At 38.0% G+C, this 144,179-nt stretch overlaps 4 protein-coding genes across 9 annotated transcripts; 3 read left to right on the top strand and 1 right to left on the bottom strand.

Moving 5' to 3' along the window:
* Positions 1–1,064: 1,064 nt before the first annotated feature.
* On the top strand, positions 1,065–53,518 carry plekhg5a (pleckstrin homology domain containing, family G (with RhoGef domain) member 5a; the record flags this gene model as incomplete). Of its 4 annotated transcripts, XM_079843799.1 has the most annotated exons (20): positions 1,065–1,714; positions 9,220–9,299; positions 29,911–30,052; positions 30,226–30,325; positions 30,800–30,860; positions 31,081–31,172; positions 31,264–31,400; positions 31,763–31,923; positions 42,394–42,585; positions 43,520–43,681; positions 44,653–44,748; positions 44,964–45,164; positions 45,279–45,389; positions 45,632–45,781; positions 47,031–47,168; positions 47,317–47,436; positions 47,575–47,823; positions 47,935–48,065; positions 49,842–50,834; positions 52,595–53,518. In XM_079843799.1, exons 1-20 carry the CDS (start codon positions 1,660–1,662, stop codon positions 52,602–52,604), a joined length of 3,381 nt encoding a protein of 1,126 aa, XP_079699925.1. In that variant the 5' UTR covers positions 1,065–1,659. The 4 variants fall into 4 exon arrangements, with proteins under 4 accessions (XP_079699925.1, XP_079699926.1, XP_079699927.1 ...); XM_079843800.1 differs by lacking the exon at positions 52,595–53,518 and having other exon boundaries at positions 1,602–1,714; positions 49,842–50,838; XM_079843801.1 differs by lacking the exons at positions 1,065–1,714; positions 9,220–9,299 and adding an exon at positions 26,480–26,777.
* Positions 53,519–65,418: 11,900 nt separating this feature from the next.
* mxra8a (matrix-remodelling associated 8a) lies at positions 65,419–89,439 on the top strand. The gene is made up of 10 exons (XM_079843872.1): positions 65,419–66,006; positions 70,487–70,513; positions 71,197–71,499; positions 71,759–71,860; positions 72,513–72,980; positions 84,846–85,007; positions 85,186–85,243; positions 85,343–85,425; positions 85,510–85,584; positions 86,121–89,439. Exons 1-10 carry the CDS (start codon positions 65,955–65,957, stop codon positions 86,144–86,146), a joined length of 1,356 nt encoding a protein of 451 aa, XP_079699998.1. The 5' UTR covers positions 65,419–65,954; the 3' UTR covers positions 86,147–89,439.
* A 2,187-nt stretch (positions 89,440–91,626) lies between these two features.
* dvl1b (dishevelled segment polarity protein 1b) lies at positions 91,627–136,289 on the top strand. Of its 3 annotated transcripts, XM_079844721.1 has the most exons (16): positions 91,627–92,056; positions 110,283–110,352; positions 111,433–111,554; positions 119,157–119,269; positions 123,189–123,327; positions 123,429–123,522; positions 123,658–123,727; positions 123,809–123,948; positions 126,096–126,172; positions 126,269–126,336; positions 126,440–126,517; positions 126,599–126,733; positions 127,431–127,598; positions 127,690–127,908; positions 130,776–130,812; positions 133,990–136,289. In XM_079844721.1, the coding sequence occupies exons 1-15, from the start codon at positions 91,764–91,766 to the stop codon at positions 130,778–130,780; spliced, it is 1,791 nt and encodes a 596-aa protein (XP_079700847.1). In that variant the 5' UTR covers positions 91,627–91,763; the 3' UTR covers positions 130,781–130,812; positions 133,990–136,289. The 3 variants fall into 3 exon arrangements, with proteins under 3 accessions (XP_079700847.1, XP_079700845.1, XP_079700846.1); XM_079844719.1 differs by lacking the exon at positions 130,776–130,812; XM_079844720.1 differs by lacking the exons at positions 91,627–92,056; positions 110,283–110,352; positions 111,433–111,554; positions 119,157–119,269; positions 130,776–130,812 and adding exons at positions 120,903–121,022; positions 122,101–122,292.
* Positions 136,290–136,511: 222 nt separating this feature from the next.
* Positions 136,512–143,045, bottom strand: nfs1 (NFS1 cysteine desulfurase). Its single transcript, XM_079844718.1, has 13 exons — positions 142,725–143,045; positions 142,444–142,520; positions 142,188–142,304; positions 141,948–142,031; positions 141,614–141,766; positions 140,792–140,885; positions 140,576–140,710; positions 140,347–140,504; positions 140,167–140,272; positions 139,983–140,064; positions 137,987–138,070; positions 137,738–137,827; positions 136,512–137,284 (listed from the first exon to the last, which is right to left on the bottom strand). Exons 1-13 carry the CDS (start codon positions 142,831–142,833, stop codon positions 137,221–137,223), a joined length of 1,353 nt encoding a protein of 450 aa, XP_079700844.1. The 5' UTR covers positions 142,834–143,045; the 3' UTR covers positions 136,512–137,220.
* Positions 143,046–144,179: the final 1,134 nt, after the last annotated feature.

Raw genomic sequence — 144,179 nt, 5'->3', positions numbered from 1 at the left:
ATTTTTTTTCTGGTGGTAAAGTACGTTTATGAGCTGCTTAATTCATACAATGTACTCAAAATAAAAATTAATTAAAACAAAATTAAATGCAAAATTATGTAATTTTTCGCCGCTAGAGGTCGCTTATTCAAAACAAAGGCAAAACTTGATGACGCCTGAATTTCGCAGAGCTTTTATCATGCTGCCGCTTCTTCCGCAGCACTGTTTTATCATATTAGATACATTATTTGAGTGTGTTGTTGATAGTTACGTAATAATGCTACTCTGTGTGATCGCTTGGTGGCTATGAGACACTTGTTGCACACTGCAGTAAGCTAGATCGATTAATGGTAAAACATGGTACTCGCTGTAAATCATGAAAACGAGATTTAAACAATACACTTTGTTGCGTTGATTCGTTTTCTGTCGATGAATGTATCCAAACAGTTACTCACCTTTCTAATAAAAGGGATTTCCCGGAAATCAAGGGTAATGCGGGTTTGATGTCATTGATAGGCAACACACGGACACAGTCCTGGTTAACATTGCTTATTTCTCTGGATAAAACATTCTTGGAAACATTTGGGATAATGTAAGTGCACAAGTCAACAAAATACATAACATTGTGGTTTTGGGATATTTTAATCCAAAAATCTTACATATTGTGCCTTTAATTATTAAAACTAATAAAAACTAATAATAATCATAAATACCAGTTTCCTAGTTAAAGTTAAAGTCAAATTTGAATGAGATGAGCTCGTAATCACGACTTCAGAAGTGGGAAGTAGGACATTTCCGATGCACGTGAAGGCAGCATAAAATGATCACATAATGGGAAACCCTAAAAGGTTCTATGAAGCACATGACAGAACCCTTTAAGGTTCTATAAAGAACATTTTCTACTAAGAATGACAGCTCAGTAGCTTCTGTAGAGCTTGATAAAGTCATGTGACATGGCATAAAATTGGGTAGATGTCAGTTGGACAGCAGAATAAATGTAGCATTTTTGCCTTAAATGTCATATCTGAAAGGTAAAATGAAATGTCAGATTGCTAAGAAAAAACCGAGGATGGGAAAGGGAGTTTGCGGAAACGCCTGCCTAGGTGATCCACAATGAAGTTAGAGGTAGGCTAGTTACAATATGAAACGGAGGAGACAACAGTGTTTTTATGGAATAACGTAGCCTACCTGCTTTTTTAATATGAAACAAAGCTGTGCGTGCTAAAAAGATGTTTACTTTGAAAGTGGATATGCCATGTTCTTATAACCCAATTCAATACGTTTCAGTAAACCTTGAGGCCAGAAAGGAGACAAAAACTTCGTGCGTCAACGACACAGTCAACAGGTCCTTTTGTGTCTCTGCAGCACAGAAGGTGAAGCGCTTTGGACGTCATTCGAGAGATAAGATATTTTAAAGAAACGTAATAGATTTGCAGTATACTATAGGGAACCACCATTACATACGCTATACATCGAATATACATGTCAGTTATATCAAACTTATTTAAAGTGACTTATCTTGCTCTTTGCTTTTGGGGGATTGCCAACAGCGCGTCAGAGCCCATGTCTGCTCTACTGCTGATACTCAGCGGACGGTAAATGGTCGGATGTCTCATCTCTTCAGAACAACAGATGAATACGCCGGACTTGGACATTAACCCACATGGTTAACAGCACATAATGCATCGATACGGATCGCCACCCAAGAGCTGGCTTGGACTTCGTTTGCGACTTGGTAAGTTGCATTTGTCTTACGTGTTACCGGCTGCAATAAAATAAGACATGTGAGGTGTACCTGTATATTGTGCATACTTGTGGCAATGATGACAACTAGTGCTAAAACAGCGTGCTGATGCGATACGTCCTTAAAGGGATATTTCATCCGGAATTTTGCTGAATTTCCCAGTCACTATTTTCCATTTAACGAGAATGAATGATGACTGAAGATATCAAGGTTCAAAAATCATCATAAACTTGTCATTAAACTATTTCTCATGTGCACCACGTAAGCATGATACAATTTGATTGAGTTTTGATTTAATGAGTTATTAGACATAGGCTACACTACTTTGCACAAGTATGGTAGCCAAATATTTAATCTCTTTATTTTAACTTGGGTGATAAGTAAGGGTGGTAATTTAGACTACCGGAAAGTTTTGCAGTTGTATTTTCTGTACATTCTGAGTCTGACCCTATAGTTAGCTATTAACTAAACTGATTGTACCGTGTGTTCGATACCTGAAAATAGACTGAACTTGGTTTTTACTTGTAATTATGTTTGTCTGTCTGTACAGGATTATGTCCTTTTTTGGCTATTTAAATCCAGTCTGCCACTCTTGGTCATGGCTTCTCTCATTCCTCACAATTAGATTTGGCTAAAATGTGTTTACATTGTGACAGGTAGACAGACAGCTCTGTGGTTTACTTAACTTCTCCACTGGCTTATCATAAGGAAATGTTATTCAATCTGTATCAACAGTTAACAGCTCTGTTTCAACATCTGCAAGTGTAGATTGCATTTAGGTTGATTTATCCAGATAAAAGTTATACCAGCTGATTTTACAGGAAGTGGTTCCAATTCATAGATTTTGACTATTATAATAAGAGGGTGAGTATTAATATTATTACATTTGAAAGGTTCAATTAATTTCCTTCCTGTCTAAAAGTTATTTTCAGTATATTTCCTTTCAGATGTCCATTTAAACATATGCATTTACATGCCCATATAACCCTCACTCGTTAGTTAATTTTTTCCCCCAGCAAGATTGACCACAAGATCGCAATTTTTTTACTATTCTTTTCGTCAATATAAATAGTTTGAAATCCTTAAAAAAAAAAATTTTGACAGTGGAAACAAAGTGACTCTTCCAACCAAAGGAAATTCCTCTTATGTTCTGTCTGTGAGGTCCAGGGCTATAGTTATTTGATTCAAACTTCAAACTAACAAATGAGGCTTTTATGAAGCTCACAGTTTATCAAGCTATTATGTGGTATTTCTTAAAATAATGTCAAATATAGTCTAAGCTTTGGAATTTATGATAAAGAACACCAGAAATAAAGACCTGTTTACCTGATTTTGAATTGCATGGAACTGTCTTGGCTATTTGGGAACTGTCACTTGGCTGACTAATTTGCCATCTAACCTCCAAACCAAGCCCATAACTGGTTTCAGATAGACTGGCCTGTTCGCCGTGTGCATGGCTGTCCTAATGCTAGTGTTTTAAACAAAGATAAACAATGTCAGGAGAATCACAGATCAGAGGATTAGCCTAGTTATTATAATTGACTGTAGTAGCTGTCAAACCACAGTGTTCTTTCATGTGTGGCCAATATGCTGGTGGTAACATATGTTTTACATGCTGAGTGTTATGAGCTGAAGATAGCATGATGACCAGCCAAATGCAATGCTGCAAACAAAATGTGGGTGTGGTGTGTGATGATCATTAGCATTTACGTAAATGTAATATTACTTGTATATTATATTACTATCTTGCTAGGTGTGCTAATGCACCATTGTATGCAGATGAACAGTGGGTGTCTGTAGCAAATGTTTATTGTCTTTTTTAAAACTATAAAATGATATATGTAAGACATGTCTTGTAGTCAAGCCACAATGTATCTTGAATTATCTTCATTTGGTTGCTTTTATCAGTGAGATCATGTGATGAACTTTATGAATTAATTAGGTAACTCGATTAACAGTCCTAGTTTTTATTTAAACTCTTCTATGTACTCAGAATCATGAGTGAGCACAACAGTACACCAGACGAGCCATTCCAATAGTCGAGCAACATACAGCAGAAACAAGATTGCTATTATGTCTCAACAATAAAGTTTGACCGTAATTATTTAATGTAATGACAGCCAGATGAAGTGAGCTGTAATTATAAAAGACGTTGTTGTACACCAGGTAGAGAGAAATGTCTAGGTGAAGATCAAAAGAGCTTTGTTGTTTGTACGTGTCCCAGCGAATGATTAAGCTGACAGAGTATGAGACTGTGGCGTATTGGCTTGACTGCCACTGGAAGCCTGGTCATTAAAACTAACCCCTGCACGTCACACTGCTCCAAATCACTACCATATGGCTGGAAATGTTGGATCCCAACAGCTAAGACTCTCCCATGCTACTCTCTAATTTGTCAGAGCAGAATTAGAAATTGTGGGGGTTCTGGAGGGCACTCGCCAGCTCTTGCTGCTGTTCTCTTAATCTTTATCTTAACCCTTTCTCATTTTCAACCTTTTGAGAGGTTATTGTCCTCCATTACTTTCGCTATATCACTGACTGTGGCTTGAGAGCCTGTAAACGGTATGGTTTCTGCTCCATTGCTCTATATGATACTGTAACTTTGAGATGCATGGAGTTTGTGGGCTACAAGTAGGTGGACATCTCAAAAGGCAGCTTTGTATCTCTTGCCATTCTGAAAAGTCACAGGTCCAAGTCTCCCTCACATCCCAGCATGCACTTCACATGTGTATGAATGCATCGCTTGTCTGGCGTGCTGTGTGGGTCAAGCCCCCCCTCTTTTTCCCCCTTCACATACTGGCTCACAAAGTCCAAAGCACCCTGTCTGGAAACTTTGGAGAAATCCAGTATTCTGAGAACTTTTCTCCACAAGAGAAGCCACTGAAGTTTTAGTACATTCTGTAATTTGGGGAAACATGAATAGGAATCATCTAAAGACTGATGTTTGGTTCAAGGTGTGAAGATCATCATCTCAATCTCCTCTGTGTGTTAACAAGTGAGATGTGGCATTAGATTTATCGGTTACGCTTGGATTGTGAGGCGCAATGTTTTATTGGCGACGGCATGGGTCTTATGAACTGGAAACTCTGCCATGTACTCAGAGTGAGTTGGGGGTGGAGAAGTACACCTGGACCTCCCTCATGGACATTACCCAGAAGTCTTGTGGTAAGAGATTTTAATTGACACCATTGAATGGTGTAAGACCTATTTTTTACCCCAAAGGTCAATTGCGAAATTGTATTTTTAAAGTTGTTTGTTTGTAATTTAGAAGATATTACATAAAACTGAAAATGGATAGGCTGCGTGTTATTTCTCATGCCGTGTTTATTCTTACAACCAAGTACGGTTTTCATTAAATGACTGGTACAAGATTGCAATATTTTCCCCAGAGGGTCTATAGTTCACCCACAAAATGAAAATTCTGTCATCATTTACTCACCCTCATGTTATTCCCAAGCATGCATGGCTTACTTTCTTCTGTGAAAAATAAAGATTACTAGATTACTCTAGATATTTAGCAAAATATCCATGTTGCTCCTGCTCCATATAATAAATGTGGATGAGACCATGGACTGTCAAGCTTTGAAACGAACAAAAATCCTTCTTAAAAGCATCATAAAAGTAGTCCAAACAACACATGCACAATTTTCCAAATCTTCTGAAGTCATATGATATTTATGTGAGGGATAGGCTGAAATTTTAGTTATTTGCTAAAAATCTGGCCTAGAAAATCTGTGGTCACCATATACTTTCAATGGAAAAAAGCAACAACAAAGGACATTCAGCTACAGTGTAAATGACCTCGTTTTGTGATCCATGGAAAATAAGTAAGTCAAACATCTTTGGCAGACAGTAAATAAATGATAGTTTTATATTTATATTTTATTCATTTATTTGTATGTGTGTGTGGTCCTGGTAAACCCTACGTTATGGTGATAAATATGTCCCCACAAAGATGAGAAATCCTTGTCCTTGTGGGGAAATTTTTGGCCCCAATGTGGAAACGACATATAAATCATACTAAGTGATGTTTTTTGAAAATATAAAAATGCAGAAAGTTTTGTGATGGGCAGGTTTAGATGATATAATATACAGTTTGTACAGTATAAAAATTAAATGTCCAAAAACATGAAAACCCAGTATGTGTGTGTGTGAATCTATGCTTTTACACTTAGGTCTAGTGGAACAAAATGGCTTCTTCCTTTTTTCTTTTTTTTTACTTTTGTTGTGGATTTGTGTGAAGAACCACATGTTTGGTTTCCACTAAGTAGTCAGAAGGTTTGTGACACCAACGTGCAGAGGGAGAGTGAGTTTTAGCTTGTCCATACTATCCTTAAAACAGTATTGAAATGTGCTAATGCCCCAATTAGGACCCACTCTGAATGACCTTTGCCTCTGGAAGTATTTTGTCTGTCTAATCACTCACTCTATCCCTCTTTCTCCATACACTGTTTACTTAAATCTTTAGATTTATTTTAAAGCATGTGAAATAAATTTGACAGTTGTGCAATGAAGTGTAGCGTGTCATTTCTGTGCCTCTAAGTGGGACCAAAAAGTGCTGTGAACACAACTATTTACGAACAGGTTTCCCAAAGACATTGCCCATTACATAAGCAGGTTGTTCCTCCCTAAACTCACGGCATCTGTTGAGCTAATTTTGCAATGTCGGTTTCTTTCTAATCTCCCAATCTCAAGCCCAAAACGCAAGAGGATTAGTTAGCTAGGAATAAAGAATCAACTCCACTTCAGCTGATAATGTTTTGACATTCTCAGACCTTCCAAAACATACACTGGCATCCATGGCATCATCTTGGTGTTCCTCCAATGGAGGCAAAAGGAAACAAGTATTAAATTTTTCCGATCCACTTGAGACTGTAGATGTGCTTAATGCTCCTCAGGAACTTCAGCAAACAACTAGGTAAACAGAAGGGCATGAAAAACGGATCATGGCATTCTGCACATTCCTTACATAGAGAATTTTTAGGAGGTGCCCTCTGCCTCTCTGACTAAACAAGGAGAAATGGAATATTCTTCATCGAGAGATGGAGGCGAGTATGGAGATGGAATGTGAGCAGTGTTGAGGATAATATGTGGTGATGCTCTGCTTTCAGGATGTTGGAAAATATGCAGATGAGATGCCTAGATGAAGTAGGAACTACAAACCTTTTAAATACCATGGTATATGAATATAGCAAACATTCACAACCATTGTATATGTTCTGTCACTTTATTTTCATTGATTAATGCATATGCTGCAAATTGCGGTTGTTTTGGGTTTTTAACTTTTTTCAAAAGTGCCCAGAAGTTAAGAAACACCCTTATATCAATGTACCATCACTGTAGCATAAATTGTAATAAAGCAACCTGTATAGGAATGTTTCTTAGTAATATATAATGTTGGCTGTCTATGTTGTTGATTTAGTCTCTTTTGTCTATGTTGTTGTCTGGAAGGGCTTCTGTTCAACCAGTTTTGAGGTGGCAGCATTGCTAGAAAGGAGATTGAGCAGTTGAATCAATGAAAAATCTTGCACTTTTTCACAATAAACCCTGTGGGTTTCTAGGTAAGAGGAATACCACTGCCCTCACTGAAAGGAAAATCAGCCAGTCTGCCAGCAAACTTGTAATGTCTGGAAATCTTAGATTTCCGCCAATTTTTTTTGCTCTCTGTCTGTTTTTCTCGATTTTTCCTCTTTCTTTTCCTTTTTGTGTTATTGTCAATTCTTCAGTTTTCAGTTAATTCCTTCCTCAATGTTTCATATTTATTTGAATTTTTAATCATCTCTTCTGGTACCAGTTTCTAGTCTTTATGGACTTGCTAGCATGGCTGAAGGAAAGGATGGAAAGGATTTATATATGTTATAAAGAGATGCACGCAATTTTATTTGATCAGCATATCATGCAATTAAGTAGTTGGCGCAAACTGTATCACTAGTATTACGATCCGTCTAGGTTAAGACCGTAAAAAATAAATAAATAAATAAATACAAATATGACTCCCCCGCCCAGTCGTCAGACCAAAAAACATCAAATTAAACCAATAAATCCAAAATTCAAGAAGAAAGATAAATGTTTTATTAAGATAAAGAAAGTTAAAATAAATATAAGCAAATTTAATTCATATTTCCAAAGTAACATAAAGTGGATGTACGATCGTCAGGAAGACCCAAGGCCCAAAATAACAAACAGAAGCAAGTAATAGATAAAATTCAAACTAACTTCCCTCGAGGTAACCAAAATAAAATTCAACACATTGCCCTAACTACACTAACAAAAACAGAGCAAACGGAATTTCAAAAAGAAAGGGCAGGTCAACCCTAGAAAAACATCCACACAAAAAGAAAAACAAAAGAAACATAAGCCTATTTTAACAGAATCTAAAGAATATATAATGGAGGTCTGACGGCTGGAGAGGAGACAGGAGAAGTGCGACCGGCCCGCAATCGCAACAGCTCGCCGCCTGAAAGCGGAAGGGGTGGTTTTAAACCCTCCTCAATTATTGTAGTCCAATCATGGAAAGAGGCGGAACCATCCCCCAGCTGGTTACAAAATTCCTGTTTAACACAAACAGCCAAGCAAAAAAAAAAAAGAGAACACACACAGAAATAGCAATAACGAAAAAAAGAAGAGAAATATATATATATATACATATATATATAAACGGAATTACACATAATTCCGTAACACTAGCTCTTGTTTTTGGTTCTCAGTTTTTTCAATCGCTCTCTCCTACATATCCCCCCAGCTGCCTCGTCTATTGCTGTATTGCTGTTATGTCTTTTGGCTCATGCCCAAGGACATATCCCCCACAGGCTCACTGTGTTCACAAGAATCCCTCCATGGTACCCTGTTATGAAATATCTCAATCATATTCATCTCCTTGATACTTCCATATAGAGCTATTGAGTTTGTAGTTGGTTTCATTGTAAAATGTGCTATGACAAGTGCAATTATGGGAGTTTACATGCTTGATGTTTCAGACAACCATTGTAGTATTTATGTAGCAACTTGCTAGAAGCTTACATATTCAAACAGCAGTTTCAAAATTCATGTTTGAGGACTGTGTGTAATGTATGTTGTTGAGTGAAAGTTTCTAAGTAATATTACCACACACCTTATTTTACTTATAAATCCAAAATTAGCATTTAAAAATCCATAGGAAATTCTCAAGGAGATCTATAGCAGTTAGCCTTCATGTGCGATCACATTTACCGTTGTTTGTCAAATCCAGTTTAAATAGGAATCCACTCAAATGAAAATGATTTCGCAATGGGTTCAGGTTGGTCTCACAGATTCGCAAAGAATGTTGTTGACCAAAAGAAAGCTGCTTGGTTTGAAAGCTGTGCTTCATAAATCGCTACACTATTGACAACAGACAATTGACCTTTTTTTGTTTGTGAAATTTGACAGCATTTTTCCAGTTTGGCCTACAAATTGACCTCACTTATAATTCCTTCCTACATACAGTTGACCGTTAACCTGTTTGTGTGTTGTTTCAGGTGAGAAGCCTGCACAAGAGGAGAAAACCGGCATCTTGTGTCAGCATCCCAACTGTCCTGAACGGCGGCTTGCTTCCAAGGTAGGACATCACAATGAACTAAAGTGTTTGCCCATTGCATTTATCGCAGGGAATATTCCAGGACAATTATCATTTGTCAGCATGTGCGCTTAGGGAACTGACAGGAAAAACAAAAGTTTTGTTTGTCTTTGTGCTGTTGAAAGCTCAGTGGCGAGAGGAGGTATGTGATGTTATAGGCGGCATTTCACCAGCCTTCTCCTGGGAGTCTGGGGACGCAGGCATGGAAAAGTGAGATTACTGTGCGCACATATATGAGGCTGTTCGCACATAAACAAACTTAAACAAAACACAATATGTCTCTCCCTTCCTGTCTTTCTCTTTCTCTCCCTTTATACACTGTCTCTTTTCCTGTCTCTCTCTTTTTGTCTGTTGAAATGTAATACATCTTGTCTGGTGACACGTTTTTGATTGTGTTTTATTGTCATGGGTTCATTGCCAAACTGGTTTAGCTAAAGAGTCAGTGTATTCCTCCCAGTGTCCCTCCTTTTAAACATCAGTCACTCACATTTCCTCACTGGCAAACCCGGTGCCTATTCATTACCCACACATTCCACTTTTGTGTTTTAACAGGTGTTCCTTTACCTTTAAAATTGTCAATTACAATGCTGCTGCAGTAATGTGCTGATGTATTGGTCTTCAGGTTGGATATAAACAGTGTTTGAATTGGACAAAAACAGGCGCCAGTATTCCCTTTCTTTGCAGGGAAAGTGAATAACACTGATTATCTTTTCATCACGGCACCTGTTAGTGGGTGAGATATTTTAGGCAGCAAGTGAGCATTTTGTCCTCGAATTTTATTTGTTAAAAGCAGGAAAAATGGGCAAGCGTAAGGATTTGAGTGAGTTTGACAAGGGCCAAATTGTGATGGCTACAATAGGTCACAGCATCTCCAAACCTGCAGCTCTTGTGTGGTGTTCCTGTTCTTCATTGGTCAGTATCTATCAAAAGGGGTCCAAGGAAGGAACAGTGGTGAACTGGCGATAGGGTCATGGGCAGCCAAGGCTCATTGATGCACGTGGGGAGTGAAGGCTGGCCCGCGTGGTCCGATCAAACAGACGAGCTAGCTCAAATTGCTCAAGAAGTTAATGCTGGTTTTGATAGAAAGGTGTCAGAATGCACAGTGTACCGCAGTTTGTTGTGTATGGGGCTGCATAGCCGCGGACTAGTCAGGGTGCCCATGCAGGGAGCACCAACAGTGGGTACGTGAGCATCAGAACTGGACCACGGAGCAATGGAAGAAGGTGGCCTAGTCTGATGAATCACGATATGAGAAATCCCCTCCTATCCCCTCATACCACCGTAAAGGGTTAAGTTCACCCAAAAATGAAAATTAACCCATGATTTACTCACCCTAAAGTCATCCTAGGTAATACGTGTATATGACATTCTTCTTTCAGATGAATAAAATCTGAGTTCTATTAAAAAAGTCCTGGCTAATCCAAGCATTATAATGGCAGTGAATTGTTGTCTCGTTTATGAAGTCTATAAAAGTACATCTATCCATCATATAACTGCTCCACGCGGCTCCGGGGGGTTAATAAAGGCCTTCTGAAGCGACGTGGCGTGTTTGTGTAAGAAAAATATCCATTTTTAAAACTTTATAGACTAAAATAACCTTCTGTGCACATCGATTTGCGGCGAAAGAGTAACCCCTGACGCCTTGAACCCTTGACGCAGAAGCGCAGAGGATAGAGCAAAACAAAATACAGAATTAGAGTCTAAAACAATAATTTTTTAACAGAAATGGCGGAGGATTTCGATATAAGAGAAAAGGGGTTTGAGTTTGTTGCCCAGCCCTATCTGTGAGAGGCGTCAAAGCTTGCAATGCTTCTATACACTCACCTAAAGGATTATTAGGAACACCATACTAATACTGTGTTTGACCCCCTTTCGCCTTCAGAACTGCCTTAATTCTACGTGGCATTGATTCAACAAGGTGCTGAAAGCATTCTTTAGAAATGTTGGCCCATATTGATAGGATAGCATCTTGCAGTTGATGGAGATTTGTGGGATGCACATCCAGGGCACGAAGCTCCCGTTCCACCACATCCCAAAGATGCTCTATTGGGTTGAGATATGGTGACTGTGGGGGCCATTTTAGTACAGTGAACTCATTGTCATGTTCAAGAAACCAATTTGAAATGATTTGAGCTTTGTGACATGGTGCATTATCCTGCTGAAAGTAGCCATCAGAGGATGGGTACATGGTGGTCATAAAGGGATGGACATGGTCAGAAACAATGCTCAGGTAGGCCGTGGCATTTAAACGATGCCCTATTGGCACTAAGGGGCCTAAAGTGTGCCAAGAAAACATCCCCCACACCATTACACCACCACCACCAGCCTGCACAGTGGTAACAAGGCATGATGGATCCATGTTCTCATTCTGTTTACGCCAAATTCTGACTCTACCATCTGAATGTCTCAACAGAAATCGAGACTCATCAGACCAGGCAACATTTTTCCAGTCTTCAACTGTCCAATTTTGGTGAGCTCGTGCAAATTGAGATGAGTGGTACCCAGTGGGGTCTTCTGCTGTTGTAGCCCATGTGCCTCAAGGTTGTGCGTGTTGTGGCTTCACAAATGCTTTGCTGCATACCTCGGTTGTAACGAGTGGTTATTTCAGTCAAAGTTGCTCTTCTATCAGCTTGACTCAGTCGGCCCATTCTCCTCTGACCTCTAGCATCAACAAGGCATTTTCGCCCACAGGACTGCCGCATACTGGATGTTTTTCCCTTTTCACACCATTCTTTGGAACCCCTAGAAATGGTTGTGCTTGAAAATCCCAGTAACTGAGCAGATTGTGAAATACTCAGACCGGCCCGTCTGGCACCAACAACCATGCCACGCTCAAAATTGCTTAAATCACCTTTCTTTCCCATCCTGACATTCAGTTTGGAGTTCAGGAGATTGTCTTGACCAGGACCACACCCCTAAATGCATTGAAGCAACTGCCATGTGATTGGTTGATTAGATAATTGCATTAATGAGAAATTGAACAGGTGTTCCTAATAATCCTTTAGGTGAGTGTACATCGCATATGGGGTTAATTTTTGCCGGAAGTTGAATTGCGTACGGCTTTGGATTAGCCAGGTCTTTTTTTAATATAACTGATTTTATTCATCTGAAAGAAGAATGGCATATACACCTAAGATGACTTGAGGGTGAGTAAATCATGGGATAATTTTCATTTTTGGGTGAACTAACGCTTTAAATAAATACTTTAAATACATGTTGTGTACATAAGTGTCTATTACTCGTCCCTAAACATCACAAAAACAACTGAAGTGTGATTGGTGGCTCACATGTAAATCAGGTAATTATAGTTCATATTTGAATGGGCAATTATTGGTCAAAATAATGCAGATAATACCTGGCTTGTGAGAATAACACTCTTTTGTCTAGTAAGACCATAGAGGCAGGCTATCTTGTTGAGCAGGTACAGATGAGAATAATATGTTTTTTTGTACACTAGAATAATTCCCCGGTACCAGCATTCTTCAAACTGTGGATACAGATAAACCCAGTATAAAGGAAACCGATAAATTTTGTTTACACGGAGCATGTCTGATTCATTATAGGACATCACAGTGATGTTTACTTGTTTTTTTTGGTGTCCTACATTTCCTGTCTGCACAACCCTGCCAGTGTCCTCTGAACTTAGTGAGCTTTTGAAAAGAGTCTCTGGGTAAACACTTCTGTTTCTAGTCTTCTCTGATCGAAGCCAGACTTAACTTAATGTACCCAATGTTTTTATCTGAACCAGGAACACACTTATGTCATTACCCTTAAAATATGGAAAGATGAGAGGAACTCTTGTTTATTTGAAAAGAACGAAGGAGAGTTTTCAAGTGTGCGTATGTGCGTGTTTATGTTTTGAGGTCTTTGTGGCTCATCTCTTGTGGGCTACAAACCTCATGTAGGTTTGTTCTTCCTGTCTCCTGCAAGGGGTCAAGAGGTGAATATACACAAAGATGATGACGATAGTTTGCTGTTGACGTTTAACTGCTCGTCCTGCTAGCTGACATTTAAAGGTGAAGTGTATATTTTTTCAATGTTCAAATACTCTTATCTCAGAGGCAAATGTAAGCAATTCATAGATTATTTTCTCTGAAAACAAGTGTAAATATTGTAGTGTTTTCAAACCATTATTCTGTTTGTTTGAGCATCCCGACCAGCAACAGTGACTCAACCAATGAGTTTAGGGGCGGGGCTGTCTTTTTCTCTGACCAATGGTAGCTTAAAATGTGTCCCAGCCACTGCTACTTTATTACAAGAGTTCCTTAGTGAACCAGGGGCAATAATAATTTAAAATAATAATAATAATATAAATTTGAAAATAATATTATTATGTTGTGTATAATACTATAGACAAGCCAGAGTAATTTATTTTTGATGGAATAATTACTTTATAATGTTATTGCAGTCTTACACACATGCTGGACAGTTACTCTGAGCTGTGCATTAATTTGAACGGATATTACACATTATAATGTGACTGATATTATGGGAGTGGCTTGATGCGGCGCAGGAGACACAGATAACTTGATCTTGACCCTTAAGAAACTTTAATTAATGCTGTCACGTAACAAATCTGCTTCAAATTTAATAAAAATGTTCATTAATTGCTAATTACAACATTGAAATAAAAACATAAAGGGTGTATAAATACTATAAAATCGTGAATATAAATAATTGGGAATAATGTTTAAAAAAAAAAAAACATTTATCATTTATCTACTATAACTTTTATGTTGGTTTGGTCGTTTGGCTGTTTCCTTAAAAAGGTTCAGAAATTTGTGGGGGGTTTTTGTGTAATTTGTCAAGTTTTTTGCCAGCTGGCTTCTTTTAATTATATGATGTCATTACGTTGCTGTCTTGCCGCTAGCCAATCGCTGCATTGCTGATCGTGGTTTCGAGTATCGATGCATCTGCCCTCTTCAGGGAACACAGGAACGCGCAGTAATCTTAGATAACTTAATCCAGATATTTTAATCCAATCCGCAAATTCGTTTGAAGAACCAAATTAGCCAGAGATCAGTTATCACGATTAGAAGATCTTGGATCTGTCAAACCATCTCAGCTGTATTAAGCGAGGTATGAAGAACGGACCCCTTATTTGAGAAGACGTTCTACTCGGATATGTGTCACAATAGGGAAGAAAAGACTATCGCAACTTCCATTTCATGCTGACTTTAAGTTTGGCTCTTTTCTTGTACGTAAACATACTGGGATGTCTTTATTTTTGTATGTCACAAAACTAGTCCTATTACAGATTCATTCCACACAATATTAACACAGAACAGGATCTGTAATATTTTAACACGGCATGAGAGTTTGTGTATGTATATGTGTGTTTGCTTTGATAATTTATGTGTGTGTGCGTTTTCATGCTTGTGTGCATGTGTAAATGTGTGTGTGAAAGTTGTGAAATAGGCCGACCATCCTCTTCCCTTACACAAACACAGACTAAACAGTGACTGCACTATAATAAACACAGACATTAGCAGATGACTGTAATTTGTGTTGTAAAAGATGAATGTGCTGCTTACCAAGACATTACTAAGCTGGAGTAGGACAGAGTATTATGGGTTAGCAGATTGGATAATGGTGTCTTTCAAATGCTTTCTTCATGAAAATACCCGAATGTCGCCCTGTCACAAGGTTGCCAATGTCTTGGCATTCAAAGGCATGATTTCAGTTAAAAAAGTAGGTTAATTGCTTTTCAGTCTTCAATAATATATTTAATCTATTGGCTTCAGGTTAGCCTGGCATCCCGTCGCAATGGATTTTCCTCACAAAGTAATTTTAAAGGCATCAAGAAGCTCACAACCATGAAATGAGCTTATTAAAAGAATCGTTCAACCAAAAATGAAAATTGTCACCATTTATTAATATAGTTCCAAACCTGTATGACTTTCTTTCGTCTGAGGAACACAAAATATTGATAAATGTCAGTGTTTTTGTCCCTATTTGAAAGTCAATGTGGTTTGGACCCCAATGTACTTCATAATACTGTCTTTTGTGCTGCTTTTCTTTTAAAAATAGCACGTTTTCAAACTCGTTAACAGTCGTTAATATGATTGAAAGGATTATTTCAGCTTCTGCAGCAGATCTGTGCTGTGTCTCCTCTGTCACTGCTTTATGTCTCTCTTTTTGTGTTGCCTTACAGCTGAGTGTGAGAACAGACTGAACTCACACCTGTAACATAACAGTCTCGGGAGACACATTCAAAACTTAATGTGCTCCCTGAAATATTTCAAGGACAAAAGAATTGAAAAGTGGAGGAAATCAGTGTTCGTGGAACACTTTGGATTGTGAAGCCCCACTAACACTTTCGACCACCAGATGGAGCAATAATACTCAGCTTTTAGGAAAATATCTACTGTGTGTGTGTGTGCTTGGAAAGTCACATGGACAAAATAATTCAAATGCAGATTTTTATTTCAATTTAATAAAGTTTATTTAAAGTGAATTACAATTATTAAGAATTAAAAAATTATTAATAAACTGTAAAGCTATATTTTTAGCTGTTTTTTGTGGGGGGTTTGCTACACACACACACGTATACTATATAATATAATAAAAAAAATTAAACGAGGCTCAAACATCCATTTAACCCTCTGGTGCTCTTCGTTTAGGGGTTGCATTGGTTGTCTTCCCGTCATAAGTGACCGGGCACCTAAAAATTAAACTTCCTCCACCTCAGTAAAACGAATGCAATTTATTTTTCTTCAATAATATTTTTTCTTTTTAATTTTGTATTTTGAGATTATTTGATGCAATTTTTTAATATTTATGCAATAATTGTTGTCTATTTTTGCCATTGAAAATTATATAACCTTTTTTTTTATTATTATTGCAGTATTTCAGGTTAAAATAGAGACTATGCCTTCAAATATATTTTTTTGAAGGCAGATTAGCGCCCTCTTTTGGAATTATTTAAGAAATCATGCATCCATGGGTGTAATCACTAGAGGTCTCTATGGAGAATTCCCTAGTTCTGTTTTGAACACATTTAATGACTTTTTGTTGATGGATTTGAATATATATTCAAAAAATCTCAAAGACTATTTATTATAAAGTTTTATATATTTTTTTGTTTGTTAGAAATATAGATTTTTTCTGTGAATTTGTGTTTTTGCAGATTTCCCATTCATTTCCAATGGTGTCATTTTTGACCGAAGAGCACAAGTGGGAGTATTTTTTTTACGACTCGAATCATGCCCTCCATTTTTTTGTGTGCTTACATACCTAATGCTAGAAAAGTCACCAAGTTTCATATCATTCTGATAAGGCTGTGATCTTTAAAAATTCCAAATGTGGTTCATAGGTTCAGTTTTTCATAGATGTGTATGTGTATAAGTGTGCGTGTGTGCATGTGTGTGTGAGTGGATGTGTCAATATCACACTCTTGATGTTTTAGAGTGTCACCCCTTTACTGCTGTGTACTTTTTTCAGCATTGTGGCCGATTTGTAGATTGTACACACACAAATTCTGTGAAATTTTGTGTTTTTGCAGATTTCCCATTCATTTCCTATGGGGGTCATTTTTACCAAAGAGCACAAGTGGGAGTAATTTTTTACGACCATTTAGCATGCTCGAATCATGCCCTCAATTTTTTTGTGTGTTAACATACCTAATGCTGGAAAAGTCACCAAGTTTCATATTTTTCCGATGAAGCTGTGATTTAAAAAAATTCCAAATGTGATTCATAGGCTCAGTTTTTTATAGGTGTGTGTGTGTATAAATGTGCGTGTGTGTGTGAGCGGTAGGGTGACCACCCGTCCCGCTTCGTTGTACTGCACAGCATTTTCACCCCTTGTCCCGCATGTCGCATATTGAGAAAATGTCCCGCATTTTCATCAGTCTGTTGGTTTTTAATGATCATATTGAGAAAACATGCATGCGTTCTTTTGCCTTTTTAAGAAAGCATTTTATATATTATTTTTGCCTCATTGTTTTTCACCTATATTTAACAGCGCTTCGTCAGAAGTAACATCCCGCCTTACACAAATAAAACAGCCGTTTTTTAAATCCTATCCAATGGTTGAAAGGAAAGGAGTAAACACGGTCACTAGTAGGTTGTGACGGCTGTCAATCAAAATGTGGAGCAGTGATTCGTTCCATGTGTTCCCTGTCAGAAAACGAATGGATAATTCTGTAGGCTATATAAATTAATACATTTTAAATTCATGTTGTTTTATGTTTTATTTTTTCATTATTTATTTAGTTGGATTTTAGTTGCACTTGGGCAGAACTGTTTAAAAAATAGTTATCTGCATGATGCCTGCTGCCTTTGGGCTCAGTGATGTTGAATTTAAGATTATACAACAGTTTCAGGTTATGCTTTCGTGTTGGTAACATGTCCCACATTGTCCCACACAAACTTAGTAATCGTCCCACATTTGGTTTGTTTGATGGTGGTCACCCTAGTGAGCGGATGAGTCAATATCACACTCTTGATGTTTTAGAGTGTCATCCCTTTACAGCTGTGTACTTTTTTTCAGCATTGTTGCCGATTTGTAGATTGTACACACAAATATTCTGTGAATCTTTGTTTTTTTGCCGATTTCCCATTCATTTCCTATGGTCGGTCATTTATGACCGAAGACAATGAACGCTACTTTTTTTTTTTACGACCAATTAGAATGCTCGAATCATGACCCCAATTTTTTTGTGTGTTTACATACCTAATACAAGAAAAGTCACCAAATTTCATATCATTCTGATAAAGCTGTGATTTTTAACATTTCAAAACAGAAAAATTTCCGGTCAGAAATGACCGAAGAGCACCAGAGGGTTAAGCATGCGTGTTTATTTTAGTACTTCTGTCAGTGAAACAACATACTACAGCCTGTAAAACATTTAAATAAATATCAGTAAATAATGGTAATATAAATAATAGAGAAAAGTAAATAAAGAAAGTTAAATATTAGTTATAAAATATTTGTTTTACATTTCCCCACAGAGGTGTGTGCCGGTTTGCGCTGAAAGGGATCTGGGACACGAGCAGGAAAGAGAGCATTGCTTTTCGAATATCTTCATGTTTTCTCCTAATGTTCCAAAACTAGATTAGAAAATGGATTGTAGTAAAAGGTGTGAGGAGCGAATTTATCTTCCGCAGGGTCAAGAATTTTAGGCTTTGTTTGATTATGCGCTGCGAGAGAAAAACAATCTCCGGCCAAAATGAAATGCGCTATACAAATAAACTTGACGCACCTTAAGTCTAATAACAAGCACAAACTGTGTTAAATGGGTGGTAAAACACATTCTTTCGAAGGCTTGATTGTGTTTGTGGGGTGCACTGTAACGTGTTCATGCTTCGTATTTAAAAAATTGCATTATTTTTCATATAAAAATGGTTCTATGAAGCCAGTCCCTCAAAAATACTCAATGGGCTCAGATTGGTTAGCTGGCCCAGTGTGTTGTGATTCGCTAACCGCCTAGTGCACGTTTGTCGGAAACGCCACGGCCCTTACCTTTACCGGTAGACTGTGCTTTGGGTAGTATTAGAAACAATGGCGTCAATAAAACCATACCAATATGAGCCCGAATCAGATTCAGACAATTTTTGTGAAGATGATCGAGCAGAACCTGTTCAGTCCTCAAGAGTAAAGACTGCCGATCTATAGTGATTGCTACTGAATGGCGCTGTTACTTTTGTATTTTAAAACGATTATAGCCAAATATCTGTCGCAATAACTATTAACCCAAAACGAACACTAAACATTGGCTTTACTAGTAGCCAAATCAAACACAGAACCATGTTTAGCATGCCTATAGATAAACAATACATAAAAGCTCTAATCAAAGAATAATTTTCACTAATGCCAAGTTCGCTGTTGAGATTTTAAAAAAAGTTTGTAACGTTAGGTGTTTGTCGGATAACGTTAAGTATGAATGAGCATTTAACAGACTGGTTTGCAGAGCCTAACAGCGTTGTCATTTGTTTACTTCCTTGCTACAACGTACAATTAACAATACGAACTATTACAGGAAAAAAAAACAACGAAAAATAAATCATATTTACAGGTTGTGGCCCGTAAACAGCTTCTGTTTTTAAATCCGTCTTTCAGGACAAGCCGTTGTGCGAATCCTGCATTGAACTCGTGAAGATTGTGGAAGCTTTCCTCTGTGAAATGTGCAGCGGGAGCCGCGGGCGCCCGTCGTGCATCCACACTGGCAGTGTTTGTCTCGCGCTGCTGAACCGTGGCTCGTGTATTGCAAATACAGACGAATATTGTCCATTTTGTCACATTTTCCGGTCTTCTCCGCCGACCCCTGTCTGTCTCGTGCTTTGATTTATGATGGGCAGCATACCTATATCTGCTGCAAATGTGACCTGTTCCCCGCTGTCTCATACACACATGCATATAACATGTTGTATGTTAAGCGCACTGCAACGCACCCCCATCCCTAGGAAGGCTGAACAAAGTGGACCTGCAATCCGGATGAAAATAACAGCGTGTCGTCGGCATTGCAGCAACAACACACCCGCCGAAACAAAATGGCCTCGCCCCTCCTTATTTAATATTCTCGGAGGAGGGGTTTATGTAAATATTGGGGCTGGTGATGTCAGAGACCCTGGAGGAATGTCTGTAGTCGCCTACCGGCCGTTTGCTGTAGTCCTTAGAAATTGATTTCTTTAAAAGCAAATATCTCCCTTTGCTTTAAACTTTGAACGTTGTAACTTTGTAGATGTTGTTTATGCTCAAACAGCAACATTACACACTAGCTAAAGTTAGAAAAGTGAAATCGTGGTTTACCACCCCTTTAAATAGAATTGGAAATAAAATGGATCTGTCCTACACCGTTACTTTACCACAGTAAACTCTACCACCACGGTGGTGCGGTCACCGTTGCCAACTAATTTTCAGGGGAAGTTGTTAAAGGCAGATCGATTTTTTTTTTTTTGCTAAAAGTTGCTAAATGACGTGACGTCATTGCGCTATGACGTCATTACGTAATCGCAAGGAAAAACTATGCCATTATGTAATGCGTAGATATTAGTTGAAATGCTCATTTAGATTAATTTATGAAATTAAGTAAAGCAATGTGTTAGTTAATATGTACGGAGCCCCGCCATGACTTGCAAGAAAAGAAAAAAAAAAGTTAATTGTTCGCAAAATTTACTAATTCGTTCCCTCAATTTATAAATCATGTGCACAATTTACTATTAAGTTCCCTCGATTTGCTAAACTGCCACACAATTTACTAATTTGTTCCCTCTATTTATAAATTGTGCGCACAATTTAGCCTACTAGTTTTTTCCTGCATGTGAGATGGTGGGTCCAGTGGGTTAAACCATGGAACTGATACGCAGAAGGTTGCTGGTTCGATCCCAGCGGTCACCACCAGTGTGTCCTTGAGCAAGGCACTTTACTCCATGTTGCTCCAGGGGGATTGTCCCTGTAATAAGGTCCCTGTAAGTCGCTTTGGATAAAAGGACCTGCCAAATGCATAAATGTAAATGTCATGTGCAGGGCTCCGTAAATATGCTACCTAAATGATCTTCTGGTTTTTACAGCGATTTCCTCAGCAATCTTAAAGAATTATGAATGAACCGCTCTGCCTATTGAGTAGGGCTGTGCGATATTGAGGGAAAATGCAATATGCAATACCTTGTTAAATAATGTGATATTCGATATGCGATACGATATTGCTTTGAGTGTGAAAAAATATGATACCATTTAAGTGTTTCACATTCTTTCTGGGAAAAGAAAGCATCGCTACAACTTCTGAAAGTGTAGTGTTTTAGCAAAAAAAATTGTCACACCTGACATAAATAAATCATTTTAGCCTAAATAATTTTAACATCAATGTAAACAAACAAAAAATGTAATGCCAATAAACTCTTTGCTTGACTTAATATATAGTTATATCAACCTAAAATTTTAAATAAAAAACATACAGGTAAACCAAGACACCTGAACTAGGGGTGTCTTTTTTTTTTGTTATTTTAATGTATCTTTGTTATTAAAATGAGAACTAAAACAGAAGTGACACAGAACTGAAGGGATCACACGCTTTCAGAGAGTCGGCTTGTGCGCACGTTTCGGTGTGTGTCAGACAGCACGAGACTGCAAGAAGATGTTTTTCGCAAGTTATTGCGTTTAATAACTCTTTTTAACGTCAAGCAAGTCACATAAGTAACAGTCGTGTGCCCAGTCTATTCTCTGCTATATGCGTAGACCTTAAACGTACACTTTTCACAATGTTGAAGTAGCCTATTAAAATCATTCAGATATTGCGTGCTGTTGCGATATGCATATCGCGATATGTACATTTGCGATATTTCGATAATTTCGATATATTGTGCCGCTCTACTATTGAGCTAGCTTGTACGTGTGTTGTTTGGATTAGAGTCACTTTCCAGAAGTTGCTAAAAGTTGCCAAATAAATTAAACAAATTGCTAAATTTGTTGCTAGGTGCTTTTTGAAAAAAAAATTTGGTAGGGTAGTCTGAAAAGTTGCTAAATCTAACAACAAAATTGCTATGTTGGCACCACTGGGTGCAGTTGTCACGTTTACCGGCACAGCCCTAATTCAAATGACTCTGTTTGCATTTGGATAGTCCTTCAACCAATCAGACCACAAGGGCATCAATCCATCGCTTCTCTATCCGTCATCGTGTTAAACCCACCAATAGCGCACCGTACAGGTTTCCAGACTGAGCTGCAGGGCGAAATCAAATCGCTGGCAGGTCCGGCTGGGTTTACCCAGTCTAGGTTAAGTGTATAAATATTTTGATTTTAAAATACTCTCATATCAATTAACCATAAGTAATCCTTTTGCAGGTTGAATTCCTGAAACGTAAATAATTTTTCTCTCTCTCTGTGCCGCTATCAAAACGTTGTTTGTTTGGAAATACTGACTAACCCTACCCGGCAACATTGGCTCAACCAATGGTGTGAGTTCAGGGCGGGGCTATCTGTTTAAGTGACCAATGGAAGACGTTTGTGTTTTGTAAAACCGTTTGTCATTGGCTGCAACTGAAATTACATACTTCCCTGCTATATAGTAGGCGAAAAACAGTTTGTGACAAAATAAGTATGTCCGAATTCACTGTACTCATAAAAGAGTAGGCAAAAAGTATCCGGATGACCTACTTCTTCCGGCGAGATTCTGAAGTGTGCATATGATGTACACTTTATTATCCGATGAGGCTACGGAGGAGGATTTATGAATTGAGGTGAAGCGACGTAACTCAACCTGGTATAAGTCACATGATAATGACAACATGGCAAATGTTTGTTACATTCATACTACACACATTCATACTGTATAGAACATATTTTTTTGCGGTCGCGAAGAGTATGTGATTTCGGACGCAGCCAAAGTTTACAATACTGTTTTATATGCCACTAATGGAGGTAGAAATGACATGATTCAACTTAACATTTGATTTAAATAATATCTCCCAAGTTTTTTTCCTGGTTGTACTTACATCGGACAACCTATATTACCTCGTATTTCATGCTGTACCAGCTGTCAATATTAAGATATCTAATTCTCTCCTTCTTGTTTGCTCTCTTTTGCCAAACATAGCTCTGCACTCTTACATTCACTCCTTTAAAGGAGACCTCTGATGTCACCAGGCAGGAATTAAGACTTTGGATGAATAAAGAGGTCACAATGCATGACCCCTAAGGTGTAAAATTACAGTCATTTTCAGCTCTGCATCAGGTATCGAAACCTTCCTGGCCTCAGGCGTAGACACGTGTAATGACGACATGCTTCAAAATAAAGCCAAATGTCAGTCTGATATGATGAGCGCATGGGATCAACATGCTATATATTTTTTCAAAATCTGAACCTAAAAAGAAGAAAACGATTCTATTTAATAGTTATTAAATATCATTAAAGGGTTAGTTCACCCAAAAATGAAAATAATGTCATTTATTACTCACCCTCATGCCATTCCACACCCGTAAGACCTTTGTTCATCTTCGGAAGACAAATGAAGATATTTTTGTTGAAATCTGAAGGCTCAGTGAGGCCTGCATAGGGAGCAAAGCAATTTACACTCTCAAGATTCATTACATATTTAAATCAGTCCATGTGAGTACAGTGGTTCAATATTAATATTATAAAGCTACAATCATATTTTTGGTGCGCCAAAAAACCAAATAACGACTTACATAGTGATAACCGATTTCAAAATAATGCTGCATGATGCTTCGGAGTGTATCGAATCAGTGAGTCGATTCAGTGGTTCGGATAGCGTGTCAAACCACCAAACTGCTGAAATCACGTGACTTTGGCGCTCCGAATCATGATTTGACTCACTGATTCGATACACTCCGAAGCTTCATGAATCAGTGTTTTGAAATCGGTTATCACTATATAAGTCGTTATTTAGTTTTTTTTTGGCGCACCAAAATATTATCGTCGCTTTATAATATTAATATTGAACCACTGTTCTCACATGAACTGATTTAAATATGTTTTTAGTACGTTAATGGATCTTGAGAGTGTAAATTGCTTTGCTTCCTATGGAGGCCTCACTGAGCCTTCGGATTTCAACAAAAATATCTTCATTTGTGTTCCGAAGATGAACGGAGGTCTTACGGGTGTGGAACGGCATGAGGGTGAGTAATAAATTACATTATTTTCATTTTTGGGTGAACTAACCCTTTAATATCTTAAATTGAGCAAGATATTGTTTAGAGACCACATATCATATACTGTGTATATAATGTAATTTACTAATGCTTACTCAAAACTTGTGGCACCCTGTTTAACCCGGGACATTTTTCAAATGCTTGAGTGCTTCCCGTCATTCACTGAGAGACAAACAGTGAGCTCACACTTGTAGTCCTCTTACGCATCCCATTCCTCATAAGGGAAGGCCGAGAGACGTTGCCACAGAAAGTTGTTGTGGATTCAGAGTTGAGAGAAAACAGGAAATGGATAGAAGAGTGACGTTTAACTGTTGGAAATTATGACACTTCTTTCTTCCCATGTTTCTTAGAGAATGCCGTCAATGTGGCATGCTTTACTTGACCTGTCACTTCCTTTGCTGTTTGGTTTCATTTTTTTATTAATTTTATTTTTTTCTGAGGTCATTATTGGCAGAATATGAGATTATGTTTGCATATTGTTGTTTCATCATATGGTTTTGTCATTATTAGGTTTAACATCAGCCTTCTATATAAAGTACAGACAAAAAAAGAGAGGAAGGATGGAGAGAGTAAAAAAAAGGGGGTTTTGATACTGTAATATTCTGGATTCGGTAGAAGTAAGCTCAGCCACAGGCTTCAAAGACTCTGTTTTTATGTAGGATATCCTGACACCACATGACCCAGCACCCTGCAGGGGTGTACTCTGGGAAGAGTCTGAAGTAGATGATGGCAGGAGACGGTAGTTGATGGAGCGCACCAGGATATAGCAGAATATTGAGCAGAGAGTCGCACTGTTCTGCTCACATGCTCTGGTTGGTGTAGATAGAGAAATTGTTTGAAACAATTTGCTTGAAATTTAATTTGCAACATTATAAATGTGTTTACTGTCACTTTTGATCAATTTAATGCCTTACTCATGAAAAAAGTATTAATTTCTACTTAAGTAAAGATCATGTTCCTTGAAGATATTTTGTAAATAATATATATATATATATATATATATATATATATATATATATATATATATATATATATATATATATATATATATATATATATATATATATATATATATATATATATATATATATATATATATATATATATATATATATATATATATATATATATATATATATATAGTAGTAATATTAGTAGTAGTAATGTGCATTGCTAAGAACTTAATTTGGACAACTTTAAATGCGATTTTCTCAATATTTTTCTCAGATTTTTAAATAGATGTATCTCACCAAATAGTGTCCTACCCTAACAAACCATAGATCAATGAAAAGCTTATTTATTCAGATGTATAAATCTCAGTTTTAAAAAATGTACCCTTATGACTGGTTTTGTGGTCAAGGTCACATATGTATGTGTATTGTGTATAATTATTATGTATATTTGAATACACACACATACATGTATACAGTATATTTAAGAAATATTTGCACGTGTATATATAATTTATATTATATATAATTATAACATTTAAAATTAAATTGTTCTGTGTGTGTATATATATATATAATACACAGAACAATATATAAGAAATAATATATAAGAAATATCGATTCATCACGATTAATCACATCCAAAATAAAAGTTTGTATTTACATAATTTGTGTGTGTGTACGGTGTATAATTATTATGTATATATATATATATATATATATATATATATATATATATATATATATATATATATATATATATATATATATATATATATATATATATATATATATATATATATATACATACACATAATAATTAATTATGTGATGAATGATTTAATCGTGATGAATCGATATTTCTTATATATTATAAGTATATTATATACTATATAATTTGTTAATGTCTGTGATTAATATTTCACATCATCACATTATTTCACATAATCACATCATTACTGCACTACAAGCTGATTGGCCTCTGTTGATCCTGCAGCCAATGAGATTGCTTGCTCAACATTTAAATCTGGTTTAGTGTTTGCTGTAGGCCAGACTAGTCCTGCAGCACACAATCAGAGTTCATCTGAAACCCTCCTCCTCTGGCTCTACCTGCATATAAAAGAAGACAATTCTAATTCTATAGATTATTAACACTTTTCCTGACAGATTTCTATCTTTCCCTGACAGATTTCCATCTGTGGCAGGTGCTGTAAATATTTGTTACCAACATGGCCACCGAGTGGACTGACTTGCCTTAAAGGGACCAGACGGACAAGACCAATGCTGCATGATAATCTCAAAATGCCCCTAACTACCATGCCGATATATTGGTATATCACTAATATTATACATGCATGCATTTGTCTAAATACTGTAGGTGGCTGCTGATCTAAGGTACATTTTATCTAATCCCTGTAGATGATAAATGACAGAACTAAAAATGAGAACAGGCAATGATAATATGCAATGAAAGATTATAAGTGAGGCAGAGCTTTGTGTGTTTGTTTTTTGTATGGGTGGTTGGCCAACTGTGTTTGTGCACGGCAAAATCAGTGGGAGCGGGTGTGGCTGGAAAACCGCAACTCTTTAACACCCTCTTTTAGATCTAGTCGGTACACACAGCTGCTCTATCTGAATCACCTACATCACCACACATACACACACACACAGACTGTTCATAAGCAGCCAGTAAGAAAGGAAGGAAGCAGGGGAAGTGGAAGAGGGGAGAGAGGGAGAGCAAGAAAGGGGGGCGTTGGGTGCTCAAAGCATCGAGTTGTCCCGAGACTACGTTGTTCTCTGACATTTTACGGACTGCGGAGAAGCTGTTACTTCAGGGGTGAGAGAGACAGGCAGGCGCTCGCAGACCTGCACACACACATGCGTGTGACACCAGCATCAGGTGTGTGTCATGAATGGATTATTGTATGTTATTTCACGGCGGCAGCTGAGGTTTTATGGTTGTTATTAAAAAGTCTCTGAGCTGTGTGAAGTGCTACGTTTTTTTAACACAGATGTGTGAAAGGTCTCAGAGAAATGAGGCATAGTCAGACTGATGACAGAGTTAGTTCTCTCTCTTAGCTATCTGGTTATATAGAGTCTTGCTGTGTGCTTTCCTCCAATGGCTTTTTGTTCTGAGTCATGCTGTAGTGCTCGTTAGATATTGCACTTTGTGGTTATTTTTATCTTTTTCTTGTGTAAAATCTCTACAATGACCTTTTAAATGTGGGCGTGCACTGGTGTGAGATTGTTTGAGGTCTGTTCATGATAACTGCGAGGAGAGAACAATAATGGACTTTTTTCCCAGACCTCTTCAGGCACTTTGTAAACAACTGCACAAGACAATCACAAGCTGATTGCTCTACATTCTCTTGAGGTCATGTGGGGCAAAACTAAAGATGGATTTTGCGCTCACACGGCCTTGTAAACCTTACTATGCCATTTGGCTTACTGCAGAATGATATGCCTACAATCTTTACAAAAAGATGTTAGTGTTTGGTTTTTAGTAATTGTTTCCTAAAGTAATGTGTGTGTTTTTTATTTACACAAATTAAATTTTATGCTATATCATATTTAAAAGAATTATGTTGGCCATTTGCATTGGACATTGAAAAACTTGCACTGGTCAACGAACAATCAGATATATAATATTTACGAATGTTTTTTTTATATAACCATATATATATAAAATGAAATAAATGCTGTTTTTTTTAACTTTATTCATCAAAGAATCCTGAAAAAAAATATCATGGTTTACTTGGAAAAATTAAGCAGCACAACTCTTTTCAACATTTGATAATAATAAGAAATGTTTCTTGAGCACCAAATTGGCATCATACAATGATTTCTGAAGGAAATGTGACTGTAATGGCTGCTGTAAATTCAGTTTGGAAACCACAGAAATGAGTATTAGCAGTCACACCTGAGAGATTTTATATTGCACATGAAGATGCAGCAGTGGCTGCTGGATTTGTGTTACTTTTCTTTACTTCGGAATTAAGTATGAAACAAATATGACAACTTAAGAAAAAGAGAAGAAAAGGCATTGTTTCAGTTCTCTGCATTTTTTTTTTCTTCCTTACTGTAACTCATTGCAAAGGCATTTCAAATCAGAAGACAAAGACAAAGGGAAAGTAGAAAAAAAAAAGTTCCAGGTAAGATAAAGTAAAAGTTTGGCTTGGCAGTAGTTCCTCACAACCTTATTTAGCAGCAATCTGGCTTTACTTGTTCTCAGCTGGAAGCTATAATCGATCATGAATGCAAATCTTCACATTTTCAGTCATTTCAGTCAGGTTTTTGCGATTTATATAACCTCTAGAATCTGCCCATTTTCCTGTTGCTTGTCTCCCATTGTTTGTCGGGGTTTGCTGGCACATGCCCTCTGTCTTGCTTACTCACTTCTTGTGGTTTTCTCTCAGAAAGTGCTCAGGCGCTTTGTCACTACCTCAGCGTTTGTTTTGGCACCTTCAGAAGCTCGAGTATGTGTGCTTGAATATATTTTGAGGGGTTTTCATTTGATCCTGAACTTGAGATGTAGCCATGAGTAGAAAAATGACTGCTTTTCATATGGCGGATCAGTTTTTTTTTTTTGCATGGCTCTCTGTTTGAGTGTGTGCTGCTTCTGTTGTGAAGCATATCAAGAGAACAATAGAAGGAAGCACACAACCAGGAGGTCTTAATCCCTCTTTCTTTTTCTATCTTTCCACACTTTATTTCCTGCTGCTGTTGGTTTTATAGAACTTGTCTGAAATGGCCTTTGGTAAGAATGCTAATGCAAATTCATGGTATGTTGAGCCTATTGGTAACATAATGTTGCTTAATAGCACAGCAGGATGTTTCTTGAACTTTGTATGTCCCTAGGATAAAAAAAAAAAATGTAATTCAAACTAACAGATCTCAACTTTTTTCTTTTTGTTAGTATATACAGTATGAAAGGGATAGTTCACTCAAAAATTAAAATTCTGTCATTTTAGTCATGCTCAAGTTGTTCCAAACCTGTATACATTTCTTTGTTCTGCTGAAATCAAAGGAAGATATTTGGAAGAATGTTTGTAACCAAGCAGATCTCAGCAGCCATTGACTACCATAGTGGGGGGAAAAATACTATGGTAGTCAATGGCTCCCGAGATCTGCTTGGTAACATTCTTCCAAATATCTTCCTTTGTGTTCAGCAGAAGAAAGAAATTCATACAGGTTTGGAACAACTTGAGGGTGAATAAATGATGACAGGATTTTCATTTTTGGGTGAACTATCCCTTGAAGGACACATTAAAGTTATGGAAATATTATCAATATTGTCATCATTCATTTTTGATATTTTTCAAATGCTTTTTTTTGTGAAGATTCTGTTTAACCATTGTCTTAGTTTTGCCCAGGCTTTATTGCACTATGGAAATCATAAAAATGCAGATTATTGCATTTTAAAACATTTGATAAGCTAAACTATCAGAGTCAGAAAGAGCTGTACACAGCGGAGCTTCCAGTACAAAGACAAAATGAGTCAGTGGAACAGTAGTTTTTTTAAAAATATAATATAAAATGCATATTTATCATGAATGCAAATCTTCACAATTAATTATATAAATTTTTACACAAAGTCTGCCATTCATTGTGACACCATTTCCACCAGTGAGCAATTTTGCCACTAATAAAAGGTTATCAAAAGTTAGAGTACTTGTACCATGGAGTCAAAAATGTCAGTGCAGAGGATGCTTGAGGTGGAATATGAGGCATGTAATAGGCATGTGATAAAAACAGTAAATAGCAGTTGTGAACAGAATATATTGTGTGATGTATTTCAAATTATGCAAATAAGCAAGTGAGAGTGTGAAAATTGCTTTAACAAGGTTTATTTTAACTTTTTAAGTCCCCAGGGCCAGAAGCGCCCATAGTTGAAGAAACACCCATCAACATTAAATTGAAAGAAAATTGGGTTTTGGTCATACTGCCAAAAACAATTGATGCACACACATTTGGATTTCACACTGCTGTGTTTTTCAAAATTTGACTTTATTGATGTATGATTTTTGCCTCAGGTTTGTCACCACCCATCGTGTCAGAACCTTAGAGACGGCAGCCCACTGCACCTCTGTGAGTCATGTGACTCAAACTGCCATCCCGTCGCCCGTGATGGCATGCTCTTTGACAGGCACCCACGGTTTGACCTGCAGCCACAAGGTAAAGCCCTCTCTAACTGTTCTCTTTTTCAACCTTTCACTTGTTTCAGCAATTCAGATAAAAAATGAAAATAGATGTCAGCTGCTCTCAAGACAAGGATGACACTTATGGTTAATTATAATTACCAGCTTCTGGCAGGATGTTAGAGTTGCCTCACTTCCTCTCGCCTACAGGTTCCATCCTGGCCCGGAACGTGTCCACTCGTTCCTGTCCACCTCGCACCGGTCCCCCCTCTGACATGGAGGACGGAGAGGATGGATGCGCTGACCTAGGGTCAGTTCTTTTTCACATTCCCTCGATTCTTACATCCATTAGGGGCACAGGCTTAGGTTTGTTATAATGAAAGAGGAAGTATGCGTACTTTCCAGTGGCGTCATCTGCTGGAGAACATCTGGGATAGGATTATCTATTTCTTTTGATGATCAAACTACTTTAGGAAATGGAAAAATGGAACGAAGGGCATAAATCTGAACTCTTGAGTTGGCAGCATTATAAATGAATGGGTACAAACTGTGTTTTTTGCAGGCTTACTGAAACAATGTGAATTACGCAATTAATACCATTTAAGTATAACTTTAGCATTACGCACATGGGTGGATTTCACTAAGAATGAACTCAATTAGAAATATAGTTTATTTGCACATGCTGTTTGCATTGTTTTAGTACGCAAGTCACTAAAGCAAAGATACAAACTGAAACATGGCATTAATTGTAGGTTCAATCATTCCTTGTTTCTGTGCTTCTCAGGGATCGCAGGAGTGGAGGAATGAAACTGGTTAAAAAGAAGACCAGACGCCGACACACAGATGTAAGAGAAGAATTAGAGTTCTGATTTTTCATTAAGTCGGTGTGCCATTATTTTCTTTCTCAAACAAATGATTTAGTTTCGCTGGCAAGATTCTGGGACTTGATGTACCTCTGAGTCAGTGCTCTTGACCTTTCTTTGTCTGAAGATTTAATCAGAGTTTGTATTTGCGACAACTGTTTCCCTAAAGCATAAGCTGATAGTCCGTTCTTCACTCCTGTAGGATCCCAGCAAAGAGTGCTTCACTCTGAAGTTTGACCTAAATATTGATGTCGGCATGGAGATTGTCCCAGCTGTGAAGAAGAAAACCTTGAGGTAATTTTTAGTTTGAACCCCTAGGTGGCGCAAATAACAAATCAATGCATTTAAAATCATTTATAGCTGACCTTTTAGCTTTGTGTTTCAGAGAAGTCCTGGGAACCGTGTTTGAAAGAAAAGGCATCGAGCTGTCACGTGTCAACCTGTTCCTAGATCAGTCCAATACCCCACTTTCACTCGGATTTGAAGCCTACCGCTTCGGTGGCCACTACCTCAGAGTAAGAGGTAATGTTCTCCATACTAAGCACTATACTGTGAAATCAATAGACAGGACTGTCTATTGATTTCAAACTGTTGTAACAGCGTTGGAATTAAGAATTCTCTATAATTTCATTTTGATTTGAGAATGATCCAAAGAGCAGTCTGAGCATTCAAAGGGAATTAAATAGTCACATTCGCTTTGGATGGCCGTAGATCTGTTAAAAAAGCACTATATAAATGCAGTCCATTTACATTGAATAATTCTATGAACGAATTTTACTATTATCTGCAGGAGAATTGATCAGAAATTAAATAAATTCAAGACTTAGATTTTCAGGCAAGCATAAATTCTTATTGTGTGTGTGTGTGTGTGTGTGTGCGTGCAGCTCGACCAGGAGAGGAGCTGAGGGTGGAGAGGTGTGTGAAAGACCCCCGTTCTCTCAGTCTGCCTATCATGAGGTCCTCCAGCACACATAGTTCCTCTACTGACCGAACAGAGCATGGCTCTCTGGGACGCCGAGAGGCAGCAGACCTTCGAGTCGGCCTGGTAAGTCACACTCTCTATATAGGGGAGACCGGGGTTAGTTGTCACAAGAGAAGTTTCATGAATTTTGTTCTTTTAACTCTTTCGATTTTATTGAAAAGCCTTAACGAAAGGTTCATTGGTGACCGATTACCACATTTAGTAAATTGTACCTTATTTCCTGGGCATTAAAAATGAAAATTTTATAAAACATTTTTGTAGTCAAGTCTTTAAGGGACAAAATGTGGGGGTTTTTATGTTTTTGTATGAAGTCTCTTACACTCACCAAGACTGCATTTACTTGATCAAAAATACAGTAATGTATGTATTTAAAAAAAAAGGTATTTATTCACATGATTCCTGTGTAATTTATCTTTGATGAATAGAAAGTTCAAAAGAACAATTTTTTTTGTAAAAGTCTTTGCTGTTCGATTTAAGGCTTCCTTGCTGAATAAATGAATTCATTTCCTTTATAAAATTACGCCAAACTTTTGAATGGCAGTGTATGTACTTTTTACAGAAAAATGCTTTAAAAAATTTAAGTTAACCTTGAGTAAATATTCACCAGAGTAAAAAAGTGTGACAACCAGCCCCAGTCTCCACATGATCTTTTTCTTTGTCGCTCTCGTTCATTCTAGCATTTCTATCACATCCAGTTACATTTCCTTCATATTTTTTTTACTGTTGTTGTAGTTTACAGTGTGATTTTTATCTTCTGAAACCCATCAATTCCACCCATTGTGCAAACAAGATTGCGTCAAAGTCAATGGTTTTTTTAAGTACTTACCGCAAACCCTGTGAATGACTGGTTTATTGTTTTGTGACCAGTGTTGTGTTGCCACCTGTAACTTATTCCCAGTATAACTCTCAGTTAGAGACCACAAGGATCATTGTGAATCAGCCACCCTTTTTAGGATCATATCAGAGATACGTTCAGGGTTGAGTTTGTTTAAATACAGGGATGTGTCTCGGAAATCCTGATCACGCTGCCAAAGGACTTGACTTCCACTTGAGCAACATGTGCCAGCCTGAGTATTCATGCTCAAAATCAAACAATAAACCTTCCCAATAAAGTAAACACACTTCCTTTTAATGTAGCCTGTATGAAATTGTGTGTTTTTAGGCCTGTGCTGAATTCACTCACCTCCGTTTCCTATGGAGCATTTGCCTACGCTATCATACAGGAGCAAAGTTCAAAGCTCATGAGATTTTATTTCCTTGTGACTGCCCGAAAGTTCTGCTTCATCAGCAGTTCAGTGAAGCACAAGGTTAACTGATTTCACCCAGGATGTCCCCGATGGAAAATCCTGTGGAATTAGTCGGACAGATTGGATTTATTTTAACTTTTTATTTCTCACAGGAAGGACACAAAAAAAAACGAAATACTTAACCGTAAACTATTACTTTTTTTTTTTTTTAAGAAAGACTGGCTTCTGGAATTCAACAAAATGTATTTGTACTCCTTCCATCCTCATACATACTGATCCTGGTTCAACTCGGAGAGATTGGTAACTAAGAACAGGTGCAGTTTACTCTAAAGATGTAATGAAGTGATTATGTCTCTGTACTGCAAGGTTGCTTTTACTGTACTGAGGTCAGATGTCTGCTGTGTCCTAGCCAGTCTGGTTTACATAACTAGCCATAAAAGTGGTTGTCAAGCCATAGAGAAATGATAAGAGTGCCCTACAGCCTGTTAATTCCATTTGGAAAGATATTTTCAGTTTCAGTTGACAGTTTGTCATTTCAGTGAAAGTCGGCACAAGTGGAACAGAGCAGCCAGGAAGGGTGGCAGGAGGTTCAGCATTGGCACCGAGTTCAAAGGTTAGATTAGACTAACACACAAGCAGAGAGAAACGCATATGGAACAACACGGGAAGTTAGAGAAGAAAGAGAAAAAAATCAAGAAGTTTGGTGTCATTTTGAAGGACTTTTGAGGTGGAAATCGAATACAGCCAGCATCCTTATTGTTTCCTTTTCTTCAACCATGATTTAAAACTTGAAGAGGACTAAATCATTTTCAAGGTATCTTTAATACCGGATCTACTGGAACTGCTCCATCTGGACTTTTACGTCTTATATCCTCTTGCATGGTAAAGAAACCCGTGCCAGTGGAAATGCTGAATTTCCGTCAGAGGACATGGAATGTGCCCAACATTTCTACATTCCCAGAGGTTCCAGGTGGAATGCTGATCCACTACAGTCCTCTGAATGAGCTTCCCCAGATTCATGCCCACAGACCTCATACTGCGGGGTTTGTGGCCGCCCGTGTGCAGCGCTTCGAAACTGGGGACACACCACCTGCCAGCCCTAAAACTGTGGCTACACCTACCCCTCCTAGCAGCCCCACGTATCCACCAGGAGATAATAAACAAGAGACAAAGGTAATACTGCATTATGCAGGCTTAATATCAGTCTCAAATAGTCTGGTTCAGGAGAAGATTGCAGTTTATTTTCTCTGTAAAAGATATCAGGTAACCGAAAAAAATATACTTAATGTGGCAACATCTAAATAAACTAGTTTTAAATCAATTTATATATTATATTATATTATATTATATTATATTATATTATATTATATTATATTATATTATATTATATTATATTATATTATATTATATTATATTATATTATATTATATTATATTATATTATATTATATTATATTATATTATATTATATTATATTATATTATATTATATTATATTATATTATATTAATTATATTATATTATATTATATTAATTATATTATATTATATTATATTATATTATATTATATTATATTATATTATATTATATTATATTATATTATATTAATTATTAATTATATTATTTTGTATTTAATACAAGGTATGCCAACTATTTGTACGTACTTTGATGGTCAGTTCATTAAAGGCTCTTTAAATGTATCCACCTAGACCGTAAAAAAAGGTCTGTTGTCTTACTTGAATATAAATCCAAATTTGAGCTATATAAAATATATATGCTATATAAAATATGTATGTTTTTATAATGTATTTCAAATATAAAACCAACCCTTGCAGGCAAGTCTGTTATATTCTGTTTTTCCCTGAAACATTAGATAACATTTTGCCCTCATCATTATCATTTTTTGTTTTTGTGTGACTTCTGATTAATATGAAATATACCACTTTTATGTTATAATTCCCTTTATTATGTTGTTTAATATGTTTGATAGTAGTTGGGGATAGTAACCCCAAGTAGTTAACCCCAAGACATCTTCACATCAAGATGCATTGCTCGAGTTGTGTATACAATTTTTTTTATTTTTTTTCAGAAATAAGATTGAGGTTCTTTATTCTTGTATTCCTACTGCCTATCATGCCTATAATCTTTCAATCCTGCCCCTAATAATGTCCAGCTAACTTTAATCCAATTGATCTTAATAAATTGATAGTTAATTTTAAAACTAAAACCGACTACCTCACCAGTGGATTTCATGCAGAATTGTTATGTGTGATTAACCCATCTGTTTTAACTATCATGAATAGTTCATTAAGCTTAGGCACTATTCCATCCTGTTTTAAGCATACAGTGATTAGACCGTTTCTGAAGAAGTCTTGATCCGTCTGATTTTAATAATTTTCGGCCTATCTCCACAATGCCTTTTTTGTCGAAAGTGTTGGAGAAGGTTGTCTTTCTTCAACTCTGCATTCTTAACAGACCATAACATTCATAATAAATTCCAATCAGGGTTTAGGGCCGGCCATAGCACTGAAACTGCCTTCCTTAAAGGTACACTATGTAACTTTTCCGTCCACTAGAGGTCGCCTGTTCAAAGCAAAGGCATAGTTTGATGACGCCACGTTTGAGCGCAGAATTTTGGGACATGTGGTCTTCACCTCACAGCTGGTGGAAAAGAGTCAGGATAGGACTTGGGCAGAAATCATGTTCATGGATGAGATTATTAACATTACTGTAGTATGAAGCAGAGCAGGACCGAGTGTTGTGCAGCTGAGCAAGGCCACCGGAGTGATTGAAGAGCGGGACCGTTATTATGGCATAGTCGCCGGCGGGACTTTAATTATGACACGGTCGCCGGCGCCACTTCCGCTTTTCCAGTCATGAGTATGAGGTAACGCAACTCTGTAGGCGTTTCTCAATGTCAAGGAAGGATCCTCGGAAGCCAGAATTCCGAGGATGCTACGTCATCGACATCCGTCGAAGGACTGTTCCAATGTCGAGGATCCTCGGAATTTCAACCAAGGTCTGAGTCCTTCGTTTGAAAAATATGCCATATACAGGAAAGGATGCATACGAGTAGCCTTCGCGCTCTTCGCGCTCTCAAATCACCCACAATCCTATGCGCGCAGCTTTTGCTATCTTGTTAAAAAAATACAAAATATCGGACGTTGGCAGAGTCGGAGCGTTAATGGGGCAATATACTTTCAAGTGAAAGTATTTATTTTACCAAACATTTGTGATAACCGTAGTAAATATAAGTAAAGTTTAACTTTTAAATGCCAGTACAAATTACTACCGTATTATTATACAAATTACGTTATTGATGGCTAACGGACCTTTTCACTGACGTAATGATGTGCACTTGCTAGCCTGTTCCATTTACGTGTTCTCCGAATGCTAAAGAGGAGCCTCGCCTAGCCTCTGAAGGAAGTGACTTGGAAGGACCAGTCCTGCAGAGGAAGTATCCTTGACATTGAGAAACACCTTGTTTATCGTATTAGATATATCTGAGTGTGTTGAAAAGGAAGTTATGACGTTCGCTCGGCGGCTGCTATGACACTTGTTCACACTGCAGTGAGAGTACAGCATTTCTGCTAAATAAAACCGGAAACCGAGGGTAACGCAGATATGACGCAATCGACAGGTGACTCACTCAAACGCATAGCTCACACGTCCCGGTTCCTTGGTTAAAACTGCAATATCTCACGATTTACAAATACTTGGAAACATTTGGGATATTCTAAGTACTCAAATGAACAAAATATATAACACTGGCCTAGTGGTTTTTGGATATTTTACTGCAAAAATCTTACATAGTTCACCTTTAAAGTGACAAATTACCTCTTGCTCACTTTGGATTCAGGTAACTTCGCTATTTTATTTCTGCTCGATCTAACAGCCGCCTTTGATAAAATCCATCACAGTATTCTTTTAGATTGTCTACTTCAGGAGGTGTCTACATCATCATGTGTGCTCCCACAAGGGTCCATATTAAGTCCTATCTTATTTTCTCTGTATATGTTACCATTGGGGTCTATTTTCAGGACATATGAGATCACATACCACTGTTATGCCGATGACACGCAATTGTACGTTCCACTACATCCACTTGATATGTCCTGTTCCAACATTGCTAAGTGCCTGGATGAGGTAAAAGGCTGGCTAATAATTTCCTTCACTTAAATGAGAGCAAAACTGATGTTGTTGTTTTTGGCCCTCTTAGTTCTTTACCACTTATTTCTAGCTACCTAGGGCCACTCTCTAAAAATATTCACCCATACGCAAAAAATCTGGGTGTATTTCTTGACTCAGAGCTGAATTTTGCTAAACAAGTTAGTGCTGTGGTGAAAACTAGTTTCTACTTAAGGTTAATAGCTAAAATGAAACCTTTGCTCTCATCTAGAGACGATCATCCACGCTTTTATATAATCCAGACTTGACTATTGTAATGTCATGTATTTAGGACTCTCTCCGTGATTTGTGAATAGATTGCAGCTGGTTCAAAATGCAGCTGCTAGACTATTGACTGGTATAAGAAAGAGGGACAGAATCACCCCAATTTTATCATCCCTTCAATGGTTATCTATCAGATTTGGATCGACTTCAAGGCCATATTAATAATTTTTCAAACGTTTTAATGGTCTCGCGCCCTCTTATTTGTCAGACCTTATTATTATGCACCGGCCAATAAAGAATCTGAGATCAGCAGATAAATTATTGCTCCGTCTACCACGATCCCGACTCAAGAGGAAAGGCGATTGTGCCTTTCCGATAGCCGGCCCTAGGCTATGGACCAACTTACTGCTTGTTGAACTTTGAAGGCTTTGAAGAAGCAATTGTATAGCTTGGCGTTTGACTCAGGAGAGAACTAAATATTAATTGTATGTTGTGGTGTTTTTGTTTTTTCTTTGCTTGGTTTTACTGATTGCTTTGTAAAGCACTTTGGGCTGCACCTGAGGCAGTAGAAATGTGCTCTATAAGAAAATAAACAAAACTAAACTATCATCATTAGGTCCTTCTCTTTTTGTGGGAAAATGAAACCTAAACTGTCTTTCTTTCTATGCAGCATCATATGATTAGAGAGTGTTTTACTGCGGAAATCTGGGTAAATGTGTAACTACAGCTCTGGAAAAAATTAAGAGACCACTCCAAGTTCAGAAATCAATTTAAGTGGTCTCTTACTTTTCCCAGAGCTGTATGTACAGAAGCACCTGGAGTGTTTAATGCTTATGTTGGCCTGTGTTTCCTTATTTCTTTCATGAGTAAAATGTGCCTCATTTTCACCTTCTCTACATTATTTATGGGAGGAGGTACATTGTGAATGCTCTGCAAGCAATATTGCATGAGCAAAAGTGCTTTTACACAAAAAACATACATGTTTGTAAACACAACATGGCCAGCTAGTCTGAATTGGTTTTTCTACACAAACAGCATATTTATATACAAAAAGCATTAATATCTCCCTCAGCAGATGTATCCCAATAATACTGGACAGGATGACAGAGAGCTCAGCAGAGTTTTTCCCATCTTGCTTTCTTTTACCTGATCTCAGTGTTGGTTTTGGACAGTTCAGAGAGGCTCTCTGCAAAATGCAAATTAGGTCGTTATGCAAATTAGCACCCAATTAGTCACAGTCACTTAAGTCACCTTTGGATTTATCACAAAGTGAAGAATTGTGTGTTGTGCCTCAGAAGACAGGACCCCAAATGTGTTTATATTCACAGTGCATATTTAACACGTATTGACCATCATCTATCCTCAAAGGGATGGTTCACTCAAAAATGAAAATTCTGTGGTCATTTACTCACCCATCATGTTGTTTCAAAACCTGTATGGCTTTTTTATTCTGTGGAACACAAAAGATATTTTTACGGATGTTTCAACTATTTTGTCCATTCAGTGGAGTCTAAAAAACAGGAGTCATAGGTTTAGAACAACATTTTTGGATGAACGTGTCCTACTTTAATGCAGAAACAACTTTAAGAAAGCCATTTGTAGTAGCACCGTGACACTGTTCGAGCATCCCAACAGCAACATTGGCTCAACCCATGAACAGTTTTTCTTGCCTGATTCGGAAAATGTCATTATTTTTGCACATTTAAACCGTTTTTATTGTTTTATAAACTGCATGCCAGCATGTTTAACTGCACTCACGTTAAAGATAGTTCCCCCAAAAATGAAAATTCTGTCATCATTTACTCGCGTTGTTCCAAACCTGTATACATTTCTTTGTTCTGCTGAACACAATGATAGATTTTTTTGAAGAAAGTTCAACAGATCTCGGACCCCATTGACTAGTAGGGAGAAAAAAATACTATGGTAGTCAATGGGGCCCGAGATCTGCTTGGTTACAAACATTCTTCCAAATATCTTCCTTTGTGTACAGCAGAACAAAGACATTTTATACAAGTTTGGAACAATTTTAGAGTGAGTAAACGATGACAGAATTAAAATTTTTGGGTGAACTATCCCTTTAAGCGTCATGTACATAACAAATTTCAACTTCTTGATTGTTATATTGTCGAAAAATGTAAACCAATTATCTATAAAATTTGGATATAGTACATTCTACTTTACTTGCCTACATGGCACACTCATGTAAAGCAATATACAGTGCCCGATTTTATTTAATTCTAAAATAACTATTATCGCCAAACTCTTTATATAAAGTTGGATATGTATGTATGTATGTATGTATGTCCAACTTTATCCACATACATACAGTACACTTGAGTAGGGTGATATACTGTATACAATATAGCAAATCTAAACTGCTTGATTGCTTGTATTGTGGCAAAATGTAACCTATATTGTCACCCAGCTGCTAATTGACTATAAGGCATGAAGATATTAGGATATTATAAATATTAACATTGTGATTTTCTGTAAAACTGCTTTGAAAGAATGTGTATTGTGAAAATGTCTAAACAAATACATTTGACTTGACTTGACTCGTACGTTGCCCAGCATCGATATTCCCTTTCACCGCCTGCATTCACAGCAGATGTGCACTAAACATGGTTTTGCAGTCAGCTCATGTCGCTGTTTCAGAGCTGTTGATTTTAAAGCGAGCCGCTGCTAGGATCAGTTGTTTGAGGTAACTGAGGTAGCAGAAGGAGCTCCTCCTCCCCTGCTCCTTTCCCCTCTCTTCCTGTTCACACAATAGGAGGGCAGGATTCTGCAGTTACTATGACACCCGGCCAGCCCTCCTCAGCAATGCAGCGTTCTACCGTTCAGTCCTCTCAGCCTCCTTCAGGTTCACTTGCACGCACATATACGCGCAAGCCGACGAGCCTGTAGAAGTGGATTTAAATGCACTAGTCCTTTGGCATCAATGTAGCTTTTGTGAGGGTGCAGGAGGGAAGCAGGTTGTAGGAGATTCAATCTGGGCGCAGCATGGGCCTGGCTCTCTTTTGATGCCGTGCAATGCTGTGGACTGCCTTGGAAATGCCTCTGACATCTACGGTGAGCTGATTATTGCTTGTCTTCTGTGTTTGACACTCAGACTTTATCTGCATGGTTCATGTAAACCTTTGTCTAATCGAATATGAATGTTCAAAGACCGCCTGTCTGGGAATTAAAAGGGGAAAAATGTTGCCTGCAGCGCTTCTATTGCTTTTCATAATTGAACTCTCCACATCTCTTCATAAATATAACAAAAATACTGGGTTCATCAAGAATATTGGCTTGTTTTAAAAGGGATTTTATTAGTGAATAAGCTCAAATCTACTTTTTTGGCATGGTTAAGTGTATACACAGGTCTCAGTGATAACTCTTGGAAATATAACATCTTCACATGCTGGCTGGGTGCAATGTTGACTTTGTGTTCCTCAGAGAGAAACTATCCAAACAAATGAGTCAAACAGGTTCTGCGGATGCACATAGACCAAGACAATGTCAGCTTGTCATCTTTGAAGGATGACTTTAATTAGATTTCTGCAACCAGGATGGTCTGTCATATGCAGCAAGTAAGGGGGAGCATTGATCGGTCAGTGCTGTTCAGAAACGGTGAATTGCTCTGATCAGAGCAAAAAGCTAGGAACATACTGACTTGATCTAGAAATGTTTATCGATCTGGGTAAGCAACAAATTGGCTTTTGTTTTCATCATGAGGACCATCTTGGGCACAGAACATTCTGTCTGTTCAGAAACATTGCCATTGTCCCAGAACATTGACGAACGAATTGGCCTAAAGATCTTCAAGATCTTTGTCTGATGAAAAATGCCAGGTTTGTTTTTAACCCATTGTAATTGCGTTTTCCACTGAAAAGAAAGGCATCATCAGAACACAATGTCCAAGTAATGAGCCCCAAGGGACATTGAGTGGCTTTCCCCACTACACTCATGCATTCTTCATTTATTTCCATTGTCGTGAACAGGGAAAAGCCTTTCCCCTGTTTTCCGAGACATGCCTTGCCTCTTTTCCTGTTGTTGCCGAAGGGTTCCTCTCGCTCGCTCGGGTCAGAGGGTTCGCTAATTCTTGTCAGTCAAGTCTCTAATGCTTCAACCTTTCTGTGCGGAGAATGTTGGCAAAACCCAAATGATCTTTTCACCTGTTGACAGCTGAATATGCTCCCTAAGGTCAACAGTTTTTTTCTTTTTCTTTCTTGACACGTATGTGCTGTCCCATCCTCGGGTGAAAGATGTCACTGAATGTACAGAGATGGTCTGAGAACAGGCCTGTCTTTGTTTATGTATAAATGTCCTGAGTGTTTTGTTTGCACTTCCTTACCTGTCAGAGGCTACTTCTGGCACTTTACATTCCATACTTTAGACCGACGACTTCACAAAGTTTGCTTTGACGTCTTGTCAAAATTTGCATGACAGATGCATTTCCTCTGTGAATATTGTTACATTTTGTTGGTTAATTCAGCTTGCCTATGCTTAACTTGCTGTTCTAAAAGTAAAAAAAATAAAAATAAAATCATTTAATATGCAAAATTTGTCAATTATTAAACATTTTATTTCAGAAAGGGATCAGGTTAATTGTGTCAGAGATCAATACTTCAAGCGTGTAACCAGTCAAACAAAAATGTAGTTTTAAAGTTAGTTTAATATAATTTTTTGTACAATAGTTTTAAAAGTATAATGTATTAAAATTTTTAATTATAGAATCAATATATATATATATATATATATATATATATATAATGATTCCCTGTTTGTCGTCTTCTCTTTTGTGTTTTTTGTCCTTTAATTCGCCCCCATCTCAATTCAAACATTTGTCTGTTTTTACTTTTACTTTTTCTCATTACCTCTCTTTTTCTATCTCTCACTTTCTGTCTGTCACAGGGTCAAGCGCGTCGGCGAAAGAACATGCCGGAGTTTCTGGGCGATTCCAGCGTCCCCAATCAAGACTCCGTATCCCAGTTGAGTGGTTCTCTTCCTGGATCTATAACGGGTACAGACCGCTGGAGGAACCGCGCCGCCAGCCGCTTCAGCGGCCTCTTCAGTTCCAACTCAGGAAACGGCTCTCTTGGGAAGGTCAGCATCTGTGAGCATCCAAGGGTTGTTTTACATGTGCAAGGCACCTTCTCATATGCAAAACAAGCACTTACATACTCTTGGCAAGCTTTTTGCATTTCACACTTGAGCGAGTGTGTAACCACTAAGGAAAAGATAATCATTTGTCAAAGTATTGCTCCACTTAACAGTGAACAAAAAACAGGAAAATGTACAAGTAGACCTTTCCTATAAGTCCACACTCAGTTTTCTCTCACGTGTAGGGACCTTTGGTGTGTACTTTTTAGCATGCCCTAGAGATTTAGGTTGGTTGACACCCTCTGACTGGCTCAGGAGTGTAAAACTGGGGTCAAAGATCAGGCCGGGACCTCTTCCTCTCTGTGACTTGTAAAAATCACATATAATAGCGTGACGTTGGTCCGGTATGGACAACAATGCCTGCTTAGGGGCGACCATGAGATCATTACATGTGTCTTGAGATTTACTCCATGCTGCAAACAATACACCATAGTGTTAATATATAATACGAGTAATCATTTTGCGTCTAATATTAAACATAACTCATTTTGGGTAAAATAAAGACATCATTTTCCATTTGTTCTTATTTTGAATAGCTCATGTTATGCTTAGGATGCACAATATATCAGTACTAAATCGTTATCAGATTATATTAAATATTTAATTTATCTGTCAAGATTGAATATCATTTCTCATGCTTATTTTCCCTATTTTTTATATTTTTGATTACCTTTGTCTTCATCTACTTAAATTTCATCTTTAAAAACCCTTATAATTCATACATTATAAAGGTGTGATGTCTAAATTCACTTAAAATTATAGATTCTTTTTAAAAAAAAAATCTAGTTTCTAGTTTATTTAAACAAAATAACATAGAATTTTATCGATACATTTATTTCCTCTTCACTTTATTTAAAATTTAAATTTCTCTTCTCAGGAGTGTGATCGTGTGGAACAGCTGCAGAGTAAGCTATACTCGTACACTATGTTCGGATTACCCAAGATGCCGCCGCAGCTCTCGTTCCACAGAGACTCATGGGAAGAGGAGCCCAACCTGGAGCTAGAAGAGAGCTGGAAGCAACTCTTGGAGAATCCTGAGGTAAACACACTCCCCTACCAAGCGCATAGCTTTGAGAATTTTTATATAGATACATTAGGATTTTATAACCAATAATAAATTCCGGATCAACGTAATCTGACTTTGTGCAACGATAAACCTGTCAGATTAATGACCATAATCATTTATGAATGGTTTTATAACTTCAGCTTTTCCATTGATGTTTTTGTGTTAGGTCTTTGCAGTGTCATGGAGATGGATGTTTTATTGCTCTTGTCGTGATCGGTTTTGTAAGAGTAACTAAAGTAAAAAAAAAAAAACTGTGCACTTTTTTGTAATTCTTAAGCAAAGTCTACACTACACTCTCTACTAAGTATCAAAATGGCCAATGTTTTATCATGACCAACTCACTGGATAGCATGTTCAAACATTGATATAGCACAAATCATTCTAATATTCGGATTTGGTGCTCAAGAAACATTTCTTATTATCAATGTTGGAATCAGTTATTCTGTGATAAATTTGTTTCTAGATTTTTTTTATTAATAGAAAGTTTAAAAGAAAAGCATTCATTTGAAATCTGTTGTAACATTAAACCAAAAATTATTCAGACACCAGATATATTTTTTTTTACTAAACACTATAGTTAATTTATGTAAGTGAGAATGGCAAAATAAAGGAAACTGTGACATATTATACCCAAAAATTATTTTGAAAATTTGGGAGCAAAATTATTCAGACACTTTGACCTGACCATGTTTTGCTTAGGTGTTTATTATTTAATTGCTATAAATCGGTATTATCTAATTATGTACTTACTTTTAACAGCTGACAGCTGATTGGTTGATTGTAATCCATTACATACCTTATTTGTATTACCTTTTTCTAAACTATAGCGAATAAACTGTGATAATGTGAGAAAATGTCTGAATACATTTTGGTTTGACTGTATATATATATGATTGGGTGGGTTTTATATATTTTGTTTTTAAATGTAATTTTTTTTCTTGTAGATTTTAACCAGACGTCAGTGCCATCAGCAAGAGGCCATATGGGAACTGCTGCAGACAGAGTCAGACTACATCAAGAAACTGCACGTCATAACCGATGTAAGATCCTGCTGATGTTTACTCCAATACATTAGCATTGCCCTTGTATAATCTGTGTAAATATATAATAATGCCATTGAAATTGGAGTTTACAATAGTTCTTTTCCAGTGCTCAGTTTAACTGTAGCATTTATGGTACTTTTATGTGACTTGTGACAGTTTAGATCTGACACTTTATAGCACAGTATTATCACAATCTCTTCCTCTTTCGCCAGCTGTTTCTTTGTGGCCTGCTGAACCTCCAGGAGAGCGGTTTACTAAGTGAAGTCGAACCTGTGCGTCTCTTCAGTAACATTCAGGACATTGTGCAACTGCATACATCCCTGTGGGCTGAGGTCATGTTGCCGGCACTAGAGAAAGCCAGACAGAAAAGAACAGTGCTCGACCCCACTGAACTACATCAGGGCTTCAGTACTGTGAGTGTGCACACTATCTCACACAGGAGGAGACACTAGTATATTCACTCATTCACTTTCATGTTTTTTAAGACTTAAAGTTGTCCCAACTGATTACATTTTTTTTTTGTGCAGTTTGGTTTCCGATTCAAGCCCTACATCCGTTACTGCATGGAAGAAGAGGGCTGTATGGAGTACATGCGCACTTTACTGAAAGACAATGAGCTCTTCAGAATATACGTAACTGTGAGTAATTATTACGATCCACATCCGGTTGCTCTTAAGTCAGACACATTAACCAGCAAATATAAAGGCACCTCTGATGGTTCATTGTATATGTGATATGAGAGGTCTTTAGCATAATAACCTGTATTGTAAGAGCACCCTCATTATGACTCAGCGATTCCCTCAAGTTCTGCTTGTGCTGTGATTGTATGTTTATGATTGTTCACCAAATGAGACTTTCAATAAACTTTTCCATCCTGTAGTGGGCAGAAACTCATAAACAGTGCAACCGGCTGAAGCTGACCGACATGTTAGTGAAGCCTCATCAAAGACTTACTAAATACCCACTGCTGCTCAAGAGCGTGCTGAAAAAGACTGATGACCCGCCAACTCGTGAGGCCATTAACAGAATGGTAAGAGATTAAATCTTTCAAAAATCTTTGAAATAGAGCACATGTGCACAGTATTCAGTAGTAAATCATTTATTTTAATGTGTTTTACAATTGTGTATTCAAGCCACTGGGATTGACAATCAATGCCAAATTTAATTGAATTATCTATAATATTATGAAATAGAGAAAACACATAGACAGACAAAAAATAGATAGAATAATTTAACAATTGTTTTGGCGGTTGGCCAGTTTTGAAAGAATTTAAGTAATAGAATAAATATACAGTGGGGTTCAAAAGTCTGAGACCACATTTAATTTTTTGGATAAAGAAAAAAACATTCTAAGAATTTAACCCTGGATAAAGTTTAAAATGTATTATTATACTATACTATACTACACTACACTATACCCTGGACCACAAAACCAGTCATAAGTTGCACGAGTATATTTGTGGCAATAGCCAACAATACATTGTATGGGTCAAAATTATCGATTTTTCTTTTATGACAAAAATCATTAGGATATTAAGTAAAGATCATGTTCCATGAAGATATTTAGTAAATTTCCTACCGTAAATACATATAACATTTATTTTATGTTATGTGTTATGTTTAAGTAATATGCATGGCTAAGGACGTCATTTTGACAACTTTAAACAGGATTTTCTCAATATTTAGATTTTTTTTTGCACCCTCAGATTCCAGTTTTTCAAATTGTTGTATCTCGGCCAAATATTGTCCTATCCTAACATCAATGGAAAGTTTATTTATTCAGCTTTCTGATTATATATACATTACATTTACATTTAATCATTTAGCAGACGCTTTTATCCAAAACGACTTACAATATGAATAATATATTGACCCTTATGACTGGTTTTGTGGTCCAGGGTCACATATTATTTTTATTATGTTATGACTATGTTCTATTATTTTCTAATTATTATGTTTATTATGGTATGAGTATGTTCTGTTCTATTCTATTCTATTATAAATTGTTATTATTGCAGAATAAATATTTAATATATACTTCTGTCCCTCCATCCATTCTCCAAACCGCTTATCCTTTGTAGGGTCGAGGGTAGACATACTTAAACCTTTTTTTTTTTTTATCAACTCCTCACTCAAATTATTATAGTAATATAAAAAATCACTTAATATTTTGGACTCCACTGCACTGTATTTAGGGGCAAAAAAATATTTTACATTTGTCGTCTTCTATTTATATTTTCTTCATTATCTATTGACATCCCAATAATATTTTTTGTCAGGTGGCTGCTGTTGAATGCTTCATTAACAGTGTGGACTCACAAATGAGACAAAGGGAGGAAAAACAGAAGCTGGCTGCCATCGCTGGACGTATAGAGTCATATGAAGCCGTGGAGGGGGCCAGCGAGGAAGTGGAGAGGGTGAGACACAATGAGGCTTTCGTTTGTCGTATGGTTTATATTAGATCCTGTATCTTTGGTGTATTTTGTCATTTACTGAAGAAACAAGTAGCAACTCCATGACCTGCTTGATGTCTCTATAATCATCCATCATGCATTGATCCTTCAGATCCTCAGGGAATATAATAACTTTGACCTGACCGCTCCAGTGATGGGCGCCCCACCTGAAGAGACCCGTCAACTGCTCCTAGAGGGAGCTCTGAAGATGAAGGAGGGTAAAGAGAGCAGGGTACGATTTCTTATTTTTATTTCTTAAAACAGAGCCAGCATTTCTGAGTGCACTTTAGTAAGCAATAGATTTTTAACTAACAGCCAATAGTTGTCTAAAAGCTTCTCACTGGTCTCCATTACCTCCTGTTTCCGACAGATGGATGTGTACTGTTTCCTGTTCACTGACGTTTTGTTGATTACTAAGCCGGTGAAGCGTGTGGAGAAAGTAAAGGTGATCCGGCAGCCTCTCGTCATCCATAACGTAGTGTGCCGAGAGCTGAAAGACCCAGGAAGCTTCCTCCTTATCTACCTCAATGAGTTTCACTGTGCAGTGGCCTCCTATTGCTTTCAGGCCAACAGTGGCACTCAGAACCGCAGCTGGATTGAGGCCATCTACAATGCACAGGTATTATATAACTAAATAATACACCGTAAACTTTTGGTTACTAATGGTTGGTTTCTTAAAACCATTAGGCTTGACTGCTAGTTTTAATATGAAGAGTTTTTTTCCATGCAGAACCAGCTTCAGAGACTTCGCTCCGAGTCCCATAGAGATGACACAGATGACAGAGATGAGGATGAGACAGAAAGCAGCATGTCCACCTCCAGCTCTCCATCACTACAGCACAGAGAGCCTCTAGACAAGAGGTACTGTTTATAAATGATTCCTTATATACTGTATTAACTCTTTCCCCGCCATTGATGTACATTTCCGTCATTTGTGAGAAAACGCTTCCCTGCCATTGACAGAAATGATATACCGTATAATATGTTATACAGTTGGGGGCGCTATTACACATCTTCTGAAAGAGTACTGAATCTCATGATCAAAACACATGCAAAGAAGAAGCAGAAACGTGCAATACTATATGTAATCATATGCATATGTAAAATAACGTTATCATCAACATTAAATCAAAACTACATAATGTTACTGAATGAAATGTCGAATCAGGACGAACTATAGGACTGTGCAAACATTAGGAGTGTTGATATACTCGATTTACTCCATCTGTGTTTTGATCATCATTCTGAATCCAATCTGGATATAGTCTTTTACCAAAAAAAAAATCCTCCGAAAATGTTTTTTTTTTTATGGAACTTACCCACATTCAAGTGTTGATTAAAAATAATGCATTAAGCTAGAATATTTTTTTTTTGTTTAAAAGCAGAGGGTCTGTTCTTTCTTTTGACATATTACATGTTCAGATATTAATACAACAAAATATTCTGGGGGCCATATAGGCATTAGCAAATGTAATAAATAAATAAATAAATAAATAAATATATATATATATATATATATATATATATATATATATATATATATATATATATATATATATATATATATATATATATATATATATATATATATATATATATATATATATATATATATATATATATATATATATATATATATATATATATATATATATATATATATATATATATATATATATATATATATATATATATATATATATGAGAAATATATAAAACATTAATCATATTCATTTATAATATAAAATATTTAAAAAGGGATATGGATTTAAGATATATATATATATATATATATATGATACAGATATGTTTAAGAAAAACTATAGTATAAAAGTTATTTATTAAAATAAAATATTATAGTAATTTACATCATGAATAAACATTAACATAGAAGTACTATGGTCACTGGGTGGGTCTCAATCAGCTTCCTATATCAGTAGTCAGGGCACTGATCAGGGAGTCGGACATTTTGAAGGCTGTCTCAATCGCAGAATCCTTCCAGGGCACTGAAACGTTCGCTCCCTAAAAAGTCCCACAATGCACCGTGAAACCCAGGGAGCATTGATGCTCACTATATTCCCTTAATGGAAAATGGAAGTTCTGAAGCACGAAACTTAAATCATGTGAGCCAACGCAATACACATAACAGCATGCGATTTATGTTTTTAAAGATACAAACCATTATTTTATTATATTTCAGAATAAACATGCGTCGCTAGACAGTTAATGAACATAATCTAGCTAACATTTATAATTTATTAACTGCTGAACTGTTGCACATATATGTAACAAGCTAGTTATTTATTATAATATACTTTTACAAGTAATGTCAGAAAAATATCTGCTCTGCTGTTGTTCATAAATACCAGTATTGATGTTGTACAATGAGGACGTTGTCACATTGCCGGAAATAGAGTCCAAAGTGTCCCAATGTGTAAGCCAGCATCCTTTACTGTCCTTGCCAGTACCCGAATTCGTGAACATGATATTCTGATTCTTGAGCTAGGGAGCTGATTGAGACGCACTCACTATCACTAAAGCTCTTAGCATGAACTGTATCTAAATTGCACTGTACATTTTGTGAAAGATAAAAGTACATCAAGCACTCTAATAAATATTCATTTTCTTTTCCAAAAGCCTCTCTCCTTCACCAAGTCACTCCGATGGCTCCACGGAAACCCTTTCTGTGGCTGCCATGGAAGAAGCGGATGAGGTTGGGTCCTTGTCGACTGTTCAGACAACTGCATCGTTAAAAAATTCCCTGCTGTCTGATTCTTCAAGCCTGCGGGATTCCTTCTCTACTAGTGACAGCAAAACTCTGGAAGTTCTGGGGGATTTGGTCACAACGGACTTGGATGCAGAAAGTCGCTCTCTTTCTATAGACAGTGCTTATGGAACTCTCTCACCTCAGTCCCTGATCACAGAACTTGATTTAAAGGGAACGGTTTGCCAGAGCGAGGGAGAGGAGACCGATGCTGGGGAGGAAGAGGAGGCATTTGAGGATGATGAAGATGGTGACGAGGAGGATTCCATAACCTGGAATGGCTCCCAGATTACTGTAAATGAGTCCTATGTTTTAGACCATGACCATGCTAACAATAAGGAGCTTGGGCAGAAGAATGACTTTTCTGGCATGTCTCAGGTCATGGGTTGTCGTTCCCAAACGCTGCGGCGCCGTTCGCCCGTCCAGCCCCGCCCAGACTACTTGCAGCACTTTACCCTCAGGTCACGCTCCGAAGATGACCTCCTTCAATGCCTCACCGGTCCTCTCCGCCCCTCTGGCAGGAACAATGTAAGCAAGAGCTTGACACACCTCGCCAAACAGACGTCTCACTGCGCTGAGTTATTCCAGACGGACGAGGAAGGCCTCTGTGAGGATCCAAAAGCATTGTCGTGCAAACTGACGAACATGAGAGCAGAGGCCAGGCATGTGCATAGGACCCTCAGCTGCCCCAATGGCCAGGCAGAATGCGAGATTACAGAGATTGAGACACTCCCCCCTTGTGGTCTGGAGGAAAAGAGTGACTTGGTGCTTTCCCAGCAGCCACATCAGCAGCATAATAAACTGACGGTAGCTCAGTTACACAGGATACGTGCTACCATGGTGCTCAATTCAACACTGACAGCATCGTAAGTCTACAATCACACTTAATATTTCACACACCCCTCATACTCATACTTATTTGTATATTTTATAATGCATAAAATATTTTTAAAAATCATAAAAACAATATATAATACATTTGATATTATGTATTTTACACAAAGATAATGATGTCTTTTTTAGGGTATTTTTTCAGTGTGCCATTATTTAAGAAACAATTAAGAATCATTCTCCCCCAGTTGTCAATAGCTTACAGAGCCGCTAAAGGGACATGGTGGAAAAAATATGAGATGGGAGGAAAAAGTTTGATGCTTTTGCATTCTCTTGCAAAAGTTTTGCGTTCCCCCAAGAAACTTTGTCATCCCATATTTCTTTCTTTCACCATTTCCCTTTAGGAGCTCTATAGTAGCTTGTTATAATATGAAAAATAATAATCATCATTACAGTAATGCAAAAAAAATCAATTTAAATATTGTAATTATATAAAAGTACACTACCGTTCAAAAGTTTGGAGACTGTAAGATTTTTAAAAACGTTTTTAAATGCTCTTATCAAAATCTAAATACTGTAAAAACAATAATGGTGTGGAATAATATTACAATTTAAAATGATTGATTTCTATTTAAAATATATTTTTAAAAAAAAGTAAATTATTTGTGTAAATTATTAGTTATTAGTGATGGCAAAACTGAATTTTTAGCATCATTCAGTGTCACATGATCCTTCAGAAATCATTCTAATATGCTGATCCTTATTATCACTGTAGAAAAAGTTACAGTGCTACATAATATTTTTGTGGAAACTGTGATATATTTGTTTCCAGGATTCTTTGATGAATAGAAAGTTCAAAAGAAAAGAACATAAATAGAAATCTTTGTAACATTCTACATGTCTTTACTGTCACTTTTGATCATAAAAAAATCTTACTGACTCCAAACTTTTGAATAGTAGTGTTCATTTGTAAAGTACAATTTGGTAGTACTGTATTTGTTGTACTAAATTTCTAGACATTATCATTTTCTTTACTGTAATGAGAATATAAACGTTTGCCTTAAATTTTGCATGACAAAGTTTCAGTTTCAATCATGTATCCACAAGCAAGTTGCAATCAAAACAAGCCGCCTAGTCCTTTTGTCTGCCTTCATCAACTGCACATGGTAATTTAGCCATTTCTATAAAGTTGCTATTAAGAGATGTCAACACTAGGCATTAGGATGTACCCCCCAAAATCACTAATAGCTTGCTTGACAGATTGTTCCTGCAGGTTGTTACAAAACTGTCCCTCATTGTCCAGACATGCTTGCACAGCAAGTCCTCCTCATTGTTAATGTTTACTGCAGAGTGTGGCACATCATTAGCTGTCAGTGTGGACTCATTAAAATACTTCTGATATAGCTTTTAATAGGGGGAGACACAGTGATCTCAGTCAGTGAGGCACAGGATAGCCAAACCCCTATTGTCTAGCCGTCTGTGGGAAGCTGGCATTTCAACATCCAGGGCTTTTGTCCCTAGTGTGTTTTATCTAATAATCTCAGTCTCCACCCAGAGTTATTAGAGAATTGGACCTTCAGAGAGAATGACTGCATCTACTGAGTTTCCACGGTTTTCCATGTATTGTATCTATTTTTACCTAGTGGAGGGTCTCTAATTGTTCCTTGATGTTTTGGTATTACGAAACGCTATAATTGTTACCAGCTGTTCTGCAAATATTATAAAAAGATCACATTACAGATTTATTATTAATTTGCTATTTATATTAACCCTATTCTGCTTTTTCTTCCTCTAGGGAAGTTTAATGTTTGAGCATATGAAGCTGATGCCATTAGCTGGTCTATTGGTGGGACTTAAACCATGTCTTTGGTCCAAGACTACATCTACAAAGACATGTACCCAAGGTTCAACTCAGTGACAGGAAGAAAACCAGGGAGAACGCTGTGGATCTCTCAGTTAAAAGCCATGACCATAACTCAGTAATTCAATATTAACTATAAAGTTGAACGGTCATACATACCTGTCTGACAATTAACAAAAAGACTTGAGTTAATCCATTTTTATTTAACGATGCAACAGTCAGGGCTTTTGCAGAGTAAAAGGGACAGAAAAAAAATCATGTTCTTTCTAACTTCTAATGTGTACTTCATGCATTACTGCCCTGTGGACGTCTGTTATCACAAAAAAGTATGAATATAAACTCTAAAGCACTCTTAATTCTACAATTGTCATTTTGTTTGATGGACAGAAAAATCATTTGACCTCTTGAGTCCTAAGGGCTTTTTGCTAGATGATGTAGCTCCTAAAACATCTAAAATTGATTGACTCTTTTAGGTTACTGAATCACACTTCACTTGTGGAAAAAAAAGAACAACTGTGGACTACTTTCGCTTCTAACGCCACAATAAAAATCGACTTGCATGCATTTTTTTTTTTTTTTCAGTGTTCTGTAAATATGGTATTTATTGAACCTGCTTTGTTTTGTAGAAAATATCCTTATTGTTGATGCCTTTTGATTGTTATGTCTCTTTTTGGCAATGTCTCTAATTTGTGTTTTGACATTATAATAAGGGCTGAATCCATGTCTTGGATTTTATCAGTTTACATATGTATGTAGCTTCAATATTTACAGGTAACAAATTTGCACAGTGCTCCCAAAAGAAAGAAAGAACCCCACAAACTTCCAATTAAAATGCTTCAAATGCCAAAATCCACTACCAAAATGTGTCTATTTTGTTTATTAATAACAAAACTGAATGAATGACATCATTTCTTGTTAATGAGAAGATATACACTTTATTGCCTGTCTTTACATGCACATGAACTTTAATGACATCCCATTCTTAATCCGTAGGATTTAATATGGAATTGGCCCACCCTTTGCAGCTATAACAGCTTCAACTCTTCCGGAAAGGCTTTTCACAAGGTTTAGGAGTGTGTTTAAGCGCATTTGTGAGGTCAGGCACTGATGTTGGACGAGAAGGCCTGGCTCGCAGTCTCCGCTCTAATTCATCCCAAAGGTGTTCTATCGGGTAGAGGTCAGACTCAGGACTCAGACTCAGGTGCACTGGTGCGCAGTCATGTTGGAACAGGTAGGGGCCATCCCCAAACTGTTCCCACAAAGTTGGGAGCATGAAATTGTCCAAAATGTCTTGGTATACATTAAGAGTTCAGTGCTGTGTTTTTACGTGACCTACCACTTCGTGGCTGTGTTGCTGTTCCCAATTGCTTCCACTCTGTTCTAATGCCACTTACAGTTGACCGTAGAATATTTAGTAGTGAGGAAATTTCACGAATGGACTTATTGCACAGGTGGTAACCTATCATGGTACCATTCTTGAATTCACTGAGCTCCTGAGGGCGACCCATTCCTTCACAAATGTTTGTAGAAGCATCTGCATGCCTAGGTGATTGATTTTATACACCTTTGGCCATGGAAGTGAATGGAACACCTGAATTCAATGATTTGGAGGGGTGTCCCAATACTTTTGGCAATAAAGTGTGTCACAACTCACAACAAGAAGTGTATCAGAGCGAGTGACTGCACTAAGTAATCCTAATGTTTATGTCTTTCCAACACATCTGAATGCCATTTGTCTCACCTTAATCAGGTGTTTAATTTCTTTAGTTGCATTGTGTGCATGTTTTCCGATGTGTTATCTTTTCAAGCAACATGGTTTTAGATAGGGTTCCCACCTTCAGTGTGGCAAAGTAAGGGACACTGTAGCAACTCATAATGTAATAACGGCACAAAATGCAATATTACATTATTGTAATAAAATGTTTTTAATGTAATAATTTTCTCAAAATGTAATAATCTTGAGCTCATCATGTAATAAACATTTTTACAGTATGAGAAATTTATTATATTATAAACTCACCAAAAACATGTAATATTTTCATTATTGTAATAGCTTTTAAAACATAAAAAATATTTGTATTCCCTTACAGTACAGTTTTAAAAAACAAAATCTTGAACTACCTGAGCATGCAACAGATTTAAATATTCATGCTATTATTAATAATAAACAAAGCTTTGGTATTTTTAAAATGTACTGTTAAGGAATACCAATGCTTTATGTTTAATAAACATGGTAACAATTTAGCATGGAAACACGTATTCACTATTAACTACGACTTTTGCCTCAATAAACCCCTAATTTACTGCTTATTAATAGTTAGTACAGTTTTTTTTAGCGTTTAGGTATTAGGTAGGATTAAGGGATGTAGAATAAGGTTATGCAGAAAAAGGCATTAATATGTGCTTTATACTAATAAACAGCCAATATCTTCGTGATATGCATGCTAATAAGCAATTATAATGAAAATATGACATGTTTTTGATGAGTTTATAATGAAATAATTTTCTCATAATTTAAATGTTATTACATTATGAGCTCAAGATTTTATTACATTTTGAGAAAATTATTAAATTATCAATTTCATACATAGTGAATTACATTATGAGCAGTTATTACATTAGGAGTTGCTACAGATACCTATTCAGGAAAACAAACAAACAAAACCGACTCGGTTATTAACATAACCTCGGTTCCCTGAGAGTAGGGTACGAGTCTTGTGTGAGCATAACGCAGAGGGTACTCCGTATTTCCTCGAGACTGAAGTCAATTTTATCCTTAAAATTTTCCATGTAAAACGTCCGGTTACGTATGTAACCCTCGTTCCCTGAGGAGGGAACGGAGACGTACGTTAGTGACTAACGAATGGGGGTTTCGCTTAGAAGCCAATCATCTTCATCGTATTCAACAGCGCCCAATGGCAGTGCCAATGCCATGGGCATGCGGAATTTGCATGCGTAACTCCGCCCCACCTCGTGGGTATATAAGGAAGTACGCTGCGAACATCGCATTATGTTACTGCTGCAGGAGCCAAGACTGAACTCCGCGTTCCAGGCAGCACAGCTGACGTGGCTAAGGAAACGTACGTCTCCGTTCCCTCCTCAGGGAACGAGGGTTACATACGTAACCGGACGTTCCCTTTCGTTCAGTCACTACGACGTACGTTAGTGACTAACGAATGGGGGAACCTGTAAAACAGCGCCACTCAGCTGTCATCCAGTGCCCTGCGTAAGTGTGAGATCCCGCCACTTAAGGCCCTAGGACTCCCACTTATCACAGGATTACCAAGGTACACTGGGAAGCATATCCCAGAGAGGGAATGCCAAGGTGCCTACCGTAGGGAGGACTTAGAGAATACACATATGACCCGCTGAGGGTTGCATATGGAAGATCTCTAGGGTACCAGCCGAAGGTGGATTTTTAACCCTAGGGGTGGCAGGGACTTGCCAAGGGAAAGACACCTGCTCACTGAGGAGGCTTACGGTGGGAATACTCGTGTGGGGGTCGCCAGAGGGGAACCATGCACACGGAGCACCTGGCCGGACATGAGGGTCTGGGCTCGAAAGGGCAGACTGAACTGATGTCGGCGTCGACAGTGCTGGAGGAGCTCAGGGCTCTCGGGGAGCTCACCTGAGGAAATATCGCACGTATCCAGTCATGGGAGTGGAATGGCGAGCAAGCGAAGACACCTGAGCGTGGTCCATTACCGGCCCCTCGGGGGGGCGAGTACAAAGTCGGACACTGGCTCCACTCGGAGATTGTAGAATCTGGCGAATGTGTTGGGTGTCGCCCAGCCTGCAGCTCTGCAGATGTCTGTTAGCGAGGCGCCATGCGCTAGAGCCCAAGAGGAGGCCACACTCCGGGTGGAGTGTGCCCTCACACCAAGGGGACACGGTCGGCCTTGCTGCTGGTATGCCAAAACAATGGTGTCCACTATCCAGTGAGACAACCTCTGCTTTGAGAGAGCACTTCCCTTCCGCTCTCCACCATAACAGACAAAGAGCTGGTCTGAGGTCCTGAAACACTGCGTCATGTCTACGTAGGCGCGGAGAGCGCGTACTGGACAGAGCAATGCCAAGGCTGGGTCTGCCTCCTCCAAAGGCAGCGCTTGCAGGTTCACCACCTGATCTCTGGAACGGAGTGGTGGGAACCTTGGGCACATATCCGGGCCGGGGTCTCAGGATCACGTGAGAGTTAGCCGGCCCGAACTCAAGGCACGCTTCGTCAACCGAAAATGCTTGCAGGTCCCCGACCCTCTAAGCGAGGCCAATGCGGTCAGCAGAGCCGTCTTCATAGACAAGAGCTTAATCTCGGCCGACCGCAAAGGCTCAAGGGAGGCCTCTACAGAGCACTTAAGACTACTGAGAGGTCCCAAGAGGGAACGAGAGGAGAGCGAGGAAGATTCAGTCTCCTCGCCCCCCTCAGGAACCTGATGATCAGGTCGTGCTGCTACTTACCTTATTGTCTCCCAGGAGATCGTGGTAGGCAGATATTGCGGCCACGTACACTTAAGGGTGGAAGGAGACAGCCTTCGTCCCACCCCCTCCTGGAGAAACGAAGCACAGACCCGATCGGGCATTTCCAGGGGTCTTCCTGGCGGGAAGAGCACCATGTGACGAAGAGGTCCCACTTCAACGCATAGAGGTGTCGTGTAGACTCTGCCCTAGCGGAAGTGATGGTAGCGACCACCGCAGGTGGAGGGCTACTCAAACCAGCCGCGTCCCGTCCGGAAGCCACACGTGGAGCTTCCAGAACGCTGGATGCGGGTGCCAAACGGTGCCCCGTCTCTGAGGAGTCTCAGAGGAATAGGCCAGGGAGGGGCTGTCGCAAGGAGTAGCAGTTCTGAGAACCAGGTCCGGCCGTGCCAACGGGGCGACCAACATGACCTGCTCCTTGTCCTCCCTGATCTTGCACAGTACCTGTGCGAGAAGGCTCACTGGGGGAAACGCATAATAGCGTAGCCCCGACGACCAGCTGTGCGCCAGTGCATCCGTGCCGACCATAGGTCAGGGAATAATACAGGGAGCAATGGGAAGAGTCCTGGGAGGCAACAGGACTACCTGTGCGTCACCGAACCGTTCCCATATCAGCTGGGCCGTCTGGGGATGGAGTCTCCATTCTCCAGGAAGTGGCTGAAGCCGTGAGAGCTCGAGGCTGCACGGTTCAGGACTCCCAGGATGTGGACAGCATGAAGGGACCTCAGATGCTTCTGACTCCATAAAACGAGATGGCGGGCGAGTTGAGACATACGGCGGGAGCGTAGACCGCCCGGCCGTGTCGTCTGTCCTGACTAGTACATGTTGACCCTTCAGCAACGCTCGGAAGCGGTGCAGGGCGAACCGTACTGCCAGCAACTCGAGGCAATTGACATGCAGAAGGCACTGGGGTCCTATCCAGGAGCCCGTGGCTGCTTGTCCATTGCACATGGCACCCCAGCCCGTGGATGATGCATCTGTTGATACAACAAGATGCCTGGAAACTCGTTCTAAGGACACTCGGGTCCGTAGAAAGCTGAGGTTCGACCACGGGGAGAGAGTCTGTAAGCAGGCCCGAGTCACTTGTACCCGGAGCGTGCCAGACCGCCATGCCCATCTCGGGACTCGATCGCGTAGCCCGTGCTGAAGCGGTCTCATATGAAGCAATCCGAGCGGCGTTACCGCGGCTGCAGATGCCATATGCCCCAGGAGCCTCTGAAACAGTTTCAGTGGAACCGCACTCTTGCCCTCGACTTGTCGAAGGGAAGTCAGCAGAGACTGCGCGCGCTCGCTCGAAAGCAGCGCGCACATGGCGACCGAGTCGATCCATACCGAGAAAAGAGATCCTCTGCGCGGGGCAAAGTTTGCTCTTCTCCCAGTTGACCCGAAGGCCCAGACGGGCTAGGTGATGGAGCACCAAATCTCTGTGTCCGCAAACCTGCTCTCGAGAGTGACCCAGTAAGCCAGTCGTCGAGGTAATTCAGGATGCGAACCCCGTGCTGCCGAAGGGGCGCAAGGGCTGCCTCGGCAATCTTCGTAAAGACGCGAGGGGACAGAGATAGCCCGAATGGTAGAACTGCGTACTGATATGCCCGCCCCTCGAAAGCAAACCGTAGGAACGGTCTGTGTCGAGGTAGAATGGAGACATGGAAGTAGGCGTCCTTCAGGTCGATCGCTGCAACCAATCGACTGGACGAACGCTTTCGAAAAGGCGTTTCGCTGTCAACATCTTGAACGGAAACCGGTGGAGGTAACGGTTCAAGACGCGCAGGTCCAGGATCGGTCAAGCCCACCGGTCTTATGGGTACAATGAAGTACGGGCTGTAACACCCGGAATTCACCTCGGCTGGAGGGACAGGTTCGATCGCACCCTTCGCCAGTAGGGTGGCAACCTCCGCTCGCATGACGGGGGCATTAGCCCCGATCATAGTGGAACGGACTCCCCGAAAGCGGGGAGGAACCTGCGCGAACTGAATCGCGTAGCCGCACCTGACTGTCTTCGCGACCCAGCGGGACAGCCCTGGAATCTGAAGCCAGGCTCCCAGGAACTGCACCAGCGGGGTCAATCGGACTACAGGTGTACCCGGAGTGGGGCAGCGATGCAGCGTTACCGACCCGGACAAGGGAGGCTGTTGGGCGTCCCGGTGTGGGGGTGCGGTTAACGGCTGCGTCCTGACAGAGGAGACCAGGGAAGGACGCGCGTTCCACTGGGGTCTGCTCTGCCAGGAGGCTGGCGACAGAGAGGGATGCGAGTGGCGGGACCCGTGGGTGGCGCGCACTGTCATCACCGGTCTCTGGGTTCTCAGAGACAGGAACATGAGTTCTTCCCAAGCGCTGCTAGCCCGGGGGCCAGCAGCGGAAGGATTTTCCCCCGGCCCTCCACCGGGGGAAGGAGAGGCCCTGCTACCATCCCCTGGGAAGAACTGGAACCCATCTCTGAGTTGCCCACTTCCAGCGTGGCGTTTAACCAGGCTGGGGAGCGGACTGGGCGTCATCCTCAACCACCTCCACGGCGCGGCCCGGGTGAAGGCTGCTGCTGGGGCCGGGCGGGAGGAGGGAGGGCGCCCTCGGCGGCGAGCGGACTGAGGCGACTGAGCCGGCGGCTGGTGCAGCAGCTGGCCGCCGGGGCAGTACGTGTTACAGCCTCAGTCTGCTCTGGGGCGGCCGAGAACTGTTGGGCGCAGTTCCCAGCCGCGCCGCCGAAGAGGCCAGCCTGGGATATGGGTGAGTTGAGGGGGCGGGCCCACTCAACGTCCTCCAAATCACCAGGTAAGGCCAGGTGTTCTCCCGGACCACAGCTGTGGACATCTCCCGACCCAGGGAGCGTGTGGCCACCTTCACCGCCCGGGGGCGGGATCAGTCGCGGCACGCAGCTCAATGAAGAGCCCTGGGTCGGCTCCACCCTTGTGCATGTGCAACGGGGCGGCGGCCTGCCCGTAGCTCTGCAGGACCACGCCACCGAAGTAGACGAGCCCACAGGCTTTGGGAGGGTGCTTAGGACAGCCACACCACGCCACGTCAAGCCCTCTGTGGACACCGTAGTGCGCAACAGAGAGTTCAACAGTGGGGGTGAGGGGGCCCCAGTGTACCCTAGGCCGCGGCCCCATCAAGGGCAGAGAAGGTGGAGGAGGCCACCAAACGATCGCGGGAAGCACGGGGACTTCCAGGACCGCGTGATCTCCTCATGCACCTCGGGAGCGAAAGGCATTGGGGGCGGGGCCCAACAGCTGTCGGGTGCCGTCCCCAAAAACCAATCGCGCAACCACGAGCACTCGCGACTGGGCGGAGTTCCACACCAGCGCGAGACTCGCGGCTGCCCGAGATAACATGGCTGTCAACCTTAGGTCGGATCAGGCAGCGCTGACACACCCGGAGGCGGAGCACAACTCCTAATCGTCATCCCCAAAGGACTCCAGCCCACCTTGGGATGCGGCGATCGACATCTCACTGCTATCTGGAGCGTGAACGAAACGAACGAGGCGTCAGAGACGGGCCGCTGTTTCAGTCCAACACTCGCGGGTTTAAGCAATGTGCAAGAGGGGGCGTGGCCCGAGGAATGATCGTCGGGGTTCTTAATACCACGGCACCGCACTCAGGTCACCCTGGCCACCAGCCAAACCATAATTTCGTTATTTTTATTAACCCAAATAATGATTCATCCGCTAGGTTGCACGTGAGGGGGAAAAAATAGGTTCCTTCCACTTAAGAGTTGAGCTCTTTTTATTTTAATAGGCTATATCTCTTTACATAAATACTATTTTCTACTTTAAAAAAAAAATAACTTCGTTATTTTACTAACCCAGTGTTTTGTATGTGAATGCTGTTTCACGTGAATAACCACAGGAGTGAAGCACAAAGCTTTGTTTAGCCTAGAAAGGAAATAATGGTCAGAGAGCACTTTTTCATTCTGTTTTGCTATCTGGATATGGTCACTCGATTTTCCGTGAATTTTAACAATAGGCCTAGTCCATTTTATCCCAATGGACATGGACATCTCGTTGCTTTTCCCAAATCTTCACTCGCGTCGCAACCATTCGCAGGGGATTATAAACGTTTCTTCCTTTCGTTTGCTTATAATTAAGTCTATTATAACTATTCACATCCTTTACTGTGGGAAAGTATAAAAAACACTGTAGGACGAATACCTTTTTACTTCAAATTTTATTTAACACAGTTTGTTCTTGTTATTAAACTTGTTAAGGCGCGTCAAGTTTGGTTTATTTGAATAACGCATTTCACACACACGCCGGTGATTTTAGTTTCGTTTTCTCTGGCAGTGAATAATCACATTGCCTAAATGTCTTGACCCTGTGGAAGATAAAATCCGCTCTTCAGACCTTTTACAGCAAGTGTTGCTTTGCAACATCAGTAGAACATATGAAGACGAAGATATTCGAGAAGGTGTAGGCTATATTCAGTGTCCCATTCCTCTCAAAGCGCAGAGCGGTAGGCTATATGACGCATCTTTGCAGGGAAATAGTATGAATCAAATATTTTTCTAACTAATATTTAATTTTCATATATTCTTGAGGTTACCATTATTTACTGAAAATCGTTTTTGTTTTATAGGCTGTGTTGTTTCACTGACGGAAGTGCTAAAATAAACACGCATGCTTATGGATGTTTCAGCCTCAAATGATTTCAAAATGTAGGCTATATAGGCATAGACTACAGATCTGGCATAGACTACAGTATTTAAAATCGCATATGCATTAGTTACATTCTCAATTTAATTTACAGAGCAATTCCTGCTAAGTTTTTAGTTTAACTAATACAATAGAAGTGGATTAGTGTGTGTCGCAGACTCGCAACGGGGGCGTGGCATCACGATGGTGGCGCTCCATCTTGATGTCGGCACAACCCTAGCGCGCGCCTCCTGCTCTCCGTTGGGTTGTTCTTTGAAACGACAGAGGACGACTCGGGGTAATTTTTCTATAAACCATCATGAAATAGCGGCGAGAAGAACATACACGACAATGTTTCCTTTAGTAAACTTGACCAAAACTGGTCAATAGCATCCCTACACTGCTGTGGACGTTGTTAACTTCATTAATGTGTTTACTGTGATAATGGACTGCGGACGGGAGTAGGATTCGGTATTCGGTTTCGGATTCGGCCGAATCTTAACCAGTGGATTCGGTATTCGGCCGAACCCCAAAAATCTGGATTCGGTGCATCCCTAGAAGCGACACACTGAGCTAGCACTAGCACGGCATGCTACGCAAGACTTGTTCCCTACTATCAGGGAACCGAGGTTATGTTAATAACCGAGTCGTTCCCTTTCGAGAGAGTCACTCGTCTTGCGTTAGCATAACGCAGGGGGACCAGTGTAAAACGCTGTGCGTGCAGATCTCCACAGCCAGGGCGTAAGCCCTAACCGACTGGAGAGAACGAGCCCCTTAAAGCCGACCATAGTGGGCTTCCTAGGGGGTAAATGTGCATTATGCTGGCCAGACATAGTCGGGCCTTATAGAGCGTAGCCGGACCGTGTATCCATTCGTGTCCATGTCCATTCGACCGATATCTTCAAATGGTATGCTATTAGACCAGGCCCATGACGAGGCCATGCCTCTCGTGGAATGAGCTCTGACGCCTATAGGGCAGACGAGACCCTTGGCTTGATAAGCTAGCGCGATAGCGTCTACTATCCATCGTGATAATCTCTGCTTCATGACCGGGCTTCCTTTAGTGCGGCCCCCGAAGCAGACAAATAGCTGTTCCGACCGCCTATAGGCTGCGGAACGCTCTATGTATATTTTGAGTGCTCTGACTGGGCAAAGTGCGCTCGTGCCTTCCTCGTCCTGTGAGGACGGCAGCATCGATAGAGTGATCACCTGTGCTCTGAATGGAGTGGAAAGCACTTTAGGTACATATCCATGCCTTGTTTGAGGATGACTTTGGAGTCATTTGGCCCAAATTCCAGACAGGAAGCGCTCGTTGAGAGGGCGTGTAGGTCGTCTACTCTCTTTACGGACGCGAGAGCCAGCAGAAATGCAGCTTTGAGTGAAAGGTGCTTTATGCTTGCTGACTGCAGTGGTTCGAATGGGGGCTCTTTCATAGCTTGTAGGACTATAGAAAGATCCCATACAGTAACTGTGAGGGGGCGGGGCGGGTTAAGCCTTCTGGCTCCTTTAAGGAAGCACGCTATGAGATCGCACTTTCCTAAGGACTGCCCCGCCAACTGCCTGTGTCTTTGAGGACAGGAGGACCTTGTAGGAACCACTCGTCCAGTCTGCTCCTCGCAGGCTCCTGGGGGTGGGACCACTCTAGCCCAAGGTCTCCCACGGCCCTCGAGAGCACGCGCTCTAGTTCCGCGTCGATGCTTGCCCTGACACTTGTGGCGGCCTGCGTCGAAGCGGAGTGCTCCGAGGCAGAGTCCGACCACTCGCTGGTTGAAGCCGTTTGGGAAGCGTCGCTGGTCTCTTCTTCTTGGTCCTGACGGGGTCCACCAAAGGAGGCCGAACAGGCCATTGGAAGGGAAGGCCGCTGTTCCTCCTGTGTGAACGTAACAGGAGGGTGTGCTGCACGTGGGGAGGGGTCCGGCGTGCGAGCACATGGCTGTTCCGGCTGTCTCTGGTCGCGGCGCTTTTTCTTGCGTGGAGCCGACGAGAGAGCAGGCAGAGCGGGGTTTTCATCAAAAATGGCAAGCCGAGTCTGCAGGGTCTGCAGTGCCATTTTGTCGCACTCTGGGCAGCCGCCCTGGTAGAGTGCCGCCAGGGCGTGGTCTCTGCCGAGGCACGGCGGGCAGATGATGTGATGATCCCCGCTTGACAGAGGGCTTCTGCACGAAGCGCAACGAGACATTTGAAACAACACTCGTGAAGGGAGTATAAAAGGATATAGAACGTCGGATAGCGTAGCTGGAACATGGCGTCTGAAGGCGGATAGCACCGACATCCTCAGAAGTTGCTCGGGTTCCGCTAAGGTGCTTTTTCGACTGTGACTTCAGGTCCGGAGATCAGCGAAGTGAAGAGTCGCTGAAGGAGATTTGAAATGAGTCCCTATGGTGAGGCACGGCCTTTTATAGGCTCGCTATGCAAATTCAGGAGGGCTATGCGGGCGGGAACAAAGAAGACGTCCCATTGGCTCCCTCCGATCAGCCGCCTCGCCATAGGTTGCCTGCAGTTGCAGCAGCACAGCCAATCAACGTGCACCTGCGCTCTGCTAGGTGTACTGTGCAGCTACATTGCGTTGTACATGGAAAATTTTAAGGATAAAATTGACTTCAGTCTCGAGGAAATACGGAGTACCCTCTGCGTTATGCTAACGCAAGACGAGTGACTCTCTCGAAAGGGAACAATTGCATCAAAGATTTCAACAAAAAAGGAAAATCAGTGGTGCCCTAGAACGGTACAGTTTCCCACATTCCCACACGTGTTCAACATAACAAAGACATTTATACAGGTTTGGAACAACTTGAGGGTGAGTAAATGACAGAATTTTCATTTTTGGGTGAACGAGCCTGAACCAGTAATCTCTTTTTGACAAACTTTAGAGCGCAGTGCGGAACTGGATCATATTGGTGTGAGCTGTTGACCTGTCAAATAATTGCAATATTTACGTAATCCAGGAGGTGGCAGCAAAGATCTACTTTTAATATTTTACTTAATTTGTTGTTTGTACAGCTGATGGAAACATGTAGTCATGCAACTTATTTTTCCATCATATTCATTTTTATGTAAACCCAAAATATAAGTAGGCCAAAAGATTAAATCCACTAAGGCACTTCTTATAATATTCAGAAACAAATGTGCTACGTGCTACAGTAGGCTATATAAGTTATCACGATTTCACATATTAATAATTTAGTACTGAAATCGGTTTTCAGTAAATGTTTGGTGAAATGATAATTGCTTCGTTTGTTTGAGGATGTATCTCAAAGGCTGCTTTCACATCATTAAGGAGCTGAAATACAGCTGCTGCTCCTCTCTTTGCTGGCAGCACGTCTTTGGTTTTTTTTTTTTGGAGAATGAGGCTGTCTTAATTGTTTATTCCCTAGAGTTTTATGGCTCATTGCGGGAGCTGAGTCTGCAATGTGGCCCATAACCATGCTGCGAGCTAAGCCTGTAAACACACCAACAACACCTTGATGAACAAGAGCCTGGGGCACCATAAGTAATTATTACCAGGTGTTACACAACTAGTCTCTGGCTACTGTGGTGGGACAATATCAAAGACAATATGCAATTGAATCCTCTGTAAAATATTAAAAAATAACAGATTGTTACATACTGTCCAGATATTTTTTGCCACAAGAAAAAAAAAATGTTCCTTCGATCAACTTTGTGTTTTGTGATGGAAATAACAGGAGGTGGGAGGGGAAATTTTGCTTTTTCGAGCTATTTTGCTTTTTCTCGGGTACCGCAAAAGTTTGACTGGAGAACGCGTTTTATGAGCAAATGCAAAGTGTCTCTTGGGAACGCAACATTTTATTATTTCGTGAACAACGACTAACAGAGTTCCGAAAAATAAATAAAAAATAACTAGGACTAGGACGTCGCCTTTCTCTGTAGCGTATTTCCTTTTCATATTTCAACTTTTTATTTCATATCCCTGCTGGATTACAGGAATTATGAACAAAAATAGTATCTGAAGGGTTTGTTGTTCGTGTTTAAAGGGGGGCAGGCTAGGCGGAGGGACTAACGAATAGGCTACTGAAGGTGGGTCAGTAGAACAGACTGCCGCCGCTGCTGCTGATGTCGCTGGTCGACAAACAGCAAGTGTTCCTTCGCGATACATGTTTGTCAGGTGAATAAAGCCTGCTAAAACGGCTTTATATTGTTTTCAACACATCCTAGAGTGGTCCAAGAGGATATCGGTCATGAAGAACTTTGCTATGCCCTTGTGCGCTCGAGCGCTTTTCTTGGCTCAACGTGAGTATTGATTTATCCAGAAAAAGCAAAGTTTATGTTCTTTAAGTTTTATTGTGGTTCTATTTACATTGACTGCTGATAGAATAGTGGATAAATGATTGTCTAGTATGTATTTAAAAACAGACTTCTAAAAATGTATAACCTAATTTTGAATTAAATGCATCAAAGTGTGAGTGCTTGTGTGGGAGGCTATGTGCAACAAACATGTCAGGTAACTCTCACCCACCCCACATATCTTTGTCTTTGCATGTCTCTTGAGAGTCATTGTACATGTTTGTGAATGTTCTCTTCTTTTTAAACATTTTATAATGTCATGTAATGGGTTTTCAGTCTGTATTTTGCACTGTTGAGACCCAGACCCAAATGTAAAAACCAGCTGGCGAAGATAACTTGCAGATAGCCTACCTGTGTCCAAGACTGATGACTTTGTTTTGAACTAACCCAAAGAAAAGTTTCTGCTTCCAAAACATCCAGTAAACCCGAATTGCATGACATGAGCGCTAAAAGTTAAGTACATAAAAGAAAAAAGCAAAGGAACTATATTTCTGGATATTTTATGGAATAAATCCCAGATGTGGCATGGCATTTTATTTTGTTCGGAACGGAATTTAGGTGGTGTGCATGAGATGTTTATCCATAATGGCCTTGTTAAAGTGCCTGATGGTTCAGCAAGAGCAAAGCTTATTCTTTTGGAGGTCTCTGCACTGAAAACAGAGTGAATCAAGAAAATTCCCCTTACCTAACACATTGGACCTAGAATTGCATGTTTAGAACTCAAGAGTGACTCAGGGTGATTCACTTGACACAAATTTAAAGCAAGTACTATTATTTAGACCTACTCATCTTATTGCAGATTGAGTCAGAATTGTAAACTTATAATTAACCAATTTTTGTGAGTTAAGACGGGGCCCCATTGGCCGTTTTTTTCTTCTTCTTTTCAATTAGAACTTGATGTTTCACGGTAAACTAACCCTTGTTTGAACTGGACCTGTCTTTACCTCCATTATTAACTTCTAAAATGATTTGTTCCATTCATCAAGCCTGCTGGATGCTCCGTACACTGACTTACTAAAATAAAATGCTCACTACTCTCTATCTTGACTATTCAGCTTAAATGTATACATATGACATGTTATTATAGTTTTTGAGTGGAAAATCCCATAACATTATGTTTCTGCACACCCAGCAGGTCTGTAAGACAACAAAAGTCTACTATATTTTAACCCATGTAAACAAACCTGGCTTTTAAATATACCCAGGCCTGACAAACAACGCTGCTCAGAGTTTTCTAGAGATTTACTATAGGCTTATTTCAGGTGTAGAACTATTTATGAAATCATTTCCATCATTAAAAAAATACAGGTCTATATTAAATTATATTCAGTTACTTTGAAGTTGTGCGCATGATTATCATAAAAGAACATCTAAGCCCTGACTTCAGACTTAGAAAATGGAACATTTTGCTGTAGAAAGAGAGAGTGAGACAAGTTTAATTAAATTCATTTTTAAACTCCTTTCATTCTAATTCTGAAAATCTGTTCAAACATTTTATGTTTTACTGTAAAAAGCTTAAAGGGAAAGTCCCCCCCCCCTCTTTTTCCTGTGAAACACAGCATTTTTTCTTAGTGGGGTCCATTTAAATTATTCTTCTGTTCTACAGAAGAAAGAAAGTCACACCGGTTTGGAACGACATGAGAGTGAGCAAATGGCACAGAATTGTAATTTTTGGGTGAACTGTCCCTTTAATTTGAATGAAGAATGTAATATGAGAAAGATATAGAAAGTTAGATGCAGTTTTGTAAGTTCACAGATTCGTGTGCAGGTTATCTTAGCCCACAGCATGTTAGTGTGAATATGAGTGTGCGTCTGTGAATGAAATATGCATACGGACAAGCCGCTGCGTTTCAAAGTGCTTCCTCAGCAGATTCCAAACCCTTGACCCTCTCCCTCCACCTCCTCTGCTTTTCGCTCTGATGTTTGTGGTTTCTCTGGCTTCTAACACATCCTTATTACTGTCTTTCTATTGCCCTCAGGATTTGCTGTACGTTCACGAAAGTATTTTCTTCTTTTTCATTTGACACAAAATCTTTATGACATGCAACAACCCTCGAGCAACCCTCAAAGTTGAAATTCCATGTGAAAAGAAGTATTACTTAGAAATTTTTTTTATTGTAGAAGTTTTATATTTTGTGCTATATTTCAGAAGAACTGTCTATTGTACAGACAGTCACAGATGACTATTCCAGTAAAGTCATCTGAATGATAGTCACAGCTGTTGATGACAGCTGTGCAAAAAGATCTACTCTGCTCTGAATTTTCATGAAATGCTGTGTTTCACAATGTTGTGAAACACTAAAACATTCTATAGAGTGTCTGTTTGTGTTTGTTTTGTACTGTACGTTTTAAGCATGTGGGTTGTGCGAGTTGAATTTAACAAACAAGTCAATCAACATTTTTAGATAAATCTCTTTTATTTCTAGCATGCTGAAAAGGAAGAAAATGTTACCACTTTATGATTAAGGGAGTGGTTGGATTGTCCCAGACCCTCTTAATGCAAGATGATCTGGGACTGTTCAACCACTCCCTTAGTCACAAAGTTCATAAAATGAAAATTCTGTCATCCTTTACTCACCTCATTTTGTTTAAAAGGTGTATTAAAAGAGCACTATATTCCAAATCTTCAGAAGATTTACGGTAACTGTGGAACATGCATGCGAGTCATTATTCCCTGATAATATTCCAATTGAGTGAGCTGTTAACTGCTGATTCAGTGATTCATTTGATGAATCAGATTTGACAAGTTATTTGTCGATTGAATAAAGAAATGACCTGAACAAATCAGAGAAAGGAATTGATTTGTTGTTAACCCTTACAGTACGGTTCAATGTGTTAAAGATTTTTGGATATCAAAATATCCAAAAACTACCAGATCAATGTTATATATTTCGGTGACTTGTGGGCTTACATTATCTCAAATGTTTCCAAGAATGTTCAAATCCAGAGAAATAAGCAATTTTAACCAGGACACTGACCGTGTCCGTGCCTCGCCTGTGAATGACATCATACCCGTGTTAACCTCGATTTCCTGTTTTATTATGTAGAAACCATGGAAACACAAAAGATGCTTTAGTATATTGTGTGTTTTATTAGACAGGTTAGCAACTGTTCACAGAAATCGAATCATTGTTATATAGCTCAACATAGTTAGTCTTATTGTTTAAATCTCGTTTTCTTGATTTACCGCAAGTACCATGTTTTCCCATGCATGTGCAACAAGTGTCTCATAGTAGCCGTCGAACGATTACATTTTTTAATTTTATTTACATTTTTACATAAATTTTAACACACTCAAATAATGTATCTAATATGATAAAACAGCGCTGCGTTACCCCACATACGCATGAGCGGAAGAAGCGTAAGCGGCATAATAAAAAGCTCTGAAATCAAGGAGTCATCAAGCTACACCTTTGTTTTGAATAAGTGACCTCTAGCGGCGAAAAATTACATATTGTGGCTTTAACATTGGTTATCTACATTAGTTAACATGAACTAACAATGAAAAATACTTTTAAAGCATTTATTCATCTATATATTAATTTAAACATTTACTAATACACTATTAAAATCAAAAGTTGTATCTGTTAATATTATTTAATGGACCTGAGCGGATATGAATTTACAATGACAGTTGTATTTTTATTAACTAATGTTAACAAAGATTCATTAAAAAACAATTGTGCTTGTTGTGCTGTATAAAATGTATTGCTTGTAATTTATGCATTAACTAACATTATCTTATTGTAAAGTGTTCCCAATTTTTTTCGTTATGAATCAGACATTACTTCTCTCATGAACATGTCAAAGAGAGCTAGGGCGAATGTCTGTGTTTTCTTTTTTTGGTGAACTATCTCTTTAAGGTTGATTTGAACTTCAACTTGACAAAAATTTCTGTGATTGAGAATAATATGGGCTTAGGTAATATCTAGTTAAATATTTATCATCTAAAGTCTAAAATTTACTTTAGATTACAAAGGAATGTTGTATTAGCCGTAAGGAGAGGTGTTTATTTCTGAGAGTTACACTCATACATACATACAAACATCCATAAATAGTCCTTTCATACATAAGTGATGCAAATTCAAAATATTGGTGCTACTCTTTTTTCCCACTAAATGTTTGCTGTCAAAGAGCTTTTTACAAACTAACAGGGAAACTTGCATGGCTTGGCTGTCACTGCATTCCTCTATCTCTTTGTGTACCATTGTGTCTTTCCAATAGGAACTATTACTTCCTATAAAACACCCAGCCTGTGAGATTAACAGTGCTGCTCAAGCGCCTGCTGATTTTTTCAGAGCTAATTGTCAAAACAGTGATTTCTGAAAACAGTGATGATATCTCTGGTCTTTAACCTAGTGGGATGAAATTCATGAGATGTGTTTTTAATCTTAACTTTTTTTTCTTCTGTTTGCTTATTTTACAGTTCTGGCTTCATTCCTCTTCAGCCCTGGTAAGTGCATTACTTGAATCATAAAACTATAAAACTTTAAACAAAAAAGTGAGCACCTTACATAATGTAATAATTATCCAAAAACATACACTACCATTCAAAAGTTTAAGGTCAGTGAGGTTTTTTTAAAGAAAGTTAAACTTTTCAGCAAGGATGCATTACATTGATTAAAAGTGACAGTAAACATTGTAAGCATTTTACAATAGATAATAAATGCTGTTCTTTTGAACTTTCTGTTCATTAAAGAATCCTGAAAAAAAATATCATGGTTTCCACAAAAATATTAAGCTGCACAACTGTTTTTAACATTGATAATAATAATAATGATTCTTTAGCAGCAAATCAGCATATTAGAATGATTTCTGAAGGATCATATGCCACTGAAGACTGGAGTAATGATGCTTTACCATCACAGTAATAAAATACATGAATATATATAAAGAGAGACTTACTTATTGAGACTTCTTGTAAAAGCATTAAAAAATCTTACTGACCCGAAACTTTTGAACAGTATCTACAGGACTGATAATGCTGTAACTACTAGTTTACTGCTGCTGTATAGCAACATATGGTTTATAACAACAGCACTGCTCCATTTACTCATAAGTAATCACATATGATAGTGTTTTTTGATCATTAGAGGGAATCTAATTTTTTGGGAAACCCTGCTCTTTGTGTCTCAGCGCTAGGCCAAAGCGATGGCAGTGGCGTGGCGGTAGCCATATACAATATCAGCGCCCCCCAGGGATCACAGGCAATGTTGCAGTGTCATAGTCAGCGCATGGTATGGACCCAAGACCGCCTAAAGGACCGCCAACGGGTAGTGCACTGGGACTTACTTCGTAGTGGCCCAGACCATGCAATGGAGCGTGTTTTAGACATGTTTTCTGCTGGAGACCAGCGAATCTACAATGGCTACAACCAGGGACGCATTAGCATGCCCAAAACTGCTTTTAAGGATGGTAACTTCTCATTGGTAATTAAAGGTGAGATATTTTGGGCAACACAAATGTTACTTAATCAATCTCTCTATATGTATGTCCATTTAAAAAACTCTACGACCTCATGAACACTTTAGCAGCCACCTAGCTATATAACTTTCAATCCCTTCAAAGTGCTTAAGTATTCAAAATATATAAGGCCTATATAACTTTTACACAAACTAACCTTCAAACTTCAAAACTTCCAGGCAAAGACCCATTTTCTAGACAAATTAATATATTTTTTCTGGGTCCCTTCATACAGGTGTTGCAATGAGTGACAAAGGGATCTATTCCTGTAACCTGCATCATCATTACTGCCACCTGTACGAGTCGATCAAAGTTCAGCTCAATGTCACCAAATTAGGTTGGTAAATTCACTTCATTTTTCAGTTTTTTTTTGTCTAACTATTCTTGGCATTTAACCTGCCTCTTGATCAAATGGTTCAAGTTCATGCCAAATAAGGAGCTGTCTGCCGATTAAAGAATGGAAAGAATGTGAAGACCGTTTGAAAAGAGAATTTTGCCCTCTCCTGTTCATCTCCATTCACCAACTTTAAAAAAAAGTTTAAACAATAAATTGGATATATACTGTATACATGTGTATATATATATATATATATATATATATATATATATATATATGAATTTTAATTGTATTATTTAAATCCATAATATATATGTGTTTTTCCGAAATATATGTCATTTCTGCTCACCAAGGTGCATTTGTGTGATCAAAATACAGTAAAAACAGTAATATTGTGAATTACTATTACAATTTAAAATAATTGTTTTCTATTTTAATATATTTTACAACTAAATTTATTCTTGTGATGGCAAAGCAGCATTTTTGATTTGTTGCTCAAGAAACATATGTAAATGTATTTTCTGTCCTTTTGATCAATTTAATAAAAGTACTAATTTCTTAATTTTTTTTTTATAACTTTTGAACAGTAATTATATATGCATACTCATATATGTGTGCTGCATTTACTCATCCAGCTGTGGTTTTCTCTCAGCACGTAAGGAGAGGCGGTTCTGGGACGGTCAGAAGGCTGTGTATGTGGTTCTGGTGGGCAGCACGGTGGTTCTCCCCTGCGTTAACCGCCGGCCCATCTGGACAGAGGGCAACAGTCAGGAGGACCAACAACAGGTGGTGCACTGGGATCGTCAACCTCCAGGGGTCCGACACGACCGTGCCGATCGACTCATCGACCTGTACGCTTCTGGCGAGAGGCGTCACTACGGGCCACTGTTTGTTCAACAAAAGATGAATATTTCTGCCACAGCGTTCTCGCAGGGAGATTTTTCTCTGATCATCTCAGACATCCAGCCCCTAGATCAAGGGCTATACTCCTGTCATCTCCACCATCACTACTGCGGCCTGCACGAGAGACGCATCTTCCAGCTTTTTGTGACCCCTCCGGTCCCTCAGATCCCTCAGGAACCCACAGATGAACCTCGATATCTTCCCAATGAAGACTTAAGTAAGAGACACACCCACTTTATACTTCATAAACTACTTGTAAAAGAACTGACAGTTTTGTACACATCGGCTCTTTCTTTATTACTATTTTTAACATTTTAAAACTATGATATGGTATGGGAATTTAAATATGAATAAACAAAAATCGGCACACTGCCACTGCTGCTCCCAAAAATAAATGTATTAAAATATACAACATTTTGACCTGAAGTCAGGCAAACAATTGTAAATGGTATCCCTGACGAAGACATTCAGGTCAAAACATTGTATATTTTAAAGGGGTGATGAATTGAGAAATCAACTTTCCCTTGAGCTTTTGATATATAAAAGGTCATCGTAATATAAGAATATCCTGTAAGTTTCAGAGCTGAAAACCTTGTTAGTCAAAGAAAAGCTTTTATTGACAGCTGGCTCAGCAAACGATAGATCTGCGAATGTTCTTCCCTGTCACGTCAGAGTGCCACCTCAATAGAAGAAGAAGAACAGCTAATTCTGTAGCCCCTCCCACCGACTCGTGCCTGACATGTTATAGATAAATAACATAGGCTTATGTGGAGCTAAACCGGAACGAACTTCCAAGCAATAAACATGCTGCATATGTTGCATAGGACCAATGTAGACGTGATATGGGATTGAAATATGGGCCCTATATGGGTTTATCCATGGGTTGATAGCCATGACGGTCTTATTAAAAAAAAGTATGGACAAACCAATTTAGGGTCCATGCTGGGGCTAATTTAAATAGGGCTGACATGGAACGTATGGACAAACCCATATTTCAATCCCATATCACGTCTACGTTGGCCCTACCACGAAATCTTGGCTGGGTAGTCATGTATTGTCTCATAGTCTCACAGAACACAGGGGATTTTCCAGAATTATCCCAATTTATCACAGAATAGTTGCTGCTGTTGGGAGTTCTTGTTTGTTATTTGACTCGTTATGACTTGTTTGCACCTACAGATTCCAGTAAATATTTTTCATGTGAATGCGTGTCTGTAGTTCATAAAGGGTGTCTAAAATGGTTGTCATTGAACTTGGCACACAACTCACACGTTGCAAAAGGCTAAATTCCAGTGAAGGCCACTTAAACAGGTAGGACAATAGAGTGCCCATCTTGGAGCATCATCAGCCGAATGTACCTTTGCAAATCAGAACCCTGGGCTAGGGCATTCTCCTGATTTAATTAGCCTTTCTTTCTCTGTTGATGTTCTTGGTTTTTCATTTGCTTGTATTTACAAGAGAAAGAGGCAAGAGTTGATGCTCATAATCATTACTGGTTTAGTCAACACTTGTTTTACAGAACAGTCCCAGCAGGCACAGTATGTCAATGTGACGTCAGGAAGACGTTGGACTCCAACTAATCCAATATCAGTCAGACGTTTGATTTTGGTTGAAAATGAAAATTGGTTTGACATCTAAATCCAACGTTTGTTTGACGTCAAGCTCCAACATTGGGCAGACGTTGAATTTTGGTTGGAATAAACACCCCCCAAAAAAGTACACTTATTACTAGCTTCACTTATTACTAACCAGATTGACTTTATTTCTGTCATCTACAGATCCAGGCATCTACAGAAGTTCTTATTGAGAATTAACATAGGTTTAGATGTTAATGTTTTGTTGACAAGGTTTAGATGTTAATGTTTTGTTGACAATTCAGTCACCATTATGGTGATCCGTGTTTGCTTTAGTTGGGCAGTTTGACTCTTGACGTTTTAACATTAGTTTTTCTCTGGCTGCTGTAACTGTGTTTGTTATGGCAGGAACTTCAAGAGAAATTGTGTTCAGATGATGTCAGCTATTTGATGATGATAAAGATTCGATCATTATATAGTGTTTGATTCACTGATCATATTCAGAGTCTATTATTTGTTTAGATATCATGTTATTAATTTCTCATTATTGATTGTAAAAGTCCTGTGATTGTCCAGCAGTCTTCTAATCTGAGGGGTTGGGCACCAAAAAGTTTTAAAGATACACTCAGACATTAAAGAATCAGTGTATGAATCTCAACTGTGACATGCTTCATGTCGCAATGCATTCTGGGTGCATCATACAAAACTAGTCAATGGCTCCCAGAATGCATTGTAGCATTATGCATGTCACCATTGTTGAGATTCATATGCAGATGATTGATTTCTGAGTGAGTCTCAGTAGATGCTGGAGATCAAAATGTTTAGTGGACAATGTAGAATTACAGGCTTGCTATAATTAATAATACAAAATGATCAAGTATCAAAAGATTAGATTCTGGATGACATCAGTGAAATAGACCAATATATGATGATTATATCTTTATCATCAAGTAAGACAATATCATCTGATCACATTTTCTCTTGCATTTCTTGCCATAACAAACACAGTTACAACAGCCAGTGAAAAACTAATGTTAAAAGGTCAAGTCAAACTACCCAACTAAAGTAAACACTGATCACCATAATGATCAGTGAATTGTCAACAAAACAAAACTATAGTTCAAACCAAAACTGAACTATTCAAACTCAACTATTCTTTTCAATAAATCATCAACATCTAAACCTCTGTTAATTCTCAATAAGAGCTTCTGTAGTCGTCTGACAGAAATAAAGTCAGTCTGGTTAGTAATGTGTGAAGCTGGTAATGCTGTTTGTGGAGTTGTTTAATCCTCCTCTGCTGAGATCTTCAGAGATTTAATGTGCTGCCACACATTTTACCCTTTTTTACGGTTTTTGTTTTGTTTTGTTTTTTTACTGTGCACTGCTTATTCCAACCAAAATTAAACGTCTATCTGACGTTGGAGCTTGACGTCAAACAAACCTTGGGTTTAGACGTCCACCCGATTTTTATTTTCAACCAAAATATGACATCTGACTGACGTTGGATTAGTTGGAGTCTTTCTGACGTCTCATTGACATAATGTGCCTGCTTGGAGTTTTGCATTACTTGGTCATCATTTATTAAGCCAAAGAAAAAACACTCACCACCCTGGAACTCCCCTTTCATTTCTTCTAAATGTAATCTTTGTTGACTAAATGATAAACATATATTTGTGAGAAGCAAAAGAGAAGGATAAATTGGGTGGATGTAATCACAAGGCATGAACTCAAACAAACAGTCGTGACCTAAAACAGTCTGAGGTAAGTCTGAAGATCTGGTTACGCTGCTGTCTAGGCTTCCACATTCACATTCATTAAAATGCAGCAGTTCTCTTTTTAAATCTTATTCTTCTTTTCTTTTTCTCTCGTTTTTTTTTTCACTCGCATTCCATTGCCGTTCCCTCTCCCACTGTCACAGCTCGCTTTCTCAGTTTGAGTTCTTCTCTGGTTTGGATCATTCAATAGCCATATGTTTTCCTTTGAGGTACTGCCAGGCAGACAGGAGCAAAGTAGGATAAGAAAGTGCTTTTTATTTGCATAAGATGTAGAGGTAGGTGATGTGAACTGTCTGGGAGACAAAAATAAGGAAGGTAATGTATAAGAGGCACAGAAGAATAAATGCATAACTTATTTTTTAACAGTGACAAAGATATTTGGGTAAAAGAAGGGCGGGGATTCTGCAGAAAAAAGCTCTCATAAGAGAATGTGGGAAAGTCATTTTCTATGGTTTAGTAATACTGTTTCTACTGGACCTTAGACTACACAAACCTCAGTGGAATCCTGTGGACAATCACAGACTTTTGGGCAAGAAAGGAAAGAGCTAAACACTTTCTGCACTGTTGAATTCATTATTAACAACATTTTTCTGCATGGCCTCCTTTTTGTGCAAAAAACATTGGGCGTCTGCAGTGACTATTTTACAATGCGCTGTTTTGATTTGCAGTGTGAGTGTCTGTTTTTTGTTTTGTTGCCAGTTGTTTGTCTTGGCTCTCTTCCTTTACTTAAAGGGACAGTTTTGCCATCATTAATAACCATTATGTTATTTCAAACCATTATGACTTTCTCTTTTTTTGTGGAACATCAAAGCTTTAAAATAAACGCAAAAGCACTATAAAGATAGCATAATAAAAGTTCAAACAACTTATACACTTTATCCGAAGTATTATGAAGCCGTATGATAGCATTTATTTTTGACCATTCCAAAATTTGAGTCATTATTCAATGAAAAAATCTCCTTTGCATATTTGTGAAATGAGTAGCAATGACCGACCGTTCAACAAATTAGTCTTTTGAATCATTAATCACCCTCAAATAATTTCAAACCATTATGACTTTCTCTTTTTTTGGTGAAACACAACATTAAAGCTTTAAAATAGATGAAAAAGCACTATAAAGATATCATAAGAACAACTTATGCACTTTATTCCAAATGTTATGAAGCCGTATGATAACATTTATTTTCGAACATTCCAAAATTTTTGTCATTATTAACTGAAAAGGTCTCACTGAAAAAAAATGATCCTTTGAATTTTTGTGAAATGAATAGCAATGATCGGTCTTTTGAATCATTTTGTATCATTAACCCCTTAAGCCCTGAATGTATTTTTGGAGGTTTTTTGTCTGAGTGACATACACCGTGACAACGACGGGGCCGGTACACTTTGGGTTTAAGGGGTTAATCACCCTCATGTCATTTCAAACAATAGACTGTAAAAAAAGATGGACGCCTGGTTCCAACTTTTTGTGAAATAAACAGTAATGGAAATGTAGAAATTAAAGCTCAAATCTCATCCCAAAGTTCACGAAAATGTCTGTTAGTACCTCAGAGACTACTTCGCTCAGAGAAGCTGTCAATCTCAACGTCAGCTGTCAATCATAACGTCACACCCCCATTTTTATAGCATAAATTAGCTAACTAAAACCAAACTTATTTAAAGGGGTACTTCAGCGCTAGGAAGATGAATGTGTATTTAAACTGGGTCATTTATGTAATAGAAATGTGAAATTATTTTTGATTTTGGTGCCTTCTAGACTGAGAAAAGGCAGAAAATGTATTTTTGTCTCATGTGGATGAAAGACAACAACTCCCAGAATGCACTTGCTTCGCTGCCCAACGAGGCCACTCCCAAAGCCACAGTCACTGATTATCACTTGCCCACCATGACACCGCCCCCACCGTCATTTTGATATTCATAGTAATGAAATAATTTTGTTCAGTTAGAGAATAGACACTACAATTAAAAACTGAACGTGTCTTTTCAATAAAGTGTGAGTGAGCCGAACAAAAGTCACGGCACAGACGCAACAGGAGTCAGATTTCATTCATCACGAGAGCGAAGAGCTGAGCAGAGCTGAGGTGAGCAGAGCGGCAATCATTCACGACGCGTGTCCAGTCTGGCGCGTTTTCAGATCATGACCATGGAAGCTTAACTTTCATAGGAATTCATTGAAAATTTTAAACACTCACTTTGCTCTGCACTGCTCCATTATGAATACCCAAGCCGAGCGGCCGTGCGCATTTACATTCTGTAAGTGAGATCCCACCTCTATGGGCGGGTTGAAAACATGCGGAAGTAGCGCCTTCTACTGGCTGTAGTCTCTAGCCTCTGGCCAAACTCTGAAGTTATTTGCGTCATCTGAGGATTTTTTCCAGAAATAAAATGCATAATTCTCTCGTCTCAGGGGCACATGAGGGGGGAAAGTACAATAATTTGAATATACTACCGGGTTTCTACTGATATAAAGCTTAAAGGGTAACTAAACCCCAGCTCAGAGGTTAACTCCACCCACTGGCAATTTTTGGAAAAGTGGGCAGAGCCCAGCGGAGACATAGGGGCCGAACCGAGGGGGGGACTGAGCGGAGGGTGTGAGTGCCTGAGACCCGCAGTGACAGATTGATTGACAGCTTTCTGACTCGCGAGTCGCAAAGATGGAGAATGACTGGAATGACGCCAGTAGCTTTGCAACAGAGCGGTCATTCTCCCCACCTTCACCTGAAGTGGAGGAGGGTGAATTGTCTGTAGACACAGACCCAGAGCCTTATCAATGCGACCCGCTGGCTCAAACTGCGTTAACTCCCGATGCCGACGATGCAAGCGAAGCAGCAGCGCAAGAGAACTGACCTAATCTATGAACAGTCCTTATACTGAATGCCACTAAAAATAGATCAGATATCTGATATGCATACGATGTATTTTCATTCAAATTAACTGAATCAATAAGCAGCGCAGGACCAATAAGTTCAGACCTAAAAGCCTATTACAAACAGATTTCCTCAAATAAAAGACTATATACGCCAGCACGTTATGGTATTGTTGTTCGTTACCGTGGCAACCACTTGTGTGTCAGGGTTTGAAAGTGCGTCTCATGTATGAAACTTATCTGTACACATCACGGACGGCAATAGTATCGCAAGAAAAGCGATGTGATGAAAACTGCATTATTTAACCGCATTTTCTTCATTACAATGTTAAAGCAAGTGTCAAGTAAGTTTCATTCATAATGTTTCTACTTGTAACATGACAGTTCATACTGGAGTGAAGCCGTTCTCATCATGTGATTGGGGAAAACATTTCTGAGGGCGTGGTGCCAGGAGGGTGTGTATTGAGCCGTTGGAAGTACCATCCTACGTCACGATGTACCACAACGTCCAAAAGGAAAATTCTACTGTAGCCACTGTTCAACCTTAAGAGGGCAGCACTTTGGCGGTTTTACACCATATTTTATAGAATTAAAACACTTTATACCCAAATGTCAAAACATTTACTCAAATCAATGAACGGCATTAATAAAGCCCCAGTATTACAGATCATTAACTAAAAAAAGTTGGCACTTGAACTAACATCAGCGTGATAAAAACTGCCTAAAATGACAGAGCCATCTTCAGAAAAAAAACGTATTTGACATTTAATTTGATAGTTTAGTTTGTTTATGTCCCATTACATTACATGGAGAGGGCGGGGTTTATGACCTATACTGCATCCAGCCACCTGGGGGCGATCAAGACGCATTTCACTTTTCAGGACTCGTGTTGCACACTTGTTTCAAACCATTATGACTTTCTCTTTTTTTTTTGGTGGAACACAACATTAAAGCTTTAAAATAGATGCAAAAGCACTATAAAGATATCATAAAAACAACTTATGCCTTTTATTCCAAGTATTGTGAAGCCGTATTATAACATTTATTTTCCATCATTCAACTTTTTTTGTCATTAACTGAAAAGGTCTCATTGGAAAAAAAACTTTGCATATTTGTGAAATGAGTAGCAATGACCGTTCAACGAATGAGTCTTTTGAATCATTCTTTTGGTTGATCTTTTTTTAATGAATTGGCCAGTCTGTTGATTTCAAACCAGTCTGAATTATTTGTTCATGAGTTTTCAGCTTACTGAAGGGGAATATAATCAGTAAAAAATGACTCATAGTAGAAGCACTAAACAAATTGTGTGATGCTTTTAATGATAATCAAATGTTTGTTTCTGGTTAAACTATTGCTTTAAAGCATCAGACTTCCTCAAGACACCCATAGCTGTGTTTTGCTATGTTGTACAGTGTGCAGCCTGTTTACAAATGTCCGTCTGTTTGACTTCCAAGCTTTTACTTGGTCTTTTTTAACTGTTGCGGCTTCTCTTAGTTGTTTGACATATTTTTCTGACATTTTCCCCCTCTTCTGTTTCTTAAACTCACTTCTCACTTTTAGTCTTCTCCTTTCTCTCTGTTTTTAACCTCCGTCTCCATCCATTTTGGAATTTTTTTTAACAGCGTCTTGTTTATCTGCAGGAAAAGGGAAGTTTGCTTCATCTGTAAAGCATCTGGCCAGCTGTAGCAAGAGCTCAACATTAGACAGTGAGCCATAGGGAGGAGACTGTTGTAGATTTAGGTCAGCCCACCCTCAACACCCCCTCATTCCCCCTTCAACCTTCCCTCAACTCTTTCTTAAGCCAACCGAAATGTGTCAGTCCTTCCCTCTGTCTTATCTAAGCATGAAGAAAAAGACAACTGTCTGGATCCAGCACAGCCATTACATAAAATGATTTCCTTTTTGGACTTTCCATAATTCTGTTTATCCTCTTATAGTTCAAAATCGTTTTAAACCAGGTGGTTCCAATCATGTGAATCACTTGCTTTCACAAGGATCTGGCATATCAATGATTGTTTAAAAGTTGCCAGGTTTGAGCATATTGATGTTCCCCTATGGTCTTAGAAGCAGGACAGTCCAATACCATTCCCAGTGGAAGTCTTGTTCTGGATTGTTTGGTCCATAAATGCTCTGCTTTTATCATAAGCCCAAACTCAACATCATAATAAACATGGCTGTTCTTGAAGACATCTGTTCATGTACAGTCGGGAAATAGTAAAGACTGCTTCTCAAGATCTGGGAGATGTCTTATTGCTTTTGAGCAACCGTTTTTATTATTATTATTGTTATTAGTATTATTATTATTTGTGACATGAACATGCAAGGGAAGTCTGAAGCTTAGCAAAACACATCTTTGCAACATAATCATAAATAGTTATTGGGGAAATACTATTGTGAAGAAGTCTCCTTTATGGTTTACCAGAGGGGGAAAAATACAGAAGTTAATTTCAAATTTTTTAGTTGACATTTTAGTAAAAAAAAGTTTTTAATTAAGGGAACAACTGTGCAATGTTGTGACAAAACACACTATACTGCTTTTTACCATGGCTCTTGACTGCCAGTAACCAGTCATATCCGGCTTTTTTATGAGGTCTTCTGAAAAACGAGTGTAGAAGATCCTTCAGCTGTTACTGATTACAGTAATCTACCCTAAGATATTAGCTTGTGTTCCCATCAGTGCTGTGGCTTCAAACATGCACAATAAGAGGTTAAGATTGAGATTACAGGGCAGAAACTGTAAGGTAACAATTGCTTAATGGGGATGTTTCAAGCAGTAGTTAGCAGAATTTGCTTGTTCTCACAGAGAGTGGTTGGCACATTAGAAAGATTACATTTACCGCTAGTGGGACACTTGGTGCTCTTTTTTATCGCCTTTTTTCATATCACTGTCGTGGAAATTATTTTATGTTCAAAGTAATTAGGATTCAGAGAAGTATTGAAAGGTTTAACAATATTTTTGTGGAAACCATGATTATTTTTTCAGGATTCAAGTATTTCCTGAAATAAAAATCTTTTACATTACAAATGTCACGTTGGATCAATATAATGCATCCTTGTTGAATACAATTATTTAAAAAATCTACAATCTTACTGGCCCCAATGTGTGTGTGTGTGTGTGTGTGTGTGTGTGTGTGTTTGTGTGTGTGTGTATATATATATATATATATATATATATATCAATATATATATTATTATATTAATAATATATATATTAATATATATATTAATCCTTTAGGTGAGTGTATATATATATATATATATATATATATATATATATATATATATATATATATATATATATATATATATATATACACTCACCTAAAGGATTAATAGGAACACCATACGAATACTGTGTTTGACCCCCTTTTGCCTTCAGAACTGCCTTAATTCTACGTGGCATTGATTCAACAAGGTGCTGAAAGCATTCTTTAGAAATGTTGGCCCATATTGATAGGATAGCATCTTGCAGTTGATGGAGATTTGTGGGATGCACATCCAGGGCACGAAGCTTCCGTTCCACCACATCCCAAAGATGCTCTTTTGGGTTGAGATCTGGTGACTGTGGGGGCCATTTTAGTACAGTGAACTCATTGTAATGTTCAAGAAACCAATTTGAAATGATTCGAGCTTTGTGACTTGGTGCATTATCCTGCTGGAAGTAGCCATCAGAGGATGGGTACATGGTGATCATAAAGGGATGGACATGATCAGAAACAATGCTCAGGTAGGCCGTGGCATTTAAACGATGCCCAATTGGCACTAAGGGGCCTAAAGTGTGCCAAGAAAACATCCCCCACACCATTACACCACCACCACCACCTGCATGATGGATCCATGTTCTCATTCTGTTTACGCCAAATTCTGACTCTACCATCTGAATGTCTCAACAGAAATCGAGACTCATCAGACCAGGCAACATTTTTCCAGTCTTCAAATGTCCAATTTTGGGGAGCTTGTGCAAATTGTAGCCTCTTTTTCCTATTTGTAGTGGAGATGAAGTGTACCCGGTGGGGTCTTCTGCTGTTGTAGCCCATCCGCCTCAAGGTTGTGCATGTTGTGGCTTCACAAATGCTTTGCTGCATACCTCGGTTGTAACGAGTGGTTATTTCAGTCAAAGTTGCTCTTCTATCAGCTTGACTCAGTCGGCCCATTCTCCTCTGACCTCTAGCATCAACAAGGCATTTTCGCCTACAGGACTGCCACATACTGGATGTTTTTCCCTTTTCACACCATTCTTTGTAAACCCTAGAAATGGTTGTGCGTGAAAATCCCAGTAACTGAGCAGATTGTGAAATACTCAGACCGGCCCGTCTGGCACCAACAACCATGCCACGGTCAAAATTGCTTAAATCACCTTTCTTTCCCATTCTGACATTCAGTTTGGAGTTCAGGAGATTGTCTTGACCAGGACCACACCCCTAAATGCATTGAAGCAACTGCCATGTGATTGGTTGATTAGATAATTGCATTAATGAGAAATTGAACAGGTGTTCCTAATAATCCTTTAGGTGAGTGTATATTACCATGAAAAAAGCTTCAAACAATAATTTAACAACTTCATAGCAATAATATCTCAAGAAGCACGAAATATCTCTCTTAATTTCAGCCATGGCCCTTTTGCAAGGGCCAAACATAATAGGAGTCTCTAAGTGATTTTCCACATCTCATAATACTTTTCATGGCTATGATGTCATATTCAGTCATCTCCTGTCGTCATTTTAGGCTGCGTGTCTTTATTATGTCTGTATCATAGACAAAGTGGTGCAACTTTGGCTTATTTATTTAATTTATACAATTTTTCTGTGGAAGCAAAATGGCAAAGTCATTCAGTAAAATAAACCACATAGTACCTCCCAATTTCCCCCCATCACTCCCTCTGTTTTCCACCACTCTTCTTATTTAAATCCATGTTTTACTGCCAGGAGAAAAAAGAAACAGTGGATCTCATTCTGGCTGAAAAACACACGTGGCAGTTGTCGGTCTCTCTCACAGAATTCTGACTAGTTAAAATATACAAGTGCACAAACTATTCTGCTGAAACTAAGTATTTACATTCGCACATGATATTTTAGTCCAAAGCCACTTAAAATGCATACCTTTGATGCATTCTATCTGTGTGTTTATTTTCTGACAATCAGTCATTACCTTGTGTTGCCAACACAATGCTCTGAACTATAGAAACACAGCAATGCACTCTCTCACCTCCAACATCTGTTTAGCCCTAGTCCCATCTGTACGTATTCTTCAGTTGTCTTCAGTTGACATGTTGTAGATATTCCTAGCTCCAATGAATATCTGGAAACTTTGTTTTATAATAAACAAATAATTCAAAAGTATATTAAAAGGACCATTCAAAACAGAACTATTTTAAGATACTCTTCAATAGGTTTATTATTTGCTCTGTATATTTTACGTTCTTAATATATACTACTACTTTTACTGTTGAAGTTATTTGTTGTTGTTGTTTTGGAGTTCTGTGGAATTCTGTTTCATAGCAGGTTAATCATTATTTTTGTCATTATGTACATTATTTTTTGTAGTAGTAGTATATTTATTATAGCATCCATTCTACGTAAACTAATATGGAGCCAAATAAATAGCTCAGGAGCTTTGATGATAATGGTTTTCGTTTAATCATATTCTGACTCTCAAGGCATGAAGTCAGAATATGATTAAATCTGCATTATATATCCTTCTGAAGTGCTGAAGTGTGCTTTTTCACATAAAAAGGTTCTTCTGTGTAACTATAAACCTTTATAAGTAGCTTCAGCTTTATAGTAGTACAGGGCCCTCTGCTGGTTACTAAAAATGACAAAAAGGATCAAATTCAAGGCCAAACTCTTCTTGATCATTTTCTCTTTTAGACACCAATATGGTGGAAGTGCCGCCACATGTCATCAACGTCATCATGCCAGAGCAAAGGAGTCACTTCCTGCAGCAGCTAGGCTACATCCTGGCAACTCTCCTCCTACTGGCTCTTATTGTGTTGGCTATCGTTCTCCTCACACGTCACCGGAAAAGACAAGGTTTTTCTGCCCTTTTATTGATGACTTCAATCTGTCGTTGTGCAATTTCTTATTTTTTATTTTTTTTACCACATAGTTATATAACATGTAGGAAATATGTGACATTTTCATGTTCAGATATGATTTATGCTGCACTTGATTTCATATTTGCAGCTTATTTGTTTTTTATAAAATGCAGGCCAAGATTTTGATCCACGTAAAGTTGAAAGCCCACCGCTACCGATGGTGACGTATGTGTGAGTACCCTCTAATGTTAAAATGCCATCTGTGAACGAACATTAAGCATCAGCTGTCAAGCATAAAACATCAACTGTCCTGGTGTGTCGTACATCTAGGGGTCACACATCATGCGTTAAGAAAGAATGTGAGCGAAGCATCCCAGAGGGGAAGTCAAGCAACCAGGAGGAGACAAAGTTGGGTGAGTTTACATCAGATTTCCTCTTAAAATGCTGCACCACCTTTGAAAGGACGTGGACGAATGTATTTGTGTTTGTCTCCTCAGACTACAAAAACAATCTTCTGAAGGAAGCTGAAATGTCCAAACTTTTCTCCCCAAAAGCCATTGACCTGGACAGAGGTAAAATGGACTTGATTGTGATTATTTTCTGCCACTTGTCTTTGTCTGAGAAGGGTTTACAGGCCTAACGTGATTCACAAAAAATAAACCCCAAACTAAGTGCATAAAGACAACTAGACACCAGGAAAACTAGTTTTCAAATGTGGTTCCATTCATACAACACACAAGTTTAGATAAAAATGATCAAATTGCATTAAATTGATGAAAAGTCACAGAAAAGACTTTTACTGTGCGTTGTTAGATCCTTTGAACTTTTTATTCATTAAAGAATTGTCATGTTTTCACACAATATCATGTTTTCCACAATAATATTAAGCAGCACAACCATTTTCAATGGTGTGAAATAACAAGAAATGTTTCTGGAGAACCAAATTTGAGTGACATTTACAAGCATATTGTTCTGTTAGTTATTTTAAATTGTAACAATATTTCACAATTATTACGTTTTTTACTGAAAGGCAGTGTACCATATTGTGTACCATATACCATATTGTGTCTCCTGAAATTCACACCCTCTTTTTCTTTTTTCTCTGCAGAGATGGAGAAGCCATCTTGGAAATAAGTGGTACCTTGCCACTGGCTGGACCAGGGGCAGATTTGGAAACCTGGAATTCAAGGAAGAAGAATGAAATGTGGAGAGGCAACAATATGGCAAGGAAATAAGACAAAAGAATGAGAGAAGGACACAGATGTATAATTTTTCCGACTCAAGATCGGAAAGATTGGCTCTTGTGAAGCTTGCGGGAAGCACCAGTCTCACCAGCAGTATTTTGGACAACTGATATACCAGACTAATGGCAAACAACTGTTTTAGAGCACTAAAAGGCCAAGCAAAAAGCTCGCAAGAATATAGTCTGAATATTTTACTGAATTTGCCCAATGCTGCCTATGAGTGAGAAGTAAACACACCCCGAGTTATGTGTCCTGAGTGTCAGAATGTTTATATTGGTGTGAGATTTGGGCAATGTAAGGCTGAGGAAGAAGGAAGAAAGAACCTTCTTATTCACTGTGGTTTTTAACTGATTTAGTAATTAAATCAGTTGTATAGCCACAAATATTGCACAAGCTATTTGGTACATCACAAAATGCATTTTTATATTCTTTGTTCGTATTTTTTCAGCTTCTCGTTAGGTTTAAGCTGTGCTTTCCGAAAGCTACAATTCATAAATCCAGCATTCTTTAATGCAGACACCTGAATGCCTTTACTGTATTATATGAACAGCATGATTATTAAAATGTCCTTTTTTTCTTAATGAAATCATACTTGGTCAAGTATGTTTTGCTTATATTGTTGATTATAGACAGTTTAGGCAAAATATTTCATATTGTAAGTCTTCATAATATTCTAGACCCATTTAAATCAGTATGTTTTCTCATTTTGATATTCTTTACGTCTTACTAACTGTTACCACTAAAAAGCTACATTCCCCTTAATGTATAACATTTCTTATCAAAATCATCTGTATCCTGTCATCTAGAAATACTTTATCACTTTTTTCATGTTATTATTTGTATATTTTCATGTTTACTTTTCTCATGTTACAAAACGTACTAATTGCTTTTGTCACATTTTATTTGAATATTCTGACATTTAATGTATTTGCTTTCATCCATACTGCTCTATGCTAACAGGCAGCTTTGAGGTCATTTGCAGCAAACAGTTAAGTGTGAAACTGATGCTAATGCATCAAGGTAACTACAACAAGAAAATCATTTCATTTGAACAATTATTAAACGTACATGATGTAACTTTTGGCCCTCTAGTGGTTAAAAAAACTGCATGCATTTTGCGTAAGAACATTGTTTTGATTGTGCTTCAGCTCTGCATGACTTTGCGGATGAATATGGTTCTTTCTCACAAATAAAAAAGAGATTATCCGACTGCTCATAAAGCATTCACTACTAGGCTTAAGAGACCAGTTTAGATGCTGATTCTTGGTTTATTACGAGCTGGTCGTGGTCAGTGTTGGGTAAGTTACTCTAAAAAAGTAATTATTTACTAGTTAGGGGCCAAGCACCGAAGCACTAATGGCTAGAAACAAGTTTTTTTTTCTTTTTTTCCTTCGATTCCTTGGCTCAAGCCGATTCGATTGCACCCTATGACGTCATTTTCTGTTATGAACATTTTGAATGGCTTTTTTTGCTTATAACTTCTGAACCGTGATTTGGCATGCCGAGTCGTCTGATATCCAATTTTACCATATCGGCCATTTTTAATTATGTGCTAAAATGCTGTATTTTATGAACACATGAATGGATTGTGACGAAACTCGGTATGGGTCATCAGCACGATGCCCTGAAGGAGCCTGATAAGTTTTGAAACAAAGTTTTTTTCAAACGCTTATAACTTTGGGTGTGATTTACTTATTTTCATAGGATTAACTTTTTTTGTCTCCTGAATCCTTGCCGAGTCCAACGATACCAGACTTGCCAGGTTTTGGCGTATGGTTTGTGCAGCGTGGTAATTTAGCGCTTATAAAACGTTAGCTGATATCTTTGAAACCGCTAGTCCGATCGAGACGAAACTAGCGTCAGAAGTTCGGAAACATAGGTCGATAGCTATATACAGTACTAATGCCCAAATGTCAAAATATTGATAGTAATGGGTAGTAAAATCCAATCATAGTCAGGTGTCAGTCATTTTTTACGTGTTTTTTCATATAAATGTCTAACTCCAAAACGAAATGAGATATTTTCACCAAAATTGACACGTGTATGGGCTCACTCCGAGGACACATAAAAAATGGTAGGATTGTGCCTCTTGGTGGCGCTATAATATAACAAAACATGAAATTCCCATAGACTACAATGCATTTTTCAGCCTTTTTACCTAAAATCATCTTAAAATGTGTTTAATTGCTCATTGTCTGACACTCCCAGCAATTTTGGCATGTCTTGTCTTTTTATTTGCACTTGGCCCTGGTATTGCTGCTTGCAGCTATATTTACAAATTACATCTTCAGTAGTGTAATTAGATTACTGTACAAATTACTCTCTCCAAAAAGTATTTAATTACTTATGACTAATTACTTTCTAAATCCTATATCAACCTCGACTTGATTCACGGATAGACATGAAACCGCTCTTTTAATTCATTCAAATAAATAATATAAAACTACATAAATTATTCGTATTAACTGACCAAAGTAATGTAAGACTTTAAATTTGGATGTTAATTCCACTTTTGTGTTCTACAGTCTACGCAGTATTTAGTTCAATAACATCAGAAGTAACTGAATATTTAAATTACAGAAAAAAATAAGAGTAATCCATTACTTTACTTTTTCAAGGGGAAAGTAATTAAATTACAGTAACTAATTACTTAGTTACTAGTTACAAAGAAAAACCATCCTGCATGGTCTAAAATATAAACACGTATAATAGGCCAACCATAGTGAATCAGGGTAAGACAAAAACACATTTTGAAAGAAGGATTGAAGATGTATTGACTGTTAATTTTGAATTTTGAAAAGTTATATAGTGTACCTTTGGCTGGCTATGCACATATAGCAAACATTTATTTTCTAGCTTGCTCAAATCAGTGTTATTCAATGTGTACAGCTATATTTTAACAGTTAAAGTGAAGCTATGAAGCAATGCTTACGCCCATCACTCTGTCACCCTTATAATTCCCTTAAAGGCTCCAAATAAGAATGTTGATATCACATCGATTGAGGTTCTGAGGGGAATTTGCTGGGTAGACTACAGTTCTTTTGGTACATGATGCCACATAATGGATACTTGATTATTCCCATCCTGAAGCGGTTTATGTTATTGATGATTTACTTTTCCAGTTCACTGCCAATGTTCTCTCATTCAAAGCAGAATAAAATAAACACAATTTAACCTCTGGATTATCTTTTGCATGTGCCAGTACTGTAGAACGTGTGATGCTCAACATCTCAAGTACTTGAGGTTTTTGCTACTGGAAATCATTGGTACAGCCGCTTGCTCATGATTCAACAAAAATGCAGGAATATCTGGTGAACTGCACTATAAGATTGCTGCAATGTTTTGACAGGCATTTCTTGTCATTTTGCCCCGAGTCATATTAGTGCTGTCAAAACAATTTTCTCAGCCTTCAAAATACTTTTGCCATACAGCAAATCAAAATGGCTTCCGCTTAGTTTTTTTAAAGATACAATTGTAAACTTAAAAACTGGGGTAAATTAGAATTTTGAGAAATTAATTGTTTTTCTAGCTTGAACCATCAAATCGAAGCTAATTTATGTAATAAATGAAACATAATTGAATAAGGGTGTAACAATGCGCTCATGTTACGATTCGATACATATCACAATACTGAACTCACAATACGATATTATTGGATACTCCAAGACATATGGTAAAAGGTTATCATTAAATGCTAAATTTGGTTTTACATTTGTGGAATTAAATAGGCTTGGACTTTATGCTGGTAACCCAATGCACAAGACAATGGTGACACCAGAAGAAAAAAAATCATGATTTTGAAGCTGAAAATACAGAATTATTTTAGACAAATAGGCTTGCACTCTGTCACTGACTAGATATATTTAAAATAATGTAGGCCACTTTTTACTCCTAACATAAGATAGGCATTATCAGGACCCGCAAATATTACCCCATTGCATTATTATACATTATATTCAACATTATACATAGTAGTTTAATGTAGTACTGACACTAAAACTCTGTAAGCTTTATTTATATATTGGGTGAACTATACACAATACAGATTATTGTTGTATTTTTGTATTGCGATATATTGTGACACGGTTGTTACACCCCTATAATTGAATGAATTTAAGTTTCACGGACACTAATCAGTTGTTTCAGGAAATACTATTCAAATTGTGTACCAAAATTAATGAATAACTTTCTTACTGATTTGATTTATACTGAAAAAATAAAGCTACATTTAAATGAATTTGGATGTTCCATTAACTCTTCGGTAACACTTTACATTACGGTTCCCTTTGTAAAGGGTTTATAAAGGTGTTTGTTAATGACTAATAAATGCATTATAAATCGTTGATAAGCAGTTATAACCGCATGAATAAAAAGGGTGACTTTAACGCAATACCTGCCAAATAGTGAGCCATTTTTAACTCGCATTTTATATTATTTCACTTTATTTTGAAAACAAAAACGAGCACAACAACTTAATGAATATTTAAATTCCAATATTAGTTACTTGTGAACCATAAGTGTAAACATGTAAACCATTGAGTTATTGAGTCAAACATTAGTAACCAATCACACACATAGAAAGCAGTTTTTATACACTGCTGTGGACAGGCATCATGAGCTTTTTGTGGAATATCATGGGTAAAACATCTGGTAAGGATCATTTTAAGAAAAGTGGCAGTCACAAGATATTAATGAGAAAACCACAAATAGTGTGTCAGTCTCACTATGTGTATTATTGCTGCATAATGAAATAAATCAGGAATCTGGGTTTGAGTTAAATAAGTGTGAATAAATTAACTAACATTTATAACGTGAGTTAAAAATGGCTCACTATTTTGCAGGTATTGCACAAAAGGGTGTTAAAGTCACCCTTTTTATTCATGCAGTTCTAACTGCTTAGCCTATCAACGAGTTATAATGTATTAGTAAATGAGCTATTGGTCATTAACAAACACCTTTATAAACCCTTTACAAAGGGAACCTTAATGTAAAGTGTAACCAATTCTTCAAATTCGAATGTCCTTTTTTTGAAGCAGCTAAACAAATCTTTTGTATGTGCTTCGTTAAATATAAAGTTGTTTTACTCAAGATATGCTCAAAGGAGCGATAAAGATGAGCATACACGATGTCCATCGCATATGTAGCTAGGTAGATTGATATCTAAAAGTTTTTTTGTAATTTATCTTCTTCTCACAGACACTCGGATAATAAACCAGAATAAAATGCTAACAATAAAAATAATTAGCTAGGTCTGTCGATATCGCAGTCATTCCATAGAGTGCGTTGCTTCTGTCTACCACTCGGTGGCAGCACTGCGCAGGAAAACGGCTCGGATATTCCAGGCTGATTCTCTCAAGGATGTGAACCTTTCCTTCCTGTTTCAGTAACACAGGCAGCAAAACCTCCGCATAGTGAGCTGCAATAGATACCTATCAGGCCTCCATAATGGCAGTGTTCTTATCCTTAGCGTTACAAAGTCGCTTACTTCACAGCTTCAATCGCGCTAAATGCGTGATTGTATTCATTTAGCATCCATTATTGTAGACATTGTATTTATTGTCGCCGCACGTCTGGATAGGCAGCATCAGGAACACGCGCCGTTCTCCGGCAATTGTTCCCACCATATTCTGATGGCGGAGACTAAAATCATTTACCATATAGATGAGGAGGAAACTCCCTATTTGGTGAAACTGTCAGTGGCTCCAGAGAAGGTAACTTTGGCAGATTTCAAAAATGTCCTCAGCAACCGACCGGTTAACAGCTACAAATTCTTCTTTAAATCTATGGATCAAGATTTTGGGTAAGTGAGATGATGGGAATTGTCATTGTATTCATTCATTCTTTGTATTCAATCCCTGGTGCGAATGAAGCTGTCATCGTGGCAGAGATGATTTGTCATCATTGGCACCTGTCATGTGTGATGGCTGTATCATCTCCTCCTTTGTGGGACCAGCATCAGAACACAGTCATGCTCTAAGCGGTGCAATATGCCATAGCACAACATAGATCTCTTTGCTTCTTTGATTTGCATTTTTAACTGGTTGGTTTGCATTGTAACCTAAGTTTGACCTTTAACAAGAGGAGTAAAACCACAACCAGCAATAACGGGCACTTGTCAATAACAGGCGAACAATGTCATGATTCTGACTCGTTTTCTGTCAGCTTATGAAACATTGCTTTCATCATAAGCTGGGTTGCTGGTCTCTCATCTTGGTCTCAGCTGTCATGTGGGCTGGTTGTAGTGATTTTCAGCTGGTAAGACTTGGAGACCATCTTAACCCAGACCAGCAGACCATGAGTAACATTATCCACTCTAGTCTTGCCAGGGCTGTCTGATGTGATTGTCATCCTCTATTAACAGCTGGCACTTTTCACAAATAGGACAACAAATGATGCATAAGTAGTTTTTTGTCTTTTTTTCATTTGCAACGAAAAGAGATGATTCTGAAAATGAAATGTTTGACCCCAAGGCCTTTTTGTAATGCAGGAACAAACTGAATATGAAGATTTTTTAAATTAAAATTAGTTTATAGTAATATTTTTACTGTAATTAAATATCAAATTAATAGATTGTCAAAAATATGACATTTTAACATTATATGAGTAAATTATTTTGTATTATTGGATACAGTCAAGTCACCTTTATTTATACAGCGCTTTATACAATACAGATTGCTTCAGAGCATTTTTATAGTGATAACAGGGAAGGCTAAAAGAAAATAGTATCATTGTTCATCTAAAATGTTATTTTATTTATTTAACAGGGACAATGCAGTCAAACATAGTTACGAAAAAATTACTGCAACTGATGCGCATACAGAGTTTATAGCTAATGCTAATTTTCATCTCCTGTCACTGGTTGGGCTTTTCTTAAGCCTAGAAGTGAACTTTTTAAAGTCAGATGGTAATGAATTCCATAGCTTACAGCTCTTGACAGAAGAGGCTGTCTGAGCGAAGCTTGTCCTGCAGTATGGTATTATGCAGTTATAATTTGTAGTGCTTCTAGTAACTCTTTTGCTGTTCTGTATCTGAATAAATTTACTAAGTGGCTCAGGTGCTAAATTATGAATGCATTTGAAAATTAATTTTAGAAAATATAAATCGCTAAAAGCTTTTAACGCTTAGTAAATTATATTTCTTGAGGATATGACAGTGATGATGGCAGATTGGCTTTTTATCCATCATTTTTATTGCTTGATTATAGAGTGAACCAGTGTGTTTTTGTTGCAGATGGAACTACTTGTCATGCAGTATGAAATATGTGAGAAAAAAACAAACATAGCATGCATGTACAGCAGAGCTGCCTGGTTTGGTATGTAATTTCTGATTAGTTTAAAACAGTTAAGATTACTTTGTATTATTTTAGAAATTTTCTTTATGTTTAGCAAATTAAAGTTGGGGATCTAAGACCAATTCAAGATATTTAAATTAGGTAACAGCGTGAATTTTTTATTTTGTAAGTTAATTTAAAATCTTTCGTTTAGATCAACTTTCCTAATAGAAAAACACATGGAGACTGTCTTTGTAAAATGTAGCCACTGTCTGACATGAGCAATAGTACATCAGCAGCCAGCTCTTGTGAATTGGCAGGTGCATAAAGAACTGCATCATCTGCATATAGAGCTGGAAGCTAGCACCTGAACAGTTTGATGGTAAGTCATTTATAAAAAGACTGAACAGCAAAGGACCAAGTATAGAACCCTGTGGTATGCCCATTTTGATGTTCAAAAAAGCGATGATGTTTCCTGGGCGACTTTAACACACTGTACTCTATCTTGAAGATAGGATGAAAACCAATATACTACCTCGGTAGAGAAATTAAAAGATTACGTTTTAGTTGAAAACAAGCTATGGTTGATTGTATCGAAAGCCTCAATCAGTTGAATCAGTGTTGAATCAGTTATGTTGTAAAGATAATCAATTATTAAATTAGTTAATTTCATCTATAAGCAGTTCTACAGAAAGCAGTGATGTCATCATCTAGTTCATTTCTCATCCAATAGTGTCAGTGCAGTCAAATCAATAATATATTGTTGAATATTAACCCCTATTTTACAGACAAGGCTTAAAGGTCCCATGGCATGGCATTTTTCTATTATTTTATAATGTTTCCTGAGGTGTACTTATATTGTTAGTATGACTTTTACATCATAAAATGTCATAATTTAGAAATAAAAGGCATTTTTTCTATACTGCTGTTTGCCATGTGGCTGAATGCCCTGCTTCAAGAGGCGTGTCTGCTGTGAGACTTCAGTAAAAACGCCCACTGTTGTGATTGGCTGACATCTTTGTATTTTAAATGAGCGGAGGGGGCGTGGTTTAACGAGGTCTACGAGGCAGGAGCAGGCACGAGCTGCTGCCAGAGAGACGGCTGGACCTGAGTTCACTTCACATCAGTTCTCAGCATGTCTGAACTGTTGTAGTTACAGCATATACTTCAGGTTATTAGTCTATTTCTAGTCGGAGGGACTGTCACTCATGTCAGAAAGTTAGTAACTTTAGTAAATTATGGATCAGCGCTGACTGGAGACGCGAACCCTTTAGAACGATTCAGTCCGATTTGGTGAACTGGTTCGGTTCACTAAAAAGAACCGATTCAAAAGAATGATTCGTTCGCGAACCGGACATCACGGAGACGGAGCGATTGCTAACAAAGTTATTTATAGTAACTACTGAGTTATGAGAGCGCTGTCAGTCAGCGCGAGTTTATTGTGTTTGTATCTGAGAGTTCTGAATAAACACGAGTCCCAGTCACACCGAGTCCGTCTTCATCATTATTACCAACTTTGTAACACATGCAAAGTACCATTACAGCTCGAGATGAACGAGTAAAAAGTAAGTGTTGATAATAGCATTATTTTTAAAATAAAATAAAAGCGTCAGTGACGCGCGTTGAGTACACAGCGCAAACAAAGACACAACAGCAGTAATCGAATGCAATCCAGTTTATTGTGGGGCTAGGCTGGCTAGCCCGGATATACTCACGCTTACCCCCCTTCTGCTTAATCTCACGCCGCGTTTGGTGCCTCCGCTGTGGGCCAGATGCAGTACTGGGGGTCGGGGATGTTGAAGGCAGTGCAGCCCGAGCTTCGGCGTGTGTGAAGTTTATCTCTAAAGATCTGACTCTGCCGATGTTGAGCAGAAACTCCCGACTGTATGCACATTTTAGAACCGATAGACGCGACGAGGACGTACAAAAACACTGACTCACAAGATAGAAAACACCGTTCTGTCTGGAGAGAGAAGCCGCTGCGTGTGCAGGAATAATAAATAATTAGCTACACATCAGAAATCACTGATCACAGATCAGAAGGAACTGAAAAAAGACTTCTGTTTTCATTTGTACATCCAAACACTGAGAAACTGCCAGCGTTCACTCGTTCACAAGTAATGATCTCCATTCTCTCGAGCGCTTGCATGGGCGTGCTAGATTCTCTGGGCGGAGGAAAGGGAGGAAACCGTTCCTGCTTGGACGTCAAACCAGGAGACTTCAGGATTGGCTCGTCTGGCCTGTAATTTTCTCAAAGGCAGAGAAAGACAGCCAGAACTCGGGTTTACACCGATCAACATTTCTATCCACTTGGGGACAATATTCAGGCTAGGGGAACTCATATTAATGTTGAAAAACCTCATAAAATGATAATTTAATGCCATGGGACCTTTAAGACTAATCCCAGACTATAATGCGTTATTGAGCTGTTTTAACTGGAGCATATCTTAAAATATATCAGTGCCATTGTTTTGTCTCAAGATGCACACCAGTAATGTTTTTTTAAATTATTTTTTATATAAGGCACGTTTATAAAAGATACTTAAATGCCCCAGTTGAACTAAGGCCTAATACTGGCTTGATCTAAGCCCTGTCTGTGAAACCAGGCTAAGTGTCCCCAACTAAGCAAGCCAGAGGAGAAAGTGGCAAGGAACCTAAACTCAATCAGGTGATGGAAGGGAGAAAAAAAGCTTGGGAGAAACCAGGCTCAGTCGAGGGACCATTTCTCCTCTGGTCAACGAACGAACACTGTGATTATGATTCAGGCTGCAACACAACAAGTCAGAAATCGGATTGTGGATCGGTATAGCATTCGAATATTTCACACAGTTCCTTCTGCTACAGTCGAGAAGGTCAAGACTGCTGAAGTAGGACAGGCTGAAATCCCCTGAAGTACATATTTGTGGAGACATCCCTTTGGACTGTTGCATTGTATAGTTTGATGGCTTTTATCAGTTCCAGTTTTTTTACAGTGGCTGCAATCACCTATCTGGCTTCATTTATGTGCACTCATAGAAATGTCTTTGGTTTAATGTAACTTCAAACCAGTATACTCAGAGATCCTGATAAAGATTCATTGCAGGGACTGTTGCCTCAGGCTGTTTATAGAAGAATGCACCATTAGATCCTCATTAGCTTACAGAAGGTCATTAGCTTACAAACTGTTTTATAAGTGGTTGATTATTACTCATTATGTCTTCACTTGCAGAGTTTACATCAGACTCGGGTTAATTATTGTTTTCTTTTTGAAACCATTAATCAAGCACGTTGAAGTAAGACTGATTGCACATTTACACATTTGCAAGTGTTTTGTCTTGCCAGTTTACACATTCAAGTGACTTTTAACCTTTCACGCACAAAAAGAGGTAAAAGAGAACTCAATTCGGTACTTGCGTGCTTGCACACAGCCACACACACAGAGCAGTGTTTCAGATTGCATGCAAACACCGAATTGATTCCTCATTCAAAAAAGGAGACATTCAAAGTCTCCTTGTGCTTGAATGGACACTAGGGATGCTCTGAAATGAAAATTCTTGGCCGAAGCCAAATAATAATAAAACACTTGGCTGAATACCGAACGCGTTTTTTTTTTACAAAAAAAAAGTTCATTTATTTTGCTAATTGTTTCACCATTGCATAAATTAAATAGTAAAAATTAGCTTTTCACTATTTTGTCTTGCTTTTTTTAAAAGAAAAATAAATTACAAAACTACAAACTATTTATTTAACACTGAACATTTTTTAGCTTTCCAGCAGACATTATACAAACAAAGTACAATATAACTTAAAAAAAAAATATATATATATATATATTATTTATGCCATCTTATCTTATCTTTGGCCTATTATGCCTACACAGGTATCATAATCAAATCACTGAGGGTGCTTGCTTCTGAAATCACTGAGGGTGCTCTATTAAAGTGCAGATGTAGGCTAAGCAACGGTGTACAGTGAGACATTTAAGATTATTTAGAATTTCAACAATATTTTGCAACAAATATTTTTCTATTAATCTATTAGTCTGCCTTTACATTGCTTTAATGTGTTACTATTTCACTCTGTCAATTCCAAAACTTTGCAGCATGCAATTGGCCATTAATCCTGTTTGCAACATGAAAAACAATAGTTTTATTCAATGGATTATATAGACTGTAGACTCGAAAGTGAGCCTGACCGCTCCATTTACGATCGCTAAACGCTGTCGCTATGTCAGTTCATCACGATCTCACACAGTACAAAGTTCAATGAAGCTGCTAACAATGCACAATAAATATCTTACTTACCTCGATTTGTGTCTAGACTTTGTTTGTTCACGTCTGGTGTAGACATGGTGAAACAGGACACAGATTTGATTAACAAATTTTAAAGGGATATTTCACCCAAAAATGAAAATTACCCCATGAGTTACTTACCCTCAAGCCATGTAAATTACATTCTTTTTTCAGAAATATACAATCAGAGTTTTCTCTGGAAAAAATGGCATTTGGGGGGTAAAATATGTGTTATTTTGGCAGGGCTGCCTGCTAAAATTCGCATTCCTGGGTCTGTATATCACATAACTGGGGTCGCTTCAACCCGCGGACATGGAAAACAACCCGCGGACTTGGCAACACAGTGCAGTTGAGTTCTTTTGACATTTGACAACTAACGTTATGCGTCGCTCCGTTGCTCTGATTGGTTGTAGGTCTATCCAATTGAGGTCTTTCCTGGTTCGGTTGAAACACGCCCCATAATCACAGCCCAACGGAGCAGTATCAGACTCAAATTCTGACTAGAATTGAGTATGACGACGTCAGGCTAAGGGCTGTGACTTTACATTCGAAAATCGATTGCACAATCGATCGGACCAACCAACACAAGTTTTGAAAACGAAAATAGGGAATCAATTTTAACCAAATATGTAAAAATAAAATAAAGAATTTCGAAAGTGCAGTAGGCGTTGCGAAAGCTAAAAAGAGGATTCTCACCAATTTTACACTCCTATAGTTTCAATCGGCTGCTGCTGGTGTTTTGCCCAAAAAAAATGGAGGACAACGGCAATCAACCTGTGTGACATAAGAGACGAGTGATAACCCCTAATAACTTGAGGAGTTCGATATGGATGCACTTCGGGTTTTGGACTGTAGATCAAATAATGAAGAAGAAAAAAGTGCAAATTGTGCGATTGCGAGTTCCCATATCACAGCAGCACTACAACTATGAGGGGCCCTCTTTATGTTCGTCCTAATACCTGTTAGTTGTCCGTGGATTGGCCTATATTTTGGCGTTGAAAATGGAAATGTCTTTAGACATTTTACAATCAATTCAATGAACACTTAGGTCTCAAAAATCAAACAGGATTTTTTCACAAAAGTGACAGCCGTAATCAGAGTTATATTAATAAATGTCCAGGTTAATCCAAGCATTATAATGGCAGTGAATGGCTGCCCAAAATTTGAAGGCCAAAAAAGTGCATCCATCCATTATAAAAGTACTCCACACAACTCCGGGGGGTTAATAAAGGCCTTCTAAAGCGAATCGATGGGTTTTTGTAAGAAAAATATACATATTTAACACGTTATAAAGTAAAATATCTAGCTTCCTGCTGACCGCCTTCCGTATTCAACTTACGGAAAAAACGTAACTGCCGCGACGATGACGCCGGACCTTGCATAATCCGTTTGAATCGCGAGAGGATATTTTCTAACACAAACCCATCGATTCGCTTCAGAAGACTTTTATTAACCCCCTGGAGCCCTGTAGAGAACTTTTATAATGGATAAGATGCACTTTTTTGGGCTTCAAATTTTGGGCTGCCATTCACTGCCATTATAAAGCTTGGAAACACCAGGACATGTGTTAATATAACATTCTAGTTACTGTTACCCACGCCATAGCTGATGGCAGCTAAAAGGTTAACATCTTGCTAAATACATTTTGACCTTGAAGACATCTGCTGACTCTTCTTTTCAAATAGTAATAGACCTACCAGGAGCGTAGTTCAAATGATATCAATGCCATTTTTGTCGTTGAAGACAAAATACAACATTATTAGGGTAGGCTACTAATAATAACTCCGTTAAGCAACATTTATGGGCAGTTTATTTTTATGATGCATGACAAGACAACTTTCAACCACTGCAAACCTAGCATTGGCAATTACCGACTGTGAGAAAGCACAATTTTTTTTAAACTGGGGTGTAAAACAGCATATTTAACACCTACCAATGATAACTTTGATGTAATACGTTAGCATGTTTGCTATCCGGACGTATAAATCTATTGCATTTTATTGTATAATAGTACTCAGGCTTAGACATCTGACTTGATCTTTTGAAAAATATGACAAATCACTTTAAGTAGTGTACTTTTTTTTTATCATCATATTTAATTTTTGGGTGAACTATGCCTTCAATGTCAATGTTTTTGATTGACTCCCATATTTGAATACCATTTGTTTTAACAAAGTTGAAGAAAGTTTCCTATTGAAAGTCACTATGACTTCATGCTAATTAATTTAAACTTTCAAGACGTGGCAATGTTAACTTGTCATCAGTTCTTGTCTTACAAAAGTATGGGCATCTCAGCTTCCTGTTGCTACATTAACATTAAATTCCGCCATATCTCTGTATTTTCTGATAATTTTCATATAATTTGTATTATTTAGTACAAAACGTTCCTTTTTCATCAGTTTCCATTGCAATTTCCATTGCAAAGCACAGATTACATGAACTGGCATTCTGGCACAAACCTTTTCATTTAAATACAGGATGCTCACTTTACTTAGGTAAATACTATTCCTTCTGTCAGATACACATGCATGGGTTTATAAAGACTCACAGGTGGCTTATTCCCTCTATGCAGTACCTTTGTAACTTGAAAAATTACTTTTCATGTTCTTTTTCCAAAGTTTGCGTAACTACCTGTAACTCTTAAATTAATTGTGATTAATCGCATCCAAAATAAAAGTTTGGGTTTACATAATATAGCCTGTGTGTGTGTGTACTGTGTATAATTGTTATGTATTTAGAAATACACACACATGCATGTATATATTTAAGAAATATTTGCATGTATATATTGTATATATAATTTATCTTGTATATAAATATAAAAAAATATATATATATAACATATTTTTCTTAAATATATACATGCATGTGTTTGTATTTATATATACATAATAATTATTACACAGTACAAACACATATACTATGTAAACACAAACTTTTATTGCGATTAATCACGGTTAATTTTTCCCCAGCACTAATCCTTTTAGATTCTGATTCTTAAATTTTCTTTTGGTATCTTCTTTTTAAGACCATTTGGTTTAATTTCAGAGATATAGGGGTGTCCATGTGTAAATTGTTGAATTTTACACATTTTCAATCGTCAAAAAAACTAATGTGGGTCCGTTTGCATACATCTGACGTTTTGAATTATTTTCGCACAGCACTTAATCCTGGGATCATCATTCCAAACCCTGGGTAGAATTTATCCAATCATGATTGTTGACACTCCAAATATGCAAATAAGAACATTAATCCATGGAATGTACAATGTGAAATGTCATATACCTACAATTGTAATGGGATAACCCCAGGTAAAGTATGAGCAGTGTGAAACATGACATTTCTTTTGGTTTGAGACACTGAATAATAAAGTGAAATGTGTTACAAGGCCACTGACATCTGCAGTATCCATGTTTTTTGTGGATTTTATTAATGTGGTTAGCTATTTATAGATTATATTATGTGAATCTGAGCATATTGAACCATAATAAATGACAGAAAAGGAAGGAAGACTATATATTTTGACAATTGTTGTGTAGTCTATCAATTGTCACAAGGCTTTCTCGTGAGATGAGGCGAATTTCCAATGCAAAGTACACTCTCCCTTCTGTCAGATACACATGCTTGAATTAGTAAAGACTCCCAGGTGGATCATACCTGTTCTGCAGTATCTTTTCAAGTCTGTAGTTTTAAAAAAGGGTCATAATTCAATGAACTGTGTCCTGTCTTCAAGAGAAGAGTTTAAAGGAATAGTTCACCCAAAAATTCTGAAAATTCTGTCATCATTTACTCACACTCAAGTTGTTCCAAACCTGTATCAATTTCTTTGTTCTGCTGTACACAAAGGAAGATTTGGAAGAATGTTTGTAACCAAGCAGATTTCGGCCACCATTGATTACTATAGAAATGTATACAGGTTTGGAACAACTTGAGGGTGAGTAAATTGACAGAATTTGTGGTGAACTATCCCTTTAACTAGACATAAGTGATAAAACTGTGATTGTAAAAGTGAAAAAGTGTAAAAGTGACTGTCTCACCATGGAGATGTTTGGGCTTCTTAACTTCCTTCTTCTGGCACTCCATACGTCTGCCGATACCTCTGTTCCAGGATTAGTGAAGGAAATCATCCATGTGGAGAAGAAGGTGTCCTGGTATGATGCAAAGAGATATTGCATAAATAATTATGCACAACTGTTTTTACCCTCAGATAAGAATGAGCTGAAGAATCTCAGCAGTTCTTCCAGCCAGCTCTCTTGGGTGAGAGTTTATAAGTTTTTGTCAGCTTGGTACTGGGAAGATGAGACCAAATCCAGTTATTTCAACTGGTATGGAGAGTGTACCTCAATGAGCAAGGCTGGATGGTTTTATACCACAAGATGTGACACTAAACTATTCTTTGTGTGTAAGACGACTTCTGGAGATTGGGTCTTAGTCAAAGAAAGTAAAACCTGGCTGGAGGCAAAACAGCAATGTGAAACAGATCACGCTGGTCTTGCGATTATACGTACTGATGCGGACAACAACTTTATATGTGCTATGCTGAATAATATTTTGGCTTGGATTGGTCTGGCTACAGTTAAAGAAGATACTCCTTTGACAGAGACCTGGAGATGGATTGGAGACAACGGGCCTGTCACATACTCCAAGTGGTATAACTTTTTATTTTGTGCAGTGATTGATTGGAGAGGATTCTGGCATGACTGTGCTTGCTTTGAGGAACACCCTTTTGTTTGCTTCAGAAACACTAACACTATCCCTGTATTCTGGCTGGTCAATGAAAATAAATCCTGGAAAGATGCTCAGACTCATTGCAACCTGTTGAACATGAAACTAGTCATGGTGAAAACCCAAGCAGAATTGACTACACTGGTGTTATACATCCATGCCGTACACAGCTCTTTCATGGATAATCTTTACTTTTGGATCGGGTTGTATAATAAACCTTGGTATTCTGGTAATGGCCAATTAATGATCCAGTATTGGAACAGAATGCAACCGGATAATCTAAATTTCATGAATATAACCATATCACCAGACACACAAGCTTGTGGAGCTTTAAAAGATGGTGAGTTGTTCGATGAGATGTGTGTAGATCTACTCCCTTTCTTTTGTGAGGCCAATATGCGCTCTATGATCCTGGTGTCAGAACCCAAATCATGGATTGAGGCCTTGACTCACTGTAGAGACAGATATGTGGACTTGGCCAGTCTGGCATCAGTTATGGAACAGTACACGGCTGAGAATAAGGTTCAAAATGTCCAGAGTGATTATGTATGGATTGGGCTGAACTTTCTGGCGGGTAGTTGGATCTGGGTGTATGGGGATAATGTACAGTATGTGAACTGGGTAAAGGGTGGAGATCTACAGTGTCCAGTTGCGGGTCGCTGTGGTGCCCTCAGTGTGGAAAACGGGAAGTGGGAGGCCAGGCCGTGTGTGGAGAGACTGGAATTTCTCTGTTTCCAGACTTAGAGACAAAGGGAGACCGAAAACCTGCTCACTTACTGGAGAGTTTATGAAGTTTCTCAATTTTTATTTGTTTTGCATTTTCATAGTGGTGGTTGGTATAAGTACATTAAAATGTTGCTAATAAAAACAGAGAATAAACTATTCTGTTACAGTAGCGAACCCTGACTCTTGGACCTTGGCCCTCCCACCGTCTTTTTTCTCGGGGAAAAAGGTAAACTAAGCCTAAAATCAGCCTTAAGGCCAGCTTACATGCAACCGAAGCCGATGCATCATGACAGCGCTCAGACCAAATCACACATTAGCGACAGATACTTTCCGCATTAAAAAAAACTTCCCGACGTTGATAATAAATCACATCATTAGACTGGCACAGCAGCCGATTAAATATATGTAACAGACCATATTAAACTTATGATTTGGGGAAAATTAAACTATTATGCAGAATTAATGCATGGTCACATTTACAGACTGACCAGCTAATTCACTAATTCTGCAGAAATAACTGTTTTCTCAACTAAAGCTTAACATATAAAACCGTGGTAGCGGTGGCCAGAATAAAATCAATCACGTAACCTATTCGATTTTAAAAAATGTACCCAAACAGCAAACAATTCCAGCAGTAAAGCTCATCCAGTTGTATCGCTTATACTTTCTGTGGCTGAAATGAACAGCTTTGGCTTTCTGCTCAAAACTAAGCTCTGGTGTAGGTCTTCCTTTTCTGATCTCCAGCTTTTCTTTAAAAGTTAATCTTGAAAACGGCGTAAACAATAAATCATCAACTTTGTCCTCCTCATTATTGTTGCTTGCGTTTTCCATAGCGAATAGAGCTAGCTATTTATTTTATGCAATCATACCGATAACAAGTGCCACCCATTAAAAGGAACGATGTGATCGGTCAATTTTCCTGTCACTTGAAATTCGCCTGTCATTGACTTGTTATAGCTTGGCCCTCTGTAAATTCACAGCTGGACCACCAATCACAGAGCTGAAAGCGTTAGGCGGAAAAATTCTAATATGGAGTAAATGGACATCTATACAACACAACACAAACTGAATCGGCAGATTTTAAAGGTTTATTTCCTCAAAAAGATTTAGATGTTTATTGTCAAATAATAAATGACTAAAATAACATTTACATACTTTTTATAAAAAAAGTATACTTTTTAACTTTTTAAACTATTATTTAAAAGTTTGTAAATATTATTTTTTACAATAGTTTAGGCCCTCTAATGGATAATAATAGTGCAGTAATTGCAAAGTAGTGTAAGTTGTGTGCCTAATGCTTCTTAGTTTTAAAGATCCTAAACTAAAAACACTGTAAATTGTATTTAATAAATAGCAGTTAAGTTTTTGTTAACTCATGTTTAGTCTTTTGTGTAGTCATTAATTATTTGGAAAAATCATGAAAATAACTGATCTATTTTCTCTTTTTTTTTTTTTTTTGTATTTCACATGTGTAGAGTAAAAAAAATGGCATATTGATTGTGTTCTAAATTGTTTGAGTAGGTTCAAGTTAACAAGCAAGTTGATTTGTGAATTGTTCTGAATTTGGTCAACAAGTGTGAGAGAACCCAGACTATTTTTTGTTTTGTTTTTGTTTTTCAAATCTGCCATGGTAAATTAATCTCTCGGTTGGTTTGTCCTTTCATGCTTGTGCTTAAAGGAACACTCCACTTTTTTTGAAAATAGGCTACTTTTCCGACTCCCCTAGAGTTAAAAAGTTGAGTTTTACTGTTTTCGAATCCATTCAGCCGATCTCCAGGTCTGGCTGTAGCACTTTTAGCATAGCTTAGCATAGATAATTGAATCTGATTAGTCCGTTAGCATCTCGCTCAAAAATGACCAAAGACTTTCGATATTTTTCCTATTTAAAACTTGACTCTTCTGTAGTTACACAAGATTGGCGGAAAATGAAAAGTTGCGATTTTCTAGGCCGATATGGTTTGGAACTATACTCTCATTCCTGCGTAATTATCAAGGAACTTTGCTGCCGCACCATGGGTGCAGCGGCGCAATGATATTATGCAGATCTATGCTAAGCTATACTTTAAGTTCTACCGCCAGATCTGGAGATTGGCTGAATGGATTAGAAAATGATAAAACTCAACTGTTTAACTCTAGGGGAGTCGGAAAATTAGCTATTTTTAAAAAAAAGTGTAGTGTTCCTTCAATCTGTTCATGAAATGTATATATGCTTATACTGTTTTTTGTTTTGTTTGTTTTTTTAATAATCAATCATAATTGTTACAGTTTAATCTCTCTGAAAATGTGCCCCAATTAAATGATTTTTTTTATGTTTTAAAAAAAAAACATTTATCTTGGGAACATTAACCTCATAAAATCAAAGTTTTATACTGTCAATAATGGACTTGTAATTAAGCAATTTTGACTTGCGGCTACCAAGTCTGAATCAAAGGACTAGACCGACAAAAACATTATCTCATTCAAATCACAAACATTTCTCATTAATGTTAAAATACTCCTTCTGTATCTTTTGAGTTGAGGAGAATTTTTAAAGATTAGCTGAACAGACACAACACACTTTTCTCAGACACACTTTCTTCTTTCAGATACACATGCTTGAGCTGGTAAAGGCTCACATGTGTATTTCATCTCTTTTTAAGCCATAGCTTTTTAAATGCCATGTAAAATCAGCAGTAATGTATGACTAATAATATCATTAATTTGATGAAATTAATAAAAAGTGTTGAAACTAAAAAGTGTTGTTTTTTTTCTCTCAGTCTGGTTCACTGTGGTTCAATAAATAAAACATTGTGTTTTTATGGGCGGTTTTCCGGACAGGGTTTAAAATAAGACTGGTGTAGACCTTAAAGGGTTACTTCAGCGATTTAGCATTAAGCTTTGTATCAGTAGAACTGCAGTATTCAAATTATCGTACTTTCCCCCCTCATGTCCCCCTGAGACGAGAGAATTATGCATTTTTTTCTGGAAAAAATCCTCAGATGACGCAAATATCGTCATTTTGCGTCATCGGAGGATTTTTTGGCCAGAGGCTAGAGACTACAGCCAGTAGAAGGAGCTAGTTCCGCATGTTTTCAACCCGCCCATAGGGGTGTGATCTCACTTACAGAATGTAAATGCGCACGGCCACTCGGCTCGGGCATGTGTCTATGGCCCTTTCGATCTTGTGAACATACATTGGCTGTTGTGTGCACGTTAAGTCCATTAGGCCGCAGGGTGTCCCATTTGTCATTTTAGGTTTCGGAAGGATGCTCGTTGTAACGCCCAGGTTCTAGGAAGATGAAGAAAACTCAGGGTTTTAATAATAAGATACCAATTACAAGCCAACATGCGAAACAGTGTGCTCGTGCACACAGTACATGACAATGAACTGAAAACAAGCAGGAACTTAAATACACAGATGATTAACTAAAATGACGAACAGCTGTGATGAATGTGATTAGTGTCCATGGTGACAGATTGGGCCTGTCCCAAATGGCACACTTCATGTGCACTTTCGGGCTTGTGGACTTTCAATGACCGCTGCGTGCACGTGTCCGTTAAGTCCACGAGACCGTAGGGTGTCCCATTTGTCATTTTAGGTCTCAGAAGCAGGGCTTAAAAACGGAAAAAAATATCAATCGGTTCACTCCGAGCAGAATCGATATTATAGCGTTTCCGTTTTTGCGTTCCTCAATAAACATTACTGTTCCGAAAACGGTTTGATATGAAAAAATACCGGTTAATAACGTTATTTTAATTTAGCCTATACTTTAAACAAATATGTATAAATAGACTTATTTTCACTCAATAATAATATAACGCATGGTAATTAAACATGAATATTTATTTCATAACATTTTTAAAACCAGAAATACATGCATTAATTACAAAGCATAAACAGCAGACCTGTTTTAATGGAGCGTTAGACAATCTAAAGTGGCCCTCTTATGCCGAATTATTTTCAGAAGAGTGATAACATTCTTTGTACATTACTTTTTTTCAACACGACTTGTTTTAAAAATTGCATGAATAAAGAATAAATAAACTGGATAACCATTGCTCTTTTAATGCACCGTCAACTGCTAATTTCAAAGCAAACACTGCGCAACACGTCCTTGCATCACATAATCAAATTCAGTCAGCTAATAAAGCTTGATCATTTAATGCAATATAACATACCATTTAATACGAAGCATCAACCGTCTATATAGAAAACATTGACCTGTCCTTTATTGGCAATCTGAAAGACTATAGGACAAATGTTTGATAGATGCTAGTAGCCTGCTTGGACAGGCTTAAACAAAATAAGCCATAAACTAGCCTAAATCAGTCTATTTGAGCTTAAAGTCCGTACTGCTTATTTAAACGTTCGAAAAGAATGTCCTCCAATACCTGCACATTCATAGTAGACCTCAGCGGGGAAAGAAATGTACTTGAGGCATGAAAATGCGCGCTCTACACTGACTTGCGTACCGGTAGATTCATAGATGACGGGTGCGCGGGCATTTCACTCACGCTTGATCCGTCAACGTCACATGCTGTACTACTCAATTCATGATTGGTCACTGCCAAATTAAAATATTAAAGAGAACGATAAAATAACGTTATTAACCGGTTAATGGTCATTTCAAATTAACGTTTCTGTTCAGAACGATTCAAATTGATTTTGATTTTGTTTCCGTTTTTGTTCCTCTTAAAATTTCGTTCGTTTCCGGTTTTCGTTTTCGTTCCTTGAACCGGTTCAGAGCCCTGCTCAGAAGTGTGCTCGCGAGCGCCCCCTTTTAAGATTGATATGCACCCTCAATGCGCACTTCTGCAGAGCCCGCACTGGTGCGAGCTAAGCAGCGGACTTCTTCCCGGCAGTCAAAGCGGCATTACGTCGTGAAAGTGCGGACTCAGAGGAAGACCGTGAGGGTTTAGGGTGCCATTTGGGATAGGGCCATTGTGGCGGGAAAATGGAACAAAGGAACACATGTGACCAATTAAACCAACTGATAGTCCATGAAAACTAAAACAAACGGAACATAACCGTGACACTCGTGTGCTGGACAGATTCTTTATAGAGGAGTGCTCTCTGATCTCTTGTCGGGTGTTCTCCAAACTAGGGCTGTACGATTAATCGAAAAATAACCGAAACCGACATTCAGAACCTCTAACCGACGTATTTTTCCCATGACGGTTATTTCGGTTTTCACGTGACTCCGCCCCGTCAGTCACATCAAGTGCAGTTTGCAGGCACACAGATAGATGCAGGAGCAGTTACCTGTGTTTATAGATGCCCAGAATCACTATAGTAACTGCATGTTTTACACAGTTTATACAGGTCAGTTAATTGCTGTTCTTATAGCCTACGCGCTGACACGCACACACACACACACACAGACGGCCAGATCGCTTTCACTTTCGTGCTCATAAAGTTTGTCAAGTAAATGCGTTTAAAGGCTTGCCAGTTTCAACATTTAAAGCGATTGTGCACTATTCAAAAACAACAACGGACAATGTATCCGTTCAGGGCTCAGCTTTTTTCTGTGACACAGAGAGCCGAGCCATGTCGCGTCTCTGACAACGCGCGCCCTGAAGGCAGACCTCTCACCTGCGTCCTCACAAAGCTTGTCGACTCATTTGTATATGGTTTAAGCCCTGCCATTTTTCGACCATCAGATGTGTATTATGTTGAACTAATGCCTAATATATATTGTGACAAACGAGCACTCAGACAGAAGATCGCACATCACGTGAAGATCGCGCGCAGAGAGTAATGCAGTGTCAACGGCAACGCTGTCCTGTGACTAAAGTAAAGTCACTAAAGTAATCTCTTTTAATACCTTAATGAAGTAAGTACAAACCACATCTTCATAATGAATAGAGACGGTATGAGTAGGCTAATTCACACACACAATCACTCTCTCATTAATGCATTCAAATAAATGTAATGTAGGCCTACTGTGTTAATTTATCTGTATCTGATGTACAACAAGCAGAAATCTGCCCCATAGACAATAACTGCTGAAAGTGAACCGTTTCCTTCAGGTACTTTAAAATCACAAAGAAATGCACTTTCATTAGAAAAAAAAAATCCACCTTTAATGGTAGAAAATATTTACAGTACAAACCATATCAGTGAACTTACTCAAAAACCTTATGAGGGCAAAAAATGAAGAGAAAAAAAAGAGAGCAAAATAATCGTTCATTAATCGTAATCGAGGTAAAATGTTCAATTAATCGAGGTTTTTATTTTTGGTCAAATCGTTACAGCCCTACTCCAAACTCATCAGGTATTATTTACGCATCAGGAGAAGACTCAGAGTTGTTATCTTGGCAAAGGAAGGTTGCAAAAAGTATTGAACAAAAGGGTGCCATTAATTGTGGCCAATGTGTATTAGAGAAAAACATTTTAGAATGAGATTGAATGAGAGTTAGGTTTTTGCTCAAACATTTTTGTTATTGTTTTTTTGTTCATATTTGCCAAGGGTGCTAATAATTCTGATTACGACTGTATGTATCGAAGTAATACATGAGTCTTCTTTGAAACACAACGTTAATCTAAAGTTAACCTGCCTCCTGGTTTGTTTTAGTCCTAGAGCAGAGCAGCTCTAGTCTTCCTCCAGGAAATTAGCTTATTAAACTCTTGACTAAGTCTAGGACTATTTAAAACCATGAAAGACAAAGCAAATGTCTGTTAATCTGGTTTAAAGGGCAATTTTAGTCTAGGACTAGGCCTAATCTCTGTTTGGGAAACCAGCATAAGGTTGGCATAATTGAGTTGACATGTTCATGACAAGCTGTCTTGTGAGATCCTCACCATATGCCCTCTATTCAAATCTAGTTTGCAGTTAGCAACGTCAGTCTAAACAACACATTTAAACAGGATCACAGTTATTCATCACACAGCACATGAAGATGTTATCTAGTCCTATGAGCTCATTTGTCAGCACATGGAAGTAGATGTTGAATACAGTGACGGTATATGCAACAGGCACAACCAATCCAGCAGTTTCATATAAACACACTTCTAATTAATTATACATGCCTCTTTTTTCTTTGTGTCCCTGCAGGGTTGTCAAAGAGGAAGTCTCGGACGATAACGCCAAACTACCTTGTTTCAATGGGAGAGTGGTGTCATGGGTGAGCTCTGATAACCTCTGCCTTATATAACAACATCTGAATCAGAGTGGAAAAGGCAGGCAGTCATGCATGTATATGTCGTAAGAAAGATGCAGCACATGAGCTAAATACTGGACATCGCCAGTTTTAGTTCACCGATTCATCATTATACTAATTAAGTCTGAAAGGCACTTTGAAGTCAGACCGACTCTAAAGTGTAATGCATAATTCAGAACATTGCGTTCTACTGGATGCCATTTTTATTTAGTGCCTTTGAGGCTTTCGCTTGTTGTAGTCTTTTGTCATGAGTTTAGTAGAACTGTTCAAACATCCTGTTAAACAAACTGTGTGAGGGATGAAGAAGAGCCATTAAAACTTAAACAAAAAGCATCTGAACTTGACACTTAAACTTACTCAAAGTGTTCTCCCATAAATGTAAATTATGTCATCAGTTACTCACTCTCATATTGTTCCAAATCCATAAGACTTTCGTTTGTCTCCAAAACACAAAGAAATAGAGATTTCTGCCCCTCCATTTATAAGTCAATTCACCCAAAACTCTGAAGGTTCAAAACGTTCTTAAAGAGATTGTAAAATAAATCCATTTGAATCGAGCTGTGTGATCCAAGTCTTCTGAAGAAACATGATCGCCTTATATGATAAACCGATTTAATTTAGGCTTTTATTCACATGCATGTAAACATCAGCACACATACATAGAACACTCAAAAAAGGTATACAGAAGTCAACTGTACTTGCTTGACGCTTGAGAACAAGCCTTATTGGTTCAAACGTGCTGCCGTGACATGCGAGAATGAACCTCATTGCTTCTCGTATGTCAAGCAAGAAGGCTTGAGCTTCCATTTACCAAATTTCAGTGCTCTATGTACACTCACTGATCAAAGTTCAAAGGCGATCAATTGGATTTAACCACTTGATTCATATGGTTTTATTTTAAGTTCTCTTTATGAACATTTTGAATCTTCAGGTTTGGGTTTAGAACAGCATGAGGGTGAGTAATTGAGGACAGAATTTAAATTTTTGGGTGAACTAACCCTTTAAGTTCTTTGTGTTAATGTGCATTTATTTGTCTGTTTGTAGCTTGTATTGGCTGAGAGCTCCCACACAGATGGGATGTCGGTGTGCACTGACAGTCATACTGAGCTTCCCCCACCGCTGGAGAGGACGGGAGGCATCGGAGACTCCAGACCCCCCTCATTCCAGTGAGTAACATATGTATCCTGTGCAACAAACACTCCAGAACAAATTCACTAAACAGATGTGCCATTTGTGTGTGTGGTATTTCAGCACAGAAAACCTGAATCGTAGTGGAGTCATACTGTACAGTCCAAGCAAAGTATGCCACAAATACAGGGAGTGCAGTATTATTAGGCACGTTGATTTTCTGATCATATTTTTTTTCCAGGCACATTTGACCAATTCCAAACCACAGTAATCCTAATAACTACTATTGATTTAGTATTTAATAATGTATAAGTGATATATAATTGTTCATGAAGGCTGGAAATGAAAATCACCTTATATTCAGGTGTGCAGAATTATTAGGCATGTTTTCTTTTACAGATAAATTGAGCCAAAAAAGAGATTTAACTCAGACTGAAAAGTCAAAAAGTATTAAATGCCCATGAGAAGGATGCAATACTAATGCAATACTAGACATTGCAGTTAAGGCATGACCATTGGACAGTGAAATGCTTGTTGGGTCAGCAGGATCTGACAAAAACAGGTGGTGAAGAAAAGACACCTGTTAACTGCAAAATAATTAAGAATTAAGGTGAAGAATTAAGGGTGAAACCATCAGGAACCCTTTAGTCTCCAGCGCCACCATTTTCCAAAGCTGCAACCTACCTGGAGTCTCCAGAAGTGCAAGGTGTCAGGATCTCAGAGACTTCAGTTAGGTAAAGAATCCTAAAAAATGACCCCCACTAGATAAGAATCACAAGCTGAAGTGTTGTAAAATACATGAAGAAGGTTTTTTTATAGGCTTTATGGACAGACAGGTTGAGAGTGACTCTTGAAGGACCAGCACCACATCCTCTAGTACCACTGTTTGAAGAATTCATTTTTAGTCCATCTCTGCAAAACGGACTTCAGGATGGACTAAAATGAACTCCCAAAACGTACTGTCAGATTCTGGAAGATGAATTCTTCAAACAGTGGTACTAGAGGATGTGGTGCTGGTCCTTCAAGAGTCACTCTCAACCTATCTGTCCATAAAGCCTATAAAAAAACCTTCTTCATGTATTTTACAACACTTCAGCTTGTGATTCTTATCTAGTGGGGGTCATTTTTTAGGATTCTTTACCTAACTGAAGTCTCTGAGATCCTGACACCTTGCACTTCTGGAGACTCCAGGTAGGTTGCAGCTTTGGAAAATGGTGGCGCTGGAGACTAAAGGGTTCCTGATGGTTTCACCCTTAATTCTTCACCTTAATTCTTAATTCTTTTGCAGTTAACAGGTGTCTTTTCTTCACCACCTGTTTTTGTCAGATCCTGCTGACCCAACGAGCATTTCACTGTCCAATGGTCATGCCTTAACTGCAATGTCTAGTATTGCATTAGTATTGCATCCTTCTCATGGGCATTTAATACTTTTTGACTTTTCAGTCTGAGTTAAATCTCTTTTTTGGCTCAATTTATCTGTAAAAGAAAACATGCCTAATAATTCTGCACACCTGAATATAAGGTGATTTTCATTTCCAGCCTTCATGAACAATTATATATCACTTATACATTATTAAATACTAAATCAATAGTAGTTATTAGGATTACTGTGGTTTGGAATTGGTCAAATGTGCCTGGAAAAAAAATATGATCAGAAAATCAACGTGCCTAATAATTCTGCACTCCCTGTATACTATAATAGTCTGCAGCATTTTCCATCCACTGAAAATCAGTTAACATTTCATATTTTCTATATATATTTTTTTGTTTCTGTTGATATTGAATAGTGAATTGTACATGCTCATTTGTGCAATTTAGATTAGCTTTGCTGTCAATTAACACTAACTTATATAGAGTCTTATTAAATTATTAAATATCTATTTTTTTGTACTGTACATTATAATGTTGTAATGCCAATATTCACTTATAGCATTTAAAATTATACATTTAGTGTTTTATTTTTTAATTTAGACAGAATAATACAGACATTTTATATCTATAATATAGTATACCGTTCAAATGTTTGAGGTCAGGATTTTTTTGTACATATTAATACTTTTATTCAGCAGTGATGGATCAATCAAAACTGACAGTGAACTTTAATAATGTTACAAAAAATATTTATTTTTAACTGATCTTTTTAACTTTCTATTCATCAAAGAAATATATCACTGCTTCCACAAAAATATTAGGCATTACTCTTTTCAACATTGATAATAACAAAAATGTTTTTAAGCACCAATTCATCATATTAGAATGATTTCTGAAGGATCATGTGACACTGAAAACTGTAGTGATGATGCTGAAAATTCAGCTTTGCTATCACAGAGATGAATGACATTTTAAAATATATTAAAATAGACAATGTTTATATTTTAATAGGCCTATATTTAATTACATAATTGCATCATTAGCTGATTTGCATATATCCTTTAGTGAATCATGAGCAAACAAACATGAATTCTCCTCTTTTAATACACACGCTCAGTCAAACTCATTATCCCAAACTTCTGATTTATAAGAGATCAAAATTATGTTTGTTCCATTTGGCTCGATTCCAGGTTCAGTTGAAATGAGAAATGGTGATCTCTTGATATTGCTATGATATAATTGTATTATATAACTCAATCGTGTGGGCCTGGTCAAGTGTAATGTTTAGTGTTCTCTGCACGATAGTTATTTAATAGTTAATTGAATGCTGTCATTGTGTTTTATGCTCAACCACTGAAAACCTCCATTTATAGCGTGCACCAGATGTGCTGATTATCTCACATGAGTGCACACACACACACACACACATACACACTCGCATTACTGATACACTCTTTCCCTCTCACACATCCTGCATTCTGCTCATGCCATGTCACCTTCACCTGCACACACACACACACACACACTATATACACCTCCATGCTTCTTTGACACAAGGTGAAATCGGACTGTCTGATCACTCATGTACATGATTTGTCTCATTTACCTCATGTGGCCTCAAGTACCCCTTCATTGACCTCAAACCAGAAATGAGTTGATTTTTAACCAATACATATCACCATACTTCCCCAGTTGATTGATTACATTAAGAATTGAAAAAATTGTATTATAAGATTTCCAAAATGTTATGTTTAATATGCAAAGTAAGTATCTAATTAAACATGCACTAATTTGCATACATTTCCAGAATAGACATTTGAAAATTGGATAACGCCAGGTTAAAAGGGTTTTAACAGGTTTTTACAGAAGGGGAGTCTCTTTATCACTCCACAGATCAGAAAAAAAAAGTATAAAATCAGGCAAATTATCTATATATACACAAACAGCTCTGAATATAGATAGGAATAAAAAACAATATTTTTGGCTGTAGTGTCTTGCCTTAAAAAAGAATGTGCAATAAATAAATAAAAAATTATGACAATAATCACAATTGATTATTTTAATGTGTTGACGGCTCTAATTTTTTTATATTTGCAATTTCCGTTTTAAAGCAAAATAAAAAAAATTCCAAGAACCCCCTGAAACCTACCGAAGTAACCCCTGGGGAACGTTTACCTCCCTGATCTACATAATAATCTCACACACACACATGCATGTTTATGTTGTGGATGTAGGAATATCAACAGCATAAAGAGAGCAAATCCCTTTGGCTCTTACTCCCCCACTGGGCTCAGTCATCCAGAAAGCATGAGACACAAATGTTGAAGGGAGTTGTGGTAAACAATGAGTGGTGTATTTGCCCATAGCAGAACATCCCAGAAGGGACCTTTGTGAATCTGCTTCACTGTTATGCAACGACATGACCAAATATCAGATTGTTAATGTTTAAGATTTTAGTGTTCAAGCAAAGGGGGGACAGGGAGAGACATCTTATGCATCTTCATACAAAATGACAGATTTGACTTCATTATGTAGTGTAAGTGTGCATCTAACCAGAAGTGGACATAGTAATATATTGTGCAAGTGCCAATAGGGTACAGAAGGCAAGAGAACAGTACTGTGCAGATGAAAAGAGATATAAATAGTACAGTGATGATAGTGTATGAATGTGTATAAATAGAGAAGGTGATGTGAGTTTATTAAAATAGCAAAATAGTAAAAATGTTCAAGGACATGATTGATGTAGTAGTAATAATAATAAGGTATGATACATGCACTGTACACAATGCCTGTTCATTTTCCCTGTAAAATATACTGATTTATAGTTTTTATATACTTGCAAAAACAAATTTGACAGTATTTTACAGTAAAATTACATATAATGCAATGTTCTACCATTTGCAGTTTTTCACTGTATGTGGTAAGGTTACTTAGTAAACCAGTTAACAGGTTTTTACAGTTTAGATTTTTTTGTGTCTATAAAAGTTGCAACCATTTTTTTATCTGGAACATTATTGCAGTCACACTCTCACACATCTAGTTACTTGTATAAGGCAAGAAAGCAAAACAAACCATTTGGTTTGGATTATACTTGTATAACAGAATATATGAAGGCTGCAAACATAACTTTTTACTTGATAAATGTAAATGCTAAATGAGATCCAGAATAATGTGAGTTAAAATGAACCCATTGCTGGTTTGTGTTGATAAATACATGTAATACATGTGAGGAAACACTGATGTGTATCACTAGTGCGGTTGCTGTGATATTTCTGCCCTCTTGTGGCTGATTTTTAAACTGCTCAGAAAAGCACAAACTCATTGGATTATATAATTTTTGATGCCATGTCCTTAAATTCTAACATTGGTTGACTGATTCACAGCTTACACATCTGTATCACATGTTGCATCCGTGCAGTGTACCTCACATTTTTAGAACAATAATAATATGCTGTTATACTCTAGCATTAAAAAGTTTGGGGTCTAGTCTTATTTTCTGCAAAACTGCAGTTATTTTATCAAAAATACAGTACAGAAAAATGCTATAAAATACAGTAAAACAGGAATGTTGTGAAATATTACTACAATTTAAAACGTTTTCTTTTTTTAAATATTTTTTAATTTATTCCTGTGATGCAAAGCTGAATTTTTAGCACCAATTTGTCAGTGTCACATGATCCTTAATAAATCATTCTAATATGCTGATTTGGTGCTCAAGAAACATTTCTTATCATTATCAATGTTGAAAACAATTATTCTGCTTAATATTTGTGTGGAAACTGGGGAAAAGAAATGTTTTCAGGGTTCTTTGATATATAGAAAATTCAAAAGAGCAGCAATTATTTAAATATAAATATTTTGTCTTAACTGTCACTTTTGATCAATTTAACGCATCCTTGCTGGATAACAGTATTAATTTCTTAAAAAAAAGAAAGCTGTACATATATATATATATATATATATATATATATATATATATATATATATATATATATTTTTTTTTTTAATCAGTAATTAAAATTATTATTGAACCAGATTTTTTGTTACATCAATATGTTTGTATTAAAATAGCAAAAACTGAAGTGACTATTTTTTAATTATGAAAAAATATATTTTTACTACATGTACAGTATACAGTGGGGAGAACAAGTATTTGATACACTTGATACACGCCGATTTTGTAGGTTTGCCCACTTACAAAACATGTAGAGGTCTGTAATTTTTATCATAGGTACTCTTCAACTGTGAGTGAAAAATCCAGAAAATCACATTATATGATTTTTAAGTAATTAATTTGCATTTTATTGCATGACATAAGTATATGATACATCAGAAAAAAATTTATATTTGGAACAGAAACCTTTGTTTGCAATTACAGAAATCATACGTTTCCTGTAGTTCTTGACCAGGTTTGCACACACTGCAGCAGGGATTTTGGCCCACTCCTCCATACAGACCTTCTCCAGATCCTTCAGGTTTCGGAGCTGTCGCTGGGCAATACGGACTTTCAGCTCCCTCCTAAGATTTTCTATTGGGTTCAGGTCTGGAGACTGGCTAGGCCACTCCAGGACCTTGAGATGCTTCTTATGGAGCCACTGCTTAGTTGCCCTGGCTGTGTGTTTCGGGTCATTGTCATGCTGGAAGAACCAGCCACGACCCATCTTCAATGCTCTTACTGAGGGAAGGAGGTTGTTGGCCAAGATCTCGCGATACATGGCCCCATCCATCCTCCCCTCAATATGGTGCAGTCGTCCTGTCCCCTTTGCAGAAAAGCATCCTCAAAGAATGATGTTTCCACCTCCATGCTTCACGGTTGGGATAGTGTTCTTGGGGTTGTATTCATCCTTCTTCTTCCTCCAAACACGGCGAGTGGAGTTTAGACCAAAAAGCTCTGTTTTGTCTCATCAGACCACATGACCTTCTCCCATTCCTCCTCTGGATCATCATTGGCAAACTTCAGACGGGCCTGGACATGCGTTGTCTTGAGCAGGGGGACCTTGCGTGCGCTGCAGGATTTTAATCCATGACGGCGTAGTGTGTTACTAATGGTTTTCTTTGAGACTGTGGTCCCAGCTCTCTTAAGGTCATTGACCAGGTCCTGCCGTGTAGTTCTGGGCTGATCCCTCACCTTCCTAATGATCACTGATGCCCCACGAGGTGAGATCTTGGATGGTGCCCCAGACCGAGGGAGATTGACCATCATCTTGAACTTCTTCCATTTTCGAATAATTGCGCCAACAGTTGTTGCCTTCTCACCAAGCTGCTTGCCTATTGTCCGGTAGCCCATCCCAGCCTTGTGCAGGTCTACAATTTTATCCCTGATGTCCTTACACAGCTCTCTGGTCTTGGCCATTGTGGAGAGGTTGGAGTCTGTTTGATTGAGTGTGTGGACAGGTGTCTTTTATACAGGTAACAAGTTCAAACAGGTCCAGTTAATACAGGTAATGAGTGGAGAACAGGAGGGCTTCTCTAACAGGTCTGGGAGAGCCGTAATTCTTACTGGTTGGTTGGTGATCAAATACTTATGTCATGCAATAAAATGCAAATTAATTATTTAAAAATCATACAATGTGATGTTCTAGATTTTTGTTTTAGATTCCGTCTCTCACAGTTGAAGAGTACCTATGATAAAAATTACAGACCTCTACATGGTTTGTAAGTGTAAAATCGGCAGTGTATCAAATACTTGTTCTCCCCACTGTATGTCCTCTTTGGCCTATACTATAGTGTATTTAAAAGTATTATATCTTCCACTTTGGAAAGGACAGACTCACATTTTGGCATTTGGTAAAAAAATGCTAAAGGTTCTCACATTCAGGGGTCATGAGATATATATATATATATACACACACATGTCCTATATACTGTAGGACACCTTTACTATATTAAGACTGGTGTGCAAGAGGCAGTTGGTTGGTTGAAGGGTTTGTAATATTTCTCACCTCACTCAGGTTTATACTGAAAACACATATAGATGTTCGTGTACAAAGACACACTTGCCTGCCCCAGGGGTGTAATTCAGAAACCGATCTTTCATGATGAAACACCCCCTATGTATCATTACCATTATTCTCTCTCTCTCTTGTTCACTCTCTTCCCCTTTCTGCCCTTCTCACAAAAGCTAAAATAGCCTGCATTCCATCACATAATGTATATCTTACATGCACATACAAATGTCCTATGAGTATCAGATAATACGATTGTTGCAGTGTGTCTAATGTTTTTCAGAGCTCATCCTGCATATGTTTCTGTTTGTGCGTTTGCTACAGTGCCAATGCAGTGAACAGCAGAGACGGTCTGGACACAGAAACCGGAAGCGAGTCCATTCTCCGCCACCGCCGAGAGCGGGAACGAGAAAGGACCAGGCGGAGGAGAGATGAATGTGAGTGTAGCTACACGATTATGCCCAAATACTGTAATTTTATCATAGGCAGGGTTCCTACACATTTTCCATTTCAATATTCCATACTTTTCCAGAATCAAATGTCAAAACCTCTCTATACTTTTCCATACTGCGTAGGAGCCCTGCATAGGTGACCAAATCCCTGCTGTACATGCCATTTTATTTTTTGCATTCTGACACAAAGTTGATATAATCATGGCTTGATCCTACCCTAAGCATGACAAATGTTTTCCGCCCTCATATGTAGGAGATTTGCCTCATTGGTGTGCTAAACGTATTTGTCTTCTCAAACTGAGGTCAAAAAGTCGCCTCTTTTTGTGTATGTTGGTTTCATGTTTTCATCTTTGTCTTTTTGTGAATGCATTTGTTTGTTTTTAGCTCATTTATAAAGTCCTAAATTATCCATAATTACCTACCATGACAGACTAAAACGACTTCATCTTTTTTAAATGTGTTCTCACATTAATATTACGGAAGAATACAAATAAAACAATCTGTCATATAAATTATATTTAACAGACACTCTCATTATAGACTGTATTTGAGCTTCCATTGATTGTTTGCACAATAAATAACAAATATAGACACATTCATACAATGTACAATGGCAAAAATGTTTGTAAAATACTGATTTACAACAACAGGCGTTAACAGAGCAGAATCACACACCCTTCCTGTCGTCTATTCAACATAGTCCTCACACCCTAATAAAACAAATGCTTTCTCACACACAAACACACCCAGACCTCTCACAATAATTTATCTGTGTGTTTGTGATGGTAGCGCAGGTCTCTCTGTTGGCCCATTAGTTCCCGCTGATCATTAATCAGTGTGGCTTAATTAGGTGGCCAGTCTGGAGACCGTGTCAGTGGTGACAGTGCAACACTGAGTTCAGAATTAATAGGACAGAAAGGAGAAACAAATATTAGGTGTGCAAGATGCGCACTTCCTCTGGGAATAGCAAGGTGGTAGCTAGGGATTCTGGGCCCCCTGACTGAATTGTGTGCTGTGGCCCTTTTCGATTTTCCAACAAAATGCAAAGCAGGAATGTGGATTTAATTATGTATTTATTTTCCATTTTGTATATCTTTTTTTGATGCTAAACACACAACACAGAGAATTTACATATTTAACAAAAAATCCAAATAATGAACAACATCCTAATACAGAGGGGTTACAAAAAAATGAATAAAGTAAAAATAAATAAAAAAGACTACAGTGGGATGTGGCTTTATGCACCTACACAGATATTAGTATATTAAGTAAAGTATATATTACAATATCCAGCAGGCTATTGAATAAAATAAATAAATATTTTTTAGCCTGCCTGAAAGATGCAGATGTATGTTTAGAGAGCATGAACAACAGTTAAAAAATAAAAAACCGCACAATTATTTATTTATTGATTTTACAAGCTAACGTCACTTCAGAGTCAGACAATATATATCCTCTAAATTCTGTTTAGATGCATTTATAAATTGTAAATCCACTGTACATGATGATCACCCTCGAGCAGCAGATGCAAAAATCGAAATTGTCGCGCGCTCATTGTCCACGCGCTGCTGTTGTTGATGAATGACAGTGCGCGTCTGGCGAGAGCGAGAGCGCGGGCAGAAGGGGCGGATAATAAATTCATATCGCGCGCTCCCGCGGGAGTTCTGTTCTGTCTGTGTAGTAGTTTATCTGTGGGCAACGGCGGAGAGAAGCTCTTCTGTCGTTAGCGCTTTCTGAGGTAAGGCGAATTCACTTTAAGTATTTTATTTAAAATAACCAAAATTCGGGTTTTCGTCTTTATACGTTTTGTAGTGCTTTCATAATTGTAATTTATCAAGAAGGCATGCGTTATTGGCGTGTATTTTTGAAAGAGCAAGTGAAAATAGTAGACTATTACAAAAGAAAAAAACTGATAGTATCTACTTCAGAATGCTGCTAAACTAGAGTGACCAAACGTCCTGTTTTCCCAGGACATGTCCTGTTTTCAAGTCCTGTCCTGGCCCTAATATAACAATTTTCTATCCATACAGAGGGGGCATACTTTAAATGTATTGAAATTAATAAGGAATCTTTGAGTAAACTGCGAGTATCATTTGAGTATCTCATTGCCAGGCCGAGTGATCAAAATATGGTCACCCTTGTTAAACTGCAAAAATATATAATTATAAAATAATTGTAATATTTTTTTGCAATATTTAAAAAAATATTGAATCATCATTAAAACTTCATTATTGGCTTGTTTTTATTATTTTAAAAATAAACAAAATTTTGTTAGAATGAAATAAAAACATTTTTAGGGAATGAACTACAATTTTAACCAGCATGTGAAGAATGAATTTTCAGTATTGTAACATTTATCATGTGATATATTGTTATTATCCCTCTAAACATGTGATATATCTAGTCTGGGTTCAAATAGGCTGCTTTCACAAATAGTGGTGATGTATTGAGTACTTTGTTTCCATTTCATAGCTGGAAGTCAAACATGGCTCTGTAATGGATTGCCTAGTTTGCCAAATGTTGATGTGCATTAAGCTATATCGCCATCTTTTGTAGCTTGTTTGCTCTACATCTTTAGCCGGAATAAAACACAAAATATAAATTATATTTAAACATATTTTGTTCTCCATTACTCTGTCTTGTGTATTTCCTTCCTCACTATCAATTTTCTCACTATCAACCTCACTATCAACTCTTCTGTTCTTTTGCCTGTCTTTTTAATCAAACATTCATCAAACTAATTTAGTAAAGACTGCAAGATAAATAAAGTACTGAAGACTGCCTTAAAATTAAAATTAAAAAATCTGGCATGTGAGTGAGCATATCAGACAGTATGAGAGAGCGATATCAGCCTGGTGAAAGAAGCACTGGCAGCCCAACTCTCCTGGAGTGTTTCGGGTTCCACCAGAGGCAATACACAAAGCCCGGCTCACTGAGATGCCACCGCCTCGCCAGAGCCTTCCAGCCAATCAGATGCCACCCTGAGGCAGAGCCACGCCCACGGGAATGTATGTGTTCCTCTTTTTAAAGGGATAGTTCACCCAAAAAGAAAATTATCCCATTATTTACTCACCTTCAAGCGATCCTAGGTGTATATGACATTCTTCTCTCAGACGAACACAATCGGAGTTATATTATAAAATGTCCTGTCTAAACCAAGCATTATAATGGCAGTGAATGGCAGCCCCAAATTTGTATCCATCCATTATAAAAGTAATCCGCCCGTCACATAGTATAGGCCAAAGAGGGGGGGATGGTTAATAAAGGCCTTCTGAAGTGAATCGATGGGTTTGTGTAAAAAAAAATATCCATATTTAAAACTTTATAAAGTAAAATACTAGCTTCCGACAAGACCACCTTCCGTATTCAACTTACGCAGAAAGTGTAACGCCTATAGCAGTTCAAAACACTTACGTTACGTCAGACATCATCGGCGTGCCAGTTGCGTTTTTTTCTGATGTTAAATACGGAAGGCGGTCCGCCAGAAGCTAGATATTTTACTTTATAACATGTTAAATATGGATATTTTTCTTACACAAACCCATCAATCTGCTTCAGGAGGCCTAAATTACCCCACCTGAGCTGTGTGGAGTACTTTTATAATGGATGGATGCATTATTTGGGCTTCAAATTTTGGGCAGCCATTCACTGCCATTATAATGCTTGGCTTTAAACAGGACGTTTTTTTATATAACTCTTCGTATGAAAGAAGAATGCCACATATGACAATCTAGGATGGCTTGAAGGTGAGTAAATTATGGGATAATTTTCATTTTTAGGTGAACTATCCCTTTGTTTGTCGCTCAAGGTGCGATCAAGCCATGAATATATCCAAATATATGGTTCTCTTTGTTAGTGTTTTGTTGTTTTTAATCGAGCTCACCGCGTGCATGATTGTTCTTAGTCCCACGTGTGAACGGTCACACAAAAGCCGAGCGGGTGGTGAGGGACGCGGCCATGGTCTGTGACAGTGGCTCTATGATGAGCAGTGAGCTGGAGTCAAGCTCCTTCATTGACAGCGAGGAGGATGAGGACGCTAGCAGGTTTGGTTTGGAAAAATTAAAAACATAACCTTTTTGACATGTTTAATTTTGTCCTGTGTGCTAGCCTGACCTGTCTTGTCTCCTATGCTTGTCTCTCTCAGGCTGAGCAGTTCCACAGAGCAGAGCTCTTCTTTTCAGTTAATGAAGAGACATAAGCGCAGACGCCGGCGACACAAAGTGGCTAAAATCGACAGGGTTAGACGTGTGTGTGTGTGTGTGTGTGTGCTTGTGTGTATGCACCTACTTAACCATATATTGGGGACAAATTTGTACCCATGTATATGTGGCTTCTTAGGGTCTCATGCATCTCCTTTGCTTTTGTATCCACAGTCATCTTCCTTCAGCAGTATCACAGATTCAACCATGAGCCTCAACATCATCACAGTTACCCTCAATATGGGTAAGATCAGCTTGCCTTTTGCATGTTCACATACAGTACGTCACAAATTCATCACTTCCGTGTTCCCTCTCATTTGCACAGAGAAATATAACTTTCTCGGCATCAGTATAGTGGGCCAAAGTAACGATAGAGGAGACGGCGGCATCTACATCGGCTCTATTATGAAGGGAGGAGCAGTGGCAGCTGATGGGAGGATAGAGCCAGGCGACATGCTGCTGCAGGTAGATTGTAGTCTGGAATGGCACTTTCTGTTTGTGATCAATTTAGTCTGGTTTTAACAATTTTGGTACAGATTGTTTTTTGCAAACAATGTGAGCAAAACATTAGCTTGTTTTTTTTCAGAGTAAAGTGCTCCTCATTTTGAAGCAAAAGGTTCAGAGAGATAATGGGAAATGGTCATGAAAAACTAAATTACAGATTATAATATGTAATAATTTCACTACGTTATAAGTTTAACGAAAGTTTAAAGTTGTCATATTGGCCCTGTAAATCTAGTTTGAACTACAACAAAAAAATAAATAAAGGGCTAGTCCACCCAAAAATCTTTTTGCCCTCAAATCATTCCAGCTATTTTGTCATACCACTATTTAAATCTCAATACAGCCAGCCTAACTTCAGCAATAGCTCTCAAGCTTAACAAAAAGCAAGCTAGTCTGGCGTTGACGTAAAATAGCTTAGTGCAATGCTCTAAAGTTAATAAAAATGCTCCCAAAATTCAAGATATGAATTGCCCTTGTATGGGTTCTTGTATTGTGTGTTTATAACATAATATTGTTAAGCAATATCACACAAACAAGAGTGCTTTTTTTCTTGAATATCAGCACAATTTGCAAAATGTGATGTTCATTTTATACAACAGTTCAATAAACAATAAGTTGATTATATGAATTGACAATTTTTAGAAACAACATTGACAATGTTGACTGTTTTTGCTCTATTTGGCCAACAAAAAATTGTTTCAAACAAGAAATGTTGCATGTTCCATCGACACAAATTGTTATTGAATGATTTACTATTAATCGGCTGAGCCAATGATTCAATGACCCATTCATATGAATGTAACATGAATTGTTCTTTTATATTTATGTAAATTTGTCTGTGTTTTTCTTAATAGTGTCTGTCTAGATACTTTGTGTTGATGAGCCAAAGACAAATTTCCACCTCGGTGGACAATAAAGGAAATACAATACAATACAATACAATAAATTACAAAAAAGTCAGTGGATACTTAGTCTTGCGTAGCCAGACCTTCAGACTGACGGGAGAAGGTCTGGACTTTTTAGCAGCTTTCATTGGCCAAGGACCGCCCAATAAGATTTTGGACTGATATGTAACGCAACCAATCACAGTTTGTTTTGTTCCGCGTCATGTATAGGGACGTGAAAATGTAAAGTCGATGTCCCTGCAATAACAGACAGGCGTGCATTTATAAATTATTCATTCAAGAACGTTGTGCAAGTTTACTGCAACAATGGAGCCGCGAACTTCACATACTTTTGAAAATGAAATGGTATGGATTTTGTTGATTTCATTTAACAGCCCTATAGTGTATAGTGGTAAATAGTGTAATTAATAAAAAGTTGATAAAGTATGTATAACTTTACTTTTTATTAATAATTTAAAGTAATAATTTCAAAATGTCAGTGAGCGGCCCTGGTAACCAAACAAATTTGGTTCCCATCGAATTCCATTGTATTGTTGACCATACAATAGAAGTTTCTCTGTGGGAACCAAAACCTTTTGGATACCAAGATTCTTTTAAACAGGCAAATAAAAAATTTCATCTCTCCTTTCAAAAACCTAATAGATCAGTTTTTCAGTTCGGAAAGCAGATAAGTGTAATGCAATGGATTGGCTCCGCCAGTGGTGCATTAAAGCGATTAAACACTGCAGGGACATACGGACAGTATTTACATTAGTTTTTAAGGATAAAATTTGGCCTCTGGCTCTGTGCTCAATGGCTTTAGTGATTGTCTCTCGATCCAAATACAGTTTTCAAATGCCTCCAGCAGCTGCTGATCCCTGTTGAGTGGCAGATTACAGTTATAGTTATGGATTAGACTGCATATTATATTGGCATGGCACAGTGTGCACACCTATATTACGAACATTACCTCAAGGTATGAATATTAGATCAGTTAAATGCTAATTTTTGCTGCTTTTATTTAAAGGAACTTAGGAGGTCTCAGTTGACCTTGGTATGAGTTTTTCGCAGGGGCTTGTGTGTAAATGAAAGATATTGTCAAAGGGTCTGATTTTGCTTGGATGCTAACAAGGGTTATATGATATAGCTTAAAAATTATATTTAGGTTTTCATTTTAGGTTTTCATGATGCTAACATATGTTTATGCCACATTTTGACTTGCAGGTAAATGATGTGAACTTTGAAAACATGAGCAATGATGATGCTGTCAGGATCCTCAGAGAGATTGTCTCAAAGAATGGGTAAGAATGAACATGAGAGATTTATGAATTGTAACATTAGACATTAGGCTTAGATGTAAATGTGTTTTAACTAATCATTGTACTTGTCTTCTGTAGTCCTATCAGTCTCACTGTTGCCAAATGCTGGGACCCTTCCCCTCGCAGTTACTTCACAATACCCAGAGGTCAATACACACAAACTCTTTGTCTATGTTTCTTTCAGATAAACATAAGCTATGTATAGAGATGCTTGTCCATCTTATCTGACTTGTTTTTTTCCCCCCAAAGCTGAACCAGTTAGACCCATTGACCCGGCTGCATGGATTTCCCACACTACTGCACTTACAGGATCTTACCCACAAAACGGTAGTCTTTTCTCTCTGACAGATCGCAGCATCTCTTTTTTGTTGCAAAGCATGATCCTAATCATCCTGTTGTCCTTCACAGATTTTGACGATCTCCCTCTTACAGTGGGAAAAACAGACATGGCCACCATCGTAAAGGTGATGCAGCTCCCAGACTCAGGACTAGAAATAAGGGACAGAATGTGGTTGAAGATTACTATAGCTAATGCTGTAATAGGTAAGATGTCTTGTTGCGCTCATTAGCTGTGAAAAGATCTAATTTGTGTTATTACTGTTGGTTATGTTTAAAAAATGTGTAACGCAGTGTTATTTTAGTATTGAGATACTAAAGTAGATTTTTTGTAATATTTTGAATTAGATATATTTCTTTATATTTTCTGTTTTAAATTTTATTTATAGTTTTAGTAATTCAGTTGTGTGTTTCTTTTTAATTTGATATTACTTTTTAATACGTCTAATTTTTTTGACCGGAAGAAACGGAAGCGGCGACTGTGGCATAATAAAAGTTCTGCTGCTCTCGAGCCGTGTGTCGCGCTTGTGTCTCATTAGCAATCGCTTCAGCGACCTCGTTCAGCTCCCATAGCTCTCGGCCCTGCTCTGCTTCATTATACAGTAACGTTAATAATCTCATCCATCAACATGATTTCTGTCCATGTCTCATCCCGATTCTTTTCCACTGGCTGTGAGGTGAAGACGACGACCCCCAAGATTCTGCGCTCACTCTCGGCGTCATCAATCTACACCTTTGTTTTGATAGGCGACCTCTAAGCGAAAAACGACATATTGTAAACTAAATGAAAATGAAAAATTAAAACTATTTAATATTGTATTATATTTGTAGTAACAAAAAAAATATTTTTTATGGTTTTAGTTAGTGTATAGGTATTTATCTGTCTGGATCTTGCATATTTCAGGAGGTGATGTAGTAGACTGGCTGTACTCACGGGTCGAAGGATTCAAAGACCGGCGTGATGCCAGGAAATACGCCAGCAGCCTGCTCAAACACGGCTATCTGAGACACACTGTCAACAAGATCACCTTCTCTGAACAGTGTTACTACACATTTGGAGATCTCTGCCAAAGTACAACACATCTCCTTTTCCTTTATGCTTTATATTTATCCTTGCTAACCAAATGTTTCCAGCTCTTTATAATTTCCGTCTTTCTTATTAGATATGGCTACACTTAACTTGAATGAGGGATCGAGTGGTGCTGGTTCAGAGCAGGACACATTGGCCCCTCTCCCCCCTCCGTCTACTAACCCGTGGCCCATGGGCGGCCAGCCCTTCCCCTATCCACCCTTCTCCACAGCGCCCTCTGGTTTCCCCCCAGGATATTCCGACCCCTGCCACAGTTTCCACAGTGGCAGCGCAGGAAGTCATCACAGTGAAGGTAAGTAGGGAAAGGTCATCCTTGACTTCAGATTACTGGATAACAGTTAGAACATCCAAAATAAATCTCAGCCTAGTTCAATCATGAAAGAAGATCTTATAGTTTAGCTCATATATAAATATTATTTCTGGTGGTTGTAAATGTCTGAAATAGCTGATCCTGCGTTTTGCATTTGCTTGCACTCTATCTAGCTGTTTTTGAAAGCAAGAATTAAGAATATTTGAAGCTTTACACATCCCTAATTTGAATTTCATGCATGACTGCACAAGGGTTATTTTATGAAATGATTGTCCACAAATATGGTCGGCCCATTCTAGGTGTAGTGTTTTGTGGGGTCCCTAGTTTACAACCTTTCAAGCATCTCTCAGATTATTTTCGTCTTCATTTTTGGCCACATTTTAAAAATTGATTTCCATCGGCTGACATCAGCTCATCATGATTTCACCATCTCATTCTCTAGTGCTTTTTGCCTTCAACACTGATGCAGTGCACAAACACGTCCGTCTCAATCCACTGCTTCGCATTGACCTTCACCTGTTGCTCATTTCACACATGCCATGCACTAGCTCAGTGAGAATTTCAGGAAGGAAACTCAGCAGCCTGTTGTGAATGTGTTTGAGTTGCCTGTAGAGAGCAGTTAGAGTGATCTGCCAGCTTTTGAGTGAAGGTTCGGATGTGTTATGTGGTTTGAGGCATATGGATAGGCCCATGAAAGCCGTCAAACTAGGGCAGATTTGGAAAAAACATTTTAAATATTTTAAGTACATGGGTTTTATGTACTGTATATATACGAGGGGTTCTCAACGCTGGCCCTCAAGGTCCACTTTCCTGCAGAGTTTAGCTCCAACCTTGATGAAACGCGCCTGCCTATAACTTTTTAGTAATCCTGAAGAGCTTGATTAGTTTGTTCAAGTGTGATTAGGTTTGGAGCGAAACCTTGAGGGCTGGAGTTGAGAACTCCTGATATATACACTACTATTCAAATGTTTTGGGGTCAATACAATTCTCTAACTCTTAGGCTCACTAAGACTGCATTTATTTGATCAAATTAAAAAAACATAATAATGTGAAATATTGTTATAGTTTAAAATAACCATTTTTTTTTTTTTTTTAACAGCCATTACTCCAGTCTTAAGTGTCACAGAAATCCTTCCGAGATTTATTTGGTGTCGATACCTTGAAAAAATATCTATACAATTACTATAATGTTAATGTTTGTGTTAAAACCACCCTTACTTATTTAGCTGGCCTGTATCACATTACAGCCACGCACAGACACACTTCTGCATTAAACTGAGAGAGATGGAGAGAATGGCAGAAAGGAAATGTAGCATGGCATGGTGCTTATTTATTTATGTTATAATAAATTACTTGATTATTATTTAATCACAATATTTCTGTAAAATACAAGATTATATTTATGCCTATTGTTGTCCACATTTTTATTTAATTGTGTTTATATTTGCTTTTGTGATAAATTTGTTATTAATGGGCAGTATGTGTCATGTAGATGTGATTTTCCTTTGTGCAATTCACTTTTGTTTTCTAAAAATGTACATTATTTGGAAAAATCACGTACCCATTAAAGAAATAATCAGTATTGTTAAAATTGTACAAAAAAAAAAAAAACCTTTGGTATCGTATCAAATTAAACAAAGGTTTGGTATAGACCATCGCTATCAGAAATCATTCTAATATGCTGATTTGGTGCTCAAGAAACATTTATTATTATCAATAATTTTAATGTGTAAATATTTTTGTGAAATCTGATATATTTTTTCAGAATTCTTTGATGAATAGAAATTTTAAAAGAACAGCATTTATTTGAAATATAAATCTTTTGTAATATTACAAGTGTCACTTTTGATCAATTGAATGCCTTCTTGCTGAATAACAGTATCAAAACCTTACTGACCCCAAACCTTTGAATGGTACCGTCTATTTTCAATAGCTATGACATGCAATGTCAAAAGTATACTCGATGCACTGACTCAGTTCAGTATAAAATATCTATGTATTGGACAGTTACACTGATAATATTATTCAAACAATGATATTGACATGAATTAAAGAAAATTACTGGCTGCTCTAAATTCATTATTTGACCTTTAATGACTGATTACTACAAATAATTATTTGATTTATTTCAGTTGACGTAATTGAGCAATAAATTATGGCTAATTTCTTAAAGGTGCACTGTGTAAATTTTAGCAGCATCTAGCAGTGAGGTTGCAAATTGCAACCGCTCACTCCTCCCTTTCGAAGCATATAGAGAAGCTACGGTGGCCGACACAGGACAAAGATGTCATAGTCTGAGACAGCAGAGAGTAGCTAGAGCTCTGTAGAGCAGTTAGTCCGTTCAGGGCTACTGTAGAAACATGGCGGCGCAAAATAGTAACTTCACTTTAAGGGGACCCACGGTGTATGTAGATAGAAAAGGAATAAAAACATAACGGTTCATTATGTAAGGTCTTTATACACCACTGAAAACATAGTTATGTGTATTATATTCCATTTATGTCAATAGATTCTCATAAATATTACACATTTATGTAACAAAAATAGTCGAAATTGGTATCTAGTATCGTGACATTTCAGTGCAACTGGTATCGATTATTGAATTTTGGTTTCCTGACAACCGTAAATATCACAATATTTCGAAACAAAAGTTCTAACATATCATCGAAAATAAATATCTTATATAAGCGCATATAAGATTTTATTTTTACTGAGCAGATTCCAGGTGAAATTCCAGTAGTGCACTCTAGTGGGGCTGTGAAGAGGAATTGTACTTGATAGAGCTTCTGGTAATAAGACAGACGGCTTAACTGTGTTATTTCCTGTTCGTTTCTGCTTGGCAATGGCAGACTGATGGAGGAGGTAGTCCCAACCCTGGGGTGTCCGGTAAGGCAGCCTCATTCCCTCCCTTTCTCTCTCCCCCTTTTTCTCTCTCTTTTACAGTCATGTCTCCTTCCATGACTGGGGTATTTCTGCTGCTGGATTTGTCCCGCTGCCTCGCCTCTCGTCTCTGTATTTCTCAGCATGTCATGTGTTGTGAATAAAGTGGCCAAACAAACGAACCGCATACACAATAGTTTGGAAATAAACATGACAAAATCAATGTAGATCCCATATGTGTATGTACAAAGCTTTGCCATGCCTGTTATGTAAGAGTGAAATGATGTGGCTTTTTGCTTGAAGTTTGACAGTGTTTTAAATTCAGGATGCAGCACCTCATGCACTCATTTGCCATTGTCATTTGACTCTAGTGTCATGTCATCCAGTTTTAATTGCACATCTGATAGATGCATTTCATCAGCTCTTTAAATGGCATCATTCTTCATCATTTTTTAATCATTCTCTTTGAAACATGGAATGTAGAATGAAGGAACGCAGGGCAAGAAATGCAGAACATTTGGCATATGTTAGCGAGGGATGGAGTGTTCCTCTGAACATATGAGCTGTTACTTTAGTTTCTGAAGGATAAAGCACTGACTAGTTCTAGATCAATGCTTCTCAATTAGTTTTCCTGAAGGATCCAGATATAACATAACAGTAACTTCACAGTAGCAAAATTGTTAGTAAAACATTACCAGTTATGAATATTACATTAACTGCATAGGCTGAACAATATACTACATTATTAATGAGATTATACTTTTTTTTTTTTTTTACATATAGTTTTTTTTTTTTTTTGTTCACTGCAACCTGTGTTACTGGAGTCTAGTTTGCATTTTATTTAATTTTGCATAGTGTTGTTTATGGTTTTTGGGAATGAAGGCAAATCACAACCTTTCATATATATATATATATATATATATATATATATATATATATATATATATATATATATATATATATATATATATATATATATATATATATGTATATATAGATGTATGTATATATATGTATATATATATGTACACTGAACAAAATTATAAACGCAACACTTTTGTTTTTGCCCCCATTTTTCCATGAGCTAAACTCATAGATCGAAGACTATTTCTATGTACACAAAAGGCATATTTCTCTCAAATATTGTTCACAAATCTGTCTAAATCTGTGTTAGTGAGCCTTCTCCTTTGCTGAGATAATCCATCCACCTCACAGGTGTGGCATATCAAGATGCTGATTAGACAGCATGATTATTGCACAGGTGTGCCTTAGGCTGGCCACAATAAACGGCCGCTCTAACATGTGCAGTTTTACTGTATTGGGGTGGTGGCGTCCGAAAACCAGTCAGCATCTGGTGTGACCACCATTTGTCTCACGCAGTGCAACACGTCTCCTTCACATAGAGTTGATCAGGTTGTTGATTGTGACCTGTGGAATGTTGGTCCATAATGTTGCATTTATAATTTTAATTTTATATATATATATATATATATATATATATATATATATATATATATATATATATATATATATATATATATATATATATATATATATATATATATATATATATATATATATATATATATATATATATATATATATATATATATTAGACACTACTGTTTAAAGGTTTGGGGTCAGTAGATATTTTTTTATTTTGAAAGAAATTAATACCTGTATTCGGCAAAGATTCATTAAATTGATCAAAAGTGACAGTAAACTCATTTCAAATATTACAAAAGATTTCCATTTCAAATAAATGCTTAAAACATACTCCTGGAAAAAAATACATCACGGTTTCCACAAAAATTGTTTTCAACATTGTTAATAATAATAATAATAATAAGAAACATTTCTTGAGCACCAAATCGGCATGTTCGAATGATTTCTGAAGGATCATGTGACAGTAATGAAAATTCAGCTTTGCCATCACAGGAATAAAATACATTTTAAAATATATTAAAGGGGGGGTGAAACACTAATTTTCAGTCAATCTCATGTCCATCTTGAGTACCTATAGAGTAGTATTGCATCTTTCATATCTCCGAAAAGTCTTTAGTTTTATTATATTTATAAAAGAAAGATACGCTGTACCGAGACTTTCCGAAAAAAGCAGAGCGACTGGGGGCGTATCGTTTGGGCGGAGCTAAAGAATGACGAGCATGCGCAGTATTTGCATTGAGCTATGCATGTTTACATAGAAAAACAATGGAATCGATAGCTAACAACACAAAGACATTTGAAGCAGTTTTACTCACCGCCTGCTACCAACACACGACCGTGAACCTTAATCGCTGGGACTGCTCCATCTTTGCTCATCGAGCTACAAATCCGGAGTTGAACTGTCTGTACCTTGTTTATAAACCATCGTCGCCGAAATTTAGGAAACAAACAAACACTTGCACAACTCTGTTGCTGCTCCGGACATGATTGTCTTGCCATGACAACCAAAAACACACATCTTTGGTGACATTGTTGATTTCGTGAAGTCCTGTGACAGCAGCGCAGCCGGCTTCCCTAAAACATTTGCTCTCTCGCTGTAGTCGTGCACGCGCCCTTCCGGGAGAAGAGTCCGTACAAGGACATTCCGCCCCATCTGACGTCACATATACCCATACTCGAAAAAAAAACTTTCCGAAACTTATGAGAAACCGGAAGGAGTATTTAGGGCACAGAAATACTCCATCAAATGTCCAACTTCTTTTTTTAAAACTTTGTCCATGTTTAGGATGGGAATCCAAGTCTTTAACAGTGTAAAAAGCTCAGTATGCATGAAACAGCATTTCACCCCAAAAATAGAAAACCGTTTTAAAATGTAATATTTCACAATATTGCTTTTTTATATTATACTTTTATTAAATAAATGCACCCTTGAGTGAACATAAGAGACTTCTTGCAAATACATAAAAAAAATCTTACTGACCCCAAACTTTTGAAAGGTTACTTACATTTTAAGACTGTCAATGTTTTATTTGCATTCAGTATTTGTTTTCCCTGCTGTCCTCAACCAGACATATCTAAAACAAATCAAAAGATGTTGGTCATTGCATAGAAGTTTACTTTGGAAACTATTGTTTTACCTTCTGTGAAAAGCATGAAAAGATAAAAAAAAAATACATTAGGTTGATTTATTCCCATATGTTCTCTATATCTCCATGTCAACTTCTGTTTATTTTCCAGGAAGTCGAAGCAGTAGTTCCAACCCTAGCGCTGGGAGGAGCCAGCGGCCCGTGCCGAGGGACAAGGACCGCAAAGGAACAGGCAGTGGCGGCAGCGAATCAGATTCAGGTAACAGAGCAGGTGGGAGGCGGGTTGAGCGTTCAACCAGCCAGATGAGCCACCGTAGCCATACGCTCTCATCCCGCAGCCACACTCATTCCCGCGTCCCCTCCCAGCACAGCCGCACGTCCTTCTCCTACAGCCACGCTCCCTTTTCCAAGTACGGCCACACCTCTTGTGCACTCAGCGAGCGGAGCCACGCCTCCTCTTACGGACCCCCAGGCCTGCCTCCTCCCTACAGCCTGGCCAGATTGACCCCTAAGGGGGCTATCAGCAGCGGGCCCCCTGGGGCCCCACCAGTGAGGGAGCTAGGGGCCATACCACCCGAACTCACCGCTAGTCGCCAGTCCTTCCAGCATGCCATGGGCAACCCTTGTGAGTTTTTTGTGGATATAATGTAATCTGTTGAATATATCTGAAATCCGTTCTGCAATCTCACAAGATGAGTGCCATAAATACATGCTGTTGCCATACTATAGTCACAAGTTTGTGTGGAGGATCATTTGTTGAGATAATCATGTGTTGAGCAGAGGGCGAATACCTGCATACACTACTATTCAAAAGGGTCTGTAAGATTTTGCTAATGTTTTTGGAAATGTTCTCTTCTGCTCACCAAGGCTGCATTTTATATGATCAAAAAATACAGTAAAACAATAATATTATGAAATATTACAATTTAAAATAACTCTTTATATTCTGTGATGGCAAAGCTGAATTTTCAGCAGCCATTACTCCAGTCACATGATCCTTCAAAAATCATTCTAATATGCTGATTTGGTGCTCAAGAATCATTTATTATTATTATCGATGTTGTAAACAGTTGTGCTGCTTAATATTTTTATGGAAACCATCATAATTTCCCCCCCACAATTCTATAATGTATAGAAGTTCAAAAGAACAGCATTCAGATTTGAAATCTTTTGTAACATTATAAATGTCTTTACTGTCATTTTTGATTAATTTAATGCATCCTTGTTGAATAATAGTATTCATTTAAAAGAAAGTATTTTTAATTTCTTTAAAAGTATGGCAACCAAACAAAGCACCCAGTTTTTCTGTCACCATTAAAAAAACGAAACAAAGTCGAGCAAGGTTTATGTTGCACATTAGGCTAGTATTAACCATTTTAGCAATAAAATAGCACACCAGCAGCCACATCTTTAGTCCTATTTTAGCAAAAGGTAAAGACAATCAGACAATGCCCTCTGCTGATCAGGAGCTCTTAGTCCTTTCCAAAGCTATCCATGAAGAGACTAGGCTACTGATCCCCTTTAAGATCCAGCAACAGGCAAAAAGGATTTTAATGTTGTGTTTGTTCCTTTTAAAATGCTATTTAAAACAATCTTTATATTGTAGTGTCTCTTTTTTTTGTGTGCACATGATTAATGCTTAAAGCTCTTGTGCAGTACAAGCTGTCTAGGAGGGTGACAGATACAGGAGAAATTAATCATTTCGACACGTTTCCAATTATTACTAGGTTGGAAACATGGTAGCATGACACTGTTATGACTCTCTTGGCTATGAAACACTAGCTAGAAAAATGTATTTTCAGGAAATAAGAACGATATCAGGGTAAAGTCAAAAGCAGCACTTGTAGTGTGGATGTGCAAAACAAATTGGCGCTTGCTGAATGTCTGAAATTAGTATTTTCTTACATAAGATGCTCTTAAATATTTGGTTGTTGGTTTTTTTTGCCCCTGGAATAATGTGTCAGTTGTATGATGTGATATCTGGTGCTGGTAACCTGTTCATTAAAGTGTCTCAGAGAAATTCTTTGCTCAAAAAGCTTAACGTTACTAAATGAAGGAGACTAGTTAGCACATGGACTACTGTATGTGTAGTATTTAACCATTTGAGGATTGTCGCTCAAGATAAAGACTGTCAAATTGGCACTTTTACAAGATCTGATCTGCGCTTTTATTGTGAATTTGCATCTTTAGATGTGTTGTCTAATTTTTTTCTCTTAGGAAGACTGAGCAAAAACTGCTGTATATAGTTCATTTTTATTGTATATATGAAAATAGATAATTGTATAAAGTATATGTACAGAGCTTCTGGTCATGCCTTTTTGTAGTTATGTAAGATATAAATTGGACTCTTGTGTGTTTGTAATTTTAAAGCAGTTTTCTAAATCTCATTCGGTTTGTGTTGTATTTGTCCGACCATCTGTAAGTGAACTGTCTGAAATAAATGATTCATCTAAACTTCTGGCTTCATTTTTTTGAAGTAGACTATTCCCTTTAAAATTTCAGATTTTCTTCAGAACTGTGATATTGGGAAATATTAATACAAATTAAAATCACTTATTTCAATATATTTAAAAATGTATTTTATTCCTGTGTATTTCTTATCAATGCTTTGATGAATAGAATAAAATGAACAGAATTTGAAAAAACTGTATACTGTAGTAAAAAGACAAAACAATTGGTTTGGATGTTTATTATTATAACATATTCTTGAATATAACAATGACACTACAATATTTGTGAACCGCAAGCATGGAAGACGAGCAAGCTTATACTAGACAATAAGCATGAAGTCGTACGCAACACACTTCTAATGGGCAGGTGAATTTAACGACACCTATCATCCATTGCTGTCCTTTATTTTAAGAAAACCTTAACTCATAAACTGTAACTTGGAATTCGCATTTGACTTGCCTAACTCAAGGCTTACTGTAATGAAACTACTTATTACCGAAATGAATTCTGCTGGTCTCAGGACTGAGACGACAGACAATAAAATGTTTTGCAGTATATATTATGATTCGCTCAAACACACAAAAATGACAGGACAACATTCAATGCATGTTCATAAAATGTCTTTTGAGATTATATTTTGAGTGATTTAAACACACAGAGCGCAACGGTGAAAATACTATAAAACAATGTGAAACTCTCGCAAATATCAAAAAAACTGACAAATCCACATCTTTGTAACCCCTGCAATTCATCCAAATGCACTTAAAATCTCCACATAGACCGTTCAAACCCCCAAAATTGAGAAATAAAATTGTGCGTGTTTTTTGAGGAAATAAGGTCTAAGGAGTCTGGGTATGGCCGCCTAATCAAGCTGTACAGAACAAGTATTTACAGCACAGCAGGGCTTCATACTTCATCCGCTGAGAATGATTCAGTGCTGGGTCCATTTGATGCTCTTAATGTCAATGCCCTCCTGGACCATTTCCCATAATGGACTAACAGAAAAAAAGACAAAATGGTTATAACATTCCTAATTTTTCCACAGAAAGATCCAGTTCACAGGGGTAAACTAATAACGTTTTATTATATTTCCAGTCGTTTGGGATTACATGATAAGGATTTGTAAAAATATTAATATCAACCCTCTGGCCCTCTTCATTTAGTGGTCACACGTGGCTCATTCACGGTCAGAAGTGACTGACGCCTTGAAATGTTCAGTTTTTACTGCATTGTGCTTTTTTTCTGCAGTGGCTGATTTGTAGTTTGTACCACCTAAAAATGTATTTCCTGTGTCAGTCATTTTTGACCGTGAAGGAGGAGGGTGTGACTTTTTTTCCGACCTTTTTCTGACAGTAGAGTCCCAGAGGGTTAAACATTCCCATGTTTTCCGTGATGTGGGACGCCAGGTCAGACTCAAAACTGAATGAAATCTAGCATGAATAGCTCACCTCATCTCCCTCAGCCGCTTGACATGCTGAATGCACTTCTCCACGGTGTAGTCCACTTCCTCCTCTGTGGTAAATCTGCCAATTCCAAATCTGAGAAAAACATTGGTCATGTGCATCATCAGAACCCCTTATTACAGTATGTGTGCTCATGCTTTAAAAAAGGAAACATACTGCACTGAGACTTTAGATAAAGTCTGAACACGCAAGCATAATAAACATTTTGACTGATATTATGTAAAAACTACAAACCGAATAGAAGAGTGTGCCAAGTCCTCATCTGTCCCTATTGCTCTGAGAACATATGAGGGCTCCAGGGAAGCAGACGTGCAGGCGCTGCAACAACAACACACTCATAAAGAGTTTTATTCATTTATCTTCACATCAGCAAAAGGTATATTTCGTGGGAAACTAAAGTAATAACATTTAAAATAATCATTATAATAAAAATATTTCAATTAATTTTATACATTAAAGCAGCACTAGGAAGTTTTTGCTCTCGGGGTCCCCCTACAGTTGAGAAACAGTATTGTCCTCTACTACTGTCGTAAACTGTCATTCTACATCAGTGGATGCATTGCACCTGCATTTGTTGACATGACAACCATGATAGCCCTGAACACTGCCAGAGTTCACATGCAGGTGTTCTGCTTGCGTCGCGTGTGAAATGTCTTCATCCCAGGCAGCATGTCATATGAATATAATTTCATGGGTTTTATTTTTTTCAAACGCCAAATGATCGCGATGCTCACGTTTACAAGCCAGCATCATTATAGTAGCCTAGTCTATTGGTTCCCGTTTTACAGAATCTATATACTTCAATTCAATGTTTGAGTGGTAGGTAATAACCATATATCGTCAATATTATAATATCAAGCTACCCTAGATGAATCTGCAAATTTGAAAAATCGATTTGCATTATAGCTTGAGGAAAGACAAATAAACAAATATCACAGACATGTTAGGTATCCTAAAATATGATTTTGTACGTGTTACGTATTTACTTGCAAGAATATAGCCCCTCCTCCTTCAGCTCACGCCAACGAGCAAACGCTGGCCCAATGTTGATCCTCGTCCTGCCTTTAATCCCATCACTTTCTCGTTTCCTCTTTTTGCTTTCCTCCGACAAAACCTTTGATTTCTTATTTTTCTGTGCTGCTTCGGCCATGACTATAACATTCGGTAAACAAATGATAGTTTTTCTCGCACGTCCAAATTTAAGGAAGTGGGGGTGGTGGTGGAAGTGACGTATATGCCGTCAAGCAGTCGAATTTTGTAGTTCTTTTTTTTCTCTTCGGTTTCTAACCGAAACCCGAAGTTTAAAAGTACGATTAAAAACGATACAGACCCCGTCAGGCTATGGCAGACGTGTCATTCAACCTATTGTAAGTCGATGTATCACAAGAGGTTTGAAAATATATTATAAAGGTTGAAAAGTTACCTAGTGCTGCTTTAATTTAACAATATTATCTATAAAAAAAATTAAAAAAATAAATAAAAAAAACTTTAAATACAAAAGAAATAAAAACCAATAACAGCTATATAAAATATTTAAATCGAACACTTGATAAAAATGAAAAGCTAAGAATTAGCTTTTCGTTTTATATTTTCAGCTATTGACATTTTTAGTAATTTTGCCATGTGCTTTACTATTTTATTCTTAACCGTACTCTTCGGGTTTAGCTTTAAAGCTGCTGTCCGTAACTTTTTTTGTGTTCAAGATTTACAAAAATTATATCATGAGAATGTACAACATGAATTCATTTTCCAAACCGTGTTTTTGTCTTACCCTGAATCATTATGGCACACTTATAATAAGTGTTTATATTGGGACTATTTCAGACCGGTCTGGTAGGAACCGCTGCGGAGGAGCACAGTCCATGCGTGACTCGCCATAGAAATAAACAGAAAGAAGTAGCTCCAGCTGCAATGTTCTTCCGCAAGACGCATGCAGTTCTGTTTATTAACCGCAAGAGCTAAAAGTTACAGACTGCAGCTTTAAGTTTTAGTTATATATTCCCAACATTTAAAAGGTTGCCTTGGCAACTATAATAAAATAATATTAAAATTCTCATCTAATATATTAGTATATATTTTAACTATTTCAGCTTTATTTCATTAAACTTAAATATTAACTAACTGCTAATCAACCAGTGTGTGGCTAATATATGTAAATGAACAATGTGTACTCCTTCTCCATGTCACCTGCATATTTATTAACCCTTGTTAGACATTTTAAACTACTAACCTTCCAGATGAAAGCGCAACATCTTTTAACGCCATCAACAGACTCTCCCCCTCAACGTAGGAAAATGATAAATTAATGCATCCTGAAGGAGGGAAGTGTTTTAGATTAAGTGTTTAAGATTACAAACCCAAGTCAACTTTGATCCTTACAAAGGAAAATTGACACTTGGAAAGTGAAGTCTCACCTGGGTACCTCTGATCTGGGTCTCCATTCATCACAACATCAGGAATCTCAGACATGATGTTCTGAATGAGGCGATTAGCAAGCAACGTCACACGCTTGTGATCGTACTGAAAATAAAAGTAAACTTGGATTAGCAGTAGCAAGGCATTTGAACTAAAACCAGCACTTTTTACAACTATACCTCTAACTCTTGCTGGGCAATCTCACAGGCGGCTCCGAGGCCTACGGCTAGGGGTGTGGGGACGGTCCCTGAACGCAGCCCCCTTTCCTGACCCCCTCCGCTCTGCAAAGGCTCAATACGAACTCTAGGTCTTCTTCTTATGTACAAAGCTCCAACTCCTAATAAATACAAGCAATCAATACATTTTGGATAATGCAACCATTGTGCATTTAAATGTAGAATGCGCTACCTTTGGGCCCGTAGATCTTATGACCGCTGATGGACATCAGGTCCACTTTCCAGTCAATGACATTAACAGGGATCTTTCCAACAGCCTGAGCAGCATCAGTGTGGAAGAACACATTTTTGGACCTACACAGATGACCTGCAATCAAAAACATCATTGATATAGATGATATGAAGACTGGCAGGTATATATTTATAGAATGATGTTGATATAAAATACCTATTTCTTTGACTGGCTGTTTGACACCAATCTCATTGTTGATAGTCATTATGGACACCAAGCTTGTATCAGGACGGATCGCTTCCTCTAATTGCTGAGAAAGCAAAATATAATACTATATTCAGAAAGAGTTGTATTCATTTATTTATTTTATCATGATATCAGCATCAAAGGATATATTCATGGAAAACTAAAGTAATAACATTTAAAATAATAAAGGTAACAATATTTCAATTAATTGTATACAATAATTTAACAATATTATTTTTTACAAACAAAACAAAACCAATCAATCAATAAAAGTACCAATAACAGTTATATAAAATCTTTAAATCTGACATTTAATAATTTATATATTTTTTAAATCTCTATTAAACATACTTTCTGAATAAAAACATTTCCAGACACTTTTTCTTACATACGATTATAGTTATTTTGAATTACTTTTAGTTTTATATTTTCAGTTATTTACATGTTTTGTAATTTTGCAATGTGCTTTTTATATTCTATTCTAAACATTACTATTCAGGTTTAATTTATTTTTACTTTCAGTTTTAGTTATTTATTTATTTCTAGTTAGTAATGTTAGCACTTGAAATAAAAATTGTATGTAATGTGCCAATATCAACCCCTAACACTATTGCGATCTATTGTGGCAGCCATAAAAACATTATTTCAACCAATTTGGAGCTTGTTTGGGGCAGGACTCCATTTGTCAAACAATGTGAGATCAGGTGAGTGTCTGAAACTTACTGGAAAAGAACAATGTCATTATTTTTTGCTATTCTGATAGACGGATGTTTCCCCCTTAAGAAAGCTTACCTTCAGGTCAATCAGCCCATTATTTTTCACAGGTAAATACGTTATATCGAAACCCTCGGCCTCCAGAACACGACACGAGTCCAGCACACACTTGTGTTCAGTCTGGGTGGTAATAACGTGCTTTTTCTTAGCCTTATAAAACCGACCCACGCCCTAAAGACAAGAAAAGACATGAACAACCAAGAGTTTTTTGTAGTTATTCTTAATTACTAATGCAGTGGATCCTATATAAACGTCACCTATTTGTTTATTTTAGAATATGCCAAGTCATTTGTGTCCCAGCATCACACTTCCTCCAAATCCTAATCTGGCCTCACAGTAATGCCATACTTACTTTGATTGACATATTGTTGGACTCAGTCGCACCACTGGTGAACACGATCTCCCTTGGGTCAGCACCAATAAGATCTGCTATTTGCTGAAAAGGAAATAAACATTGGTGTTACAGTAAACAGTGCATTTTTGGCTAAACCTAAATATTATGCTTTGATATTCATAAATAAAGCTTTCAGCTCTGTAAGAGAAGAGCTTCCCGAATGAAAACATACAGGTTTAATGAAGGATAAAGACGTACTTTTCTTGCTTTTTCCATTGCGCTCTCACTCTCCCATCCATAAGCATGAGTCCTGGAATGTGGGTTGCCGTAGTAATTCACTTGATAGGGGAGCATGGCATCCAAAACCCTTGGGTCCTGTTGCATCAGGATGTAAACAATGAAAACAATGGCATGTAAACATCCAAGAAATGTTCTCATGCACTAGATTGACGAGTTTGATTAGGTAATTGAACTAAATGGCAGTATAATTAGGATGACAACAGCAGACGGGTACCATAGGTGTGGTGGCCTGAAAGTCCATATACAGAGGTCTCGGCTCATCCTTTTCAAGTTCCCTAGTTCTGATCAACTCTGTGGAATAAGACAGATATGTTTTAGCAGCACTAAAAGTTACAGAATAAATAGAGCCATAGAAGAAAGTCAAGCATGTATTTACATGCAAGTGGGTTCGTGTATATTAGCAAAGCCTCCGAGAGTTACACAAGCTAATAATTTTAACTGCGTCACTGCCAGTCTCTAGACTAGAGAATGAGATGAGATGTACTAAAACTGTACCTTTCTGCCTTGGCACAGTGTTCGCAGCGCTTTGAGCGAAGCCCAGTCGAGGGCTGGAGATCCCACACATGGAGCCCAGAAGTTTCCTCGATAAAGTCCTGTTCATCATGTTTAAGCAATTACAGTGTTCTCGACATAAACAATGAGAGATGTATTAAAAAGAACTTCTTTAAAGCCTTCGTCAAACAATAAGCCCGTCAGATAAATAATAGTATTATTCGTGCAACTTCAGAAGTGAGAAGATGCCCACTGTCGCCATAAACCAGTGTGTCATAAGCGCTCAAAACACTCGCGGACGCTTACACAAGCCGCATAAGGGGGGCGGGACGTCTGTCATTATAACTCTCATTGGTTATCTGTGTCTCTTGTGGGCGGGTTTTTGTGTCGGCTGCGGAGACTATTGGTTGAAAACTAAGCTTGGCCCTCTTCTTTTACCGGAAATTGTAAACATGAACCAATACAATGCTGTTCTGTAACCGTTCCTCTGTCCTTGGAAATGCTTATATTCAGTTCATGTGGGGAATATAAGCACCTTTTAATCATATAGACAGCGTTTGTTTTTGGTTTATTCTGTCACATAACATTATACATAAAAATGGGGTTTATACATTTTCTCAAAAATAGTGATGGGAACTTCACTCATTTCCTCGAATCGGTTATTTTGAATAGTTAGTTTTTTCATCAGACATTAAAGACGCACATAACACATTTACAACTATAACAAGACATCCAAAAAGATATCACAACTAAAATGAATTGGGTTTACAATACATAAAAAATAAAGGATATATATATAAGAGTGTCTATATACGAGCTTGATTTAAATAGAAGTAATAAACAAATCAATAATTAGATTCGTCGCTACATTGCGTCATTACATAATTACGCCCTCGACGTTCTGATAAAATCATATAATCATATGTATTACCAATGACTATGTTCTGTTTTTTTTTACACAGAAAGCAATGACAAAAAAATGTAATTTGCACATAGAAAAAACATCTAAATTATGACCCCCCCCCCCCCCCCCCCCGGCTTTATGTCATAACATAATTCTCATTTCATAATTTTTACTTATAATTCCGACTCTTTAACTATGACGTAATGTATAATGTTATGTCATAATGTTTGCGGTGTATTAAAAAATGAAGGCGTTTTATGTCATAACCTCGACGTTTTATCCCATAATTATGATTTAACATCTAAAAAAAATCGTCGTTTTTGTCATAGATGACTTTAGTGTCATAATTGATTTACAACGATTAGCCAACAACGAAATTGGCTTCCATATGTTTTACTTGTTTGGCATTTCTGCTAGCTTAATTTTCGCGCTGACACGAACACGCAGCAAAAAAAAAAAAACTGCTCAAGGTAGGCGCGCTCCGTCTCAGTTAAGAATAGGCTATAAATAGAATGGACTTTGTACTTTCTTTGAAAATAACTTTAAAACGTGTG

Source organism: Gobio gobio (genome assembly GCF_949357685.1).
Source record: "Gobio gobio genome assembly, chromosome: 19".
NCBI lineage: Eukaryota > Metazoa > Chordata > Actinopteri > Cypriniformes > Gobionidae > Gobio > Gobio gobio.
Note: the sequence above shows the minus strand (reverse complement) of the source record. Positions and strands in the feature narration are given on the sequence as shown.

Coding starts and splice junctions, on each gene's coding strand:
- dvl1b (XM_079844719.1), top strand. CDS start 91,764: ATGCGTGATTGTATTCATTTAGCATCCATTATTGTAGACATTGTATTT. Junction 123,949..126,095: donor CAGGCGACATGCTGCTGCAG/GTAGATTGTAGT, acceptor TTTGACTTGCAG/GTAAATGATGTGAACTTTGA. Junction 126,173..126,268: donor GAGATTGTCTCAAAGAATGG/GTAAGAATGAAC, acceptor TGTCTTCTGTAG/TCCTATCAGTCTCACTGTTG.
- mxra8a (XM_079843872.1), top strand. CDS start 65,955: ATGAAGAACTTTGCTATGCCCTTGTGCGCTCGAGCGCTTTTCTTGGCT. Junction 71,500..71,758: donor CTTCTCATTGGTAATTAAAG/GTGAGATATTTT, acceptor CCCTTCATACAG/GTGTTGCAATGAGTGACAAA. Junction 85,008..85,185: donor ACGTCACCGGAAAAGACAAG/GTTTTTCTGCCC, acceptor TATAAAATGCAG/GCCAAGATTTTGATCCACGT.
- nfs1 (XM_079844718.1), bottom strand. CDS start 142,833: ATGATGAACAGGACTTTATCGAGGAAACTTCTGGGCTCCATGTGTGGG. Junction 140,065..140,166: donor CCCAGATCAGAGGTACCCAG/GTGAGACTTCAC, acceptor TCCCTCCTTCAG/GATGCATTAATTTATCATTT. Junction 137,285..137,737: donor AAGCGGCTGAGGGAGATGAG/GTGAGCTATTCA, acceptor TTTTTCTGTTAG/TCCATTATGGGAAATGGTCC.